Genomic DNA, 144,179 nt, shown 5'->3' with positions numbered 1-144,179 from the left:
TGCGGTCGGGGGCGTTCTGGATGGCCATGGCGATCAGGGCCGAGTAAGAATAGGGGGGCCGCACCAGTTTCAGCAGCTCCTCCTGGCTGGCCAGCGACAGCCAGCCCAGCTCGCCCGCCCCGGGCGAGGGCGAGCCGGGGGCGGCCACGAAGGGGCGCGGGGGGAAGCCGGAGGGCGGCCCGGAGGAGGAGGAGGCCGAGGAGGAGGAGGAGGCCGGGCCCGGGGGGGCCGGCGGTAGGAACGGGGGCCCGGGCCCGGCCTGGGGGGGCGCCAGGTAGGGGGCGGGGGAGCCCCCGACCCCCCCGGCCCCGTTGAGCCACAGGTAGGGGTTGGTGGCGGGGGGCGTCCCGTAGTCCCCCAGGCCGTAGGTGGGGTGCAGGCTGGCCTGAGGGTAGACGCTGAGGTTCTCGCCCCCGCAGTAGAGGGCCATGTCGGGCGCAGGGCGCGGGTAGGGGGTCGCCGCGGCCGGGGGCGAGCGGGGCTGGCCTCGCCGCTGGCCTCTGAGCATCCCACCGGGACTGGCTACTACGGCGGGGCTGGCCTCGCCCCCTCCCACGCCCTTATAGCCTCCGCCCCGACCGGCCCCTCCCCCGGCCTGGGGGGTCCTTCTCTGCTCTGATTGGCCGAGCTCGCACCCCTCCCTGGGAGTGGGGGGCAGGGGGACATCCCCGTCTCTGCTCTGGTTGGCCGAGCTCGCACCCCTCCCTGGGAGTGGGGGGCAGAGGGGCGGCGCCTCCTCTGCTCTGATTGGCCGAGCTCGCCCCCCTCCCTGGGAGGGGGGGAGAGGGACATCCCCCGTCTCTGCTCTGATTGGCTGAGCTCGCCCCCCTCCCTGGGAGTGGGGGGTAGAGGGGCATCCCCGTCTCCGCTCTGATTGGCCGAGCTAGCACCCCTCCCTGGGAGCGGGGGGCAGAGGGGCATCCCCCGTCTCTGCTCTGATTGGCTGAGCTCGCACCCCTCCCTGGGAGTGAGGGGCAGAGGGGCGGCCCCTCCTTTGCTCTGATTGGCTGAGCTCGCACCCTTCCCCCCCGTTGGGGGGGGGGGCAGAGGGACATCCCCTTCTCTGCTCTGGCTGAGCTCGCACCCCTCCCTGGGAGTGGGGGGCCGAGGGGCGTCCTCTTCCCTGTTCTGATTGGCTGAGCTCGCACCCCTCCCTGGGAGCGGGGGGGGCAGAGGGACATCCCCTTCTCTGCTCTGATTGGCCGAGCTCGCCCCCCTCCCTGGGAGTGGGGAACAGAGGGGCGGCCCCTCCTTTGCTCTGATGGGCTGAGCTCGCACCCTTCATTCATTCAATCTTATTTATTAAGCGCTTACTGTGTGCACAGCACTGTACTAAGCCCTTAATAATAATGGCATTAATCAAGCGCTTACTATGCGCAAAGCACTGTTCTAAGCGCTGGGGAGGTTACAAAGTGATCAGGTTGTCCCACGGGGGGCTCACGGTCTTCATCCCCATTTTACAGATGAGGTAACCGAGGCCCAGAGAAGTGAAGTGACTTGCCCAAAGTCACCCAGCTGGCAAGTGGGGAGTCGGGATTTGAACCCAGGACCTCGGACTCCAAAGCCCGGGCTCTTTCCACTGAGCCACGCTGCTTCTCTAAAAATGCTTACGAGCCAGCGAGGAGTCGAACCTAGAATCTTCTGATCCGTAGTCAAACGCGTTATCCATTGCGCCACTGGCCCGCAGAGGGACATCCCCTCCTCTGCTCTGGCTGAGCTCGCACCCCTCCCTGGGAGTGGGGGGCCGAGGGGCGTCCTTTTCGCTGTTCTGATTGGCTGAGCTCGCACCCCTCTTTGGGGGGTGAGGGGTAGAGGGACATCCCCTTCCCTGTTCTGATTGGCTGAGCTCGCACCCTTCCCCTCCCCCGGGAGTGGGGGGCAGAGGGGCATCCCCTTCCCTTCTCTGGCCAAACTCGCACCCTTCCCCCCGGGAATGGGGGGCAGTGGCTCAGTGGAAAGAGCCCGGGCTTGGGAATCAGAGGTCTTGGGTTCTAATCCCGACTCCGATACGTCAGCTCTGTGACTTTGAGTCAGTCACCTCACTTCTCTGGGCCTCAGTTACCTCATTTGTAAAATGGGGATGAAGACTGTGAGCCCCACGTGGGACAACCTGATGACCTTGTATCTCCCCCAGCGCTTAGAACAGGGCTTGGCACATAGTAAGCGCTTAACAAATATTATTATTATTATTATTATTATTATTATTATATCCCCTTCCCTGCTTTGATTGGCTAAGCCCTTACCCTTCCCCTCCCCCGGGAGTGGGGGGCAGAGGGGCATCCCCTTCCCTCCTCTGATTGGCCAAGCCCTTATCATCATCAATCGTATTTATTGAGCGCTTACTATGTGCAGAGCACTGTACTAAGCGCTTATTATCCTTCCCCTACCCCGGGAGTGGGGAGCAATGGCTCAGTGGAAAGAGCCCGGGTTTGGGAATCAGAGGTCGTGGGTTCTAATCCCAACTCCGACACGTCAGCTTTGTGACTTTGAGTCAGCCACTTCACTTCTCTGGGCCTCAGTTACCTCATTTGTAAAATGGGGATGAAGACTGTGAGCCCCACGTGGGACAACCTGGTGACCTTGTATCTCCTCCAGCGCTTAGAACAGGGCTTGGCACATAGTAAGCGCTTAACAAATATTATCATTATTATTATTATTACTATATCCCCTTCCCTGCTTTGATTGGCTAAGCCCTTACCCTTCCTCCCCCGGGAGTGGGGGGCAGAGGGGCATCCTCTTCCCTCCTCTGGTTGAGGCCGGGTGGGGAGGGGGCTGCCCGGGAGGAGGCCCAGACGGAACCATTCCATCTTTCTCATTCACAGGCCTTCCTCCTCTGATCTGAAAGCCCAATTCTGATGGCCCGATTCTTTTTTCTTTTTTTTCATTCATTCAATCATATTTATTGAGCGCTTACTATATGCAGAGCACTGTACTGCACTGTCGGGATTTGAACCCATGAACTCTGACTCCAAAGCCCGGTCTCTTTCCACTGAGCCACGCTGAGCTTAACAAATACCATTATCATCAACAATAAAGAGAGACAATCCCTGCCCACACCAGGCTTACAGTCTAGAGGGGGGGAGACAGACATCAAAAGGCAAGAAAAAAGAAAAGAAAAACAAGAGAAGGGAGCCGTCCGACTCTGGGGAGGGACCTGGGACTCCTGGGTCCTCCCAGTTGGGAGGACGAGGGGACTGATCGCGGCTGAAAGCGACCTCTTTTTTTTTTTTTATGGCTGATGAGACGGTCGTCTAACACGCTCCAGGTGGCTGCGGAGATGCAGCACCCGCGACCTTCCTACCTACCCTCCATCCAAACCTTTCTTTTTTGCGGGGAAACCGAGTCCCACTTTCAAAATCCATACGCCATCCTTGGAATCCCTCTCCAAACACTCTTACGAGCGATCCCTTCCCGATTGTGCCCACAGTATTTCATTCATTCAATCGCATTTATTGAGGGCTTACTGTGTGCAGAGCACTGTACTAAGCGCTTGGGAATATATATGTTCGCGTGTTTTATCTGTAAATGTTCGTTTTTGATTTGGGTCCGCAAAGTGTTTTCGTAAAAAAAATCAACCTCCCGAAATTGCAAATCATTAGTTATGATTTCGTTCAGGATTAACTTTTTTTTAAGCTGTAATTTAAACTACGCGGCAAGTCCTTTTTGCCCAAAATGGTACAATCAAAACGATTATTTCATGACTTCTCATCCCTCCATCCTAATAAGCGATCAAGCGTGGTACACTTTGAGAAATCTGCCGCTGACCCTAGGCAAATGCTCCCCAAAATGTCAAACGCCACCAGCAATTATTTATTGACTTAAGTGTATGTCCTTTTAGGTACATTTTGTTAAAAAAAAGTTTTATTTTACAATATTGTAGAAACAAAATAATGGGTTTCACCTTTCACTTTCTTATTTGGAATTATGCATGGTTCTTTCACCATTTCCAAGCTGCAAGCGAAGCAATCGGTTCATTTAACGGAGAAGCTATTTATACACTAACAGACTACCGTGACTTGCGTTAAAACTAAATTTCAAAGTCATTTTCTTCCACTTCTCATCCTCTCGAATGTTTTTTCACCGTTTTAAAGTCGTTTCGATTATATATATATATATATATGTATATTATATATATGTATATTATATATATATTGGCCTAATTCAGTTACGGAATGGCATATGAAAGGACAATCACTGAATGGAAATCACACTTAATTTATCTACCCTGCTTAGTAATCTTTCCTAAATCTTCTTCTTCTTCTCCTTCTTTCTTCCTCTCCTCCTCCTTCTTTTACTTCCTCCCCTCCTCCTTCTTCTTTCTTCCTCTCCTCCTCCTCCTCCTTCCTATTTCTTTGGTTTCGATTTATTTTTAATTTGAATTTATATGATGAAAGAAATATTCCGGGCAGGGCAGCCACCTTTTCATCCGAACGAATATTTTTTCCACATTACTTACCTACTCTCCACATTATCCGTATGAAGTAAGATGCAACAGACTCGTACGATTTTTTGTTTTTGAAATATGGGGTGGGGACGGCATCCAACGAAAGGAAAGTCACTTTTAAGTAAGGAGAACATTCCGAGTTTATTATGCACTCTGTAATGTAATACGGGCTGTAAACCCAAAAGGAATATTAAAAAAACAAAACATCAACAAATAAAGAAGACTTTGTAAATATTGCTCTCCTGTAATTCGAGACCATAATTCCCCTTAATCTTTGTGGTTATCATTTAGGAAATTACTCGGGATATAAGCAGAGCTCTTGGTTGTAATTTGAAAAAAAAAATCTTCCTGTTCGTCGATCTTTCTTTGTATTTCTGTTCACACTTTTTAATCTCCATTTTCAATTACCGACTGTAAACTACTGCGGAGCAACCAACTGTGGATTAATTTTTTCATGACACTTGCATGTCTGAACATTAAAAAGATAAGGATCGCTGAAACTCCGGCGGTAGAAAAGGAGCTAGAAGTATTTAATAACTTTAAAATTATGTTTATCTCTTCAATTAAACTCGGCGTGATCTTCCCCGTGTGATAGGCTATTCCTGTGACATTTACTGTACGTCGTTATGATTTCCGAGTTTTTGATTTAAGAAAATACGGAGCCATCTAGAGGATTTATTAAAATATTACAGTGCAGGAAAAAAATCTATTTGGGAGATCAGGGATGCTCCTAAAATTTAGAAGATTTTACTCACGGGTCCCTTTTGCGTACCCAAAATACAATTCGGTAGCCAGAAAAATATTGTTAAGCACGGGTCAGTTTGTCCATAGGAAATGAGGACTTGAAAATCTATCCTCCGTTATTATCGCACTTTTCAGAAATCAGCATAATGTCATATTGCCTTTCGCCTGAATTTCATTTTCAAGGTGAAAATGAGACAAGCAAAGTCCAAGTTCCTTACAGTTGCATTCTAGGAGTTTTGGAAGAAAAAAAAAATGTACCTTTGCCAGTGCCTAATAAGAATTGTTACTTTTTGCACAAGAAAATGTAATATTTTAGTAACTATTATTAGAATCCAGTTTAGTTTTTACATTGTTAGAATTCTTATAATTTCTCAGTTATTAGAATTCCTATTTCTCAGACATGGTTGAGACAATTGTGCCTCGCTTTATAGGGGCTCTATGGTAATCATAATTTACATTTATTTACTGTAGCACCAAGCAGAAATGACCTAAAATAATAGTAATTCCTAAGTGCTTACTGTGATGTAGATACAAGATTCAACTTTTTTTGTTCTAGCAAACCTCCTGTTTTTACAGGATTTTGTGCAGTCAGAAGTCTTCTTGGGATTTCTCCTCAATTATTCTCTCATTCACAAGCGATTTCCATGTTACATTTGTTTTGCCATAATTTGTGTGTGAAGGTTGCCATTGACACAGGATTGAGGATTGAAGCAGTGTTGCCTAGTGGATAGAGCATGGGTGTGGGAATCAGATGACCTGGGTTTTAATCCCAATTCTGCCAATTGCCTGTTGGGTGACCTTGAGCAAACCACTTCACTTCTCTGTGCCTCAGTTTCCTCAACTCTAAAATGAGGATTCAATACCCTGTTCTCTGTCCTATGTAGACTGTGAGCCCCAAGTGGGTAGGGACTGTGTCCAAAATGATTAGCTTGTATCTGACCTAGTGCTTGACACCTAAGTACTTAACAAATACAATAATAACAAGAAGAAAAGTGATAATAATAATCCTTGACTAGTCTGCTTTGACACCTGTCTACATGTTTTGTTTTGTTGTCTGTCTCCCCCTTCTAGACTGTGAGCCCGTTATTGGGTAGGGACCATCTCTATATGCTGCTGACTTGTACTTCCCAAGTGCTTAGTACAGTGCTCTGCACACTGTAAGTGCTCAATAAATATGATTGAATGAATGCTCAGTCAGTCAATCATATTTACTGAGCACCTACTGTATAATAATAATGATGGCATTTGTTATGCGTTTACTATGTGCAAAGCACTGTTCTAAGATTATAACAGTAAACATGTTCCCTGCCCACAGTAATACTACTAATAATAATAGTGGCATTTGTTAAGTGCTTACTATGTGCAAAGCACTGTTCTAAGCGCTGGGCACAAGGAGCTTGCAGTCTAGATGGGGAGACAGGCAGTGCTTTTCACTGGTCTCCCTACCTCTAGTCTCTCCCCTCTCCAGCCTATATTTCACCCTGATGCCTGGATCAGATTTCTAAAACATTTTTAAAACTCCTCAAAAGCCTCCAGTGCTTAATCATTCCTCACCACATTAAGCAGACATTGCTGACCAGTGGCTTCAAGGCACTCTATCAGGTCTTTCCCTGTTTCTTATATACTTTATTCTCCCATTTACACCCTAGCTTAAACTCTTCATTCCTCTCAATCTAATGTACTGACTGTGCCTTATTCTTTGTCTCTCCCTCCCCTTTATCCCCACCCCTTGCTCATTCATTCATTCAATCGTATTTATTGAGTGCTTATTGTGTGCAGAGCACTGTACTAAGCACTTGGGAAGTACAAGTTGGCAACATATAGAGACAGTCCCTACCCAACAGTAGGCTCACAGTCTAAAAGGGGGAGACAGAGAATGTGACCATAGAAGGAGAAAAATTAATTGGGGAGGGTTTTCTGGAGGCAGTTGGATTTCAAAAGGGCTTTGAAGATGGGAAGAGCTGTGTTGTTGCCAACTTGTACTTCCCAAGCGCTCAGTACAGTGCTCTGCACACAGTAAGCACTCAACAAATATGATTGATTGATTCTCCCAACTCCCACCTTACCCATTGTATAGACAAGCTCCTGATAATGATTGTAAAATACCTTAACATTTTAAATTAGTAGTGTGATTACTCATGCACACATTTAAATGTTTCCATATATCAATTCTAGGGTCATAACAGATTTCTTTTTATAATTAAGGATACTGCTATTCTGCTGATTTTATATATATATATATATATATACATGTTCTGGATTTTTAATCTTGCATCCTGATTTTTTGTGAAACATCTGTGAACTTGCCTCTGGAATGAACACTTTTTAAATGTATTTTTAAAGTCTCGATTGTTTACTTTCAACTCAAATTTACAGAATTAGGCTGAAAAACACTAGAGGGTGAGAACACTTTATTGCTCTTGAATATGATTGAGTAGTGTTTTACTCAGTACCTAAGGAAATCCTGTTTTATTAGAAGCTCAGAGAGAAGTATAAAGTGGATCAGGTCACTAGGGTACCATTTAGTGAATTGCAACCGTAAAACTTCCAACCAAGGAGTGCTTTGTCTGTCATTTAACAAGTATTTATTGCATGTCCACAGGGTGACTGGCACTGAATTAGACAGGTATAATCCCTTCTCTCAAGAAGTTTACCATTTAGTGTTATTAATGACAATATCTCCATTTTACTCAAGAGGAGAATGCAAGGAGAGTTTGTATACCTTCTGAAGTGCATATTCTGTGTACCTAAGAGGGAGTTGTTAGGGTGAGATTTCCCAAAGTTAAATAGCATGTACACAGAATTGAGTAGTTCCTGTGGAGACCCCCGCCCCCAGTTCTCTTATAATTCTCCTACAGTGTAGTTTGTGAATTATCTGGGCCTCTTCCTGCTTCTTGCTCCTTGACTTTTGGTCATTTTCGTCATTTTACCGCTTATTGGACTGTACACCAGAGGAGGATAGGCAGGGTAAGAGAGAGGAAATGGAATTCTCTCAACCAATTTTACTGCTGCCGCAAAATATAATCAGAACTCTCCTGGACAGTCTAGCAATCGGGGCAAATGAAGCTTTTGAATTGTGTGTAGATTTTAATGATCTGTTTTTCTCTGACTTCACTACCTTTAGAGATGAGAGAGTTGACAGACATAGGCATTTGTTCACTATTCATCTTTTTATTTTCCTTTTAAAGGCGTAGAATTTGTATAGTGCTTTGTGCTCTTTGTACTTCTCTCAGAGAATTACAGTATTTGCTTTGCCCCTTATTTTCACTGTGAATTTGGTTTCTTTTTCTGTGGCTTCCCCATTATGGCCCATACTTCTTTTCGGCCGACTAGTCAGTATCCGTTTTCTTAGACAGTTTGGCTCCTTTTGGAACAGAGGCTTACATTCTAAATTCGCCTCGACCTCAGGCTTCTATAAACTTCTTAATTGCCCCCCTCCCCCTTTCCAAAGAGAAAGAAAGTCCCCCTCCTCCATTTCCCTCCATCTACCCCTTGGGCAGTGTTGGCTTATAGTTGCCCATGGGAGAGACAGCAGGTCCCCGTAGATATTATCACCAGGCTTTGAGTAAATAATGAACTGATTATTACTCATGATAAAGCCTCCCTGAACTTGCATAAGTAGCCTCTTCCATCTTCTGCAGACCAAGTTCCTCAAAAGTTGATTTGGGGGGTGAGTGGGCCTCTATATTGATTTTTTTTTTCCTGCCGTTGCTGAGTTGCTCTTCCTTTCTGTAACCCCAATGTCTTCCTGTTTTTGTCAGTCTTCCCTCACATAAACCATCCATGAACATATACATGAGTGAATCCGGCACTCAAATAGATGGCTTATTTCCCAATCTTCTCCCGATTTGTCTGAAAATCTGGATTCTTGAGTTGTTCCACCTACCACACTATTCTGGGAAGTTCTACCATAGGATGAAGACTGTGGACAAAATCAGGCCCAAAGTGCGATTGAGGTCAAAGAGTATAAAAGAAAAGCTAAATTATTAGCTAACTGCTCCCTTTTGCCTTCATTTGATTTTTAAAATTATGTTTTCCTCCTTTTGACATGTTTTTTGCTCAAGACCCAGTCAAATTCTCAGCCCTGGAATGATCTGGGGAGGAATGTGGGATTTGTTGTATGCATTTTATTCAAGTTCTGCATAGAAAAAAATATATATTTAAAGTTTCTTTGTGAAGAGCAGGGCAGTTAAGAAACTGGGAAGCAAATTCCTTCTCCAATGGAGAAATTCTGTTGTCTCTGGAGCTAGAAATGGACCATATAGAGTATCTCCAAGTAAACAAATTATTTTTCACAAGTGAAAATGTTTTAATAGAAGCAACTTAGAGGCTCCAGGGATTTGAGAAGCAGCATGGCTCAGTGGAAAGAGCATGAGCTTGGGAGTCAGAGGTCATGGGTTCGAATCCCAGCTCCACCACTTGTCAGCTGTGTGACCTTGGGCAAGTCACTTAACTTCTCTGTGCCTCAGTTCCCTCATCTGTAAAATGGGGATTAAGACTGTGAGCCCCACGTGGGACAACCATGATCACCTTGTATCCCCCCCAGTGCTTAGAACAGTGCTTGGCACATAGTAAGCGCTTAACAAATACCTCCACCATTATTATTATTATTATTATTAAAATAAACACATCTTAGTCTTCTTTTGGGAAGCTAAAATAGCACAGCTGGGTGAGGTTTGCTGACCCCGAATGTATCATAGTCCTATTAGTTCATCGCTTAATTTCCTCAAAAAGATCAGTGATAGGGTTCTTTGACTTTGAATCTTGAGGAGAAAGTTGTTCTGGGACAAAGCCCAGGGGAGGGAGTTTGTAAATTCTAACCGTTGAAACTTTTTGCTATATTCACCGTGCCACTGAGGTGTTGGACAGTCATCCAATGCAGCCCAAAACAAATCCAGCAGTATTCTTCCATCCCTCCAGTCTGCACCCTATCTCTGGATTAGATGGATGGCAGGCTGCCAGTAGCAAATTCAAGAACCCAATGAGGGATCATTTTCACCTGCACACCGAGTAGAAGGGATTTGTTGGTCTTTGCTGTCAGTCTAAAACACCTACACTCCATTAAAAATCTCACGGACCCTAGTGTCCTCCTTAAAAAAGCAGGACAATTACAGTTGACCTTGAGGAAGCCTCCTCAACTCATGGCATAGTGGCTAGAGCACGGGCCTGGGAATCAGAAGGTCATAGGTTCTAATCCTGCCTCTGCTGCGAGATCACTTCACTTCTCTGTGCCTCAGTTCCCTTATCTGTAAAATGGGGATTGAGACTGTGAATTCCACAAGGGACAGAGACTGTATCCTACCCGATTTACTTGTATCCACCTCAGTGCTTAGAACAGTGCCTGGCACAAAGTAAGAGCTTTACAAAGACCGCAGTTGTTATTTTTCTTTCATCACTAAGGGAGGATTAATTACAGTACCATACTTTTAAAGCACCCATCTTGGAGGATGATATGTTTTCAATCTCAAATCTGTGTTTTTAGGACAGGTAGGAGGGCAGCTATTATCACTCACATTTCACAGAGGAGGGCTCAGAAGCTGCAAAAAGATTAAATCACTGGTCCAAAATCCCAAATTAAAAAATGTGACCGGGAGGAATCCGAGTCCCCATCCAATGCTTTATCTTCATCTGCACGGCTTGGGCTATTATCCTCCACCTCAAAGAAGATTTGAAAGAGTTGGGTACTTGGCAGACATAATAGAAATACTAATAATGATGATACCCTGTATTTGTATAGACTCTAGCTCTAAGGAGCTCAAAGCGCTAAAGAATAACAATACTTGAGGGGCATCCAAAGGAGGATCAATTGAGGATTGCTTTTGATAATTTCGCAGATGCCCGAGGGTCACATATTTGCATAAATAGTGCAGATCGTAGTCAGCATCCTTAATTTGGAAGGGCCTCTCTTGGAAAATCAATCCCAGCTCATCAGGTTCCACTTTGACCTGGGCAGTTTAGTCTCCTACGATCTTGACGATTTGACATGCTTAGAAGAGGGTTTGCCTTCCCATTAAAAAATGAAAGGAGGTAGGAAACACCTTTTGGCTAGTTCCAGGAAGGCAGACTGAGAGTCTTATGTGCTAAAGAGTTAATATGAAAAAGGGAAAAAAAAAAATATTTGGCTTTGAGGAAGCAGAATTCAGCTGTTTTAGGAGTCGGATTAGACACACACTCCAGGTGTTTTGAAACAAGCTTCCCAAAGCACGCAGCGGCCTGCATTCCTTTCCACAGCTGTCTAAGAAAAGTGTCTCTTCTGGCTTAGGAAGATTCATAAAAAAATTGCCAGGGCTGATCCCATCATCTTAATCCTTCATCGTTTTGATAACAATAGAAAAAGCACACCTGACAAAGGTGTGTGGCTAATGCAACAGTTCCTTTTCTGCTTGTGTGAAGCCCTAATGGGGAATTTCATCTCCTCTGTTCCTTCAAGTCTGAAAACAGGGCTGGGAGATCAAACCTAGCCACTGATTTAGGTTTCTTTTAGAAGCACATGATGTTTTAAGTAGCACAGATAGTTAACTTCAGTTTTTGAGGATTTGGGGTTTAATGCTACTAGGCCTTGTTAGAAAGCCCCTTTGTTTTCCTCTTTGAGTTGAAATTGATTTAGCCATTATTTAGTCATCCAAGTTAGACTTTGAAGATACCTGCATTCAGAAAGTCACATGCTGAAATTTGGGCAAGTTTTTTCCTTTTTAAGATGGGGCGCAATAAAAAAAATTACATCGTGATTTTTCAGAAGCACTTTCAATGCAAAGTGAGTGGATGTCCTCAATGATTATTTTGCTGGTAAAACTGCAAATTCCAAATGGTGTTCCTATTTTGAAATGCTTTGTAAATATGACTATGGGAAAGTAAAATAGCCATTCAGAAGAAACAAGGGAATCCAGTGGTCATGTTCATGATGGAAAAAAGACAGAATCAAATTTTGATTTTAGAACAGTTTCCCTAGCACTGGGATAAATCTGGGCTGCGGTATTCCAAGCCAAAGATCGGGCTGCTCAGAGCAAATTTACTATCACTCTGAAAAAAATTATTGCAGAATCTGCATGTTTTTTCCCAGTCCTAATAAAATCTGCCTTGTTAGCCAACGAGCAATAATGTAATTTCCTATCAGTGATTTTTGTGGCAATTTAGCATGGAAGAGCAAAAAAGCATTAAGTTGAGATTGGACAGGCAGAGTTCTTCTGTAAGATTATATTCTTATGATGGTCTCTTACTGGTGATAGTACTAATAGTAATATAATTTGTTAAGCCCTACTTTGTGCCAAGCACTGTCCCAAGCACTGGGGTAGATATGATCAGATAGATCAGAGTCCCTGCCTCACCTGGGGCTCAGAGTCTAAGGGAGGTAGAAAGAGAGAGAGAGAAACAGGTATTTAATCTCCATTCTACAGATGAGAAAATCGAGGTACAGAGAATTTAAGTGACTTGTCCAAGGTCATCCACCAGACAAATGGCAGAGTCAGGATAAGCGTTTAGATCTGATGATCATTCTGTTCTCTTTCCACTAGGCCACCTGCTTCTCTGATTCTCCTGAGTCTCTATTTTGCAGTGGGAAGTTCGACTGATTTATAGCCGCTGCTTGGAGGTCCCGTTGGCTCTGTGCTGTTTTGTTTAACCTGGCTCAGCCAGCCCAGACTTTGGGGATTGCCTTGGGCCTCCTCTGGGGTGGCAGTGGTGAGGGAGGCTCCGCTTTGACTGGAAAACCCCCAAAAACTTTTATCAATCAAGTGGACATGGGATGGGATCTAAAGCAAGACTGATGCTTCATGGCTCCCCCAAACGTTAGTCTAGTCTTTGCAACGCAATCCGATAAAAGTTATCTTGCAGCTTAATATTCAATTTTCCCTTTTGTAAATTCCCCACATAAGCTTGACTGCAGGCGGAGATGGTTCCCTAGCTCAGTTGTTTCACCAGAATTGGATTGCCAAAGGCCAGAGACCTGGGGAGAAGGCAAGAAAGGAATTGAGCTTGATTCAAGTTGCATTCATGTACTCCGCAAGGAAGTCAAAATCATTTTTTGTGTGTGACTCATTTCTTTTTGTGCTTTATATCTTTTTTAGGATGAAAGCTCCTCAGTAGTTTTCCTTTTTATGTGCAATATCCTGAAGTCATAAAAGTGTAGAAAATTGATAAATATTATTAAGCAATAATAATGTCATTATATATAGAAACCTGTTGAGAAGATAGTAAATATGAAATTAAACCTGTTTTTTTGTTTCCCATTTTTCTTCTATCTTAAAGCAGTCTTTAAAAATTACCAAAAATTGTTTGTTGAATGTCTATGGTGCCCTAAAGTTAAATGAAGGTCTCAGCTTCCTGAGAGTTTAGTTTGTTAACCTTAAGACAAATTAAATCCTCCGCTTGATTTCCTCACTCTCCATTTGCCTGCCTTAATAGGAAGGGTGGTGGTGGTTAATTTGTGCAGAGACCCAATCAGTCAATCAGTGATATTGAGCATTTATTATGTGCAGAGCACTGTACTGAGCACTTAGGAGCGTACAATACAACTCCCAGGACCTACTGCTGGTAGACTCCCAAGACCTATACTGGAGGTTTGACCGATTCTAGCACAAGATGTTAGCCATGGCAGACAGCTTCATTAACAGATGCACGGTCAGATGTTATTCCAGCAAGATCAGAAAAAGGAGCCATTCAGTTGAATTTATTGAGCACTCACTCTGTGCAGCACACTGTACTAAGCCCTTGGGAGAGTACAATACAGCAATAAACAGTCACATTCCCTGCCCACAACAAACTTACAGTCTAAATAATAATAGTAGTAATAATAGTGGCATTTGTTAAGTGCTTATTATGTGCAAAGCACTGTTCTAAGCCCCAAGGAGAATACTATGTACAGAACACTGTCCTAAGCACTTAGGAGAGTAGCAGAAATGTCCCCTGCCCACAGTGAGCTTGCAGACCAGAGGGCTAAACACTTAGCAGAAGCAGCGTGGCTCAGTGGAAAGAGCCCGGGCTTTGGAGTCAGAGGTCAAGGGTTCAAATCTCGGCTCTGCCAATTGTCAGCTGTGTGACTTTGGGCAAGTCACTTCACTTCTCTGTGCCTCAGTTACCTCATCTGTAAAATGGGGATTAAGACTGTGAGCCCCCCATGGGACAACCTGATCACCTTGTAACCTCCCCAGTGCTTAGAATAGTGCTTTGAACATAGTAAGCACTTAATAAATGCCATTATTATTATTATTATTAGTGCCATGCTATGCATACAGTAGGTGTTCAGTAAATACCACTGATAGATCGACTGATCATTCTATTTTATTCTTCCAAATGCTTAGTACATTGCTCTACACAGTAGTCACTCAATAAATACTATTGATTGAGTGATGTGTTACACTGTGAGACTACTTCTGAGTCCCACAAGAGGATGCCAGGACTCTGAGGCAGTATTTAGTTTAGATGGATTTCTTCTCGTAAAACTAGTGGGTGAGATTTTATGTCAAAAATGAATTTCTGAAATGGTCTATGGTTTGATTCTGAATTTTTTTTATAGCTCTAATTTGGTTATGGGGTTTTGGTCATAATTGTTAGTTTCTCAGAAAACCGCACAGAATGTTCTACTTCCCCATTTTAATTTCCCCACATTACTTTATTTAGGCAACAAAGGGTGGAAGGGAAAAGAGATTTCAGGGTACTTAAAGCCAACTAATTTTCATGTTTAAAGACTAAAGGAAAAGCTTGAAAGCAAAACGATTGCTTCGGTGGGGAGCGTTCGGGAAACGGGAAGGCACAGTGTATCTATTACACCCCAGCACCGTCCATGTTATCAATCAGTCAATCAATCAATGGTATTTATTGAGTGCTTACTATGTGCAGAGTGTTATACTAAGCATTTGGGAAAGTACAGTACAACAGAATTAGCAGGCACAGTCCCCGCCCGTAACGAGCCTACAGTCTAGAGGGGGAGACAAACATTATTATGAATAAAGAAGCAATTTATTATATACAATTTAAAGATATGTACTTATGGGACGCAAGTATTTGGGAGGGCCAGAATCCATTGGTTCTCTACCCTGTGGCTTCTAAGTAAGGCTTCCCATTGCCCCAACCAAGCTTGGTGGGGGGTCTCTTGTCATGTCAGCGTACTGTCAAAACCTCTCACTGGATGGGGTTCTCACTGAAATTGATTCATACTCCAATGGAAAAAAAGGATTCTCTCAAAAGTATCGAGCTGCCCAAGGTTGGTGGAATCAAAGCCCTTAGATCTTAAGATTGTTTCAGTCAAGACAAATTTACATTCAACGGTTCTCTTGGTTTTGGACTGAATCCCTAAAAAGACAGGGTGGAGGAAAACGATGGTTTAATCTCTCCTCTGGGGTAGGTGGGATAGCAGTGATTAAACAGCATCAAAGGATGAAAATCAATTTAAATTTTGCCAGAAGTGATGTTGATACCTTGGTTACTGCTTTCAGGGTTGATAATTAAATACTGTGTCCTGTTTGCAGCTGGAATAACTAGTTCTCTGAGGGGAAAGAAAAAAAAAGAAAAACCTTTATCTGTGAAACTGGATGATTTCTAGTGGATTAAGTACTGACCTTGCCTTTAGAGAACTGCAGCTGGTGAAAAATACAAGTAGAGCTGTACAGCCTTATTTCAAGACATTAGTCAGTCCATGTTCCCAAATGACCAGTTATAAATAAATTGCTTCTTGCAGATAGAGTAATCAAAATGAATAATTGACTCTAAAATTGAATAAGCATTGAAACAAGTGATGAGGATAGCTATACAGAAGTAGAGGTGTTACTAGAGATGAGAAATCATTGGTTGGGGATGATTATTTCTGGTTCAATCCAACTATTATTAAAGAGTCTCAGGGAGGTTTAGGAAATCAGAATCCACAGGTAACCAACAATGATAAGAGTAAGGTCAAAATGGCATTATTTTCAGTCACTGTTTGAATCAATCAATTATTGCTATTTACTGAATGCTTATTGTGTACAGAGCACAGTACTAAGCACTTGGGAGAGTAGACTCCAACAGAGTTGGTAGATCCCTATCCCACCCACAATGAGCTTGCAGTCTAGAAGGGGATGTTATAAGAATGAAAAGGGGCTGATGTAGATGTAAAGATAAGGCCATCAAAAGGCAGCAATAGCAAAAAACAGCAGATTAGTCATGCTGTTGGCAAAAAAAAAGTTACAAATGTTGGTTAGATATTTGAGGCAAGGGATCTGAAGGAGCTCTCTCTGCCAATTTCTATTTTCTGATGTCTCTTAATGAACAGCTTCACATTCCTCTTTGATTATCCTTTACTCCCAGATCCTTGCTCCTCTCCAGTAAATACTTCCCTCTGCCTCAGATCGTTTTACTAAAACGTTGTTCTGCTCATATCTCTGTAGACCGTAAATGCCCTCTGGACAGAGACCAAGCACAGCCATCAAAAACCTCCACTCTAGCTACCCATTCCTCTTTACCACAAACAGAATCAATCATTCAATCAATCAATGACATTTATTGAGCGCTTGCCATGTGCAGTGCTTTGCGCACGGTAAGCACTCAATAAATACAGTTGAATGAATAAATTAAGGAATGCAGAGGACTGTATTAAGCATTTGGGAAAGAAATAAAATAGAGTTGGTAGACACAGTTCTTGCCTTCATGAAGCATACCACCTAGTGAAGGAAGCAGACATTAAAATAGATTTCAGCTAGGGGAAATGGCAGTGTAATAATATATACACAAGTGCTGTGAGATTAACTTATAACCTTTGGCTTCAAGACAGTCCATCAGTTTTGACTTCTTACTCTTACCTCTTACTTTCCCACAGTCCTCTCACTACAACCTGGCTTGCATTCTTTGTTCCTCCCTACCTAAGCTATTCACTGTGCCTGGTCCTCATTTCTTCATTTATTCAATCATATTTATTGAGTACTTACTGTGTGCAAAGCAGTGTACTAAGTGCTTGGGAGAGTACAGTATACAAAAAAGGTACATTCTCTTCCCTCAACAAGCTTCTGCTGCTAACCCCTTGACCACTCCCTTCCACTTTCCTGGGATTCATCCCCCATCAAATCCAACAGCCCAGGAGTCACCCCATCTTCAAAACCCTCTTAAAATCATAATCATATCTCCTCCAAGAAGACTTCCCAGATTAATTTCTACTCTCCTCATCTACCTCACAGCATCACCTGAGCTCTTGTGAATTCACAACACCCCCCCTTATGTACATGTCTTATAAATCCTATCTCTCCCTCTCTCTCTCGCTCTCTTTCTCTTACACCCCCCCACCCCCACACATGGTTGTCCCTCATATTTGAACAGGACAACACTGAAGTTCAGCTGTGAGATCCACGCGTGGCTAAAAAAGCCAATGCAAGACCCACAGTCCGACCATACTGTACCCACCAAACGGCTGATATCTGCCCCGTCTGGTTCCGTTTTCTCTCTTGCCTCCTGTCTCTTGTTCCTCGTATTAGTTGAAAAGACCCACTCCGCTTTTGATAACAGTTCGCCATACTGGTCTACCCTCGATAGTTGGCTTTCAGTTTCCAGCTGAGATACAGCATTTATCTGAGGCTTTGTTTTACTTTTCTTTAAATGTGTCTTTTGCCCTTCTTCCCAATTTCAGCTGTCCATACAGCAGCTGTTGGATATACTGTTGTCTCTCACTGTCTTCCCGTGTCTCACTCAGGATAGCTGTGTAAAGGTGAGCATAGCCTCAATACATGGAGATTGACTCCATTCTAAGACTTCTCTGTTCCTGAGTCTGTCCCTTAAGTGACCAACACAGCATAGAGAAGCAACGTAGCCTAGTGTACAGAGCACAGTCCTAGGAGTTGGAAGGACTTGGGTTCTAATCCTGGCCCCACCACTTGTCTGCTTTGTGATCCTGGCAAGTCACTTCAATTCTCTGGGCCTCAGTTGCCTCATAGGTAAAATGGGGATTAAGATCGTGAACCCTGCATGGGATAGGGACTGTGTCCAATCTGATTAGCTTGTATCTCCCCCAGTGCTTAGCACAGTGCCTGGCACATAGTAAGTGCTTAATAAATACCATAAAAAACAAACAAACAAAAAGGCGCTTGTGGAACTGCTCTGAGAGCCATCACTCCGGGGTCCGGGTCTCCCAGCGGTAGACAAGGTTGGATGACACTTCAGCTCCTCAGATTTTTTGTCTGGTCTGAAGCCTGATAACCATGCTGCTACAATATATAGCCTCCCAAACGATGAGTTGGCCTTCCTGGACTTTCTACTTCCTTGTCTTGGTATTTGAGGAAGCCCACATCCATCTCCTCCCCACTGGGCTGCATGTGAGCTTCTGGAGATGACCTTCCCAAGACAGTGTGAAGGGGAGCAGAAACAGCAAGGCTTTCTAGGTGGTGAAGGAGGAAGTGAAAAATTAATCCCACCAGCATGGAAGCGAAGAGGGCGAAAAATACACCTTTAAAGTGCTTCATGTTGTGCCCACAAACATTAATTTTCATTTATAAAAGCGATCCGGGTGGGTGGAATTTCCAGGTCTTTTCCTCGGTGTCAGCTTAACGTCCTCAGTCTGTCATCGAGCAAGGGTCCGTGACTGCGAACCTAACTGGGTCATCCTTCATCCTCTCAACGCTTCAGCTACTGACCCGCTGATAACTGTAAATAAAGACCAGTGGGGACAGCTCTCCCGCCTGACCCTTTAACCCGAAATCAAAATAAAGCCTGGAGAATTTAATCCTGACCCAGAGCTTCTTCATGGGCCTGCTCCTTCCCTTACCTGATGACAGTTCCTGCCAAGTCCCCATCCTTACCTTTGATTTAGATGCAGTGGTCACTTGATACAGCAGAGTTCTGGACTGTGCATCCTCTCTGAAGCCTTCATCGATTTATAGGGCAACCTGAAACACATTTTTCACTCCCAGATGACATCACTTCCTGTTAACACATGCCGAAAGATTGACCAAACTAAACTTCAATGAAACAATGCAGTTGAAAACTACAGCTATGTAAAAAAAAAAATATTAAAATAGTGTTTAGGTCGAAGAGACGTTTAGTCTCCCTTCTTAAGCCTGTTCAAAACCTCCTAAGGCCCTTCGATGTACACTTTGGAAGAACCATTGCAAAATGTACAGACTTTTGGAACCCAACACTATTTTGATAAATCAAAAGGTCACAAATATTTTATGTCTTTTCAGATCAGGCTCTAGGATGATTTTGTGTAAACAGAAGCTTTGGTCTTTGTAGTCTGGTGGTTTCAGGACACATTTGGAAACTAGAAACAAACTAACTCTCTGTCCCTGGCTTGCAGGGGACATGGGTAAAAGGGGAATTATCTCTGTTTCAGTTCCTCCATCTGCAGAAAAGGGAGAAAATTGAATCTACCTCCTAGGTATCCAGACCAGTTAATCATTCATAAGAGTTTCTGTCACTCCTAAAAGTGACAATGCTTTGAAACCAAGGGATTGCTAGAGTTTTCAGGTATGCTTTAGCTTTTATTTCTGCTGCCTCGCCTCTCTAGCCAGCTATCTCTTTTTTACAAGACTGTCTCTTGCAGTACCTCTTTCCACTTTTCTACTATTCTATTTATTTTGTTAATCAATCAGTCAATCAATCAATCGTATTTATTGAGCGCTTACTGTGTGCAGAGCACTGTACTAAGCGCTTGGGAAGTACAAGTTGGCAACATATAGAGACGGTCCCTACCCAACAATGGGCTCACAGTCTAGAAGGGGGTGACAGAACAAAACATGTGGTCAGGTGTCAAGTCATCAGAATAAATAGAAGTAAAGCTAGATGTACATCATTGACAAAATAAATAGAATAGTAAATATGTACAAATAAAATAGAGTAATAAATCTGTACAAACAGATATACAGGTGCTGTGGGGAGGGGAAGGAGGTAGGGTGGGGGGGGATGGGGAGGGGGAGAGAAAGGAGGGGGCTCAGTCTGGGAAGGTCTCTTGGAGGAGGTGAGCTCTCAGTAGGGCTTTGAAGGGAGGAAGAGAGCTAACTTGGCGGATGTGCGGAGGGAGGGCATTCCAGGCCAGGAGGAGGACGTGGGACGGGCGAGAACGAGGCACAGTGAGGAGGTTAGCAGCAGAGGAGCGGATGGTGCACCCCAGGTCCCACTCTTTTTGCCTTTTAAGCTCATTTAGTCACTGTGCCTCATTCTCATCTCTATCATTGCAGAGCATTTACTCTTCCCCTCCCTGCTTCCTGGAACTCCCTCCCCATTCATATCTGAAAGATCACAGCTCTTCCCAGCCCAAAAGCCTTTTTAAACCCATCTCCTCCAGGAGGCCTTCTCCAATTAATTTCTATCCTTCCCACTTTACTCCCGGCAACTCCCATGGGAGCACTTTCAGGCCACTTAACCACTTAAGTACTCTCCACCCCACCCCTGAGCCCTTATGTACATATTTTATAAAGTCTATTACTTCCTCCTGTTTGCACTATACACTTCAGTGTCTGTCTCCCCCACTGGATTGTAAAATCTTTAAGGGTAAGGATCGTGTTTACTAATTTTCTAGATCCTCTAGATTGTAAACTCACTGTGGGCAAGGAACATGTCCTCCAAATGTGTTCTACTGTACTCTCCCAAGCACAGTAAAAACTAATAATAATAATGATGGCATTTGTTAAGCACTTACTATGTGCAAAGCACTGTTCTAAGCTTTGGGAGGGGGGTACAGGGTGATCAGATTGTCCCACGTGGAGCTCACAGTCTTAATCCCCATTTTACAGATGAAGGAACTGAGGCTCAGAGAAGTTAAGTGACTTGCCAAAGGTCACACAGCAGACCTGTGGCGGAGCCGGGATTTGAATTCATGACCTCTGACTTCCAAGCCCTGGCTCTTTCCACTGAACCATGCTGCTCCTCTGCACACAGTAAGTGCTCAGTAATACAACTGATTATTCGATTCTGTTGTACTCTCCTAAACTCCTTGTTCAGTGCTCTGCACACCAGAGCTACTCACTTAAAAAAATAAAACTGATGAATTTATTATTTTGGACAAAACACTGAAAAGGATGGCGAGAGAAGGGAGACACTGGAGATTGGCATTCCAGGAAAGAAATAACATCATTTTAAGAAATGAAAAATCAATACATTAATAAACAACAATACTATTTTGGGCTAGTGGGGCCCTTATAATAATAATAATGATGATGGTATTTGTTAAGCCCTTACTATGTACAAAGCAACATTTTCAGAATCATTCCATCCCATCATTTTTCCAGAATTGCTAAAAGGACATCCTGCTTTACTTTTACCTGCTTGGCTTCAGTAGTGTTTTGCGACTCAGTTCTGTCTCTTCTAGGCCATATAGATATTACTGTTTTTTAAATTGCCAGAATTTTTCTGAGAAACAGAGAGAAAAGTTTGTGGCGGTAAAGGTCTCATTAAATGAAAAGTTTAATTTTTAGAATTGGAAGGTGTTGTCTCGATATGTTTGTTTCCTATGTTTTTTTCCTTTGTGCGCATCCTCTCATTGTCCTTTGTTAAGGTATTTGTTAAGCTTTTACTATGTGCCAAGCTCTGTGGTAAGTGCTGGGGTAAATACAGTAGATACCATTAATTGATTGGTGTGGAGGGGAAAGGGAAGGTTTGCAAAATGTTTTAGAAGAGGCATCGGCTGGATTTAGCTGCTAATTAGATGTAAGAGCTGAAGTATGGTGAAGAGTCAAGGATGACATTGAGGTTTACAGCGAGGATTGCGGTGGAGTGATTGGAGATGAGACAGTTGGGAGGAGGGGAGGATTTAGGAGGAAGATGAGATGTTCAATTATGGACATGTGAAGTCTGAGGAGCCATCCAAGAGGAGGTGTCCTGGAAACAAAATGAAATGTTGGATTGGGTGGATCAGGGCTAGAAAGGTAGTGAAGAATCATCCTAAGCCTTCAAAAGAATAAGAACCATGAGAGAAGCTTCCTAGTACTGTTTGTGACACTCCAGACACGAAACCGGGGATATTCTTCTGTATGAAAAGAGGCATTAGGGCATGCAACAGACATGGCCATTGAATGACTGAGGACCACCAAGACTGGAAATCAAGCTTATTTCCCTTTAGACTGTGTTTGTTAATAATAATCATAATAGTAATAATAATAAAAATAATAATAATCATTGTGGAATTGCTAAGCACTTATTATGTGTCAGGCACTGTGCTAAGTGCTGGGGTGGACACAAGCAAATCAGGTTGGACATAGGCCCTGTCCCACATGGGGCTCACAGTCTCAACCTCCATTTTAAAAATGAGGTAACTGAGGCCCAGAGAAGTTAAGTGAATTGCCCAAGGTCACATAGCAGACACGTGGCAGAGCCTGGATTAGAACCTAGGACCTTCCGACCCTCAGATCCATGTTCTATCCACTGGGCTATGCTGCTTCTCTGCTGTGGACGAGGGACGTGTCTACCAACTCTGTTATGGTATACTCTCCCAAGTGCTTAGTACAGTGCTCAGCTCACAGCAAGTGCTCAATAAATACCACTGACTGATTGATTGATTGATTTGGGAAAGCAACCAATAGGTCAACACAAGAGCTGGCCTTTGGATCGGTTGGAATCACCCTTACACAACTAGTTGTCCCAATCCCTCTGTCAGGGCTGGATATCATATTTCAACCTTCGAGTTCACTAGGATGTCTCACAGTCCCACAGAAGCTAGGTTGTAGAATTACGGAATGCATCAGTCCAGGGAAGAAGACTGATCACCCAGGAAAGGAGACTTTGTTTACATACAAATATCTTGAAAACTAGCAATGATGGAAAAGGAAGCCGAGTCAAAGATGTAAGTGTTAGATGAAGAATTAACCAAGTAGATACTGGGACACTCAATTATTTAGACCTTAATTGGGTGGACATCTGTGTGTTACACTGCTGACTTTCAGTTTCTCATATAGTATCTAAGGGCATTAATAAAGCTACACAAGTTGTCACTTTTAAGAGAGGAAGATGCTAGCGTATTGCTATGTAGCCCCCAAATGGAAAATGGAGGAAGATGAGATATTCAATTACGGACATGTGAAGTCTGAGGAGCCATCCAAGAGGAAGTGTCCTGGAAACAAAATGAAATATTGGATTGGGTGGATCAGGGCTTGTTTCTTTGATTAGGATCCAGTGAGACCCTCTTGCCCCAATCAGTGGCATTTGTGAGCATTTGCTATGTTCAGAGCACTTTTCCAGGGGCTTGGGAGAGTTCAGTATAACAGAGTTGGAAGATATGTTCCCTGCCCACAATGAGCATACAGTGTAGAGAACTATAAGCAGTTAGCTACTGTTTGGTTTGTCATTTGTAGTTTGTTGTTGTTTTGTTTATACGGTAACTGGGTAAAGTGACAGGAATAGGTGTGCAATAATAATAATAATAGTACTTGTTAAGCGCTTACTATGTGCCAAGCACTGCTCTAAGAGCTGACACAGTCCCTATCTACCTATGATGGCATTTGTTAAGCACTTACTATGTGCAAAGCACTGTTCTAAGCACTGGGGGGGATACAAGGTGATCAGGTTGTCCCACATGGGGCTCACAGTCTTAATCCCCATTTTACAGATGAGGGAACTGAGGCTCAGAGTTAAGCAACTTGCGCAAGGTCACACAGCAGACATGTGGTGGAGCCAGGATTTGAACCCATAACATCTGACTTCAAAGCCCGTGCTCTTTCCACTGAGCCACGCTGCTTCTCATGAAGCACAGGGGCTCATGCTCTTAATCCCCATTTTACAGATGAGGCAACTGAGGCCCAGAGAAGTTAAGTGACTTGCCCATGGTCACACAGTGTACATGTGGTGGAGCCGGGATTAGAACCCAGTTCCTTCTGAGTCCCAGGCCCATGGTCTGTCCATTAAGCCACAGTGTTTCTGTGTGTGTGTGTGTGTGTGTGTTTGTGTGTGAACAAGAATGTGGAGGAGGGCAGCACTGACTCCCAGGGGTGTTGCTTGGCAATCTGGTGGGTTGGGGGACTGAGAGCAAAGTGGGCAGCTCCATATTGGTGTCTTGACTGAAAAGATGACGGTGCTACTCAATAGCTTGTTAATTAAGAGGCAGAAGGGCATAATGGATAGAGCACAGGCCTGGGAATCTGGAGGTCATGCGTTATAATCCCATTTCCACTACTTGTCTGGTGTGCGACCTTGGACATGACACTTCACTTCTCTGTGCCTCAGTTACCTCCTCTGTAAAATGGAGGTTGAGACTGTGAGCCCCATGTGGGACAAGGACTGTGTCCAGCCCGATTTTCTTGTGTCCACGCCAGCACTTAGCACAGTACTGGAACATAGTAATGCTGAACAAATACCACAGTTGTTATTATTATTAATTTATTCATTCATTCAATTGCATTTATTGAGCAATTACTGTGTGCAGAGCACTGTACTAAGCACTTGGGAAGTACAAGTTGGCAACATAAAGAGACAATCCCTACCCAACAGCGGGATCAGTCTAGAATTCACCACACTATGTGTTTGTGGTACAATGTAGATGGGTTAGGATTAAGGAAACTCCCACAGATGGAAGAAATCTCAGCACTATCAACAACAGAGGGGGAAAGAGAGACAGTCTGTGTATATTGCAAGATCTCCTTTGAACACTTAATCATCATCAATCGTATTTATTGAGCGCTTACTGTGTGCAGAGCACTGTACTAAGAGCTTGGGAAGTACAAATTGGCAACATATAGAGACAGTCCCTACTCAACAGTGGGCTCATAATTTTATTTTTTCCTTCCCTTCTAAGGAACAAGTCTTTCTTGGTTCCCCCACCACACCCATCAGCCTGATCACCTAATTCACGAATACTCCTTGCCTTGAATTCTTGGAAATTTAGCTTGGGTGATCTCTCTTCCCTTTTCTCATCCATTAAACCTTAAGTATTAGAGCCCCATGGCTTTGATGGTCTGAAGCCTTCATCATGCCAAAGCTCATTTAAGTTTCAAGGCTGCTAAGTCTAGAATCAGCCTGTGCATTGCAGATTGAAGTGGATGGCTTTAGTCAGGAATGAGGCGTGGGGGATGGAGAGCTCCCAGGTGGGGCTTCTCAGGAACTCTGTTTTCTTTCCATTCCAGAAACATTTTGCTAAAGACTTGAATGAATTTTATGTGATCACGAGGCATGGTGATCCAGGCCTCTACACTGTAAGCTCATTGTGGGCACGGAATGTGTCTACTAAATTTGTAAGCTCTTTGAGCTCCCCCATTCTAGGCTGTAAACTCAGTGTGGGCAGGGAACGTATATACCAACTCTGTTATTATATTGAACTCTCCAGAGTGCTTAGTACAGTGCTCTGCACACAGTAAGTGCTCATTAAATACCTTTTATTAATAATTGTAGTAAATGTGGTATTTATGAAGTGATTACTATGTGCCAGATACTATACTAAGTGCTGGGTAGATATAAGCAAATTGGGTTGGACACAGTCCCTAACCCACATAGGGTTCACAGTCCTAATCCCCATATTTACAGGTGAGGCAACTGAGGCTCAGAGAAGTTAAATGACTTGCCCAAGGTCACATAGCAGGCAAGTGGTGGAGCTAGGATTAGAACCCCAGCTGCTGCTGGGAATCAACATGGCCTAGTGACAAGAGCATGGGCTTGGGAGTCTTGGGCTTATCTGCTGTGCGACTCTGGGCAAATCACTGAATTTCTCTGTGCCTCATCTGAAAAATGGGGATTAAGTCTGTAAGCCCCACATGGGACAGGGACTGTGTCCAACCTGAATACCTTGAATCTACCCCAATGCATAGAACAGAACTTGGCACACAGTAGGTGCTTAACAAAATTATCATTTATTATTATTATTACTAGGTCCTTCTGATGCCCATGATCTCTCCACTAGACCACACTGACTGATAGATTCCTAACTGAAATGACAGCACCTCTGAGCAGGAGAGCATGTTTTGGTTTTTTTTCCATGGTTAGAGTAACCCCTTTGAATTCCTTCCCTGGAATAGTCATGTAATAATAGCATGGGCCCAGATTACTCCATTTTGGGGCCTGACCTCCGTATTTCTGTCAGGCTACCATTGCTTGGAGTTCTATAGCCTCATCAGCCAGGAACTGGGAACAGATGTGCAGGAGAGAGATGTATCAATCAGTGGTATTTGTTGAGCACTTACCATGTGCAGGGCAATGTATTAAGTTCTTGGGAGAGTACAAGATGATAAAGTTGTTATGCATGTTCCCAACTTACAACGAGCTTACAGTATAGAGGGGGAAACAGACATTCATATAAATAAATTATGCATGTGGACGTAAGTGCTGTGAAATGAGGGAGGGGTAACTAAAGGGAACAAATCCAAGGTGCAAGGGTGATGCAGATGGGAGTGGGAAATGAGGAAATGAGGGCTTAGGGAAGACCTCTTGGAGGAGATGCGCCTTTAATAAGGCTTTGAAGGGTGGGACAGTAATTGTCTGTCCGCTACGAAGAGTGAGGGCGTTCTTGGCCAGAGACATGATGTAGGAGAGAGATTGGTGACAATAATAATTATTATGGTACTTGTTGAGCGCTTACTATGTGCCAAGCACCATTCTGAGCACTGGGGTAGATAAAAGTTAATCAGGTTGGACACAGTCCCTGTCCCTCCTGGGGTTCACAGTCTTAATCCCCATTTTACAGATGAGGGAACTGAGGCACAGAGAGGTTAGATGACTTGCCCAAAGTCACAGACAGCAGACATGCGGAGGATCTGGGATTCAAACCCAGGTTCTTCTGACTCCCAAGCCGATGCTCTATCCACTAAACCATGCTGCTTCTCAATATAGATGAGATCGAGGTACAGTGAGGAGGTTAGCATTAGAGGAAGGAGCACAGTGTAGTAAGAGAGTAGCAAGTGAGGTAGGAGGGGGCAAGATGATTGAGTGCTTAAAAGCGGATGGTAAGGAATTTTTGTTTGAGGAGGTGGATGGGCAATGGAGGATCTAGCATGTTCATGATTATCCTTTATTATACTAGTTGAAACTCAATAAATTCTAATGAATAAATGAGTGAAGGAATTAATGGAATTAGAAGCATCATCATCATGATCATCAATCGTATTTATTGAGTGCTCACTGTGTGCAGAGCACTGTACTAAGCGCTTGGGAATAGAGCACGGGCCTGGAAGCCAGAAGGACCTGTGTTCTAATTCCAGCTCCTCCACTTCTCCGCTGTATGTGACTGAGCAAGTCATCTCACTTCTCTGTGCTTCAGTTCCCTCATCTGTAAAATGGGGATTAAGACTGTGAGCCTGGCCCGTGTCCATCCTAATTAGCTTGTATCTCCCCCAGAACTTAGTTCAGTGCCTGGCACATAGTAAACACTTAAATAATGCCACTTAAAAAAATGGACATAATCAGAGCTGGCGGGATGGGGGAGAATGGCTTACTGGTAAGTAGAAATGGAGAAGGCCTTTCACTCCTCCCGGAAATCTTCCTAAAGTTTGTGGACAGATAAATAAAGAAATGACCTGGGAAAATGCGCCTCTTTCCACTCTGCCTATATGGGAGACAGTGAGCATTCATTCATTCATTCAACCGTGTTTATTGAGAGCTTACTGTGTGCAGAGTACTGTACTAAGCGCTTGGGAAGTACAATCAATCAATCAATCAATCAATCGTATTTATTGAGCGCTTACTATGTGCAAGACAGCAACATATAGAGGCGGTCCCTACCCAACAACGGGCTCTTCCCACTTATCATGCCTGGAGCAGAGACCCTACCTTCTAGAGAGGATTCTTTGGGGAGAAGGTCCAGGGCCCAAATCCTTCCCTGGAGAGAAGTTGTTCTTTATCTGCTGCCTACTTGAGGTGTAAATTGGGAATAAACCTTCCTCTTCCTATCTATAACAAGAGGATAAAACTTATCACTTTTTGGGTGGAGCGAGATTCCTGGGGTAATGACTCCAATTCTCCAGCAACATCGCTCCTTGCCTGGGCCTGGTGTTCACTTTGAAGTTAATGGGTGTTTGGAGCATTGGAAGTGGAAGGAAAACATTTTCCCATGGAATTTTACTCTTTTCCCAGACAGTTCCAGAGAATGAAAATCTCATGCATTGGTGGAAAATCCCTTTCAGCTATGGGAAAAAAAGAACTCTTGTTATCACTGTGTTTGTTGAGATTGAAATTCTACTGCATTTTCCATTCTAATAATAATGATCATAATAATGGTATTTATTAAGCTTGTATCTACCCCAGTGCTTAGAACGGTGTTTGGCACATAGTAAGCACTTAATAAATACCATTATTATTATCATTATTATTAGAATGGAAAATGCATATTGTATGCTCCGAAGTGCTTAGTACAGTGTTCTGTGCACAGTAAGCGCTCAATAAATATGATTGAATGAAGACTGGACTCTGTGTTCCACATGGGGCTCAAAGCCTCAATCTCCTTTTTACAGATGAGGTAACTAAAGTAGAGAGAAGTGATTTGCCCAAGGTCACAGTGCAGATAAGTATCTTGTATCTACCTCAAAGCTTAGTACGGTGCTCGGCACGGAGTAAGCGCTTAACAAATACCACAACTATTATTATAAATGCAGTCATCAGAGGATCTGGGAGGTGAAAAGAGAATGAAAAGGAGAAGTACAGCAAAAAAGATAAATACATGGCTAGGAAAAATATTTGAGTTAATTCTGCAGCAGGGCAGCAGTAAGGAGACTTAGTGCCTTTCAAACTAGAAAATAATGAAGTTCTTTAGGCATTAATCTTTATGAGCAATAGGACAAGTTATTATGTCAGTGCAGTACATTTGAATTAGAGGCATAATAATAATTATTATCAATATGATATTTGTTAAGCACTTACATGTCAAGAACTGTTCTAAGCACTGGGGTAGATAGAAGGTAACTAGGTTGGACACAATCCCTATCCCACATGGGGCTCATGGTTTTAATCCCCATTTTACAGATGAGGTCGCTGAGGCACAAAGAAGTGAAGTGACTTGCTGAAGGTCATACAGCAGACAAGTGGCAGAGCAGGAATTAGAACCCATGACCTTCTGACTCCCAGCCCATGCTTTATCTACTAGGCCACCGTGCTTCTGACATTAGGATTATCAGTATGATACTCAGGATTGGGGTGATTTTTTTTTTTTTAAATCTAAACCTAAGGAAGTGTTGAAAGTGATGGAGCTCTCCCAAGCATTTAGGACAGTGCTCTCCACATAGTAAGTGCTCAATAAATACCATTCCTGATGATGAAATGCACATTGTTTCAGGGGAATACTAAACTCTGGGTGATTCTGGCTTAGAAATGAATAAGATAAGCAACTAGCTCAAGGACATAGGGAATTAATAGCAGAGGAAGAAATATAATCAAGAGTATTGGTTCCCATTTCAGCCTAAGTTGAATATGAGCACTTGATAGGGATTAAATGTTTCAAGAAGTTTGAACTTTACCATATACAAAGCAGAGGAGTAGAAATCAATTGATCAGTCAGTGGTATTTATTGAGCTCTTACTGTGTGCAGAAAACCGTACTAAGCTCTGGGAAAGAATACTCAAGTGGGAATTGTACTTCCCAAGCACTTAGTACAGTGCTCTGCACACAGTAAGTGCTCAATAAATACGATTGAATGAATGAATGAATTAGATATGATCCCTGTGATTCTGAAGAATGGAAGAAATGACAAATGGCCCATCTATCCAAGCTTTCTGATTCTTATGGTAACATCAAAAGATGCTCAGAGGGAAAGTATGATGAGATTGCTCTCCTTACATCTGTTCTCCTAGTTAGAGACGTACCTTCTAGCATTCCTAACTTTCCTCCCATTATGGACATCTATGCATTTATGGAATTTGAAACCTAGTTTTCTAACATCTGACTTTTCCCTCCCAGCCTCCATAGCTGTTTCTTCCAGTAACACATTATAAACCTCCGATCCATAAATTTATCCAAATCCTACTTGAAACTATTGATATTGTCTTGCTTTCACAACTTCCTGCGTGGTTAAATCCCATAAGCTCACCACCCGCAGTGCGTGGTGTTTTCTTTTGTCCGTGTTGAACCTAATTCCTTCCCTCTTCAATCTGGGGTCCTTTATCCTGGTGTTTTGGGATTTGGGGAGCAGAAATTCCATGTTCATCCTATCTACACCCTTTGTGGTCTTGTAAAGTTCCATCAGGTCCTCTCTGAGCCATTCTTCATTCCAAACTCTCTTCGCACGGAATGTGTGCCTCCCGTTGATTGTTTTCATTGCTTTTCTCTGTCCTTATCTAGCTGTTATGTCCTTCCTATACTCTGCAGGTTTGAGCATCCCATGGTTTTACATAGTGATAAAAATTATTTGCTTTGTCTTCAGCCCATAATGTGTTTTACTGGACTCTTCGAGCACCGATGATTTGAAGGAACAGTCGACATGATGCCAATCACGATTGCCAACGATACGTTTTAAATAAAAGCAGTTCGTTGGTACTTTGAAGGATCTTAAAAGTGATACCTCTATTCTGAGGGGCTTGTGCTAAACTTGTGGGGAAAAGAATGACTGTTTCTTTAAGGGATCAACAGAGTAGGTTTTCACTGGAGAGGAAGTAAGGGGATATGCCTGGAGAAAGGCAAACACTTCAGACTTCAAGGTAGATTCAAATTTCTGTCTTGCCCTGCACCCTCTCCTCTGATGACCTCTATGATTTAGGAGGTACCACGATCCCATCGGGTGCCTAGATCAAAGGGAAAGAGTGTCTTTGATACAACCTGAAACTGTCTCAGATTGTTTAAGATTCTCACTTTATGCCCAAGGTTTGATCTCACATTACTTTTCCTGTCAGGGAAGAGGTGGGATTCTTTTAAGGCTTCTTTATTCCCGGGAATTGGTTTCGTTTACCTTCACAGTTACCTGTCCTTCAGGGGACAATGTCCTGGACGTTTCTGTCCATTTTTGAATAGCTATCTGTGTGAAGATTCTTTTGAAGAACTGGAAGGTCTGTTGAATTGAGGTCCTAAATTTCCTCCTTAAAATCTGACATTTGTCAAAAGGTAGGTTTTCTGTGTATCATAAAAGGGAAATCGGGGCATTTTTTACTTATCCAAAAAACAAATTATGGCTAATGGCATACGTGCCATAGTGACAACTAAGATCTGCCAGAATTATCCTGTATTGGGAAGAAGCAAGGCCTTGCTGAAAGAGCAGGGTCTTGAGTGTCAGAGGACCTGTGTTCTAATTCTGGTTTCCCACTTGTCTGCTCCGTGACATTGGTCAAATTGCTTCAATTCTCTGTGCTTGAGTTATCTGTAAAATGGGGAATAAGACTGAGGCCATAGCGACAGGGATTGGGTCCTACCTGATTCAGTTGTATCTACCTCAGTGCTTACTTCACTGCCTGGCATACAGAGGACGTGAGTTCAAATCCTGGCTCCACCAGTTGTCAGCTGTGTGACCTTAGGCAAGTCACTTGGCTTCTCTGTGCCTCAGTTACCTCATCTGGAAAATGGAGGATTAAGACTGTGAGCCCCCGTGGGACAACTTGATCACCTTATATCCTCCCCAGTGCTTAGAACAGTGCTTTGCACATAGTAAGTGCTTAACAAAAGCCATCATTATTATTATTATTACTATTATATAGTAAGTGCTTAACAAATACCATAAAAAGTACTGGCCTTGAATCTAAAGCCACGGGAGAAAATTGGCACAGGAAAAATTGGTAAATATTGTTGGGGAATTTGTAGACTATAGTCAAGAGGGATGTCAGTGACCACCGGGACATGTCAGATGTCATCATTCATTAATTAATTGTATTTATTAGCACTTACTGTGTGCACAGTACTGTACTGAACGCTTGGGAGAGGACCATAAAACAATATAAGTTGGGATGTTATGTGTAAAAGCGGTGAGCAAAAGGAGATATTAGACTGTAAGCTCTCTTTACACTTTCAGCTCATTGTAGGCACCAGGGTACGTTTCGGCCAACTCTGTTGTATTGTACTATCCCAAGCGCTTAGTGCAGTGCTCTGCACACAGTAAATGCTCAATAAATACGACTGATTGTTGTTAATGAGTAGGAGCTGAATGCAGATTTAAGGCTTTATTGAAGAATTTGAATCCCTACTCTCTCAACCTCTCCAACTCTAAAATGAAGGTGCAACTAGCACCAGCCTACTCTGAAGTTGAAATAATTCTAATTTCCTGGGCAATCTAAAGTTCTCCTCAAGTGTTAAATAACGACGACAGCAATTGTGGTATTTGTTAATAATAATAGTGATGATGATGAAGGTATTTAAGTGCTTCCTATGTACCAGGCACTGTTCTAAGCGCTGGGGGTAGATACAAGTTAATCAGATTGGAGACAGTCCCTGTCCCACGTGGGCTCACAGACTTAATCCCCAATTTTATGTATGAGGCAACTGAGGCCCGGAGAAGTTAAGTGACTTACCCAAGGTTTCACAGCAGATGTGGCAGGGCCAGATCCTTCTGACTCCCACGCACATGCTCTATCCACTAGGCCACACTGCTTCAGCCTCTTAGTATTTGCTAGTTTTCCTAGGGCAAAGGCCAAGAGGTCACAAGAGGACAGTGTGTTTGGACAGCAATGAAACCCCCCACCACTCTCCCCATCTTTAAATCACTACTAAAATCACATCTCCTCCAGGAAGCCTTCCCTGACTAACCCTTCATCTCCCCACCATATATTCCCTCCCTTCCGTGTTAGATTAGCCCCACACAGCACTTGACATCTCCATATAATCAGTTACTTCCCCTACCTGTAATGTACTTTATTATCTGTATCCTCTACTAGATTGTAAGCTCCTTTAGGGTAGGGGTTGGGTCTAGCTACTCTATTTTATGCTCCCAGCTGCTTAGTACAGTGCTCTAGACCCAGTAAGTGCTCAGAAAATACCACTGATTGACTGAGAGATTGTAGAAAAAGTCTTCCGTGGGGTCTATGGCACCCTGTTATAGTGATGGATGAAGGAGGGGAAGGGAATGTTAGAAGAGGTAAAACTTGCAGTTCTATTTTTTAGGTGTGCGCAAGGAGAGTCCCAGACACCAGATAAAAATTGTGGATGCTTTGGAAACTGCTCTACCCAGACTTTTCCAGCCCCCTTTTCCAGGGCACCACCACGACTATTACTACTATTGAGCCCGCTGTTGGGTAGGGACCGTCTCTGTATGTTGCCAACTTGTACTTCCCAAGCGCTTAGTACAGTGCTCTGCACACAGTAAGCACTCAATAAATATGATTGAATGAATGAATAATAATAATAATTCATTCATATTTATTGAGTGCTTACTGTGTGCAAAGCACTGTACTAAGAGTTTGGAAGAGTACAATATAACAATAAACAGATACTTTCCTTGCCCACAACAAGCTTAATAATAATAACTTTTAAAATCATTTCTATGTGTCAACCCTCGAGGTAGGCACAAGATAATCAGATCGGCCATAGACTGAAAACGTTATGTGAGCATTCACCACTTTCATTCAATCGTATTTATTGAGTATCTTGTACAGAGCACTGTACTAAGCCCTTGGGAAGTACAAATTGGCAACATAAAGAGATTGGTTCCTATTCAACAATGGGCTCACAGTCTAGATCTTCTCAACCCAACAACCCAGTACTCTGTAAAATTTCTATAGCACCTATGACAGTGCCATTCGTATTGAATAATAATAATAATATTAATAATGGTATTTGTTAAGCACCTACTATGTACCAAGCACTGTTCTAAGCACTGAGCACTTTTATTGAAGACACTTAATATCGAATAATGAAGTGGATAAAATTAAGTAGGGAGATTCGGCACCAAACCCTCTCTTGACCAATTGAAAGAGAGGTGGCAATTTCCCCCACAACTACGTAGTCAAAATGGGCAACTTTCTGACCCCCTTCACTCACTACCCCACTTACCTCTTTCCTTGAACCTGGGGAACCCCAGTTTCCTCAAAGGGGACAGGGAGCAGAGAGAAGCAGAGTTGCCTAGTGTGTAGAGCATAGGCCTAGGCAGTCAGAAGGACCTGGGTTCTAATCCTGGCTCTTCCACTTGTCTGCTGTGTGGTTTGCACAACTCACTTCACCTCTCTTTGCCTCATTCTCCTCATATGTAAAATGGGGATTAAGACTGTGAGCCCCATATAGGACATGGACTGTGTCAAATCTGAGTATCATGTATCTATCTCAGCGCTTAGTACAGTCTCTGGCACTTGAGCATTTAATGAATATCACACACAAGAAAAAGAGGGGATGATCCAAGTGCTGACTTTGAGAGGGGCCTGATACTCCTGGATTCTACCACTCCGTTTTAGGGTGGAAAAGCAGGCAGTGATAATCATGATGATGATATTTGTTAAGTACGTACCCTGTGCTAAGCCCTAAGCACTGGGGTACATAGTCCTTGTCCCACATGGGACTATTTTCCCTCCCTTTCGTGTGCATGCACTTTAATCTTGTACCCCCCTAAGAATTTATTTATTCCCCCTGCCTTCCCCTCTCCCTACAGGTAGGAGGGAAGACAGGAACTGTCAGGTACTACACTTTCCCAAGCGCTCAGTAAAGTGCTCTGCACACAGTAAGCGCTCAATAAATACGATCGAATGAATGATTGAATTCCCATTGATTGTAGACTATTGCCTCTAGACTGCAAGCTCGCCGTGGGCAAGGAATGTGTCTATCAACTCTGTTATATTCTCCCAACTGCTTAAAACAGTGCTCCGCACACAGTAAGCGCTCAGTAAGTCCGACTGATTGACTGCTACTGCCAAATTGGGGTTGGTGCAGACAGTATGTGATGCCTTGAGGCTATAGCTGGAGGAATGTCAAAAGGGAGAGGTATAGGATAGGGCTAATAACTTCTCCACCCTCCTTGAAATCAAGATAGGCTTCCCCTCTTGAGCTTCACATGGAGAGCTGACAATGAATGAGTCACACTGCTGACAGCCTCCAGGAGCCCATTCCTCTGGCTCCTATTAGGGCCAGTCAAAAAGCCATAACCATTTAGATCATTCTTACTTCAAGTTAGAGTCTTTGACGGCACTGATGGCTCTTGTCATGCCAATGAGGGCATTGAGATTGAAACAGAATCGCCCAAGGTTACAGGGAGGGCAGAGTCAGAAGCAGAGCTAGAATTTAGCCTTTCTCGGCTCCCAGGACTGGGCCTGGCTTTTAAGAACTCGTCCGCCTTAAAGCAGGCAAATGAAGCCCTGGCTTCTGAATTGCTCGTTTCTTCAAACCAGTTCATCGCTGGAAATTCACCTCTGTATTAAGACCGAAGGAATCAAGGGGCCAGGAATCCCAAGTGTTATTAAAAATAGTAATTATGGTACTTGTTCATTCATCCAATCGTATTTATTGAGCACTTCCTTTGTGCAGAACACTGTACTAAGCGCTTGGGAGAGTACAACATAACAATAGGCAGACACAGTCCCTGCACATTGCTAAGTGCTTGCTATGAGCCATGCACTATTCTAACCACTGAGGTCATCATCATCAATCGTATTTATTGAGCGCTTACTGTGTGCAGAGCACTGTACTAAGCGCTTGGGAAGTACAAGTTGGCAACATATAGGAGGTAAGGTACAAGACCCTGTCCCACATGGGGCTCACACTCTTAATCCCCATTTTACAGATAAAATAACTGAGGCCTAGAGAAGTGAAACGACTTGCCCAAGGTCACACAGCAGACAAGGGGCAGAGCTGGGATTAGAACCCAGCTCCTTCTGACTTTCAGGCCTGTGCTCTATCCACTAAGCTACGCTATTCTGTTATTACCACAATGGCCAGATATTTAAGAACTGCAGCGAACCAGTAACTAGAGTGGAGAAGGAGCTATAAGAGGTGAGACCATTGCACTCTCCAACTGCTCCCAGCTGTATATTAATAGCATGCTTTATTATCTTCTGCATTACTTGATTTTATACATTTTATAATGATGAGGGAACAGTTAATTTTGGAAGAGTGATCTACTATCCCCCTCTCAGGGTCGCACCTGGAGAGTTTCCAGTGCTCTACCAGTCATGATTATGGGGAAGGAGAGTCAAGCAGAGGCCTACTCATTCCATTCCTAGCTTGGGCAGTGGCTAGCGAGTGGAAGGCAATCTGCTACAAGTCAAAACTCACTCGTGTTGGGCAACAGCGGCACGGGAGAGAGTTGATGGCGGAAACTCGAGTTTACTGCGCGAAAGGCGGCAGTGGTAAGCCACTTCTGTATTTTTACCAAGAAAACTCTCTGGATACACTACTAATATGACCGCAGATGGAGAGCGAGGCATTCTAGGAGAGATGGGTCCATGGTGTGGTGTCTCAGTGGGTCGGAAACGACTCGTCGGCATGAGACAAGACAAGATCTACTATCAGCAGCATTTAGGGGCTGCATAGCTTAGTGGATAGAGCACAGGCCTGGGAATCAGAGGATCTGCATTCAAATCCCAGCTCTGTCACGTGTCTGCTATGTGACTTTGGGTAAGCCACTTCACTTCCCTGTGCCTCAGTTCCCTCATCTGTAAAATGGGGATTAATACTCTGAGCCCCATGTGGGACAGGGACTGTGTCCAACCTGATCAACTTGTATCTACCCCAGCATTTAATAAAGTGTTTGGCACATAGTAAGCACTTAACGAGTACCGTAATTATTATTGCTGGAGATGGGGACAGTATAATGGAAAGAAAAGATGGCGGGAATGTTATGCAGGAAAGAGTAGAAGGTTTCTCACAATTAAAGTGTAAGGTAAAGGCTGGTGAGATGAAAATCGGATGACAATTAAGGTTGGGTAAATTGGGGCTACCTCCAGCCAATAAGGCAATTAGTCTAAAGGGTGGGTTTCTGGGCAGGAAGAGATGAAGATGATGAGATCATTCTTTGCCAGGAGGAGTTTGAAGTGTGTGAGACATGGAGATAGCCTAGGGTGAGAGGGTAATTTGGGTTGTGGGAGGAAGGGAAATCAGAATAAGAAAAGTAGGCCTTGAAGTCATCTTTGAGTGGAAAATAGCTAAAACCATGATATCCCCAATAATATAAATCTAGAGTGAGGTGAGAAAAGGCGGAAGTTTAGTTGGTGAAATTTGAAAGGAAGGAAGAGGGATTCCCCCAAAGCACACTAGAAAACAGCCTCTTTTTCAATCCAAATGGGCTTTTTTTTTTTTTCATTTTGAGGGGTTTATCTTAAAACCATTTAAGTCTGTGCAGAAGGGTTATTGTTCAGGAGATTTTGGCCGCATATGGAAAGCCTTCCCCAATTAAGCCCTCTTTTTCCCAGCTTTTTCCCCGGCTTGCTCCCCTTTCAGCGTGGTCTATGCACCTGGATCTGAGATCTTTGGACATTTAATATTCACACCACTCCCAGCCCCACAATGCATTTGTACACATCTTTAAATTATGTATTATAAATTACTTATTTATATTGATGTCTAGAGGGGGAGACAGACTAAGTTTGTTGTGTACAGAGAACATGTCTGTTAATTCTGTTGTATTATTCATTCATTCAATCGTATTTATTGAGCACTTACTGTGGGCAGAGGATTTTTGACTTCTGCTGGACTGGCCTGAGAAATAAGACCAGAATTTGGAGGAAATTGCATAAGAGAAGCTGAGCTCACAAGAGATAGAGGGGGACTTGTGAAGAAAATGACCCTCCTTGGAGAGAGATTACAGTCTATGAGCCCGTTGTTGGGTAGGGACCGTCTCTATATGTTGTCAACTTGTACTTCTCAAGCGTTTAGTACAGTACTCTGCACACAGTAAGTGCTCAATAAATAAGATTGAAGAATGAATGAAGCACCAGAAGCTAAGGCCTTGGTTGCCTGTTATTTATTGCTCATGTGACTGGGGGCTCAGTTATGCCTGCCCAGGCTCCAACTCTGGGACTGAATTGAAGGGATGGAGGGGAAAGGCATTGGGGCAGGCATGGCAGTTTGACATATCAAGCACCCAGATCAAATGAGTCAGTCAATCGTATTTATTGAGTGCTTACTGTGTGCACAGCACTGTACTAAGCACTTGGGAGAGTAGAAAAGAACTATAGCAGACACATTCCCTACCCACAATGAGCTTACGGTCTAGAGGGAATGGTGCCCTGGAATGAGGGAAGGGAATGTAATGACTCTGGAGAGCTTGTGGTTGGGTAGGGACTGTCTCTATCTGTTGCTGAATTGTACTTTCCCAGCACTTAGTACAGTGCTCTGCAAACAGTAAGCACTCAATAAATACGATTGAATGAATGAATGGAGCAGGAGGTAGGATTAGGCTTCCCCTCATCATCAACATCAGTATTATTTACTGAGCACCTACTGGACGCAGAGCATTTTACTGAACACTTGGGAGAGTACAATATGACAGGGTTAGCAGAGGTTCCCTGCCCACAATGAGCTTACAGTTCCTCTCCAGCAGAAAGCCTGGGGATCCCCAAAGACTTCCATATGATATCATTATGGTTTGCTGAGTGTACATGCAGTGTAACACGGTGATGGTAAGTGGAATGTTGCATGGGTGCCCAGCATAATAATTGTGGTATTTGCTATAATCGCTTACTATAATAATAATAATGATGATGATGATGGTATTTGCTAAGCACTTACTATGTGCCAAGCACTGTTCTAAGTGCTGGGGTAGGTACAAGGTAATCAGGTTGTCCCACATGGGGCTCACAGGCTTTATCCCTATTTTACAGATGAGGGAACTGAGGCACAGAGAAGTTAAGTGACTTGCTCAAAGTCGCACAGCTGACAAGTGGCAGGGGCAGAATTAGAACCCATGACTGCTGACTCCCAAGCCCGTGCTCTTTCCACTAAGCCACACTGCTTCTCTAAAATAATAATGATGGGATCCGTTAAGTGCTTACTAAGTGCCAAGCGCTGTTCTAAGCGCTGGGGTAGATACAAAGTAATTGGATTGTCCCACGTGGGGCTCACAGTCATAATCCTCATTTTACAGATGAAGTCACTGAGGCACAGAGAAATGAAGTGACTTGCCCAAAGTCACACAGCTGACAAGTGGCAGAGGCGGGATTAGAACCCACGACCTCTGACTCCCAAGCCCAGGGTCTTTCCACTAAGCCACACTGCTCCTCGTCAAGCCCCATTCTAAGTGCTGAGGAAAATACAAGTTAATCAGGTCAGACACTGTCCCTTTCCCACAACCTAAGTAGGAGGGTGGATAGACGTTCAATCCCTTACTACATTCAAGCACTTACTGTGTGGCAGGCACACAATAATAATGACTGTATTTAAGTGCTCACTATGTGCCAGGCACTGTACTAAGCACAGGGGTGGATACAAGCAAATTAAGTTGGATCCAATCCCTCTTTCATGTGGGGCTCACAGTCTTAATCCCCATTTTACAGATGAGGTAATTGAGGCACAGAGAAGTGAAGTGACTTGCTCAAGGTCACACAGCAGACAAATGGAGGAGCAGGGATTAGAACCCACGTCCCCTGACTCCCAATCCCATGCTGCCTAGGTTGAAGGCAGGAGGGAACGACCAGGAGACCTCTTCAATTCTCAGGAGGGAAGACTAGGGGACTCTCTCAAAGCCTCTCATGGGCCTATGAGTCAATGACTCTTACATATAACCGAAAAGGACAAGGAAAAAGAAGGCCATATTGTCTGTAATCTTCTTTCATTATCAGGCGCCTCGGGTCCACCGCCAATCTGGAAAAATAAAGCGGAGTTGAAGTTCCAAATAACTTTTCTCCTCCAAAAAGAAATATTCTTGAGGCACTTAGGGAGTCGGGGTAAGGGACAGTAGAAGTACTTGAGGAGCAATAATGCTCTCAGTGGCCCGTTTACCTTTAGTTTAATTAGGGAAAAGCATTTCAGAAGGGTTTTGCACCTCAAGGGAGATGAAGTGTAAACAAGGGGAAGCCTGGAGTGATTTCTAAGAGCAATTGAAAAAAAGGCTTTAAAGGCAAGGTCTTAAAATGAACCTGGGTGTTAGAAGTATCCCACAGCATGGGCTAGTAGATAGAGCAGTGCCTGGGAGTCAGAAAGTCATGGGTTCTAATCCCAGTTCTGCCACTTGTCCTCTGCGTGACCTTGGGTAAGTCACTTTACTTCTCTGTGCCTCAGTGACCTCATCTGTAAAATGGGCATTGACTGTGAACCCCACAAGAAAGAGGGACTGTGTCCAATTCAATTTGCTTGTCTCCACCCCAGTGCTTAGTACAGTGCCGGGCACATAGTGAGCGCTTAACAAATACCGTCATTATTAGTATATTTTGCTATATCCTATTCTTCATGCTTGGAACCCTCCCAAGCTCATACAGTTGGGAAAAGCATTCTTCCTCATTTGTACTCTCTGCCTGGTTTTGGGTAGTGTCTGTTTTTGAGTAGGGAGGGAGAAGGAAGAGGAAAAAAACAGAAGGTAAACTATCTAGAAATGTCAAATTTTAAAACCGTGATTTTTTTTTTTAATCTTGTATATGTGCCTAATGGATGATGATCTTGTCAAATGGGTATGCAGTTAAGTAGCAGGGGATGAAGAGCAGTGCTCTGAAACTATAAGTCCAGTGCTTCTTACTCAAAGCATGAAGAATCCCTGTTTTAGAGGCAAATTACAGTACCTAAGATCCCATATTCCCAAACTACAGTTCAGCCTGATGGGGACCATCAAAATACTGGGCATATCATCAAGAAGGAAGTAGGAAATGGGAGGTAGCATGGCCTAGTAGAAAGAACATGGGACTGGAAGCCAGGCAATCTAGTCCCTTAACTTCCCTGTGCCTTGGTTTCTTCATCTGCAAAATGCGGTTAAAATCATCATCATCATCAATCGTATTTATTGAGCGCTTACTGTGTGCAGAGCACTGTACTAAGTGCTTGGGAAGTACAAGTTGGCAACATATAAAATGCCAGTACAATGTCCCTTTTAGACTCTGAGCCCCATGTGGGATGGGAACTGCTTCTGATCTAATCTAATCTAATTATTTTGTTTCTACCCCAGCACTTAGCACAGTTCTTGGCACATCTTGGTCTTATGCTGTCAGGTTATCTCCGACCCATAGTGACCCCATGGACACATCTCTCCCAGAACGCCCCATCTCCATCTGCAATCATTTCGGCAGATCCCCCTCGTCCCCCTCTCCATCCCCCCGTCTTACCTCCTTCCCTTCCCCACAGCCCCTGTATATATGTATATATGTTTGTACATATTTATTACTCTATTTTACTTGTACATATCTATTCTATTTTATTTTGTTGATATGTTTGGTTTTGTTCTCTGTCTCCCCCTTCTAGACTGTGAGCCCACTGTTGGGTAGGGACCGTCTCTATATGTTGCCAACTTGTACTTCCCAAGTGCTTAGTACAGTGCTTTGCACACAGTAAGCGTTCAATAAATACGATTGATTGATCGATTGATCCCTGGCCCACGTCCTACCTTTGGCCTGGAATGCCCTCCTTCCTCAAAACCGCCAAGCTAGCTCTCTTCCCCCCTTCAAAGCCCTACTGAGAGCTCACCTCCTCTAAGAGGCCTTACCAGATTGAGCCCCTTTTCCTCTGCTCCTCCTCCCCTCCCTATCACCCCTACTCCCTCCTTCTGCTCTATCCCCTTCTCCGCCCCAAAGAACTTTTGTATATTTGTACATATTTATTATTCTATTTATTTTATTAATGATGTGTATATATCTATAATTCCATTTATCTATTTTGATGTTATTGATGTTATTGTTTTGTTTTATTGTCTATCGCCCCCTTCTAGACTGTGAGCCCGTTGTTGAGTAGGGATTGTCTCTATCCGTTGCCGAATCGTACTTTCCAAGCACTTAGTACAGTGCTCTGCACATGATAAGTGCTCAATAAATACGATTGAAAGAATGAATGGAGTTTTCTTGGGAAAAATACGGAAGTGGTTTACCATTGCCTTCTTCCATGCAGTAAAACTGAGTCTCTGCCCTCACCTCTCTCCTGTGCTGCTGCTGCTCTGCACTGGTGAGAGCTTATTAAACACTAATTTTTAAATTAGGGAACCCTCTGGGTTCTCTCTCCCCCTTCTAGACTGTGAGCCCATTGTTGGGTAGGGCCCGTCCCTATAAGTTGCCGACTTGTACTTCCCAGGAGCTTAGTACAGTGTTTTGCACACAGTAAGTGCTCAATAAATAAGATTAAATGAATGAATGAATGAATGAATGAATGAATGAATAATCCAGGTCTACCATTCGCTTGCTATGTAACCTTGAGTTAGTCACTTAATTTCTCTGTGCCTCAGTTTCCTCACCTGTAAAATGGGGATTCAATGCCCACTTTCCCTCCTACTTAAACTGTGAACACCTTATGGGACAGGAACTATGTCTGGCCTGATTAACTGGTATCTCTCCTAGTGCTTAGGACAATGCTTGACACAAAATACATGCTTAACAAATACAATAATAAGAAGAAGAATATGGTAGCTAGAATCCTCTAGACTGAAAGCTCATTTTTGTATGGTATTTAAGCGCTTACTATGTGCCAGGCACTGTTCTAAGTGCTGGGATATTCATTCAATCGTATTTATTAAGTACTTACTCATCTTTATTAAGTGCTTACTGTGTGCAGAGCACTGAATCAAGTGCTTACAAAGCAATCAGGTTGGACACAGTCCATGCCTCACATGGGGCTCACAGTCTTAATCCCATTTTACAGAGGGGGTAACTGAGGAACGGAGAAGTGAAGTGACTTATCCAAGGTCATTCATTCAATAGTATTTATTGAGTGCTTACTGTGTGCAGAGCACTGTACTAAGCACTTGGGAGAGTACAATACAACAATAAACAGACACATTCCCTGCCCACGAGGAGCAGGGGAGACAGACATTAATAGAAGTAAATACATAACAGATACGTACATAAATGCTGTGGGGCTGGGAGGGGAGATGAACAAAGGGTGACACAGAAGGAGTGGAGAAGAGGAAAGGTGGGGGTTTAGTCAGGGAAGGCCTCTTGGAGGAGATGTGCCCTCAATAAGGCTTTGAAGCAGGGGAGAGTAATTGTCACGCAGCAGCTGTGGAGTTAGGATTAGAACCCAGGCCCTTCTGACTCCCAATCCAATGCTCTATCCACTAGGCCATGCTGCTTCTCTGCGTCTCCGATACTCCTTTGACTTCAAAGGGTTATGACCTGAGTTTGAAATTCACTGAATCAGGAGATCTACATTCTGTTCTCTGCTCTGCCTTTGCTGGAAACATCATTATTTTCCTTTGAACCTTACTGTCCTCATCCTACCCATCACACACAAGGAGGTGCTGAGAATTAATTAAGATTAAATAGATTTGCACATCTTTGTGGCTGAATAGTATAGGACATTTAGCTTCATTCAACTTCAGGTTAAAATTTATGTAGTAGTGTAACAGTATTTATTAAATGCTTACTGGTGCAAAGTTCTGTACTAAGTGCTGCAAAAGTATATGTGGGCAAATTAGAGAGGGTCTTGGCCTTTTAGGGGCTCACAATTTAAGGATAAAGGGGAAAGGGGGACTAGCATCAGACACATGAGGGGAAAATAAAACAATAAGAACACGAGGTTTTTACCACCTAACAGGAAACCAAGACAGGAGGAGCCCCGTGCAAATTTAAAGAACTTGTAAAATCATAAAGACAATAGTCATGTTTTTCAACAACGTGGTCATAATTTCCAAACCATTCTATTCCAGGATTTCCTCCAATTTTCTCAATTTCATTTACATGAACGAAGAGAGAGTCCTTTGGATCAGAAGAGCATTTCATGCTTGGATTTTGGATCATTTGGGCTGAGATGTTGAGTAAGCCAACACCTCTCTCCCCTTTGTCCATTTCTGTTATTAAACCCTTCTTTAGGTGAGTGACCTCGAGCTGACTGAATAATCTCTCAACACTCTCCTTGCAGAAAGATTCTCCTCTCCGCACTTTATTCCCCTGTGCTGATAGCTTGAATGGTTAGATCCTTGCCCAGATTACACACTCCAATTCCAGATCCATCAGAGGCAGAATGGGATCACCCTTCCCTTTCAACATCCAAATAACCCGCCCCAGCTCTGACCCCTCTTCCCTATTTCAAAAAGCACTTGTAAAGGGTTTGAAGGATGTGAAAGAGGAAGAGGAGGCCATATAAGTGACTGCTGATATTCAACAATAATCCACGGTTAATCACTGTCAGTTAAATAATCTCAGCATCCCATTTCTATCCATTTTTCCAAATGATGGAATCATAATTCATTCATTCAAGCATACTTATTGCACGCTTGTTGTGTGTGCAGAGCACTGTACTAAGCTCTTGGGAGAGTACAATGTAAAAATAAACAGACACATTCCCTGTCCTTAGTGAGCTTACAGTCTAGAGGGAGTTTACAGTCTTTTCAGGCAGTATTTACGGAGCACTCGTTAAAGGCAATCCACTGCGCAGAATTCTAAAACCAAAGTATGCCTGCAGTCAGCTGTATTTATTGAGCCTTTACTGAATGCAGAGGACTGTACTAAGTGCTTGGGAGTCTACAATATAACAACAGACACATTCCCTGCCCACAATGAGTTTACAGTCTAGAGGTAAGCCTTCCCAGACTGAGCCCCCTCCTTCCTCTCCCCCTCCTCCCCCTCCCCATCCCCCCCGCCTTACCTCCTTCCCCTCCCCACAGCACCTGTATATATGTATATATGTTTGTACGTATTTATTACTCTATTTGTACATATTCATTCTATTTATTTTATTTTGTTAATATGTTTTGTTGTCTGTCTCCCCCTTCTAGACTGTGAGCCCGCTGTTGGGTAGGGACCGTCTCTATATGTTGCCAACTTGTACTTCCCAAGTGCTTAGTACAGTGCTCTGCACACAGTAAGCACTCAATAAATATGATTGAATGAATTGAATGAATGAATGAAGGTAGCAAAGGGGCCCCAGAGAGTTGCCCTTTAATTCTTTTGTATAGTCCTCTCTCAAGATCTTAGTACAGTGCCCTGCAAATAGTAAGCACTCAGTAAATACCACTGGTTGATGGATTGATTTAATCTATCCCTCTGCTTCTAGGATGTCTAGGATGTGTTTTTTTATTTTTAAGCACTTGTTACGTGCCGAGCACTGTTCTAAGCTCTGGGGTAAGTACAATCAATCAATTTTGTATTTATTGAGCACTTACTGTGTGCAGAGCACTGTACTAAGCGCTTGGAAAGTACAAGTTGGCAACACGTAATAATCAGGTCGGCCACAGTCCCTGTCCCACATGGGGATCAGATTCTTAATCCCCATTTTACAGATAAGGTAACAGGCACAGCGAAGTTAAGTGACTTGCTCAAGTTTTCATAGCAGGCAAGTGGCAAAACTGAGATTTGAATCCAGCTCCTCTGACTCCCAGGCTTGTCCTTTTTTTTCCCCAATATGCCACACTGAATCCCTAATTTTAGATTTAAATCCCTGCTGAGAGAGCATAATAACTCAACTTTCCCCTTATCCAAGACTCAGCAGCGCCTACCACTCTACTCTGAGGTCTGCACTTGAAAACTGATCCCTCCCATTTCTCCTCTTCTCCATGCTAAACCCACCCCATCCTCCTTTATTCATTTAATCATTCAATTCATTCAATCATATTTATTGAGCGCTTACTGTGTGCCAAGCACTATACTAAGTGCTTGGAAGAATACAATATAACAATAGTTTCCCCACCACCTCCAGTGCAGTCTAGGTAAAAGGGGCCAATTGTTGGCATCTTTCGTTGAACTGCAGTCTATCGATGCATCAGTGGCCTTTATTGGGCATTTATTGTGCAAAGCACTGTACTAAATGCCTGGGAGAGTACATTACCACAGAATCACTAGACATGTCCACTCTGCTGCCCAGATGATAATAATAATAATGGTATTTAAGTGCTTACTATGTGCTATGTACTATGCACTGTTCTAAGCACTGGGGGTGATACAGTGTTATCAGGTTGTTCCACATGGGGCTCACAGTCTTAATCCCCATTTTACAGATGAGGTAACTGAGGCACAGAGAAGTGAAGTGACTTGCCCTGGGCCACACAGCTGACAAGTGGCAAAGCTGGGATTAGAACCCACGACCTCTGACTTCCAAGCCCGTGCTCTTTCCACTAAGCCATGCTGCTTCCCATAGATCATTTCTAGATCATTTTCTAAATCATTTTTCTAGAAAAGCATTCAGTTCACGTTTCCCCACTCTTCCGCTGATGGTAGCCCATCCACCTTCTTGCAGTCGGCTTTGAAACACTCAATCACCTTGCTTCACTCCTACTTCACCTTGCCAACTTGTACTTCCCAAGCGCTTAGTACAGTGCTCTGCACACAGTAAACACTGAATAAATACGATTGATTGAATGAATGAATGAAACAGAGGCATACCTTGAAAAAACAACCTAAAAGCACAGCAATATGGGCTTTATCCACATTTTCCCCCTTCCCACATTTCACTACATGCAAATTTAGCCTGCTAATAGATGCCATATCAGTGGAGGGAATTCTCAGAAATGGGAAGCTATCTTGTTCCTCCATGCTTATATTAAAGGGATTAAAATTAATTTCCTTCTGCTGCTTCTCCTACTCACTGTAGTAGGATCAAGTCTGGATCACCACTAGCATTACCCAAGTAAGATCCACCTTCCCAGATCATACCCATCCAGTACCTACTCTTAGCATTTACATATAAATTTGATGGCACCTAATCATATTTCTGACCCAGATCAATTTATACTCATTTATTCATCTATTTATCCTTCCATAATTTTTCCTTTCAACCGCCACACTTGTGAATGGCTTGTGACTGTCAGTCCCCCATTAGACTGTAAACTGAAGGGTCTGTGTCTTTGTTCAGGTATATTCTCTGAAGTAACGAACGGTGTTCCATCTCTAGCAGGTGCTCAATAAGGACTGCTGATTGATTAATTTATAAACATGAACTCTTTCATCAAATCCCTCCCTCTCTTCTGATATCCCTGAGCTTTAAGCTTTAATAGTCAGTCAGTCATATTTATTGAGCGCTTACTGTGTTCAGAATATATGACCCAGGCCCAAGGGTGCTGATAATCCCAGATAATCCCAGGAGTATTAATGTTTTGGAGTGTAAATCCTAACATGTCATTCATTCCCTGGGTTATATATGGTAAAAGACAAAAAGATGCTGTCCTATTCAGTCAGCTCTCTCCCTCTTGATTATCCACTCATTTCTCCCACAACATCCCTGCTCCATGTTTGCTCTTCTCTAGCTAAACTACTCTCTGTGCCTCCTCATCTCTCCCATCCCCGATCTCTTGTTCAAAAACCTCTTGGAACTCCCTCCTCCTTCAGTCAGTCAGTTGTATTTGTTGAGCGTTTACTGTGTACAGAGTACTGTACTAAGTGCTTGGGAGAGTAAAGTATGACAATAGACAGACACATCCCCAGATCAAAGCTCTCTCTATCTTCAAAACCCTCCTGAGATCACATCTCCTCCAGGAAGCCGTCCCCAATTAATTTCTAATCTGATTATAATAATAATTGTAGCATTTGTTAAACATCTACTAGGTTTCAAGCACTGTACTAAGTGCTGGGGGATCAGTCGATCATATTTATTGAGTGCTTACTGTGTGCAGAGCACTGTACTAAACGTTTGGGAGAGTACAATATAACAAGAGTTCGTAGACACATTCCCTGCCCACAATGAATTTACAATCTAGGGGGAGTGGGGTTGTGAGCCCACTGTTGGGTAGGGACCGTCTCTATACGTTGCCAACTTGTACTTGCCAAGCGCTTAGTATATACAGTAAGTGCTCAATAAATATGAATGAATGAATACAAGATACATTAATTCATTCAATCGTATTTATTGGAGAAGCAGCATGGCTCAGTGGAAAGAGCCTGGGCTTTGGAGTCAGAGGTCATGGGTTCAAATCCCAGGTCTGCCAATGGTCAGCCAATGGTCAGCTGTGTGACTGGGCAAATCACTTAACTTCTCTGTGCCTCAGTTACCTCAACTGTAAAATGAGAATGAAGACTGTGAGCCCCAGGTGGGACAACCTGTTCACCTTGTAACCTCCCCAGTGCTTAGAACAATGCTTTGCACATAGTAAGCGCTTAATAAATGCCGTCATCATTATTATTATTAGGCGCTTAATGTGTGCAGAGCACTGTTCTAAGCACTTGGGAAAGTACAGTACAACAACAAACAGTGGCATTCCCTACCCACAATGAGCTCACAGTCTAGAGAGGGGGAGAGAGACATCAAATATGATATCAAAATACAAATACGTATAATTACAGATATATCCATAAGTGCTGTGGAGGTGGGGTAAAGAGCAAAGGGAGCAATTCTGGGTGATGTAGAAAGGAGTGGGAGATGAGGAAAAGTGGGGCTTTGCTTCTCAGGAAGGCCTCTTGGAGGAGATCTGCCTTCAGTAAGGCTTTGAAGGGGGCGGGCAGAGAGAAGTTGTCTGTCAATCAATCAATCACTCGTATTTATTGAGCGCTTACTGTGTGCAGAGCACTGTACTAAGCGCTTGGGAAGTACAAGTTGGCAACATATAGAGACGGTCTGTCGTATCTGAGGTTGGAGAGCATTCCAGGCCAGAGGCAGAACGTGGGTCAGGGGTCGGTGGCAAGACAGGCAAGATCAGCAAGATCGGGGCACAGTGAGATGGGTAATATCTACCCTAGATACAGCCTGGGGTACATATAAGAAAATCCGGTCCCATACAGAGCTCACAGTCAAAGTTGTTAGGCGGGACAGGTATTTTATCTACTTTATGGCTGAGGAGACTGAGGCACAGGGAAGGAAAGTGATTTGCCCAAGATCACACATGCAAGTGGCAGAGTCAGAATTAGAACTTTGGTCTTTCCATGCTACTTTCCTAATCTCTCCACTTTATTATAATAATTATAGTATTTGTTAAGCACTTACTTTGTGCCAGGCACTGTACTAAGTGCTGGGGTGGATACAAGGGAATTGGGTTGGACACAGTCGCTGTCCCACGTGGGGCTCACAATCATTCATTCATTCAAAGCGCTTGGGAAAGTACAATACAGCAATAAAATGAGTCAGTCCCTGCCCACAGTGAGCTCATAGTCTGGGGGGAAGGGGAGGAGGGGAAGAGGCTCACTCCTTATTTTACAGATGAGGTAACTGAGGCACAGAGAAAGTGAAATTACTTACCCAAGGTCACACAGCAAACAAGTGGCAGAACTGGGCTTAGAACCCAGGCCCATGCTCTATCCACTACACCATGCTGCTTCTCTATATCCTCCCACCTGCACCTTTAGTCCTTCTGTGCCACTTAAACACTTAGAACTCCCAATCTTCCATAACGCTTATATACATCTTATGTAATAATAATAATAATAATAATGGCATTTGTTAAGCGCTTACTATGTGCAAAGCACTGTTCTAAGCGCTGGGGGGGATACAAGGTGATCAGGTTGTCCCACAGGGGGCTCACAGTCAGTCCCCATTTTACAGATGAGGCAACTGAGGCCCAGGGAAGTGAAGTATATATGTACATATATATGTACATATATATATGTACAGGTATTTATATACCTGTATATATGTATATATGTTTGTACATATTTATTACTCTATTTTACTTGTACATATCTATTCTATTTATTTTATTTTGTTAGTATGTTTGGTTTTGTTCTCTGTCTTCCCCTTTTAGACTGTGAGCCCACTGTTGGGCAGGGACTGTCTCTATATGTTGCCAATTTGTACTTCCCAAGAGCTTAGTACAGTGGTCTGCACACAGTAAGCGCTCAATAAATACGATTGATGATGATGATGAAGTGACTTGCTCAAGGTCACAAAGAGGACAAGTGACGGAGCCAGAATTAGAACCTAGGTCCTTCTGACTCCCAAGCTCATGATCTGTCCACTAAGCCACGCTGATTCTTTAGCCATCAAGGCACTGTCCTAAAGACACAACCCCTTGCAAGTCTACAAAGGTACACTCAGTGGGGAACATGGACAATAAAAGAAGCTTAACATGGCATTCCTGATCTGGACAAGTTGGAAACCTCTACCACGCTGCTCTGACTATGGGGGGAGAGGGACAAAACCACCTGCCCAATCGACATTTGCTTTTTTCTCTTATTCTAGAAAAGGAAGGGATTTTTGTCATTCAACAATGGGATGGTGGATCCAAACACCCGGTGTGACAAAGCCAATTCTGCCCTATTTACATTGGAATAAGATCAATATTACTGCTCTCCAGTGGCGAAAAAGGCCTTTGTAGTGTTTACTTGCTTCTGGGGTGTATGTTTGTATGTGCGTGTGAGAGAGAGAGAGAGAGAGAGAGACTTTAAGGGAAGGTTTGCACCTAATTAAAGGGGTAAGTGCTTTAATCCCTGTCCTGAGGGCTTCCCATAGAGCATTAGCCGTATTAAGAAGGAAATGGATTGTAATCCCTTTAATATAAGCATGGAGGAACAAGATAGCTTCACATTTCTGAGAAGAATTCCCTCCACTGATATGGCATCTATTAGCAGGCCAAATTTGCATGTAGTGAAATGTGGGAAGGGTGCAAATGTGGAAAAAGCCCATATTGCTGTGCTTTTAGGTCGTTTTTTCAAGGTATGCCTCTGTTTCAATTAGCTAGTTAAACTACAAAGCCAAAAAAAGTGATGCAGGATAACTCCCATTAGGGAAAGCAGCGAGATGAAAGTAACCAGGTCTGAGCACATCAGAAACATATGATTTTCAACACGATTTTATTTTATTGCTGTTCCAGCAACCCGTAAACATTCCCAGATTCCCCAGTTCAAGGAAGCCCATTCGAGGCCAGCAGGAAATTCCCATTGGCTTCAATAGCAGATGAGCATCCCTTTAGGCCCACAGGAAATAAATCCGATTGAATGAATGAATGAACTTTGTGAATCTGATGAGCACAAGTGAAAAATGCATCAGTGTCTGATTCCGAAGCGTTGGGATCGTCAGTTCATAGGGGACACCTCCCTAAAATGGCCAGTTTGGGATGTCAACATCTTTGGAACTTGCAGCAAGAAGGCCAAGCCCAGTGGGCGTAGATCTGAGTTCAAATTCTGGAAGAGGTATGGATGTGATGCGGGGCTTCTTACCCAACCCACTCTGCACCCTCGGTTTCCTGGTCTTAAAATAATAATGATAATAATGGCATTTATTAAGCACTTACTATGTGCAAAGCACTGCTCTAAGTGCTGGGGAGGTTACAAGGTGATCAGGTTGTCCCACGGGGGGCTCACAGTCTTAATCCCCATTTTGCAGATGAGGTCACTGAGGCTCAGAGAATTTAAGTGACTTGCCCAAAATCACACAGCTGACAATTGGCGGAGCCGGGATTTGAACCCATGACCTCTGGCTCCAAAGTCCGAGCTCTTTCCATTGAGCCACACTGCTTCTCTAAAAGGTTACTGAGGAGAAACTAATCCTTTTGTAAGTAAAGAGGCAGGGGGTGGTACCCTGGGGAAGAAAACTGAGATTCAGGAAATGTGGGTTCTGGTCCCATGGATTCTCTGCCTGAAAATAATAATAATAAGGATGGTATTTGTTAAGTGTTTACCATGTGCCAAGTGTTGTTCTAAGCACTGGATCTTTAGGCAGGTCGTTTAACCTCCTTAAGCCTCAAATTTCCCAGTCCCTAACTCAGTTGCTTCCCTGGTAGAGGAGGTAATTCATTCATTCATTCAATTGTATTTATTGAGCGCTTACTGTGTGCAGAGCACTGTACTAAGTGCTTGGGAAGTACAAGTTGGCAAAATATAGAGACGGTTCCTACCCAACAATGGGCTCACCATCTAGAAGGGTAATGTGACCAACACATTAGTTATAGAGCACATTGATTCCAGGAATGCCTAAAATAACTGCTCTCCCAATTCCATCCTGAGTCCAGTGAGGGTCAGGGGCTGATCTGATTCTCTTGTATCTACTCCAGTGCTTAGCATAGTACTTTGGCATATAGAAGCACTTACATACAATTACAAAACAAAACATCTTTCCCTTCAGAGAAAGAAATAATATTGGTATTTATTGAGTAGCCACTGGGTGCAGTGCTCTGTACTTGGCAGTAGGAAAGTACAGAATAAAGGAGTGACATAAATGCAAGTTGCAGTCTCAAAAAAAAGGTAATAGGTGTTCTTTCGCTACTGATTGTAATACATTTGACTTTAAAAATGAAGAAACTTGTGTTTTGTGTTTTCCCAGCCCTGGCCATTTAATAGCTGGACGTTAATTTAGATTTGTGCCTATCAGAAGTCTGGCTGTTGGGTAGGAACCGTCTCTATATGTTGCCAACTTGTACTTCCCAAGCGCTTAGTAGAGTGCTCTGCATACAGTAAGTGCTCAGTAAATACGATTGAATGAATGAATGAATGAATGGAAGAAGAGAGGAATTAGAAGGATGCACATCTAGTTTTAATGAGGTGTCAGGCACGTAAGCATGAAACCTCACAGGCCTTTTCATGTTCACAATGTGGCTGGAATATATTCTGTAGCTCTTTAAGGAGCAGGAAAATTCACCCTGTTCAGGGCTGGAATTCACACAAGTTGTATCGTGCTGAACTCTCCCAAGTTCTTAGTACAGTGCTCTGCACACAGCAAGTGCTCAATAAATCCTATCGATTGATTGATTGACTCAGTAAAGTGAAAATGTGGGTATTGGCTCTTTTTGAAAGTATTTCAGCATCCCATTCTCCCCCAGCAACAGCATGGTCTGGTGGATAGAGAACTAGGCTGGGAGTCAGAAGGACAGCTGGGTTCTAATCCTGGCTCTGCCACTTGTCTGCTGTGTGACCTTGGGCAAGTCACTTCACCTCTCTATACCTCAGTTCCCTCATCTGTAAAATGGGGATTAAGGCTGTGAGCTCTATGTGAGACATGGACTATGTCCAAAAGGGTTATTTTATATCTACCCCAGTGCTTAGAACAGTTCCTGGCACACAGTAAGTGCATAGCAAATATCATTAAAAAAAAAACCCAAACCAGAAACATTCTTACCTATTGTTTTCCCAGCACTTGAGTGCTCCACACCAGTAATGCTCAATAAATACTAGTGATTGATTGTTCTGACGTATTAATCCTGGAATCCAGGATTCTGAGCCTAAAACTCACAGTTCTGGTAGGGTACTAATTGTGTTTTGTATGTCAGGGGGAAGCCAGACAAGAAGAGAAGGTGCCATCTAAGGAGTAATGGATTTTATTTCTTCCCAAGCTGACCCGATGTTTGCTCATCAGTGACAGCTGTCTTTCCTGCACTGAAGTCTGATGTTGCAGCTCCTTGCTGAAAGGCTGGAAGGTCTCTGGGGGACTGATGTAATGGTTGCCCCACAAATTTTCAACTCTATGGTATTTCCAGTGACAAGGTATGGATCCGAAAGCTGGACAGTGAAAAAACAGGATAGAAAGAACACCGATTCTTTTGAAATGTGGCGTTGGAGAAGGCTTTTGAGAATACCAATGGACTGCCCGAAAGACTAACAAAAGGATTTTAGAGCAAATTAAACCAAAGTGGTGTTTGGAAGGCCAAATGACTCGACTTATACTAGCATATTTTAGACATATACTCAGGAGGACTAATTCTCTGAAGAAGACACTATGCTAGGAAAAGTCCAGGGAAAATGTGGAAGAGGCAGACTGGCAGCTAGATGGATAGAGACCATAACAACGATAATGGAAGAACCATTAGAAAGGTTGTGGATTATGGAAGAGGACAGGACACGTTCTGGAGAAAGTATATCTATGGAGTCGCTATGAATCGGAAACGACTCAATGGCACTTTATAATAATAAGGTAAGGAACTGGATCTGGGTCTCTGAGATCAAATCTCCCTTCTCCACGCAATGTGGCCTAGTCCCTGGGCCCCACACAAGTTGCTTAATTTCACTTCACCAGCTTTTCCCGCTCTATTAAGAGCAAGTCTGGAGGTTAATTATTCTCAAAATGCTATTAATAAAATGGTTATAAACGGTTCAATTCATAGATATTCCTTTGTAAAGTATGGATGAAGGGGCAAGTGCAGAAAGTTTCTTTCTGACTTGGATACGGTGAGACCTCTTTTTATAGTATCCTGTTCATTCATGCCTGGGGTGTGGGTGGAGGGAAGAGAATAATAGCAAGGGTATTTGTTGAGCGCTTACTATGTGCCAAGCACTGCACTCAGCACTGGGGTAGATATTTGTACATATTTATTATTCTATTTATTTTATTAATGATGTGTATGTATCTATAATGCTATTGATTCCTGTCTACTTGGGTTTTTTTTTGTTGTTGTCTGTCTCCCCCCTCCTAGACTGTGAGCCTGTAGTTGGATAGGGATTGTCTTTGCTACCAAATTGTATTTTCCAAGTGCTTAGTCCAGTGCTCTGCACACAGTAACTGCTCAATAAATACGATTGAATGAATGAATACGAGATAATCAGGTTCCACAATCTAAGTAGCAGGGTACCTTAACCTGGTTCCAGGAACCATCAATTGTCCTCTGAGTCCAATTCTTTCTTCCGTGCCTTTTTGAGGGAGTTCATTTACTCATTCATTCATTCATTCATTCATTCAATCATATTTGTTGAGTGCTTACTGTGTGCAAAGCACTGTACTAATTGCTTGGAGCATACAATACAATAATATACAGACATATTCCCTGCCCACAGTGAGCTTACAGTCTGGAGTTGATGAGAGTGTAGTGAAGAAAAGGTCTAATAGGTCTAATAGTAAAATGGCCAATGTCTAACTGTGAAAGGGAGAAGAAGCTCTCAAATTGAGCTTGTAGCATTAAGAGAAGCAGTCAAATCAACCAGTGGTTTTTACTGAGTGCCTACTGTGTGGAGAGCACCTATACACTTGAAAAAATGCAACAGATTTGGTAGACAGGATCCCTGCCAAGACAGAATACAATTAAGAAGGGGAGACAGATATTAATATAAATAAATAAATTACAAATTGGTACATAAGTGCATTCACGTAAGGTGAATACCAAGAGATTCAAGTGCAAACAGCATGGCCTAGTGGAAAAAGCACAGGCCTGAGAGACAGAAGATCTGAGTTCTAATCCCGGCTCTGCCCCTTGCTTGCCGTGCTACCTTGGACAAATCAGTTAACATTTCTGTACCTCAGTTTCCTCAAGTGGAAAAATGGGGATTCAACTTAGACTTTGTGCCCCATCTAGGACAGGGACTGCATCTCACCTGATTAAATTGCTGCCCGGATTATCTTTGTCCAGAAACGCTCTGGACATATCACTCCCCTCCTCAAAAACCTCCAATGGCTACCGATCAATCTGCGCATCAGGCAGAAACTCCTCACCCTGGGCTTCAAGGCTCTCCATCACCTCGCCCCCTCCTACCTCACCTCCCTTCTCTCCTTCTACTGCCCAGCCCGCACCCTCCGCTCCTCCACCACTAATCTCCTCACTGTACCTCGCTCTCGCCTGTCCCGCCATCGACCCCCGGCCCACGTCATCCCCCGGGCCTGGAATGCCCTCCCTCTGCCCATCCGCCAAGCTAGCTCTCTTCCTCCCTTCAAGGCCCTGCTGAGAGCTCACCTCCTCCAGGAGGCCTTCCCAGATTGAGCCCCTTCTTTCCTCTCCCCCTCGTCCCCCTCTCCATCCCCCCGCCTTACCGCCTTCCCCTCCCCACAGCACCTGTATATATGTATATATGGTTGTACATATTTATTACTCTGTTTATTTATTTATTTATTTATTTTACTTGTACATTTCTATCCTACTTATTTTATTTTGTTGGTATGTTTGGTTCTGTTCTCTGTCTCCCCCTTTTAGACTGTGAGCCCACTATCGGGTAGGGACTGTCTCTATGTGATGCCAATTTGTACTTCCCAAGCGCTTAGTACAGTGCTCTGCACATAGTAAGCGCTCAATAAATACGATTGATTGATTGATTGATTGATTGATTAAATTGTATCGACCGCATTGCTTAAAACAGTGCTCTCCTATGGTATCTGTTAAGTGCTTTTTATGTGCCAGACACTATACTAAGCGCTGGGGTAGATACAAACTAATCAAGTTGGACTCAGTCTATGTCCCACATGGGGCTCACAGTCTTAATCCCTATTTTTCAGTTGAGGTAACTGAGGCACAGAGAAGTAAAGTAATCTGCCGAAGATCACGCAGAAGACAAGTGGCGGAGACTGGATTACAATTCAAGGCCTTCTGACTCCCAAGTCCCTGCTCTATCCATTAGGCCACACTGCTTCTCAATGAGCTGGACACATAGTAAGCACTTAACAAATACCATAGTGATAGTAATAACGGATTCAGAGCTGCTTCATTCATGAGTCCCGAAAGATGCCTTCTGGATTGTTACCAAATCAGGAGGATGTGGATTTCCATTTTCTTGGAAGAAACAGGACGAGCAATAGAATTAGAAAGTTGTGCGTGGAACGTATTTGGTTTATAAATTTGGATGGCTTACTTGAGGGTCAGGAAGATTTTCATTATGCAGGATACTGGCATGTCCCCAGGTGTCACTCTGTGAGAAGTTTCCAAATCCCCTGAAACCAACCCTCTGCCTCCTGAGCCTGTTCTATCTGTTTGTTTTTCAGCAGCTCCGCTGAAAGGACTCTGGGTGACTGAGGGGTCGAGTGAGGTTGAGATCATCCTGTGCTAGACTGGGACTCCAAAGCAGGTAGGAAATTGCCCTCTCCTCTGAGATGAAAAAGGTAAGCAAACTTTTGTTTACTGAGAAGCAGCAAGGACTAATGGAAAGAGCATGGGCGTGAGAGTCATGGGTTCTAATTCTGGCTCCGCCACTCGTCTGCTGCATAGCTTTGGTCAAGTCGCTTAATTTCTCAGTGCCTCAGTTACCTCATCTGTAAAATGGGGATTAGGACTGTGAGCCCCATGTTTGTTCATTCATTCACTCAATTGTATTTATTGAGTGCTTACTTTGGGCAGAGTATTGTACTAAGCACTTGGGAAAGTACAATACAGCAATAAACAGTCACATTCTGAGTCCCAGTCTAGCACAGGATGGCTTCAACCTCACTCAACCCCTCAGTCACCCAGAGTCCTTCCAGCAGAGCTGCTGAAAAACAAACAGGGAGGGATTGGTGTGCATTAAAAAAAACAAAGATAGTATTTGGTCATTCATTCAATCATATTTACTGAGCGCTTACTATGTGTAGAGCACTGTACTAAGAACTTGGGAAGTACAATTCAGCAACAAATAGAGATAATCCCTGCCCACAACAGGCTCACAGTCTGTTATGTGCTTACTATGAGCCAAGCACTGTTCAAAGCACTGGGGTAGATATGAAGTAATCAGGTTGTCCCATGAGGGGCTCACAGTCTTAATCCCCATTTTACAGATGAGGTAACTGAGGCCCAGAGAAGTGAAGTGACTTGCCCAAAGTCACACAGCTGACAAGTGGCAGGGGCACGATTAGAACCCACTACCTCTGACTCCCAAGCCCGGGGTCTTTCCACTAAGCCACACTGCTTCTCTGAACCTCTTCCGTCTATACACTTTAAGCACTTTGATATTCACCCCTAACCCCAACTCCAGAGCACTTATGTATAGATCCACCTGTAATTTATTTTAATGTCTGTCTTCCCTCGGGAACTTTGAGTTTTGGTGGGCAAGGGTTGTATCTTTTGAGAAGCAGCATGGCTCAGTGGATAGAGCATGGTTCTAGGAGTCAGAAGGAACCTGGGTTCTAATCCTAGCATCGCCACATGTCTGCTGTGTGACTTTGGGCAAGTCACTTCACTTCTCTGGGCCTCAGTTATCTCATTTGTAGATTGGGGATAAGTGTGAGCCCCATGTGGGACAAGGGACTGTAACCAACCTGATTAACTTGTATCTACTCCAGTGCTTAGAACAGTGCTTGGCATGTAGTAAGCACTTAACAAGTACCATAAGTATCATTATTGGAGTGTGTTCTCCCAAGTGCTCTGCACGTAGTAAGCGCTTAACAAATACCATTGATTGATTGATCAAAGATCTTGATTATCATTATTATTATTATTATCCTGGTATTTGTTAATCAATCAATCAATCAATTGTATTTATTGAGCGCTTACTATGTGCAGAGCACTGTACTAAGCGCTTGGGAAGTACAAATTGGCAACACATAGAGACAGTCCCTACCCAACAGTGGGCTCACAGTCTAAAAGACTGTTAAGCGCTTACTACGTTTCAAACACTGGAGTAAATACAAGTTCATTCATTCATTCATTCAATCGTATTTATTGAGCACTTACTGTGTGCAGAGCACTGTACTAAGAGCTTGGGAAGTACAAGTTGGCAATGTATTCATTCATTCCTGGCCAATGTCTAACTCTGTGAAAGGGAGAAGAAGCTCTCAAATTGAGCTTGTAGCATTAAGAGAAGCAGTCAAATCGTATTTATTGAGCGCTTACTGTGTGCAGAGCACTGTACTAAGCGCTTGGGAAGTACAAGTTGGCAACATATAGAGATGGTCCCTACCCAACAGCGGGCTCACAGTCTAGAAGGAGAAGACAGACAACAAAACAAAACATATTAACAAAATAAAATAAATAGAATAGTAAATATGTACAAGTAAAATAAATAGAGTAATAAATATGTACAAACATCTATACAGGTGCATTAATTAATTTAATGAATTAATTAATTCATTCATTCATTCAATCGTATTTATTAAGCGCTTACTATGTGCAGAGCACTGTACTAAGCACTTGGGAAGTACAAGTTGGCAACATATAGAGACGGTCCCTACCCAACAGTGGGCTCACAGTCTAGAAGGGGGAGACAGAGAACAAAACAAAACATATTAACAAAATAACATAAATAGAATAAATATGTACAAATAAAATTAACTGAATTAAATGAATTCATTAATTAATTACCTTAATGAAGGCAATCACATTCACTCATCCATCCATTCAGTTGGACCTATTCAGCACTTTCTGTAGCAAAACACTGTACTAAGCACTTGGGAGGAGAGTACAATATGACAGTAAGCGGGTCAGATGGACTGCAAAGCTCACCATAGCTACAGACATTCTGGAACAACTCCAGCAGATGAACGGAAGCAAAATATCTCCCTTCTCTGTTTGTCACTCCATTCTTTTGATCAGTCAGTTTCTGCTAAGCGCCCTCACAAGCATAGCTCTGAGGCAGGCAACACAGAAAGATTGGGTCCCAGCCTTCCTTACACTGTAGAGCAGACCATGGCAACCTGGACAGACGTGTAAAATATTATTAAACATTCTAGGGTGGGGAGAGACTGAAAAGGAGAGATAAAACGAGACCACACACAGAGTCCGTTTTTGCAGGTGGAGGGAGTTGAGGTGTGCGGGAGTGGAATTGGCCCCAAGACCTGGGGAAACAAGTGGCAGAAACACAGGATCGTCCACAAACACTCCAGGGGAACAGGTACACGACACTAGTCGGGGAAGGGGAAAGGAGGAGGGATGCTACTGGAGTGTTTAGAGAGCCTGGAGCTGGGGTTGGAGGGGTGTCGGCCTGGGAAAATTTTAGGGAGGAGGAGAAGGGTGTTGATCAGAGCTATGAAAGGGTGATGGGGAGAAGCAGCATGGCCTAGAGGAAAGAGCGTGGTCCTGGAAATCAGAGGACCTGGGCTCTAATCCCAGCTCTGCCACTTTCATTCATTTAGTTGTATTCTCTGAGCACTTACTGTGTGCAGAGCACTGTTCTAAGCGCTTGGAACAGAAGACTACAACAATAAACAGGAATATTCCCTGCCCACAATGAGCTTAAAGTCTAGAGTGGGGGAGACAGACATCAACGCAAATAAGTAAATTGCAGATACGAACAAAGGTGCTTTAGTGCTGGGAGGGGGGAAGAGCAAAGGGAGCAAGTCAGAGTGACACAGAAGGGAGTGGGAGGTGAGGAAAGGGGTTCGGCTAGTTTGGGAAGGCCTCTTGGAGGCGATAATAATAATAATAATGGTATTTGTTAAACACTTACTAGGTGCAAAGCACTGTTCTAAGCACTGGGGGGATACAGGGTGATCAGGTTGCCCCATGTGGGGCTCACAGTCTTAATCCCCATTTTACAGATGAGGGAACTGAGGCCCAGAGAAGTTAAGTGACTTGCCCAAAGTCACACAGCAGATGTGGTGGGGCAAGGATTTGAACCCATGACCTCTGACTCCCAAGCCCGTGCTCTTTCCACTGAGCCACGCTGCTTCTCTAAGTCCAAGTCAAGTGATTTGTCCAAGGACACGCAGTGGACATTTCTAGACTGTGAGCCCATTGTAGGGTAGGGGCCGTCTCTATATGTTGCCAACTGGTACTTCCCAAGCGCTTAGTACAGTGCTCTGCACACAGTAAGTGCTTAATAAATACGATTGAATGAATGAATGACACAGAATTTATGAGAGGAGGAGACTGAAGATGAGATCTTTGAAATGGGGAGTGTCTGCTTGGTCCTTCCAGCCACAGCAGGGAGGCATTTGGGTGATTTTTTCCGGTCCCGCTCCCAGGGAACCCCGGGGCCACAAGGCAAAAACAAGAAGTTTGCCATGACTTTTGGTGGTCCCAAGCTACCAAGATGATTAATAATAATAGTAACAATAATAATGGTAACCGTTAAGCGCTTACTATGTGCCAGGCACTGTGTACTAAGCACTGGGGTGGTTACAAACAAATTGGGCTCGAGACCATCCCTGTTCCACATGGGGCTCACAGTTTTAATCCCCATTTTATAGATGAGGTAACTGAGGCACAGAGGAGCAGCGTGGCTCAGTGGAAAGAGCACGGGCTTTGGAGTCAGTGGTCATGGGTTCAAATCCCGGCTCCGCCAATTGTCAGCTGTGTGACTTTGTGCAACTCACTTAACTTCTCTGTGCCTCAGTTACCTCATCTGTAAAATGGGGATTGACTGTGAGCCCCCCATGGGACAACCTGATCACCTTGTAGCCTCCCCAGCACTTAGAACAGTGCTTTGCACATAGTAAGCGCTTAATAAATGCCATCATTATTGCACAGCAGACAAGTGGTGAAGCCTGGATTAAAATGCATGATCTTCTGACTCGTGAGAAGCAGCGTGGCTTGGTGGAAAGAGCTTGGGCTTAGGAGTCAGAGGTCATGGGTTCTAATCCCGGCTCCTCTACTTATCAGCTGTGTGACTTGGGCAAGTCACTCAACTTCTCTGTGCCTCAGTTACCTCATCTGTAAAATGGAGATTTAGGCCTGTGAGCCTCACGTGGGACAATCTGATTACCCTGTGTCTACCTCTAGCGCTTAGAACAGTGCTTGGCATATAGTAAGCGCTTAACAAATACCATCGTCATCATCTATCCACCATGCTATGCTGCTTCCCATGCTGATTCCACACTTCAATAAGCCACAGAGAACAACAAGAGACCTAGCAGGGTTCTTGCAGTCTCCTGCAGGAAACAACCATCTAGGAGAGTTGGGAGCAGCCTTTTGATACTCTCAGCATGGCCTAATGGATAGAGAACAGAGTCAGAAGGACATGGATTCTAGTCCTGGCTCCAGCACTTGGCTGCTGTGTGACCTTGGGCTAGTCACTTCACTTCTTATTACTCTATTTATTTATATATTTTACCTGCACATATCTATTCTATGTTTGGTTTTGTTCTCTGTCTCCCCCTTTTAGACTGTGAGCCCACTGTTGGGTAGGGACTGTCTCTATATGTTGCCAACTTGTACTTCCCAAGCACTTAGTACAGTGCTCTGCACACAGTAAGCGCTCAATAAATACGATTGATTGATTGATTGATTCTCTGTGCCTCAGTTCCCTCATCTGTACAACGGGGATTAAGACTGTGAGCTCCATGTGGGACAGGCACTGTGTCCTACCTGATTAGTTTGTATCTACCCCAGAGCTTAGTACAATGCCTGGCACCTAGTAAGCACTTAACAAATACCGCAATGATCATTATTATTATCTAGTCCAGAAGTAACCCTTAGGGTTAGCCCTGGGGCACGCTTCACTGTGGGAACCTCCCGGTTGTCTCAGGAGTAATGGTGGTGGTATTTAAGCACTTTACTATGTGTCAAGCACTGGGGTAGATCCAAGATAATCAGATCCAACTCCACCAGTCTAAGGAGGAGCTAGAACAAGTATTTAACCCCCAATATACAGTCGAGGACGCTGAGGCACAGAGAAGTAAAGTGACTTGCCCAAAGTCACGTAGCAGGCAAGTGGTGGGTCTGAGTTTAGAACTAGGGTCTCCAATCCTTTGCTCTTTGCACTAAGTGTGTACTAGTGGCAACTGTCATCGAGGGCTGCGAGTGGTCTCGCCTTTCCTTCAGTCAATCAATGGTATTTATTCATTATTACTTAAAAATAATAATGGTATTAGTTAAGCGCTATGTGCCAAGCACTGTTCTAAGCACTGAAATAGATACAAGATTTACAAGTTGGATGCAGTCCCTGTCCCATATGGGGCTCACAGTCTGAATCCCCATTTTACAGATGAGGTAACCGAGGCCCAGAAAAGTGAAGTGATTTGCCCAAGGTGTCACTTCACTTCTCTGGGCCTCAGTTACCTCATCTATAAAATGGAGATTAAGACTGAATCCCATGTGGGACAAGGGACTGTGTCCAATCCAATTTGCTTGTAACCACCCAGTGATTAGTACAGTGCCTGGCACATAGTAAGTGCTTAACAAATACTACCATTATTATTATTTTTCATTACGTGGTAGCATCAGGATTGAGAGATGAAATGAGCAAAAATAAGTAGCAAGCGTGGCTTAGTGGAAACAGCATGGGCTTGGGAGTCGGAGGTTGTGGGTCCTAGTTCGCCAATTGTCAGCTTTGTGACTTGGGCAAGTCACTTAACTTTTCTGTGCCTCTGTTCCCTCATCTGTAAAATGGGGATTAAGACTGAAAGCCCCATGTGGGACACCCTGATTACCTTGTATCTACCCCAGTGCTTAAAACAGCACTTGGCACATAGTAAGCACTTAACAAATACCATTATTATTATTATCTACCATGAATATTTATGTAGGTACTGAAGATGGGGGTAGATAGGTAAGTGCTAAGGGTGGTTGTTAAGTTGGTGCACCTCAAACATCCTGGTTTTCCCTGGCAAAAATGGAAATGTCTCTACTGGAAAGTTGTTAGGAATAGTGCTGCTCTCTCTTCCACTAGACTGCAAGCTCCTTGTGGGCAGGGAATGTGTCTACCAACTCTGTTGTGGGTGTACTCTCCCAAGCGCTTAATATAGTGCTCTGTATGTAGTAAACGCTCAGTCATTATCATTGATTGAGCCTCAGATTCTTTTTCTCCTTTTCAAACAGCTGTGCACCAACCTGTCATGGATACAGTCAAGGCTCTGGATGGTGGGTTAGAATGAATGCATCCACTTTTGCTGAGGAGTAAACTGAGGCAAAGAAAGAGTAAGGCTTGCTCAGAGTCCCCAGGTCAGTACTTCCCCAAATGCTTATTCGTTCATTCAATCATATTTATTAAGCACTGACTGTGTGCAGAGCACTCATAATAATAATAATAATAATGGCATTTATTAAGCACTTACTATGTGCACAGCACTGTTCTAAGCACTGGGGAGGTTACAAGGTGATCAGGTTGTCCCATGGGGGGCTCACAGTCTTAATCCCCATTTTACAGATGAGGTAACTGAGGCCCAGAGAAGTGAAGTGACTTGCTCAAAGTCACCCAGCTGACAATTGGCAGAGCCGGCTTCTAGACTGTGAGCCCACTGTTGGGTAGGGACCGGTCCCTATATGTTGCCAACTTGTACTTCCCAAGCGCTTAGTACAGTGCTCTGCAAACAGTAAGCGCTCAATAAATACGATTGAATGAAAGAATGAATGAACCCATGACCTCTGACTCTAAAACCCGTGCTCTTTCCACTGAGCCACACTGCTTCTCTAACTACTAAGCGCTTGGGAAAGTACAGTGCAGCAATAGAGACGATCCCTGCCCACAACAAGCTCACAATCTAAAGGTGGCTTAGTATTTTAGAACGTTTCTTTCGTACAATGGCCTGCACACAGTAAGCACTCAATAAATACGACTGACTGACTGCCAGCTCCCCTCCCTAAGGTCGTGTCTCCCTATCATCATCATCAATCGTATTTATTGAGCGCTTACTATGTGCAGGGCACTGTACTAAGCGCTTGGGAAGTACAAATTGGCAACATATAGAGACAGTCCCTACCCAACAGTGGGCTCACAGTCTAAAAGACTGTGACTGTGACTCTCCCTAGTTGGCTTGCGGGGTAGGGAAAGGGGCAGAGGAGTTGGGTGGGGAATTGGGGGGGGCCTTCTGGAGAACTCAGGAATGTCAAACCCAGGGGAGGAACCCTCACCCTCCTGGATTGATCATCATTTTAATATCAAAGGCATTCAAACCCCTTCCTCCTGAACAAAGGCTCTTTGTACTGCCTCAGCTCATTACTGGGGTGGGGCGGCCGCCAGAGGCCTCTGGGCCCCCAGAGCTTCTTTGTCCCACTGGGGGCTGCACCAACTGGCCCCCTTTGATGCTGGGCTCGTCCCCATTAGGGGCCAGATAGTCGGGAGAGATGTGGAAGACCCTTCTAAAGCCCCCCGGTGAAGGAAGGCAAGGCCAGGCCCAGGCCCAGCCTCAGGCCCTGACAGTACGTAAAGAGGCTGGAGCCTAAATCCCAGCTCTCAAGGCCCTTTGGCGAGTTACTGCACCTATAGAGCAAAGGGAGGGACGGAGAGACTATGGGGTGTGTGTGTTTGTGTGTGTGGGATGTCACGGACCTTAATGAACAACTCCCTTGGGCACACTCACTGATTATTCAATTTAGTCTTATTTATTGAGTGCTTACTGTGTGCAGGACGCTGTACTAACCATTTGGGAGAGAGAGGATGATACAACCAAAGCAGACACATTCCCTGCCCACAGTGAGCTTACAGTCTAGAGGGAGAGACATAAATTGCAGATAATAATAATAATAATGGTGGCATTTGTTAAGCGCTTACTATGTGCAAAGCACTGTTCTAAGCTGCTGGGGGGATACAATGGGATCAAGTTGTCCCCCGTGGGGTTCACAGTCTTAATCCTCATTTTACAGATGAGGTAACTGAGGCTCAGAGAAGTTAAGTGACTTGCCCAAGGTCACACAGCAGACATGTGATATGTACATAAGTGTTATGGGGCTGGGAGGGGGGATGAATAAAGGGAGCAAGTGGGAGAAGAGGAAAGGAGGGCTTAGTCAGGGAAGGCCTCTCGGAGGAGATGGGCCTTCAATAAGGCCTTGAAAGCAGAGGAGAGTAATTGTCCCCCCTCCTGAGGGAGGCCTCAGGAAACAGCATTCTGCACACATAGTATGTTCTCAATACTCAAGCAATGGTATTTATTGAGCACTTACTGTATGCACAGCACCATACTAGGCATTTGGAAGAGTACAATACAATAATCAGTCCATCAGTCATATTGACCAAGCCCTGTTCTAAGCGCTGAGGTAGAAAAAAGTTAATTAGATCGGACACATTTTAGTATGTGTTGAGCACTGTTCTAAGCTCTAGAGTAGATACGAGTTAATTAGGTCGAACGCAGTCCCTGTCCCACATGAGGCTCACGGTCTAAGTAGGAAGGAGAACGGGTGTTGAATCCCCTTTTTGCAACTGAGGAAACTGAGGCCCAGAGAAGTGAAGTGACTTGCCCTAGGTCACACAGCAGACAAGTGGCAGAGATGGGATTAGAACCCAGGTCCTCTGACTCCCAGGCCACGCTGCCCTCCAGGAGATCTGCCAGGGCTGATAAAACTAGAGATGGACATAAACTGCAGCCTAATAACGTACTCTTTGGCTCCTGATGTCTAAGAAAGTGAAGCGTGTGACTGGTTAGTCAGTGGGTTGGTCTAAAAGAGTTGTTCATTTGTGTTTGTGAGAAATGCTCAGGTTGTACCACCAAAAGGATTCAACTAATCCAAATTTTCCAGGGCAGGGAAGAAAGGGAGGGAGCTTGAATTCACAGCAGAGTCGAGGAACAGTGTGGCTTAATGGAAAGAGCATAGGCCTGGAGGTCAGAGGACGTGGGTTCTAATCCCAGCTCCGTGCATGTCTGCTGGGTGACTTGGGCAAATCACTTCTCTGGGCCTCATTTGCCTCATCTGTAAAATGGGGATTAAGACTGTGAGCCCACGTGGGACAGGGGCTGTGTCCTACCTGATTACCTTGTATTCGCTAGATCATATTTATTAAGCGCTTACGGTGTGCAGAGCACTCCAGTGTTTAGAATAGTGCTTGGCACATAGTCAGCACTTAACAAATCCCATTTGAAAAAAGAGTCTCAATTCAGGAAGAGTTGGAGAAAAAGTCCATGTTAGGGGAGTGGAGGTGCAGAATGTTATTTGTCTCAACCCAAACTGCTGCCCTGGAGGGGTTCAATCCCTGTCACACTCTGGGACCCCTTCCTTTTTAATGGTATTTGTTACCTCCTAACTGTGGGGGTCCCTCAAGATTCAGTTCTTGATCCCCTTCTAATCTCCATCTACACCCACTCCCTTGGAGAACTCATTCGCTCCCGCTTTGCACAAAGTAAGCGCTTAATAAATGCCATTATTATTATTATTATTATTCTTACCACCCTATGCGGATAATTCCCAAAATCTACATCTTCAACCCTGATCTGTCTTCCTCTCTGCAGCTTTGCATTTCCTCTTGCCTTCAAAACATCTGTACTTGGATGTCCTGTCACCTCAAGCTTAACATGTCCAAAACAGAACTCCTTATCTTCCCACCCAAACTCTGCCCTCCCCATGACTTTCCCATTACTATAGATGCCACCACCATCCTTCCTGTCTCACAAGCCTGTAATCTTGGCGTTACTACCCCTGACTCCTCTCTCTCATTCAACCTACATAGTCAATCCCTCACTAAATCCTGTCAGTCCCAACCTTCACAACATGGCTAAAATCCACCCTTTCCTCTCCATTCAAACTGCAACCATGTTAATCCAATGATTTATCCTATCCCGCCTGGATTACTGCATCAGCCTCCTTGCTGACCTCCCAGCCTCCTGTCTCTCCCCACTCCAGTCCACACTTTACTCTGCTGCCCAGATCATTTTTCTACAAAAATGTTCAGGACATGTCATGCCCCTCCTCAAAAAAACTCCAGTGGTTGCCCATCCATCTCCAAACAAACAAAAACACTTCATGATTGGCTTTAAAGCATTTCATCACCTTGCCCATTCTTACCTCACTTCACTACTTTCCTACTACAACCCATCCCACACACTTTGCTCCTCTAATAATAATAATAATTATGGCATTTATTAAGTGCTTACTATGTGCAAAGCACTGTTCTAAGTGCTGTGGAGGTTACAAGGTGATGAGGTTGTCCCACGGGGGGCTCACAGTCTTCATCCCCATTTTACAGATGAGGCAACTGAGGCCCAGAGAAGTTAAGTGACTTGCCCAAAGTCACACAGCTGACAATTGGCGAAGCGGGGATTTGAACCCATGACCTCTGACTCCAAAGCCCGTGCTCTTTTCCACTGAGCCATGCTGCTTCTCTAATGCTAACCTTCTCTGGGCCTCAGTTCCCTCCACTGTAAAATGGGGACTGTGTCCAACCTGATTAACTTGTATCCACTTCAGCACTTAGAACAGTGCTTGGCACATAGTAAGCACTTAACGAATACCATAATTATTATTAACAGAGGGCCTTAGAGTATTAAGCCACTTCTGCCCATGTCTTTTAGGTGATCTCATACCTCTTTTTCTCATGTTAATTTATGAGTCATTGGAAGAAGCTTGAGAACCACTTACCAGAGGTTCACATTGGGTCCAACTGGCCCCTGCATTTGGAGAAAGCATTTCGTGAGGCAGGTGAAGCAAACTGGCCCTTCTAAGCATCTGTGAGGTTTATGGGACTCTCTAAGAGGCCTTGGGAAAGACTGGTGTGTGTGTGTTACACATTTTCTCGAGAAGCCTAGAGGAAATAGCAAGCGTCTGGGGATCAGGGGACCAGAGTCCTAATCCTGCCTCCGTTACGTCCTTGCTGTGTGGCCTTGGACAAGTCGTTAAGCTTCTCTGGGCCCAAGTTTCCTCATCTGTAAAATGGAGAATCAATTACCTGTTCTCCCGTCCCCTTAGCTCCATGGGGAAAAGGGATCGTGTCTGACATCTCTCTACCGCAGAGCTTTGAATGGTGCCTGGTGTATAGTAGATGCATACCAAATAACACCGTTATTATTATTTTTATTTTAGGAACTCAGCGACCTTTGTAAGCAATCAACGTGCTTCTCCCCTTATGGTAGCAGGCATGGCAGGGTAGGGGGTGGGGGAAATGAATTGCATTCCTTGCCTTTGAGCGTTGGTGACCTAAAAGGAGAAGCAGCTAAGAAGCAGTGTGGCATAATGGATAGAGCACAGTCCTTGAAGTCAGGAGGACACAGTTCTAGTCCTGGCTCTGTCACTTGTCAGCTGTGTGAACTTGGGCAAATCTTTCCACTTCTCTGTGCCTCAGTTCCCTCATCTGTAAAATGGGGATGAAGACCGTGAGCTCCACGTGGGACAGGAACTGTATCCATCTGGATTACCTTACATCGACATCAGCACTTAGAACAGTGCCTGGCACATGGTAAGCTCTATAAAATGGGGATTTAATACTTACTCTCCCTTCTACTTAGATTGCCAGCCCCAGGTAGGACAGGAACTATGTTCGACCTGATTATCTTCGTATCTACCCCAGTAGCGCCTAGTACAGTGCTTGGCAATAATTCAATCAGTTGTATTTATTGAGCACTTACTGTGTACAGAGCACTCTGCTAAGTGCTTGGGAGAATAAAATATAACAGAGTTAGGAGACTTATTCCCTGACAATAAAGAGCTTACAGAGTAGCGCTTAACAAAAATGACTGTTATTATATTATTGTGGGCAATGTTCATTTTTTCAGTCCAACTGCTGAAAGGATCGAAGGGTTACCATTTGTGACATACACCAATGCACCCCCTACCCCCCGACACTTCCCTGGAAACTGTCATTTATAAAGTGTAAGCTCGTTGTGGGCAGGGAATGTGTCTGCTTATTGCTGTACTGTACTTTCTGGAGCGCTTAGTAGAGTGCTGTGCACAGGGTAAGTGCCCAATAAATATGATTGAATGAAGTGCTTAGTCTGTACCAAGTACTCTGCTAAACACTGGGATAAATACAACATAGTCTAAGGGGGAGGGAGATCATCATCATCATCAATCGTATTTATTGAGCACTTACTGTGTGCAGAGCACTGTACTAAGCGCTTGGGAAGGACAAGTTGGCAACATATAGAGACAGTCCCTACCCAGCAGTGGGCTCACAGTCTAAAAGGGAGATGAGGCAGATAGCGCAAGCTATCAGAGAAGCCGCGTGGCTTAGTGGAAAGGCACGGGCTGGGAGTCAGAGGACGTGGGTTCTAAGCCACTTGTCAGCTGTATGACCTTGGGCAAGCCACTTCACTTCTCTGTGCTTCATTACCTCATCTGTAAAATGGGGATTAAGGCTGTGAGCCCCATGTGGGACAACCTGATTACCTTGTAGGTACCCCAGAACAGTGCTTGGCACATAGTAAGCACTTAAGTTCCATATGTATTATTATAATTATTATTAACCTCATTGCCCAAGTGGGTGGTCTCACTGTAATCCCCTGGTTACATCATCCGGTGGCCAATAGACTGTCAGTCACCTGACATTTTGCTCACTGGGCGGGAGGTTTGCCTCTAGGGCCTGGCCCCAGAAATCCTTCCTCCAGGCCAGGGAGGGGATGGGAATCCGTCAGGGTCTTTCTCCAGAGATGAGCTGCCAAATTCTCTGGGACCAGTTGTGAAGGAAAGGGAGGAGATTAGAAAAACTGAACAAAAGGTCTGGAATGAGGTGACTGCAGTCAGGGTGAAACGTCATTTTCTTGGCGAGAGCAAGGACAGCATGTTGTAGTGGATAGAGGACGGGTCTGAGAGAGTGAGCAGGTCTTGGGTTCTAATCCTGATGCTGCCACTTGTCTGCTGTGTGACCCTGGGCAAATCACTTCACTTCTCTGGGCCTCAGTTACCTCATCTGTAAAATTGGGGATTGAGAGTGTGAGCCCCACGTGGGACAGGGACTGTGTCAAACCTGATTTGTTTATAATAATAATAATAATAATAATAGTAATGATGGTATTTGTTAAGTTCTTACTATGTGCCAGGCATTGTACTAAGTGCTGGGGTGGATAAAAGCAAATTGAGTTGGACACAATCCCTGTCCTATGTGAGGCTCACAGTCTCAATCCCCATTTTACAGATGAGGTAACTGAGAGCCAGAGAAGTGAAGTCACATCCAAAGTCACACAGCATACACATGGTGGAGCCGGGATTAGAATCCATGACCTTCTGACTCCCAGTCCCGGGGTCTATCCATCACACCATGCTGCTTCCCATTGTATTCACCCCAGTGTTTAGTACAGTGCCTGGCACATAGTAAAAAAACTTAACAAATGCCATTAATATTATTATTATTATCAGTTAGTCTCCCCTCTGTTTTGCCTTCCCTTTTTTCTGTAGTTTCATTCCTCACTTCCAACACCCTGTCTCCTGACAGCAGAATCCGCTCAAGCACTTAAGCAAATAAAGTCCCATTTTTCTTCTGAGGCCACCTAGATTAACTCATAAACTAGGAAGGGGCAGGTATTTTTTTAACCCTCACTTTAAGTATGGATGAGGGGATTCCCCAAATTCACACAGCAAGTCGGTAGTGGAGCAGGGGCTGACTAATAATAATAATAGTAAAAATTGTGGTCTTAGTTAAATGCTTACTAGGTACCCCACTAGAATGTAAGCAAGTTTATTGTGGACAAGGAATGTGTCTGTTATATGGTTATAATAATAATAATAACAATAATAATGGCATTTATTAAGTGCTTACTATGTGCAAAGCACTGTTCTAAGCGCTGGGGAGGTTACAAGGTGATGAGGTTGTCCCACGGGGGCCTCACAGTCTTCATCCCCATTTGACAGATGAGGTAACTGAGGCCCAGAGAAGTGAAGTGACTTGCCCAAAGTCACACAGCTGACAATTGGCGGAGCCGGGATTTGAACCCCTGACCTCTGACCCCAAAGCCCGGGCTCTTTCCACTGAGCCATGCTGCTTCTCCAAGGGAAGTGACCGGCCCCTCTAGGCTCTCAGCTCCAGGTGGGCCGGGAATGTCCATCCGTTGTTGTATTGTGCTCTCCCAAGCACCCAGTCCAGTGCTCTGCACACAGGAAGCGCTCAATAAATACCATTAAATGAACGAATGAATGAACAGGGCAGAGCCGGGCTGAGAGCCCAGGTTCCTCTGACTCCCAGCCTGGGCTCTGCCCACTAGGCCTTACTGCTTCTCCTGCATATTAGTATTCATTCATTCATTCAATTGTATTTATTGAGCGCTTACTGTGTGCAGAGCACAGTACTAAGAGCTTGGGAAGTACAAGTTGGCAACATATAGAGACGGTCCCTACCCAACAGTGGGCTCACAGTCTAGAAGGGGGAGACAGACAACAAAACAAAACATATTAACAGAATAAAATAAATAGAATAAATATGTGCAAGTAAAATAAATAGAGTACTAAATACGTACAAATATATAGACATATATATAGGTGCTGTGAGGAAGGGAAGGAGGTAAGGCGGGGGGGATGGAGAGGGAGAGGAGGGGGAGAGGAAGGAGGGGGCTCAGTCTGGGAAGGCTGGGATTCAATATTCTTAACCAGCTATCTCCTCATTTTTCTACTCCCTTCTCCCTCTACAACCCAGCTCACACTCTTTCCTTCCCAATGACCCAAGGAAAACCTTGCTCTCAGCTCTCCCAGGTTCCCACTCTCACAATTCACTTCCCCACATAAAACTCCCTAATCTTTTGAATCTGCAGAATCTATCCCTTCACTCCTTCAAAGCCTTCCTCAAAAAGCATGTCCTCCTAACTTCCATCTTCCTGTCATTCCAATAGCCACCTTTAAGTATTTTTTAATATATTGATGTATTTATTCCACTTTTCTTTTAATTACTACTTTGGTTGTTACCAGGTATACCTGTATTTTCCTTTTTGTCCCATTTTAGGTACACTATATTGTCTGCCTATCTCCACATTAGATTGTGTCAAGAGGGCAAGGATCGTGCCTTCTATGTTTCTTATATGCTCCCAAGTATTCAAATAATTATGATGATCACTTTAAAAATTGTGTGTGTATGTGTGTGTGTTTTCACCCCCTCTAGGATATAAGCTCCTTATGGGCAAGGAAAGTGTCTGGTAATTCTGTTGTGCTCTCCCAAGTGCTTAGTACAGTGTTCTGGTTATAATAATAATAATAATAATGGTATGTGTTAAGCGCTTACTATGTGCAAAGCACTGTTCTATGCGCTGGGGGGATACAAAGAGATCAGGTTATCCCACATGGAGCTCACAATCTTAATCCCCATTTTACAGATGAGGTAACTGAGGCACAGAAGTGAAGTGACTTGCCCAAAGTCACACAGCTGACAATTGGCGGAGCTGGGATTTGAACCCATGACCTCCGACTCCAAACCCCGGGCTCTTTCCACTGCCATGCCGCTTCTCTGCACATAGTAAGTGCTTAATAAATATTATTGATTTGTGTGTGTGTGTGTGTCCATGAAAGAGCTTGTTTGCTTGATTTCACTTATGTGCTTCTTTTGTTTTTTGTTTTTTTGTTTTTGGGGGCCAGACTTCCGAATTCCCCCTCCTGCCCAGACTGAGCCCCTTTTTTCCACTCCTCCTCCCCACCCCCCGGCCCTACCTCCTTCCCCTCCCCAAAGCACCTGTATATATGTTTGTACAGATTTATTACTCTATTTATTTTACTTGTACATATTTACTATTCCATTTATTTTGTTAATGATGTGCATCTAGCTTTATTTCTATTTATGCTGATGACTTGACACCTGTCCACATGTTTTGTTTCATTGTCTGTCTTCCCCTTCTAGACTGTGAGCCCGGTGTTGGGTAGGGACCGTCTCTATATGTTGCCAACTTGTACTTCCCAAGCGCTTAGTAAAGTGCTCTGCACACAGTAAGTGCTCAATAAATACGATTGAATGAATGAATGAATATATACACACAGGCATGTATATGTATTCATTCATTCAATTGTATTTATTGAGTGCTTACTGTGTGCAGAGCACTGTACTATATATATATATATATCCAAGCCCACACACTTTTTCAGTTCATCAAATTCCTGACCACTGGATTCAATGCTCTCAACCAGCTATCTCCCCATTTTTCTACTCCCTTCTCCCTCTACAACCCTGCTCACACTCTTCTTTCCTTCCCAATGACCCAAGGTAAACCTTGCTCTCAACCCTCCCAGGTTCACACTCCCACATTTCCTTGCCCCACATAAAACTCCCTAACCTTTTGAATCTGCAAAAATCTATCCCTTCACTCCTTCAAAGCCTTCCTCAAAAAGCATCTCCTCCTAACTTCCATCTTCCTGGCATTCCAGTAGCCACCTTTAAGTATTTTTTAATATATTGATGTATTTATTCCACTTTTCTTTTAATTACTACTTTGGTTGTTACCAGGTATAGCTGTATTTTCCTTTTTGTCCCATTTTAGGTACACTATATTGTCTGCCTATCTCCGCATTAGATTGTGTCAAGAGGGCAAGGATTGTGTCTTCTATGTTCATTCATTCATTCATTCAATTGTATTTATTGAGCACTTACTGTGTGCACAGCACTGTACTAAGCACTTGGGAAGTACAAGTTGGCAACATATAGAGACGGTTCCTACCCAACAACGGGTTCACAGTCTAGATGGGGGAGACAGACAACAAAACATGTGGACAGGTGTCAAAATCGTCAGAACAATGTCTATGTCTCTTATGTGCTCCCAAGTATTCAAATAATTATGATGATCACTTTAAAAATTTTGTGTTTGTGTGTGTGTGTATGCGTGTGTGTGTGTGTGTGTGTGTGTGTGTTTTCACCCCCTCTAGACTATAAGCTCCTTATGGGCAAGGAAAGTATCTGGTAATTCTTTTGTACTGTGCTCTCCCAAGTGCTTAGTACAGTGTTCTGCATATAATAATAATGATGATGGTAATTGTTAAGCACTTACTATGTGCAAAACCCTGTTCTATGCACTGGGGCGATACAAGGTGATCAGGTTGTCCCACGTGGAGTTCACAATCTTAATCCCCATTTTACAGATGAGGTAACTGAGGCACAGAGAAGTGACTTGCCCAAAGTCACACAGCTGACAATTGGAGGAGCCATGATTTGAACCCACGACCTCCGACTCCAAAGCCTGTGCTCTTTCCACTGAGCCACACTGCTTCTCTGCACATAGTAAGTGCTTAATAAATATTATTGATTTGTGTGTGTGGCTGGCTGTTCCGAGTCCTGGAGCCAGTCAGTCAATTCAAGTGATCACCATGTTCAGAGCCGGTGTTGAAGTGATAACAGAAAGACAAACCACAATCCCTTCTCCTGAAAGAGTGATTTTTGTGCTTGGGGATGATCCGGAACTATTTAAGAGCACGGAATTGCTTTAAGTGCTTTAGCAGTGTATTCTTTTTATTTTTTTAAGGTATTTGTTAGGTGCTTACTATGTGCCAGGGGCTGTCCTAAACTCTGGGGTAGATAAAAGATAATCAGGTTCCATATGGGACTCATAGTCTGAACAGGAGGGAGAATGTGATCTAGTGAATGCAGCACGGGCCTAGAAATCAGAAGGAGCTGGGTTCTAATCCCAGCTCCTCCACTTGCTGGGTGGCTATGGGCAAGTCAGTTGTTCGTATTTATTGAGCGCTGACTGTGTGCAGAGCACTGCACTAAGTGCTTGGGAGAGTACAATAAAACAATAAAAGACACAGTCACTTCACTTCTCTGGGCCTCGGTTCCTTCCTTGGTAAAATGGAGATTAAGAGAAGCAGGCGTGGCTCGGAGGAAAGAGCACGGGCTTGGGAGACTTGTACTTCCCAACCGCTTAGTACAGTGCTCTGCACACAGTAAGCGCTCAATAAATACAAATGAATGAATGAGACAGAGGTCATGGGTTCTAATCCCAGATCTCCCACTTGTCAGCTGTGTGACTTTGGGCAAGTCGCTTAACTTCTCTGGCCTCAGTTACCTCACCTGTAAAATAGGGATGAAGAATGTGAGCCCCATGTGGGACAACCTGATTACCTTGTATCCCCCCCAGTGCTTTGATGAGTGCTTGGCACATAGTAAGTGCTAAACAAATGCCATTATTAAGAGTGTGAGCCCCATGTGGGACAGGGACTGTGTCCAACCTGATTAGCTTGTATCTACCCCAGCTCTTAGAACAGTGCTTGGCACATAGTAAGCGCTTAACAAATACCATTTAAAAAAAACTAACACAAAAACACTCCTTGGAGATTTGAGTGGGGGGAATCTGGAGCTAGGCTTCCCTAAGGGAGTCAGAAACCCAGGAGCCCTATAATGATTATAATATAATTATGGTACTTGTTAAGTGCATACTATGTTCCAATCACCTAAGTGCTGGGGCAGATACCAGTTAATCACAGTCCCTGTCCCACATGGGGCTCACACTCTTAATCCCTATTTTACAGATGAGGTAACTGAGAAGTGAAGTGACTTGTGCAAAATCTCTTTGTGGGCAGGGAATATGTTTGCTTATTGTTATATTGTACTCTCCCAAGCGCTTAATACAGTGCTCTGCACACAGCAAGCGTCGGATAAATATGATTGAGTGAATGTGGCAGAGCCAGGATTAGAACCCAAATCCTTTTGACTCCCAAGCCTGTGCTCTAGCCATGCTGCTAAGCCACGCTGCTTCTCTGATGGTGTTTGTTAAGCACTTTCTATGGGTCAAGCCATTGGAGTTTCCCCAAGTCTTTCAGACGGGTTTGGCCCGGATTAAACTGGATCTTCCGGGGACCCTCTGGTGGGTGCAGACCCCTCAGGCCGGCTCTGAGCCAGACCTGCATTTTCAGGGGCCAGGCCACACCGAATCAGGAATGATGATGGTATTTGTTAAGCACTTACTATGTGCAAAGCACTGTTCTAAGTGCTGAGGAGGTTACAAGGTAATCAGGTTGTCCCATGGAGGGGCTCACAGTTTTAATCCCCATTTTACAGATGAGGTAACTGAGGCACAGAGCAGTTAACTGACTTGCCCAAAGTCACACAGCTGATAGTGGAGTGGGGATTTGAACCCATGACCTCTGACTCCAAAGCCCGGGCTCTTTCCACTGAGCCACCAGCCACCACACTCCCGGTGCATGCAAGGAGCGGGCTAAATTCCACAGAGGGATCCACCTCCCTGGGGGAGGGTGAAATCCCAATCTTCCCGGCACCAGAAGCCGGTTGGCCTAGTGGGAAGAGCAGGGTGTGAGAGTCAGAAGGATCTGGGTTCACTCATTCATTCATTCAATTGTATTTATTGAGCGCTTACTGTGTGCAGAGCACTGTACTAAGCGCTTGGGAAGGACAAGTTGGCAACATATAGAGACGGTCCTTACCCAACAGCAGGCTCACAGTCTAGAAGGGGGAGACAGACAACAGAACAAAACATATTAACAAAATAAAATAGAATAGTAAATATGTACAAGTACAATAGAATAATAAGTACATACAAACATATACACAGGTGCTGTGGGGAGGGGAAGGAGGTAAGGCCCCCTCCCTCTCCTCCCCCTCGCCTTACCTCCTTCCCTTCCCAACAGCACCTGTATATATGTACATATGTTTGTACGTATTTATTACTTTATTTTATTTGTACATCAATCAATCGTATTTATTGAGCGCTGTGTGCAGAGCACTGTACTAAGCGCTTGGGAAGTACAAGTCGGCAACACATAGAGACAGTCCCTACCCAACAGGGGGCTCACAGTCTAGAAGTCTAGTACATATTTATTCTATTTTATTTCGCTAATATGTTTTGTTTTGTTCTCTGTCTCCCCCTTCTAGACTGTGAGCCCACTGTTGGATAGGGACCGTCTCTATGTTGCCAACCTGTACTTCCCAAGCGCTTAGTACAGTGCTCTGCACACAGGAAGTTCTCAATAAATATGATTGAATGAATGAATGAATAAGCGGGGGGGAAGGGGAGGAGGGGGAGAGGAAAGAGGGGGCTCAGTCTGGTTCCCACCTTCTGTATGACCTTGGGCAAGTCACTAATCTCCTCTGTAGCTCAGTTTCCTCAACTGTAAAATGGGGATTCAGTACCATTCTCCCCCCTGCAAAGACTGTGAGCCTGTGTGGGACAAGGACTTTGTCCAACCCGATTGGCTTGTATCCACCCCAGCACTTAGTACAGTGCCTGGCACATAGTAAGTGCTTAACAAATACCATAATTATTATTACTTTATAGAAAGTATTTGAAATAGGCAACGCTTCACGGTGCTGATAGCTGAAACCGGATAGAATACACCAGTTTTTCTGGCCTTTCTCTGGGGTCTGGCCAGCCTGGCCAGGTATTGTCACTCCTTACAAGGGAGCCATTCGAAGCTCAATAATAATAATAATAATAATAATAAATAATAATAATAATTACTGTGGTATTTGTTAAGTACTTACTATGTGCCAAGCACTGTTCTAAGCACTGAGGTAGAATATACCAGTTTCTCTGGCCTTTCCCTGGGGGCTGGTCGCCCTCTACTGGCCAGGTATTGTCACTCAATCAATCAATCAATCGTATTTATTGAGCGCTTACTGTGTGCAGAGCACTGTACTAAGCGCTTGGGAAGTACAAATTGGCAACATATAGAGACGGTCCCTACCCAACAGTGGGCTCACAGTCTAGAAGAGCCATTCAAAGCTCCACAATAATAATAATAATAATAATAATAATCATAACAATAACTGTGGTATTTGTTAAGTACTTACTATGTGCCAAACACTGTTCTAAGCACTGAGGTAGGATATACCAGTTTCTCTGGCCTTTCTCTGGGGTCTGGTCTCCCTTTACTGGCCAGCCTGGCCAGGTATTGTCACTCCTTACAAGGGAGCCATTTGAAGCTCCACAATAATAATAATAATAATAATAATAATAATAATAATAATAATAATAATAATAACAACAACTGTGGTATTTAAGTATTTACTATGTGCCAAGCACTGTTCTAAGCACTGAGGTAGAATATACCAGTTTCTCTGGCCTTTCTCTGGTGTCTGGTCGCCCTTTACTGGCCAGCCTGGCCAGGTATTGTCACTCCTTACAAGGGAGCCATTCGAAGCTCAATAATAATAATAATAATAATAATAAACTGTGGTATTTGTTAAGTACTATGTGCCAAGCACTGTTCTAAGCACTGAGGTAGAATATACCAGTTTCTCTGGACTTTTTCTGGCGTCTGGTCGCCCTTTACTGGCCAGCCTGGCCAGGTATTGTCACTCCTTACAAGTGAGACACTCGAAGCTCCATAATAATAATAATAATAATAACAACAACAACAACAATAATAATAATAATAAACTGTGGTATTTGTTAAGTACTTACTATGTGCCAAGCACTGTTCTAAGCACTGAAGTAGAATATACCAGTTTCTCTGGCCTTTCCCTGGGGTCTGGTCGCCCTTTACTGGCCAGCCTGGCCAGGTATTGTCACTCCTTACAAGGGAGCCATTTGAAGCTCCACAATAATTAGTAATAATAATAACAATAATAATAATAAACAGTGGCATTTGTTAAGTACTTACTATGTGCCAAGCACCGTTCTAAGCACTGAGGTATAATATACCAGTTTCTCTGGCCTTTCTCTGGGGTCTGGCCGCCCTTTACTGGCCAGCCTGGCCAGGTATTGTAACTCCTTACAAGGGAGCCATTCGAAGCTCCACAATAATAATGATAATAATAGTAACTGTGGTATTTGTTAAGTACTTACTATGTGCCAAGCACTGTTCCAAGCACTGAGGTAGAATATGCCAGTTTCTCTGGCCTTTTTCTGGGGTCTGGTCGCCCTTCCAGCCTGGTCAGGTATTGTCACTCCTTACAAGGGAGCCATTTGAAGCTCCACAATAATAATAATAATAATAATAATAATAATAACAACTGTGGTATTTGTTAAGTACTTACTATGTGCCAAACACTGTTCTAAGCACTGAGGTAGAATATACCAGTTTCTCTGGCCTTTCTCTGGGGTCTGGTCGCCCTTTACTGGCCAGCCTGGCCAGGTATTGTCACTCCTTACAAGGGAGATATTCGAAGCTCAATAATAATAATAATAATAATAATAATAATAATAAAATAATAATAACAACTGCTGTATTTGTTAAGCACTTACTATGTGCCAAGCACTGTTCTAAGCACTGAGGTAGAATATACCAGTTTCTCTGGCCTTTCTCTGGGGTCTGGTCACCCTCTACCAGCCAGCCTGGCCAGGTATTGTCACTCCTTACAAGGGAGCCATTCGAAGCTCAATAATAATAATAATAATAATAACAATAATAATAATAACTGTGGTATTTAAGTACTTACTATATGCCAAGCACTGTTCTAAGCACTGAGGTAGCTACAAGGTTATCAGGTTGGTTGTACCATGTGGAAAGTCTTAATCCCCATTTTACAGATGAGGTATCGGAGGTTCAGAGAATAATAATAACAATGGTATTTGAGCACTTACTATGTGCCAAGCATTGTTCTAAGTGCTGGGGTAGATACAAGGTTATCAGGTTGTCCCAGGTGGGGCTCACAGTCTGAATCCCCGTTTTACAGATAGGTAACTGAGGCACAGAGAAGTTAAGTGACTTACTCAAAGTCACACAGCTAAGAAGTGGCAGAGCTGGGATTAGAACCCACGTCCTCTGACTCTTTCCACTAAGCCACAGTTTCTCTTTCTCTTTAATTCTGCTCCATCCCCTCCTCAGCCTCCTGGATGGCCTATGTTCTTGGCCCACTGAAGTGGCCTGGCCTAAGTGGATAGAGTACGGGTCTTGGAATCAGAAAGACCTGGACTCTAATTCCAGCTCCGCCACTTGTCTGTTGTGTGACCTCGGGCAACTCACTTTATTTTCCTGTGCCTCCATTTCTTCACCTGTAAAATGGGGATTAAACCTGTGAGCCCCTTGTGGGACACGAACTGTGGCCAACCTCTATCTACCCCAGCACTTATTGTGCTTGGCACATGGTAAGTGTTTAGATAATACCATCTAGGAAAGAAAAAAACAATGCTGATCTGTGAGATGGACTGAGGCTCGGGTCTGGCATCTTCCAACTGCAGAACAGAATTCCTTTCTGCTGTCCTGGAGAGAAGGACCTGGGGAAACCAATGATGAAGATGATGATGATAGCAATAATAAGTGTGATATTTAAGTACTTACTATGTGCCAACCACTGTACTAAGATCTGGGGTAGTTATAAAATAATCAGGTCAGGCGTAGCCCTTGTCACTCATGGGGCTCATAGTCTAAGGGGGTGGGGAAACAGGTATTTCACCCCCATTTTACAGGCGTAGAGAAGTTAAGTGACCAGAAGATTCTGCTTTGAAGGAGAAAATGTAGAGAAGAGGGTCCACTTCCTTTAACTGCTAAGGCCATGGGATTATTTTATTAGCAGAGTGAGTTTTTTGCAGGAATTAAACCATGAGGACATTCTGGTATTAACGATTTGAAATAGGACACTGCCTCGTGACCCCCTTCTCCTGCCCAACCCTTTCCAGTAATGCCCTCTTAACATTCTGGTAAAATGAACAAAAGAATGACTTTTAGCCCTGGTTCTATGCCCTCCTCTCCCACCTCAGCAGATCCTGAGAAGCAGTGTTGCCTAGTGGATAGAGGATGGGCCTAGAAATCACAAGGACCTGGGTTCTAATCTTGGCTCCGCCCCTAGCCTGCTCTGCAACCCAGGGCAAGTCACTTAACTTCTCTGTGCCTCAGTGACTTCACCTGTAAAATGGGGATTAAGAGTGTAAGCCCCATGTGGGGCCTAGACTGCGTCCAACCTGATTAACTTAATACCATTATTATTATTTTAGACTCATGGGCAGGAAACGTATCTACTAACTAGGTTACACTGTACTCTCCCGAGTGCTTAGTACAGTACAAGTAAGCTCATCAATAAATGCCACTGATTGATTAAAGAGAAGCTAGAGCACAGGAGTGCAGGTCACTCTCCCTCCTCCCCGACAGGTTACTCGGCACAGACAAGCTGCAGCACCCCAAAATGGTGAGGGGACATGTCCTCCGGCTCAATTCACGAAATGAAAACGGTACATTCCCTTTAGAGCGAGCAATTTTCCAACATGAGTGCTTCGATAGGCTTTGAAAAGGCCATTCAGATCCCCCAAAAGTTTTGCCAAAAGACTCAAGGGGCAAGGATCATAGGATCCAGATAATTTAGAGAACACCCAAAGGCGAGAAGGATCCAGCTGAAAAACGGGCTTATTGGTTCATGATGAAACCCATCTTTTCAACTATGGTTCAAATGAAGGTACAGAGGGAAAGGCTATTTAGAGGAGATAGCATCTCTACCTGGAAATCCTGGTAGGATTAGTCCACCTGGATGGGGGGAAATGGATATAGTTTTGTCTACAAAGAGATGAATCAATCAATGGTATTCATTGAGCGCTTACTATGTGCAGAGCACTGTACTAAGTGCTTGGGAGAATCCATAAGAGTTGACAGACGCGATCCCTGTCCACAGTGAGCTTCCAAGGTCTTGGTAACTGCCAGAAACATCATCCATTCTTACAAGCCCTTTCCTTCTTTGCAGAGACTAATTTATGGCTCCTTATTTTGTGGCTAATTAAAAAAAAACCCAGAGACAAACATTAAATACAAAAGTTTTATTAAATCATTTAGACTTGAAAGAAGTCACAGTAGTTAACACACTTAAGCGTGTCCTGTACACCACCAACCCAAACGGATTGATTCTGCATTTTTATAAATAAAAATGAACATATTTACAGTGGAAAATAAAAGCAAATTAGACCATTCAGTTAGATGATTAAACAGTTGCTTACAATCAGTTTTGGGAAAATAAGTCTACAAGATTATGTAAAACACTTATGACTCAAGTTTTAAAAATCCCCTAATTGTAAGATTTCAGTATAAACTTCATTTCTTAAGGTTTCTGTGTTTTTTTTACAGTATCTATAGCCATATTACATCCAAAACTTCATTTCCCCAACTAGGGGACAGAGTACAGAATGCATTTAAATGTTCCTAGAACCTTCCGATTTGTGGCAATATAGACCACAGATACCACTAAAAAACTACCTATGGATAGAGATTCATATACATTTGTGCTACTCTCCCTTTAAAATAGTGCAGATTCCAAATTCACCCACCGGGAACAATGAAAAGGGAGTCAGCTTGGCAGAAGCCGCTTTCACGCTCATCCTCATGTCTTCGGAGGGCATTTCCTAGGACATTTTATCCACCAAGCTTTGAGGCTGTCATCTGTGCTAGAAAAATAGTTGAATTCTATATACACTTTAGGGATCTATTCCAGCGCTCCAGGCACCTGGCATTAGTGACGATCCCAGAGCTTCAAAGAGAGGCTAAAGGAAAAGGAGGCCGGGGGAGTCAGACGGAGGGCTTGAGTGGCCATCCTTCATTCATTCAATCGTATTTATTGAGTGCTTACTGTGTGCAGAGCACTGTACTAAGCCCTTGGAAAGTACAAGTATAGAGACGGTCCCTACCCAACAACGTGCTCACAGTCCTTCAGACATCAAAGCAGCAAAAGGACAGCTTCAGAAAAAGGTTAGTCATCCCCTGTCGTTGGCGTAGCGAGATCGAAAAACCCCTCGCTTTCTCGGCTTATCTTTGCCTGACCATTCGAGCGACACTTGACATACGGGAATAGGTCAGATGGAACCCAGAACCGAGGCCCTCGTTTCCAAATCGTGGGTCCTGCCGACGCCGATTTGTCTGCCTGGCTCAGCTGCTGCTCGGCTGTCTCGAGTGCTTCATTCCCGATGAACTCAGGGAGCGGGACCTCTGCCTGAGCACTGTCTTGACTGGGATTTCCAGGTCCTCAAATAAGGCGTTTTCGATGATAGCTGTAGCCTCCGGCCTCTCCGTCGGGGATGGAGAAAGCATGAGCTGGACCATCGTGTACTGAAACAATAAAAGAACTGTTTAGGCAGGGGATGAGTCTGTCGTATTGTGTCGTACCCTCCCAAGGACTTAGTACAGTGCCCTGCACAGAGTAAGTGCTCCATGAATAAGATTGACTGGTTAACTGATTTAAAGTTCGCAGATTGTGCGCTTAAGGCCCTAAAGCAATTTTCCAGAAAGGTCAAGACGGAGCCTGTTTGGCCCCAAGTGGACAATGAATACACAGCTTTCATCCACCAACATTCTTAATTTTCCAATTGCCTCAAGAAAACGAGAAGGCTTTCTTCTCGATGGCCGTTTTAATAATAATAATAATGGCATTTATTAAGCGCTTACTATGTGCAAGGCACTGTTCTAAGCGCTGGGGGCATACAAGGTGATCAGGTTGTCCCACGTGGGGCTCACAATCTTCATCCCCATTTTACAGATGAGGTAACTGAGGCCCAGAGAAGTTAAGTGACTTGATTTGCTATTTTTCCTAGAGCATTTTCTAGCTTCAAAACAGGAGAATAAATCTTATCAGATAGTCTTTTGTCAATAAAAGTGAAGTTTAATAGGAGCTTAATTACTTTCAAACAATTTAATAATAACAGTGCTATTTGTTGAGCGCTTACTGTGGGCTAAGCACTGGGATAAATATAAGATAATCAAGGTTGACACAGTCCCTGTTCCATGGGGCTAAAAGTCAAAGCAGGAGGAAGAACAGCTATTGAACAGCGTGGCTCAGTGGAAAGAGCACGGGCTTTGGAGTCAGAGGTCATGGGTTCGAATCCCGGCTCCACCACAAGTCTGCTGTGTGACCTTGGGCAAGTCACTTAACTTCTCTGAGCCTCAGTTACCTCATCTGTAAAAATGGGGATTAAGACTGTGAGCCCCACGTGGGACAATTTGATCACATTGTATCCCCCCCCCCAGCGCTTAGAACAGTGCTTTGCACATAGTAAGCGCTTAACAAATGCCATCATTATTATTATTATTGAATCCCCTTTTAACAGATGAGGAAAGGAGGCATAGAAGTTAAATTTCTGAGCAAGTGTCTCTAGCCATGGCTGGTACAATAGATAAGTGTTATCAAAATTCCAAATAATTCTAAGTTGTACTACTACTGGGAAATTTTTAAATATTTTCAAGATGGAGAGTGAGCCTGCAGACGGGTGTTTGAAAAAAAATCTGGTCCTCCTTCACAGAAGAGAAGCAGCATGGCCCAGTGGAAAGAGCCCCAGTCTGGGAATCGGAGGACCTGAGTTCTAATCCCAGTTCTGCCACTTGTCTGCTATGAACCCCTGGGCAAGTCACTTCGCTTCTCAGATCCCTCATCTATAATATGGGGCTCAATACTTTTTCTCCCTCAAATTGTGAGCCCCATGTGAGACAGGGACTGCGTCCAACCTGCTACCTTGTCTCTACCCCAGAGCTTAGTACAGTGCTTGGCACGGAGAAAACGCTTAACAAATACCACTACTGTCTTTTCCATTTTTCAACAGACAACCAAACGATTCAGATATGTTTGCTGCCCAGTGCCGTATATAGTATCAAATGGCTCACTCTCAAGAAGCTAATCTGGAACTCGGGACTCTGAAAATACCCTTAATGATACGCTGAGAGGAAATGGGAAGGAATATTGTGCATTACGGCGAGTTCAGGAACTGTTCTAGTTATTCGGAGTCTAGTCTGGGCTTGGCTGGGTGCTCCAAGCCCCTCTAACCTCCCCCACTTTTTTTTTTAACTTGAGTGACTTGGACTTTTTTGTGGAAGCTCTGGAAAAACAAGGCATTCCGTGAGGCAAAATTCAATTATACTTACCTCTTGAGGGTATTTTGTTGCAAAGAGTGGTGGAAATTTGAGATCCCTTACTTCACTTAAAATCTAAAGAAAGAGGAAAAAATGGCTAAACAGCTTGTCATTTGACTTGTTTTTCTGCACACTAACGATCTTAAACATTTTCAAAAGAAGACTTCAGAGGTGTGAAAATTAAAACAATGAAAAACTCCTCAACCAGCATCATCTCTGGCCAAAACACTTTATATCAAAATGCTTTCTGGCAGATGTGTTGCATCAAATCATCAACTTAGACAAAATTTCAAAGAAAACTGGATTTGAAAGCAGTTAATGAATTTGAGCCACATTTAATATATTTATAAACCTTAGGAGTATGAATTTTCAGGATTGTATTCAATTTAATTCCATTCCTACCCACAAAACTTTTGATTGGCGATACTTCACAATTACAATAAAAAGAGTGACCCCCCCCACCACCGAAAACAACAACAACAAAAAACCTAATTGATTAGAGGAGACACAGTCTGTTAACTTCTCCCTCCCCACCCCTCTTCCCTTCCTTCTCTCCTTTCACCCCCTCCCTAGTAGCCAATAAATTAATAATTCAGACAGCCTGCAAGTTTCCTTGGGTCTTCAGGACCATAAACTTGTTGTGGGCAGGGAATGTATCTGTTATATTGTTGGACTATATTCTTCCCAGAGCTTTAGTACAGCATTCTGCACACACTAAGCGCTCAATAAATACGACAGATTCCTCACATTTGTGGTCAGTTTTTGTTTATCTCTGCACCAGTCATTACTTTCATGCTCCAAGAAAGAGGCTTCAACTCCACACAGATCAGGATACTATTCAGTTTTGGATTTACATTATCATTATTGTACTTATGTGCATAATATGTGTCAAGCAATGTTCTAAGCACTGGAATACACATAAATTAATCAGGTTGGACACAATCCCTTATCCCACATGGGGTTCACAGTCTCAGGAGCCTGGACTTTTGACATTCATTCATTCATTCGATCGTATTTATCGAGCACTTACTGTGTGCACAGCACTGTAGTAAGCACTTGGAAAGTACAATTCAGCAATAAAGACAATCCCTGCCCACATTGGGCTTGCAGTCTAGAAGGGGGAAGACAGACATCAAAACAAATAAACAGGCAGCAGCAGGATCAATATAAATAGAATTACAGATATATACACATATATAGCCCACCCCAGAGCACTTATGTATATATGTTTAAATTATTATTTCATTTGTCCATCTCACCCTCTGAACTGTAAGCTCATTACATCGAGGAGTTAAGTGACTTGCTCAAGGTCTCACAGAAGACAAGTGATGGAGCCAGGATCAGAACTCAGATCCTTCTGACTCGGAGGCCCATGGTCTACCATTCATTCAATCGTATTTACTGTGTGCTTACTGTGTGCAGAGCACTGTACTTAGCGCTTGGAAAGCAGAATTCAGCAACAGATAGAGACAATCCCTACCCAACCATGGGCTCAAAGTCTGGAAGGACGGAGGCAAACAACAAAACAAAACAACTAGACAGGCATCAACAGCATCAAAATAAATGAAAAGAATTACAGATATATACACATCATTAATAAAATAGAATAATAAATATGTACCTATATACACAAGTGCTGTGGGGCAGGGAGGGGGTTGGAGCAGAGGGAGGGAGAAAGAGAGATGGGGAGGGGAGGAAGAGCAGAGGAAAAGGGGGGCTCAGTTTGGGAAGGCCTGCTGGAGGAGGTGAGTTTTCAGTACGGATTTGAAGGGGGGAAGTAAGTTACTTTGGCAGATATGAGGAGGTAGGACATGGGCCAGGGGTCGACGGTGGGATAGGCGAGCATGAGGGACGACTAGGCTAAGCTGCTTGTCTACTACACTGTGGCTCTTGCTTACCCATACCTTCCCACAGCACTTATGTATTTATATGCCAGGACTTCCTCCTATCTTTATTTCAGTCTACCACCTCCTCTAGATTGTAAGCTGAGGGCAGGGATCATGTCTACTAATTCTAGTGGACGCTTCCACGTGGTTAGTGCAGACCGCTGCCTAGACCAAGCAATCAAATACTATGGACTTACTAAAATAAACCTCAAAATTTTGAAATTTAAACCTGATTCTGATCTACTAAAATATCCCCAAATTGCATTTTTCAAAATCTGAAAAATCCTTGCCTTATTAGTGAGCATGATGGCGCCCTCTACTGTTTAGCACAGGCTTATGCAGGTTAAAAACACAATACTGTAAATACTTCTATTATAGAGATGCTGGAAAAAACAGCTATCTCCTGCAATACTGTACTGAAGTTAGGAAAATTAAGGGCTATAGATTTTTATAACAGGTTTTATCGCTTCGTTTAGCAGTGGAGCAAGTTAGGACAAGTTCAATACAAAAACCTACATCTGCTTTTATCTTTTGGGTAGCTTTCACAAGCGGAAATCATTCAATTAATTCTGCCCTCTTCATCCCGCTGCCCTCTCAAAAGTCACCCATTTTGCCAAATCCAACAACCTCTACTCCATCATAATCCTCCTCAACTCCTTGGCTGCCTTCGACACTGTGGACCACTCACTTCTTCTGGAAACATCTAACCTTGGCTTCACGGACACTTCACTCTGCTGCTCAGATCATTTAAAAGAAAAACCAAAACACAGTCCACATCTCCCCAATCCTCAAAAACCTCCAGTGGTTGCCCATCCATCTCCACATCCAACACAAACTCCTCACCACCGCCCTTAAGGCACTCTATCGGCTCTCCCCATCCTACCTCACCTTACTTATCTCCTAATCCAACCCAACCTGCCCACTTTGTCCCTCTGACACCAACCTTCTCACTGTATCTCAATTTAGTCTGTCTCACTGTCAACCCCTTGCCCATATCCTCACTCTGGCCTGGAACTCCCTCCCTGTTCATATCAATTAGACCACCACTCTCCCCATCTCCAAAACCCTACTAAAATCATATCTCCTCCAAGAAGCCTTCCCCGCTACATCATCTAGGTTCTTGGGTCTGTGTCCCCTAAGCACTTGATATCCACTCCTAGCCCATAGTATTTCTGCACATACCCTTATATTCTGCCATTTCTCCTGCCTGTTATTTATTTTATTGTCTGCCCCTCTAGACTGTGACCTCCTTGTGAGCAGGGATCATGTCTATCAACTCTATTATGCTGTACTCTCCAAAGCACTAAGTATACTGCTCGGCACGCAGTGAACACTCAATAAACACTACTGATTGAAAGGTAGAGCTGAGGGATGAAATGGATGTCAGGATGGAGGAGGGAGGGGTTAGGGAAGAGGAGGATCAGGACAGAGGAGGAAGAGAAGAGAGCACATATGCACTTGTGAAACAATGGGTAGGCTGCTCTGGCTGAGACTTAAAAACGAAGACTGATCAATATTCAACCTCCTTGAGACATTTATTCTTTCACTGTATGATGTGGCGGGGTTTTGGGGGAGAGGGGGAAGGACAGGGAGGATGGGAAGAGGGACTTAGGATACAGGACAGGGTTAGAGCCTGGTGGGTGATTTGGAACAAATGGTTTAAAGGAGACTGAGGAAAGGAACCAGAGCCAACTACTTTGAATGTTGTAATCTATAATCATTCATTCTCGGTGCTGTTTCTCATTTAAACAAATTAAGTGAGCCTCATCTATTCTTGTATCTCATTTCTGGCAAGTAGGGTACTTACTCTGACTCTCTCCATCTGAGTGCTGAATGGGTAGAGCAATTCAAACAGAATCAGACCCAATGAGAAGATGTCCACTTTATGAGAATAACTGTTTCCACAAATCTGAAATCCCAAATGACAATGAAATGAGTGAAATCAAGGCTTAATGTTCAAGACATTTAAAAGCACAACTGAAGCTATCCATAAGAGGAAGAGCTACTCAAATTAAAACCACTCTTCTTGCACGACACAGAGTCTCTCTATGGCACTGTAAGCTGCCAGCTTGCTCAGTGTTATAGGGCATAACTATGAATCACTTGTGTCTGCAAACATAAGCAGCCAAAGAAATGCACCTTCGGTAGATCATCCTTTTCATTACTTATTCCATTCCACAAACTCTTGACCATATGTTAGCATTCTAATTTCCATTCTACAATCGAAGAAATGAAGAACTCCCCAAAGCTTCCCAGCCTCCTCAGGAGTACACAATGAACTAGTAGCAACCCCAACGTTATTAAATCAGCCGAGTTGTTTTGTTCAGGGAGACTCAATGCCTCTCAACTATGAGATCTGAGGATCTTTGAAATTAGATTTAGACATTCTTGCAAGAGGGCAATGGGAAACACTACGCATTTTGAAATAGACTGCTATTAACATAAGAGGAAGACCAGACTGATGAAATCTAGATTTGATTCTCCATTACACATTTTTTATGGTAGTTGTTACACACTTACTACATGCCAGGCACTGTATTAAGCACTGAGGTAGGTACGAGTTATTCAGGTTGGATTCAGTCTGTGTCCCACATGAGGCTCACCGTCTTAATCCCCATTTTACAGATGAGGTAACTGAGGCACAAAGAAGTTAAATCACCTGCCCAAGATCACACAGGGATAAGTGGCAGAGCTGGGATTAGAACCCATGACCTTCTGATTCCCAGGCCTGTGTTCCTCCACAAACATTTTAAAACAGGAATCATTTATCCAGACCCCTCAGGAATTTGATTTCTAGATTTAGCATCCTGCAGAATTAGAACTTGAGCTTGCTTTCTTGATAACCACAATGATAGTCAACACTGATGTAACTGCAGCCATATGCTAGCCCAAGGTCATTTACTCCAGGAAGGAGAAATGTTATGGAAATAAATCTCTCCACTTAGGACTTGCAAAGCAATTCACATAAGCACAGTGATTAAGAAAGGCTTTTTAAAAGTGACATTTTGCAGTAAATCAATAGAATCATGCCCAAGCTAATCACCACACATTAAATGGAGTTGCTGTCAAGGAATAAGTAAAGATGGTTCTTTCCTTATATTCCCACAGACATATCCCTGTTTTGACCTGGTCACAATTCTGACTAGGGAACACTTCTCCATGTTAGCTTCCCCAAGAACCAAAATTTCTTGTCAATTTAGAGTTTTGGAGAAAAAGGAGCACAGAAATATGCTGCACTGTTGGAAAGCCTCTGGAAAATTTAAAAGCTAACTGATAATAACAGCAGTACTGATCATCATTGTGGTTGCCAACTCGATAGAAAATTGTCCTTTTAGTTTTAATGACAATGGATCCCCTGAATTCATTTTGTGAGCAGAGTCTCCACCTATTTTCCTTTTCTTTCTTTAAAAATAATATATATAGACAACAAACTCACCTGCTCTGGGCTCATGTATAGTTTCGTTCCCACTTGACCAGTGTGTCGGGCATACGCTGGCATCGGGGTAAGAACCGATTGCTCTTCCTCGTCCTGGTCCATAGCAGTCACCAGTCCAAAATCCCCAACTTTAACCACATCATCCATTGTAAAGAATATGTTGGAAGGCTGAAACCCAGAACACACCAGGGGATGATGAGAAACCAAAAGATTAGAATGCTACTATACAAGGTAAAAATTCAGAAAGCCAGAATTGCTCTAATAGGTGTGTTTTGAAGCTAGATAAAAAATGGAATTGCCAACTTTCAGAAAATCCACGGAACCAGAGTAAACCTAACATAAGGATCACCTTGGGAAGTCCCTCAATTCTGTACCAAAAGGAAGCACAGTCTCTTGGGCAACTCCAGCTGTGTTCAACCATAGTTATCAGATGAGTCGCAGTTTCAAAAGTCTTCTCGACTTTCCCAAGTTACATTTTGTCTACTAATAATCAAATGGGAGGAGCTGATTGTCCTTTCCACAGGAGTTACACACTAAGTGCTTAGTACAGTGCTTTGAACACAATAAGTGCTCAATAAATATGATTGAATGAGTTGCCTCTGAAAAGACAATGCAAACTGTAGACTGTAAGCTCATGGGCAAGCAATGTGTCTGTTTATTGTTGTACTGTATTCTCCCAAGGGCTTAGTACAGTGCTCTGCACAGGGTAAGCGCTCAATAAATACGATTGAAAGAATGAACGAATCCTAGAGTGAACCCAGTTTGTATCCAAAAACAGGAGTGTCAGGGGCCAGAACTGCCCTGCGAATTTTCAGGCAGGTAAGAAGATATCCACCCCTATTTTTACCCCTGAGGAAACTGACGTCATATAGTAAAGCAGTTGCCGAGATGGGATTAGAGCCCAAGTCTGACTCCCAGCCCAAACCTATCCCATTAGAACATGCTTCCCCAATGGCTGATTCTGGGCAGAAAGAACTCATGTGAAACAGAGGGTCAGGGAGATTAAATCTCCTATTTTTGAAGCCCACAGTTTATATGAGGTAAGACGACCCTCCAACGAGAAGTGGCAGTTTTTAATCAATAAATAGCAACAGTCCTTTTCCTCTTACTTGGCTTCTTAAATTTTCAAATTAGAAGTTTTTTTCCACTTATACAATGACTCTCTCAATTGGGTGATGGAGATGCGGTCCCAATAGAAGATTGATCTTTTACTTCTTAAAAAACAGACCAAGGAAAGCAAAGTCACAACTCTCCAATGGAATTCTTGGGTTTTTTCTATCGTGTCATTCTTCGCTTTCAACATAGAGATGGCTCATGGCTCCTCCCTCCTGGACCAGTATCAAAACCACCAAAGAATCTGTAGGCAAGTGTTGCATTCCCACCCCCGGAAAACCCAGCATGCCACTACCAAGTTACCAGCCACTTGGTGATGGAAGTTTGCATCAGGAACTTTTAGATCTTCAGTCTAAGACAACAACATCCAAAGTGTTGACTCAGAAATGATGAACTGAAGCCGAATTACAATTGCTCCAAAATTTAGTTCTGAGTTGTCAGTCTTAACTGAAAAAATTACGAACTTTGCAGTAAGAGGAAACAATAACCTATTCTCATCGCTGCTATTCCAAATCCTATACAACCGTAAGTAGGCAGAAAGGTCCTATCCCAAATACTGCTCTTTGCCACACTGCCACACCTGACAAAATTTAACAGACAGGCTCGGCTGTATTGTTCGTACCAGCGAAGGTTTTGAACAGGCAGTGTGCCTTCTTTACCAAGTGAAGGCTATTAAGTCCCCTCCAGAGAAATTTTTTACATTGATACTGTTGGCTTACATTCACACTGTATTTACTTACCTGAAGCTCCACTGTCTGTCTGCGAATAAAAATGCCAAGCATTTCTACCCTTACAACAGGCTTGATAATCCCCGATTTCAAAACTGATGATGAACTGAATTCTAATCATTCTTTAACATTGCAAGTTTAAGGTCAAATATGCAAAAGGGCTTATTAAGTTTGATTTGCTTTCCAATCTTTAGGAACTTCAGTGCAATGAGAAACTCAGGCAGAAAAGAAAAGATAACCTCTCCCTGCCACACCTAATCAACTGTAGAGTGTTGGTCTGTACCCAACCCAATTTCACTTGTAAGAAGGAATAGAAGTGTACGCACGTAACCCTTTCCTTGAGAGCTGCTGGGGCTTATGGTCCCCGTAAGTACACAGGGACTTCTATGCATATGTGATTTTTGTGTGTGTGCTCATGCATACATACACATACATACACACACATACACACACAGTAAAGCTGCAGGGTATACTGAAAGCAGGATCCCCCCCATCACCCCCCAGACTAAAATTGAGGGTGCAGTGGATAGATATGACTCTCGCCCTTTAAGTACAACCCTGGCCTACACTATATTACATGGGTCAAACTTGGCTCTACTCCCTGAGGTGTAGTGGTGTGTGTGTGTGTGTGCATACGTGTGTGCACATGTGCATATGCATGTGTACGTGTGCTTAAGCGTGGGTACGTATGCAAATCAGGGAGGGTCAGGAGAGGCCAGAAGCAGCAGCCTCATGGAGGCTGCAGGGTGATCCTCTGGCCTGTCATGTCCTGGCAGTTTGGCTGCAATGTCTTACCGGTCTTCTGACAAAGATATAGTGATTCGCCACCACTAATAAGAAAGCAGACAGACAAAAGACAGTCAGCAGAAAAAAAAATAGAATATGAACAAAAGGCAAGGACGGGTAAGCAACAAACTAGACAGTTGTCCAGTAGATTATGTACATGAAGGAAGTGCTTCATTCTTGGAAACAGAACAGTACATACAGAGACTGCTGATGTTTGTGATCAATGACACATCCTTGTGTTTTCTCGCTATAGAAGAGTAGAAATGAAAGCCCCTATGATGTTCCGGCAATACAAACCTTGAGGTCCCTGTGCATTAGGCCTTTACTGTGCAAAAACTCAACAGCCTCTGCTATCTGCAGGAAGATCTGCAGGCACACCGTCCGTTCCCGGTCCTCGATGTTGCACCGTCTGTTCATCCAGTCTTTGAGGTTTTCCTTCCTACACAGTTGCATCTGAATGTAGAGGTACACCTTCGGTGAACTGGGCTGAAGTTTTTCCGCAACGTTTCTGGTGAGGTCCAAACTTAAGGTCGTCGGTCTTGGAGGAGAAATGGACAGGAGGCTTTCAGAAGGAGAGTCTTTTGTATCACTGAGTCTATCAGGATAGCGGTTGCCATTATGCAACGCCAGGGTTTTGTGGTCTTCCTTGCTGGATGTGTTGTCACAACCAGAATCTTCAAATACAATGGAAGAGGAGGTTCTCTCGCCTGACCTCACGTAGGGGCTAGCTGCTGAAGGACAAAGTTCAAAAGAGTGCCCTTCATCGTTCCCATCAACAGTGCCATTTTCAACATCGCAGTCGGCGAGGCAGCTGTCCCGAAGGTTGAATCCTGGATCTTCTGATTCGCTGTTGCTGCCGTTTTCCACTTCTGAGAATTCTAGGGGGGAGAACTGGCTCTCTGAGGAACTTGATCGGCTACAAGAAATCCCCACAGAGAAGGATTTGTTTCTCTGAGGTGAAGGGGCTATGATTTCAACATGTTCTCTTGTGGAGAAGGGATCCACTCTCCGGATTTTAACGGATGGTGCATCCATTGGGCTGGGTGAGCTGAGAGGCCAGTCCGTGCTTGAAAAAAAAAGAAAGGATTTGTTTTAAGACTGTTTGTAATTGCGCCTTTTGCTTTTTTAAAAAAAGTTCAGGTCACAACACGGGGACTCTGTCCAACCAGATTAGCTTGTATCTATCCCAGCGCTTAACAAGTACCACTAAAAAAAAAATCCCCAAACAAAAAAACCCAGAGTCACTTTCAACGTGAAATTAAAGCTAGTGCAATTCCATCAGAGAAGCAGATTTAAAGGATGTTCTTATATTATGCCCGAAAAGTAATAAACTAAGGATCTGTCAGGTCAGAGCTAGCTAAAAATTTCTGGACAGCTGGACTTTGGACAGCAAATATCTGTTGTTTGACTTCCGCCAGCACAAGTTAGGGACCTGTTATAAGGAATACATCTTTAGTTTTCTGCTAAGATGAAGATCATTTAGGGAGAGATGAGAGCTGTATGTTACTCAGAGCCCAACCATACAAAGCTTTCTAGGGGCTCTTCATCTTGTTTACCCTGAACTCTGAATTACTGATTTTCCTACCCTGTTTCTACCTATTTGAAAAGTAGGGACAAGTAGCAGACCATAGTTGGGGTGGTAACATGCAGGACCCGAGAGAAAGCAAATCTCCTTTTTACTTCAGGGTAGAATGAGCATTTCTACGGTTGCTCTAAGGAACCCAGGAATAAGAGAAGCAGCAATTTCTGTGTTGCTTTCCCAAACTCTACGGTAGTTCCCTGGGCCATGGCATTTTTGACAGTTTCTAAGCAGAATATGGGGCCTGGATTAGTAATTTACAGTAACACTTTGAATAGAAATGAGCGGTTACCTCCACAGCTCTGGGTCTACTTAATTTATGCCTACATGTTGGAGAGTATTGTTAATCCAAGGGGGTGTTGACCTTAACTTGAATTATCACTAACCATCTTGCATTCCACTCTGTGAATTTTCTCTGGAGGCATATTATCTTACCCTACCCCGATAGCACAAATATAGAGTCCCAGAATTCTGCATGAAAATGTCAGAAAAAGCAATGACTGGAAGGAGGAAGAAAGGCAAAACTCACCATTTTTCTCTAGTACTGATCCTTAATAGCTTCTATCTCTCCCTCTATTGAAAAGATATGCATCACATTTCTATCTTTTTTTTTTCTTTTCAACAAAAGGCAGAAAGTTCACTCCTTATGGCTTATTTTCACAGTTTCCACCCTAACATACAGTCTTTGGACACTTCTCAAGACTGTTTAATATTTTAGTTCATGGGGATAGATTTATGTTGATTTTATTTTAACTTAAAGATTGTTTCTGGTCTCACGATCCTGCAGACTAAGCTCCCTTGGGCAGGAATTGCATTTATTATATATTGTACTTTCCCAAGCACTTATTACATGCTCTTCACCCAGTAAGTGCTTAATAATAATAATAATAATAATTATGGTATTTGTTAAGCGCTTACTATGTGCCAAGCACTGTTCTAAGCGCTGGGGTGGATACAAGGTGATCAGGTTGTCCCAGGTGGGGCTCACAGACTTAATACCCATTTTACAGATGAGGTAATTGAGGCACAGAGAAGTTAAGTGATTTGCCCAGAGTCACACAGCTGATAAGTGGCGGAGCTGGGATCAGACCTCATGACCTCTGACTCCCAAACCTGTGCTCTTTCCACTAAGCCATGCTGCTTCTCAGTATCACTGAATGATTAATCAGGGCACAAAACATGCTGAAAGTTTGACTTTATATATTTGAACTCTGTTCCTTCCCCCTACCTGTAATTTACTTCAGTGTCTGACTCCCCAACTAGCTGTAAAATCCTTGAGAGCAGAGATTGCATCTAGCTATCACATTCTTCCAAATCCCAACTACAGCGTTCTGCACAGAGTTTGCACTCAATACATACTACTGGCTGGTCAGTAACTTCATGGGGAACAAAATGAAGCGGAAATGCCCAATAAATCAAGCAATGGTATTTGAGTGCTCAATATGTGCAGAGTACTGTACTATACATTTGGAAAAATACATCAGAGTTGGTAGAAATCTACATCCTCTATAAAAAAAAATGGAATCAGCTTAGGCCTAATGTGGATATTTTGAGAGTACAGGTTAAGAGGGTTTTTTTAGTCGCTTCACAGAGTTTTCCCTTAAAGTACACCAACAAATGATCCTTCAAACAGTCCAACTTTAAGGCAATCCAAGCCGGCTCCTTGGAAGAAAACTTCAATTCCCCTCTCCTTCCATTAACAAGATAGTAGAAATTACCTTTCATCTTTCAGCCACAGTTCATCCATCTTTTCCTGCCATTTTTCAGGCGGTGCTTCCAGCCAGGCATTGAAATATCTCACAATTCCTGGATGCTCAAGCTTAGCTAAAGCTTTAACTTCTCGCATCACCTTCTCGCGGGCCAAATCCCTGGATTTAAAACCATAAAGCATTAAGATGTCTATTTTGAGAAACAATCTTGAGCAATGAAACTTTGTGCAATTCAGAACTCCCACTTCCCCCAAGTCAGACTATACAGGCGGGTGTAATGAAATGCTCTACGCTGTCTCCCAAATTACAAGCGGTAAGGTAAACCAAAACATCTCTCTTGCCCTCCACCACCCACTGAAAAGGATTCTCATCCACTTTTCACTAGTCAATACGAGAAAGCAATCAGGAAGGAGGTAGATACTGAGAGATATTGATAGCTAAACCAAACTTCTCAGTTCTCTCTGCTGTAAAATGGGGATTCATTCATTCAATTGTATTTACTGAGTGCTTACTGTGTGTAGAGCACTGTACTAAGTGCTTGGGAAGTACAAGTTGGCAACATATAGAGACGGTCCCTACCCAACAACGGGGGGATTAATTCTGTGAGCCGCATGGGGACAGGGACTGTGTCCAAACGAATAGCTTGTAACTACCCCAGCACTTTGTACAGTGTCTGGCACATTGTCTTTAACAAATACTATTAAAAAAATAAGAAAAATATTTAAACAGCATTATATAAACGTGTCTTTATTTTAAGAGCCACTCAATTATAGAATCATAAAGTAAACATCAACCCCACAAAGGTAAGTTTCAACACCTAAAAGCTTCTGCATAACCAAAAGGGAAGACAACTGCTCCATAAATTCATTCTCAAGCCAACAGTCTTTCTTGTTTACAGGTCTGGGTAAATATGTGGGGTAAAACAGAGAACTCTAAATATTTGGGGTTCTGGCAAGAGTTGACTAGGGGAAGAAGGTGCTACAGGACCCTTCACTTATCTCTATTTAGCCTAGATGATTAAACAAGTCTCTTGTTGGCCTGCCTGCTTTTGTCCTATATAGATTTCCAGAGGCAGCATCTCCCGTCCATCACTTAAGGAAGTGCTGGGTCCACTACAGTTCATTCTGCACAGGAAGTGAGCAACTTCACCTGACCACTATGACTGGAAGGGGAGAGAATGACAAAGAGCTCGAGCCGAGCGGCTAAGCAAAAGGAGTAAGGAAGATGGCAAGGTGGAAGAAATAGGCAAAGCAGATTAATAGGCAAGAAGAAAGGAAATTCAAGGACACAGAGTTTCCGCTTCTAGTCAGGGCCTAGGAAATTGATTTTTAAACCCTCGAACTTGGGCACTCTGGTTAGGTTGATCCTTGGTAAATCCCTGCCCCGGGAACAGCAACCGGAATTCCACAGTCCCCAGGAAAGCACAGGATTAGTCATTCAGTCCATTGAAATTATTGATTGCTTACTGTGTGCACAGCACTGTACTAAGAGCTTGGGAAAGTACGACATAATACAACAGACACTTTCCCTGCCCACAACGAGCTTACAGTCTACTTTGTCTCTACAAATGTGAAAGCTAGTTATTAGGGGTTTACCTTGTGTAAACTTCACCTGGTGGTGAAAATCCATGAGAACCCCCTAAACTTGGTGGAACAGGGAAGGAAGAGGAGACTCATGGGGAGGGGCAGTTCTTCCCCTGCCCACAGACTGCCCCTGCCTGGAACAAACTGCCTTCAAGGGCAATCTGCCATGCTCTCATTCCAAATGTGATATGTGATTAGGATGCAATTACCTTGGGAAATTAGGAAATACAGTAGGAAAAAGGCATCACTTTAAGACACGACGGTTTCCTGGCACCCAAATCCCTTACACAAAAACTTTAAGAAAAGAGGCTCTTCTCCTTAATAGCATTTAGCACCCAGTGGGTGTTCAAGTATTAATTCATATGCAGATAACAGCTAGCTCCAAAGGTGACCAGAAGAATCTAGTCTGATAAATTTATTTGGCATTGATTCGTAAATGCTCGGGGTGATTTTCTACAACTCTCCAAAGCCACCATGCATCACCTATTGGGGAGACGGATCCTCTTGATGGCATAATTGCAGTCATCTACTTTGTTTCTAGCTTCGAAGACCACTCCAAACCCTCCGCGGCCCATGCACTGGATTGGTTCAAAATCCGTTAAGTATCTAAAATAAAAGTTTGCCAGACATTTTTAATCAATTGTTAATGGCTCAATTAGATCAAGTGACCTCTCATTATTACCCCCTTTCCCATCAGGAAGTACTGCAGATTGTCCAAAAGGACCTCCTTTCAAATTTAGTAGAACTTGAGGGTGTGTGTGGGTTAAATAATGAATAATAATTAAAGACACCCAAAAGTGAAGGAGAAAATTGAAACCACCTTCATTAAGTTCCTGGGGGGTAAGGAAGCAGACTGCCCAGGGGAACACAGCCAATCAACAGCTGTTCGCCTCATTGCGCTACTTGCTTCTGCTCAGCCTTGAAAAACAAGAGGCTAGGATAATGCACAAACCGGATACTTAGCTAAATCCCACAGAATGACTCCTAATTAAACATGTACTTCACTGGCCTTTTTTGCCCCCAAAACATTAGCAGACTGCATCCTAGTTTTTCTTACTGCTTTCTCCATTTTCTAAAATGGGATTCTTCTCAGCCATGTGGCTTTTTTCATTTCCTATGCATAGAAATAGGTGAAGTATGTACCAGTAAGGTCTATACACCAACCAAAAGTCTTCCCTCCCATTTAACACAATGATCAACATAAAGTGAATCTATATAAATGACTATGCTCACATAAGCTTTGTTTCAGAGGAACAAAAAACCCACAAGACAAATTCTGTCTCCATATCTTTTCAAATACAAGTTATAAAAGATATTTGCCAAAATGTCCAAGACCGGCTCTTACCTTGACACATATCCAGAGGTCTTAACGTCACTCCAGCTACTGTCGCTAATTTCACAACTTATGGAATCATATTTATTATCAGTCTGACACTGGGTTTCAGATTCTTTCCGCTGCTGCTTTGGATTACAAAACAATCAATCAATCCTACCTAGTGAGTGCTTACTGCATACTAAGTGCTTGGGAGAAAAACAACAGGTCCTTACTTCTATAAAGCCCAGATGAAACTAGCTGATACTCTTAGATTATAAAAAAATGTATAGCAGTAAAGCTACACTTGTAGAAAAGCTTATACTTTTCCTATGGTTACTACTGTAGAAACCCTACATGGGTTTCCACTGCTCACAAAGACCTACCAGTTATTGGAAGATATTCAAAGATCACACTTCTGAATCTACTTCCTTTCCTCATGCCATTTCATTTGTGCTTGATTTCTCAATCTTGACTTTTTTGGATGAGAAACGTCTTCCAGGAGAACTAGCCCTATCATCATGCTTCTATAATCTCACTTACAGCTAGCATCTGATTAGTACATATCAAAGCCAAAGGTTTCTAACAGTATAAAAACCAGAATTTTGTTCTGGCCTTGATAGCCTCCACAAGCTAACAATACACATGCATCTGCATTCAAAAGATAGTAGAAGAGTTGTTTTTCTCTGCTACAATTTACTTTTCAACAGGTCAGTAATTTTTGAGACATACTTACCCTGTGAGGATTAGGATGGAAGAGTCGGCGCACGATGAAAGTCGTTGCTATGATGCAAAACAGAATGGTGCCAGCTATTTCCTTCCACCAGTGTAGCAGGAGGACAGGATCCTTTTTACGCACATTTTTGTTGTAGTTCATGTTGTCAACAAACCTAACTGTGATCTGTGTGCTCCGCTTGCTCCTCTCCCTCTTGTAGTATGGTAAATAATAACCGTTATCTTTAAAAACAGAAATTCTTCATAAGTTTGTTTATAAAGCTCAAGATGCAAGGACAGGCCTATTTCAGAGTTAAATATCAACTCCCCCCCCTTCCTCCTATGACCTCTGCCCTCCAATTTCCTTCTCCTTTCAGATCCCTTATTCTTGGGCTAGTCCGCATATTCTCTTGTTACAAATTTCAGACCTGCCTGAATTACGTAGCCCAGTTCTTATTTTAAAAGAACCCAATAGAGTTCGCCTTTATTCTGCTTCGCCAATGTGTCTCTTATTTTCTTCCACTCTTTCATGTGCACAAATCAACTGAGTGACTGAAATTAATTTCTCTTCTTCCCTTTGATTCCTATAGCTCTTCTTTCACCCGACCTCAATGAGGAACATACTATGGTCTCCTTATCTACGTGGCAAGGTTTAAAGGGTACCCTCCCTTAAATCAAAGGAGCCCCTCCTTATTCCACATCTTTTCCTAACTTGTATTTCTTTGCTGCTTGAAGTTTTTCCCTCTACAGTTCAACCACTTCATGGAGCTTCCATACACCATCTCCCAAAACAAAATTTCTCTGGAGTCTTCTAGTTCATTCGGATCTTCCCTAACACTAACCCAAACCTTGAGCTTGCTCTTCTAAGCTCTTGTCAAAGGTGAACTGAGTTTTTTTCTAGAGATTTCAAGAGTTTTTTTCCTCTTACTTTATCCCTACTTGCAACCTCCATCCCCAAGATCTTCATGTCCAGATATTTTCTTCAACTACTCCAATGATTTGCCTCCCTTTTCAGAATGGTGAGTTTTCCTGACTAAATCTCCAAATCTCTACGCTCTTTGACCTCTCTACCAGGTTCCCAGCTCTTAAGCATATAAAATTCAAACTGCCTCAGGCAACACAGACTTCATTCTGCTTTCTACTCTGGACTCCCAATCATCTTCACTTTCTGAATAAGGACATACCTATTAGAAATAAAATATTCATTTATACTAATGTCTCATTTCATTTCTAGAGGAAATTTCTGAGGAATTTTCATTCCACTAATTCTAAACAAGAATACTCACCATATGGATACTGCAAAATTGAGAGGGCACCATTGCTGTACTCTTCATGAGAAAACTTGTCATTGCTAAGACATTTGTCAAATTCATCAGAGCCCACCAAAACAGGAGTCCTGGAAGGAGAATCTTCAGGCAGAAGGAAAAATGTTTAATCCAGATCTTAATAAACCTCTCATATTTATATACCTCACTTATTTTGAGGTAGCATAATGCTCTGCATATAGTATGTGTTCAATACCATTGATTGATAGATAGGCTGAACATTCTATTACAGTAGTTAAGGGAACATAGCTAATTATTACAAAACTATTATTACATTTTTTGAACCATCATTCCCAAAACAAAACAAAAAACCTTAAGCAACAGTTGTTGTTGTTCTAAGATCTAAAACACCTACTTCCAAGAATCACTGTGGCTTAGTAGATAGAGCACGGGCCTCGGACTCAGAAGGACCTATGTTCTATTCCCAACTGTGCCACTTCTCTGCTGTGTGACCTCAGGCAAATCACTTAATTTCTCTACACCTCAGTTCCCTCATCTGCAAAATGGGGATTAAGACTTTGAGCCCTCTGTGGGACGGACTGTTGACCAATCTGATTATCTTCTTTTTACCCCAGTAGTTACAGCAGTGCCTGGCACAAAGTTAAGTGCTTAACAAATACCACGGTTATTATTATTAATCTCATAGTGACACACCAAAGAAGCATTTCTATTAAATCAAATCCTGAAGTACTATGCCCAGAGATGTTCTGAAATTTACAATTTACAATGGCAAAGTAGATGATCACCACAGAGCCACAAGAGCCTAGACCTTTTAGAATGTAATTCAAACATCTGGATTGTACTTACGAATTAAAGGCTTCCACTTGATGGTGGGCAAAGGAATGATCGAATTTTCATTATTGATAGATTCCAAAGCCTTCGGGTTGGTGGGAAATTTTTCGGAAATCCTGACTGATGACTGCAGGTACAGCTGGCCTCTGTACATTCCTGAAGAACAAACCAATTAATCAATCAATCAGTGGTATCTGAGTGTTTACTGTGTGCAGGGCACTGTAGTAAGTGCTTGGGAGACTACAATACAACAGAGTTGATGGACATGATCCCTGCCCATAAAATAGGAGGAAAAATGCTTAGAAATGTGTCCCTAAACTAACATTCTGAATGTCATTCCTTCAGAGGAGGATTAATTTTCAGCCACTTTTTCATGTCCCACCTTTCTGAATCCTCTTCAAAGAAACACCACTGTCTGCAGAACAGTGGGTGGATGGGTTCATGGACAGGTGCACTAACCTGAGCAATGTGCATATCTGCAGGATGGGGAGAGTATCTTCATTCATTCAATCGCATTTACTGAGTGCTTTTTTACTGTATGCAGAGCACAGTACTAAGCGCTGGGAAAGTACAATTCAGCAACAATGAGAGGCAATCCCTGCCCGCAATGGGCTCCCAGTCTAGAAGGGGGGAGACAGACATCAAAACAAGTTAATAGGCATCAATATAAATAGAATTATAAATATATACACATCTTTAATAAAATAAATAGAATAGTCACTAAGGGTATACATGACAGATGTGCACAGGCTCCTACAGGTCACCGACAATGATGGTGTGGTGGAGTTCAGGGCTGAACTGGCCCGCCAGGATTGATCTGGACAATCAGACCTCTAGACTGAAAGTTTGCAGTGGGCAGGGAACGTTGTCTACTAACTCTGTTCATTCATTCACTCATTCAATCATATTTCTTGAGTACTTACTGTGGGCAAAGCACTGTACTAAGCATTTGGGAGAGTACAATATAACTTTAAAACAGACACACTCCCAGCCCACAATGAGCTCACAGTCTAGAAGGGGAGACAGGCATTTATATATGTAAACATAGCAGAGCTATAGCCAGGGGGTTGCTAAATTCCAAACTCTGAGGCCATGATTCTGGCCGCCTCTGGCATGCATTAAGAGCTTTCTCTATATGCACATGATGAGTTTGAAAGGGAAATGATACTGTGAGCAGCTATTACCGCTAAAGCTAGAGTTCTCTGTGCAGCCACATAAATTCCCTCTGTCCAGGTGCAAATTTTAGGGCAAATTATAAGCTACGAAATGTGTGTTGGGGTTGGGGGAGTCCAGGAATACAAATTCCTCAGCACACAGAGAAGAGGAATGCTTAGGGCTGGGTTGTGATAAACGGCACCTGAGTCAGCAGTACACTTGTGCTTTAAAAGAAACACAGGGCAAACCACCCTGATAAAGAATCATCTGGGGTTAAAACATTTTCAATCCGCCTTTTTTTTTTTTAAAAAAAAAAAAGGTAGTTTAAGTTTGATGTCATCATCATCACAGCATCGTTTCTACTTTACTGACTGGAAAACTGGACGTGAATGAGTATGGTACTCGGAAGTGCTACACATACAACTGAACTGACGTGAGAATCTGTGAGAGGAGGAGCAAAGTCTCCTGGCCATCTACCCACTAGGCCGAGCACAGGATCCCTCACCTAAATAGACACTAGACTCCGTGGCTCCTCTGGCAGCTTCCACAATGTCCTCTTCATCGTCTAGGATTCCGCTGTCCGATGCGTAACTTGTATCATCGAAAAGACTGATCGGAATGACTTTCCCATCTTTAACCAGCCAGGCAGACGCAATTGGCGTGCAAAACTGAAACAAAAATATTAAGAGTAGCCCTAATGCTTACAATCCAAGTTTTGTTCTTAATAAGACCAACCCATGGAAATCCATTCCTGAATTAATGGTTCTTATTGAGCGCTTATTATGTGTAGGACACTATACTAAGCACTTGGGAATGAAATTACCAATTAATGCCTCAATTTACAGAGAGGTCCTAGGAATCAGATTTTCCTGGTGGCCTTTCAGGAATACATGTTATTTTATCTAAACATTAAAAGAATCATCTATTAAAATTCTAAATGCAACATGTCCTCTTTAGTACCTGGTATTCCCATTCCAGATGACCTCCCTTCTTATTAAAAGCCATAATCTTCCAGTCGGCAACTGAGACCTTTATCACCGTGTCCTTCATGACGGCTTCTTGTTCTTCCACGTCGGAAATTATTGTAGACTCCTCTTTGTTTACACCAGATTTAAAATTACTTTCAAGAAATCCGGCTCGTGTTTCCACATCTGATACATATCGCAGCTCAAAGTGGCCAACACTGAAATTCCACCTAAAATTGGGAGGCACGAGTTTAAATAATCACATTGAAATGACCTACGCAACACGAAGCCAAAAATCATACATCTGTCCACCTGTACATTTAAAGAACTGAATTAATACCATCATCATTATTCAGTGCTTAGAACAGTGCTTGGCACACAGTAAGTGCTTAGCAAATACCATTATTATCATTAACAAATACCATTATTATTATTATTATTATTAACAGGAGAACTGAGGCCCAAAGAAGTGACTTTCCCAAGGTCACTCAGCAGGCACTTGGCAGAGGCAGAATTAGAATCCAGGTTGGTGCTCTTTACACCAAGCCACGCTGCTTAATCTATTTTTCTAATCCTGGCTCCCGCACGTGTCTGCTGTGTGACCTTGGGAGGTCACTTCACTTCTCTGGGCCTTGGTTCCCTCATCTGTAAAATGGGGATTGAGACTGCGGGCCCCACGTGGGACAACCTGATCACCTTGATATCTACCCCAGCGCTTGGGACAGTGCTGGGCATGTAGTAAGCGCTTAACAAATACGACCATTATTAATTATTATTATATTTTTCCCCGCTTAACAAATACAACCATTATTAATTATTATTATTATTATTTTTCCCTCATCAAGAGGCACCGGCAGGACTCCCCCCTCTCCCCTTCCTCCCCGCCTTACCTCCTTCCCCTCCCCACAGCACCTGCATATATGTATATATGTTTGTACATATTTATTACTCTATTTATTTTACTTGTACATATTTACTATTCTATTTTATTTTGTTAATACATTTTGTTTTGTTGTCTGTCTCCCCCTTCTAGCTTGTGAGCCCGCTGTTGGGTAGGGACCGTCTCTATATGTTGCCAACGTGTACTTCCCAAGTGCTTAGTACAGTGCTCCGCACACAGTAAGAGCTCAATAAATACGATTGAATGAATGAATGAATTATTATTATTGTAATGAAATTTCTATAATCAACCAAAAAATTTTGTAATTCAGGCTGATAGTGAGTTTCACTAGAGGGCGCTTAAATACTTGATCTTTTTGCCCAGAATTACACTTAACTGGGGTTAAGAGACCCTGACTTACTTCACTGTCATCATGTTGAATTAAATGTTCCTTTCCTCTGTCCTCTCCCCAGTTTTTACTTTCCTCCACTTTATCCACCCACCCCAGCCTTCACCAGTCCCTTAGAACAGTGCCCAGCGTTTAGAACAGTGCTTGGCACATAGTAAGCGCTTAACAAATACCATCATCATCCCCTTACATTGAAGGCTTGGCCTGGTGGAAAAAGTACAGTCATGAGAACCGGAAGACCTGGGTTCGAAGAACCCGGCTCTGCCACTTGCCTGTTATGTGACCTTGGGTAAGTCACTTCACTGCTCCGTGCCTCAGTTTCCTCAACTGCAAAATGGAGATTCACTACCCTCCTACGTAGACTGTGAGCCCCACGTGGGACAGAGACTGCGCTCAGCCTTATTAACTTAGAACAGTGCTTGTCGCATAGTAAGAACTTAAACTACCTTTAAAAAAAAAAAAGGCAGATTGAAAATGTTTTAACCCCAGATGATTCTTTATCAGGGTGGTTTACCCTGTGTTTCTTTTAAAGCACAAGTGCACTGCTGACTCAGGTGCCATTGATCAGAACCCAGCCCAAATAGATTTTCATGACAAAGATGAGATTTTTCTTTCATCGGGTTATAAATCCAGAAAGGCACAGAACAAGATCAGTGATTCAGTAAGGCCTTGTAAGAGAACACATTGACAGAGCAGCGCTTTTCCACTTGGATTAAGGAGTGGCAGGGGGCTAGGCAACTAAATCTTTTCAGACAAAAGATGGTTAATAGAAACCACTATTATCTTCTCTTTAAGCCTTAAGTTGTCTCCATTTTAAGAGGTTTTCCTTGATCTATCAGGTAACTTAAAACTGCACTGAGTCATAAGTCATTTCCTGAAAAGGATCATTAGGAAAAAGAATGCCACTAAAAGGTTCTCTTGGCCAGCCCTGAAAACATCTAAAACCAACAGTACTCAAGCCCACACTCTCATTAAAAACAATACATCTTAATTACAATTTTGTTGCCTTTGTAGAAAATGATTGCTGCATAAGCATATGAGATAACTGAAATCACATTAGCTAGTTATGGGCAGGGAACGTGACCGCTAATTCTGTTGTATTGTACTCTCCCAGGGGCTCAGTACAGTGCTCTACACATAGCAAGCATTCAATACGATTGATTGATATTTCTACTGTCCAGCTGAAGTCCAAAATGCTACCACACATTGAGATGAGTTTTAAAATTACACAATTGGTTAAAATCAGGGGTAAAACAAAGGCATGCTAAAATCATTGGGAAACCTTAAAACAGTAAAAGTGCTGGTTGCTAATTAGAAACACATGATAAAAGAAAATATATTTCATCTAAATTCCATGTATAGCAATGTCAAATAAGAATGCCTCCTAGGCAGAAACTTTCAAATCTTCTCAAGTTGAAAATGAATGTTTCACTGTTTGCTTTAAGAGCTTTTCCTGATATAAGAAAGGCTACCGTTTGCATAGAGTGAGCCTTGAAAATTTTAAGAAAGGGTCAGTAGTATTTATTGAGCACCTACTGTATGCAAAGCACTGTACTAAGGACTTGAAACATTCCCTGTCCACATGAGCTTACAGTCTAGATGGTAGGCAAGGTCTAATTTAAATGGCATTGGGTTGTATTTTAATTTCCGGGAGGCGTCTTCTTGCCTATCAGAATTTGGGGCTCTGACAAGGGACTAAAGAGAAACATGACAACCAATGCTTTAAGGTCCCTGAAAAATTTGGGACCATTTCCACCAGCATGGAACTTTTCATCCAAGTTTTAGAGACCACTCTAAGTAAATTAGCACACTAAAACTAAGGAACCCAATCTTCAAGATGAAAAAACAACAACTTTGGTCCTTCAGTGAAGTTCTAAATAAATGAAAAAAGCACACAAGTCATCATCGACTTTAACAGAGCATTTACTTTTCATTGCCGCTGCGGGGTCCAACAGCTCTGACCGTCTTTTGTGTTCGATGAAGGAGGAGAATATCTTCCTGTTCTATTTCATCATCATCCCAACGGCGACAACCCATTGCTGAACAAATATAACGCACCTGAGCAGCGAAAAAAACCCACCATTGATATAGTCACATTCAAAGGAGATAAAGTCAAGAATCCAAGAAATAATATCTGACCCTCACTTTGAGAACTAACAAAGAAAGGAGAAATTTAGGAAGCATCACAAGGCAAGGGCTTCCTTCCAGCAAGATGGATCAATTAGATTTCTGGTTCCTAAGGGAAGTAGAAGCACTATTCCCCAAGTTACTTAAAACCATGTAAAGTACCGGAAAAACACATCACATGTGACTCATTCTACTAAGGCCCCCAAGGAACAGATTGATTTCTTCATGCTTTCGCTCTTTTAATTTATAAGATTCTAAGTGGAAAATAGGGGCTGGACCAGATGACCTCTTAGCTCTGACCTCATTATTTCCTTTCCAAATGAGTAAGACAAATAATTTCAACTCATTACAGTGGAAGTTTAGTACTGAAAAATTATTTTCCCATATTCAATAAAGGGAAAAAGATTCTCCACAGATCCTCAATTGAAAGCATCAGAAAATAAAATATACAAACAAGGACCAACAAGAGTTGGAGTTGGATCATCTCCATTTCTGCTTCCTGTTTTACTGGGGGGAGAAAACAGGGATGTGGTGCAGGTAATGGGAGACTGGGAGTAATTCTGCTACCAGACTACTGTTCTCCAAACTGTAATGTGGCTCAGGTCCTAAAAAAGAAGTCAAAAGGACCCAGAATCACCAGGGTAAAATACAATTCACCCATTCAGGTTAGTTTTAGTTGCAATCCAAATCTAACTATAGCACATTAAGTGACCAAACTGCCTGTTAAGAAGGAAGAAAGAAAGGAAGAAAGGGTTTTTTGGTACATTTTGTTTAGTCAACAACTAATGTTCTGCGTCTGTGGCCTTCCTTCCAAACTCCTCTTTCCATCTACTTCTTTTTCTAACTCCAAAAGACAGATTCCATGGCTTTACTTACCTTGCCACTATATGCACTTAGGCCATAGGTAGTAAGAGATTTTCCTCCAACCAAAACAACATCATCTCCAAATTTATAAGATGACTCAAGCAGAGATTCAACCGTAAAAGGAACCGCTTCCATGCTCTCCCGATCCCGGTCCCACTGGAAGAGGTCTCCATCCAAGGAAGGAATAATCACTTTATTCCCAAACACCTAAAAATGTAAACCATTTTTGATAAGCATACAGGTTAAAAAAACCCACTTGAGGGTCACTAGTTATGAACAAAAGCATATTTAGGGACATGAGGAATAACGGTTTAAGAATTTCAAACATTAATGAAACTTAAAAATTAAAGATGCCACAAGTAAAACCACCCAAACATGAGTTAAGGGTTAATATTTTAATTAAAAATGTATGAAGAGGTTTAATGACTTTGTTTAAGGAGTGCGTCTGCTTTCTTCAGCTGCTGATTTTGACAAATTTTTCTACCATCTACACCCTTAGTCACAGGTAAGCTATTCAAATGAAAGGAAAATAATATGCAAGTACAGTCCCTGCTCAGTTTGCATGTTAAGAACTTGTATTTTTACTTAAAATGTAGTCTAAAATCCATCACTACTATCCTTAAAAGTTGTCTGCTGTGTGGTCTTGGGAAACTCACTTCACTTCTCTGTGCTTCAGTTCTCTCATCTATAAAATGGAGATTAAGATTGTGAGCCCCACGTGGGACAAGGACTGTGTCCAACTCAATTTGCTCGTTTCTACCCCAGAACTAAGTACAGTGCCTGGCATATTGTAAGTACTTAAGTTCCACAATTATTATTATATAATTTCAATCGCACTTATTGGGGTACATACTGTGTGCAGAGCACTGAACTAAGCACTTGGGAAAGTACAATACGAAACAGTTGGTAAACACACTCCCTACTCACAACAAGAATTCATTTTACAAAAGCACAGAGGTAAATTCACTCCCTACTCGCAACGAGAATTCATTTTACAGAAGCACAGACATTCTAAGAAGAAGTTGCAGCGGTTCTGCTTTATTCCTCCATTGGGCTTGTCGAGATTTTCTTAAACGGGGCAATTCTGTCTGCCCAAAAATGTTTAAACACTGAGGGAAAAGTCATTAAAAGTTCTTCGTTAGCATGACCTAGTGGGAAGATGATGGGACTGGGAGGCAGGAGACCTGGATTATAAATCCTGGCTCTGCCACCACCTGCTGCGCGCCCTTGGGGAAGTCACTTAACTTCTCTGTGCCTCAGTTTCCTTATCTGTTAAATGGGGTTATAATACCTGTTCTCCCTGTCCCGCTTAGAATGTGAACCCCATATGGGAAAGGGGCTTTGTCTCATTAGATTGTGCTGTACTATTCCAGCACATAGTACAGTCTTGGCACATAGCACTTAAACAACGCATTAGTAATATTTCTTAGTTTTTCCCAATTTAAAGGGGGAAACCATTAATTTTACTGACATTTGCCTTCCGTTTCTAAATTGGGAAAAGCGCCAAAACAAGACTTCATCAATAAACTGAAAGCCTCATGAATCCGCCAATCTAATATATCTAGCTACTTGAGAGAGAGCGTGCTTTAGCTACAGATTGGGGATAGTTGATGCAGAAAACGGTGACTCCACTTTACTCTCATAATCCACAATTACTAAGGGGAAAATGTGATTTTGGCAGACATCTTCGTAACAGAATTAACACTTGTGGGAAACGGGACAGCAATCTCTGGTTCGTGGAACACTCATGATCAACTCACTCTTAAATGCTTAATATGTACTAGGTGTCAATAAAAAAAAAAACCATCCCTGTCCTTCCAGTAATGTAAGCTGCTCTACTTGGCAAATTAGGCCTGTGCCGCTAATGAAATAACTCACATGAAGTAACCACAAGAGAGGAAGGGAAAGTGAAAAAGCTACAGCAAGGCAGAGCACTGGACTGACTTGCCTTCTTGAAGTTTTGCCTAGAAACCACTGCCACTGGAAGATGACCTCTAATGGGTTAATGTTGCGGGGAGGAGCAGCCTAGTCTAGTGGATAAAGCCCGGGCCTTGGATTCAGGAGGGCCTGGATTTAATCCCGGTTCCTCCAACTGTTGGCTGTGCGACCTTGAGCAAGTCACTTCACTTCTCTGTGTCTCAGTTACCCCATCTGTAAAATGGGGATTAAGACTGAGTCCCATGTGGGACAGGGACTGTATCCAACGTGATTAGTTTGTATCATCATCATCAATCGTATTTATTGAGCGCTTACTATGTGCAGAGCACTGTACTAAGCGCTTGGGAAGTACAAATTGGCAACATATAGAGACAGTCCCTACCCAACAGTGGGCTCACAGTCTAAAAGACTGTATCTACCCCAGCACTTAGTACAGTGTGGTGCATATTACGCAATTAAATACCATTAAAACAGTTCCTAAAATAATTCTGCCCAAATCAAAAATGCTCTGTTCTTTCACAGTGCTGTTAGTTTGAAAATCACAGAGGATATTCCAAATGTAATCCACAACTCGGCAGGGCTGTTGGCTAGGCATTAAGCCAGACTTCCAAATAAAAAATGACACCAGCCACTCTGGAACTAACCCAGATTTTAGGTGCGTGGTGGGAGCCAAGCTGAAGGCCTTGGCCACACACTGGCACGAACCCTGGATCAGGATACACTCTCAGAGCCCCGGTATATCTTGTAGAGATGTATGCCAGGCAAGCTGTACATATTTTGTGGCAAAAAAAAAATCCTTAAGTGATTAAAAATGAAATCGCAACTTGGTAAAGCTGAGAGAGAAATTTCTTCATAGTCCTCTCCAACCACATACCCCTTAATTCAAATACACAGGTTATGCCTTTTAGAAAATTCACACCGGCAACTGGAAAAAACCCAAATCTTAAATGAAAAGAGCAGGTTTCCAGATGATATTCTGCTACTCTGCATGAAAACAGACAAATATGACATACCTAGTCTGGTCAAATGGGCATATTAATATTAGCAGATCATCCTACTGTCACCTGGTGATACAAAGATATCTATTAAGGCCGCACACTTCTTTGAGCAACCCCAACACTTAAAGCAAATTCTCTGTAAAACCGACCATCACAGATAATTTGAGTTCCTTTCCCACTACACCTCAGCGTGCACACTTGGCTTTTTGCTCTTCTACTGCCAACCTACTCACTATGCCTTGCTCTCATATCTCTCACCCACCCTCCCTCCTGCCTGGAATACCTTCCCCCTTCAAATCCAGCAGACTAGTACTCTTCCCATCTACAGAGCCCTACATTTCCCTGACTATTCTCTATCTCCCCTCCCTATTCCCCATTCCCTACTATCACCTATGCCCTTCAGACCTCAGTTCCTAAGCAATTAGATACTTCACCCTGCCACTAACCCAACAGCACTTATGTACATCTTTCAGCTTCATTGCTTCTCCTACTTGTCATGTACTTTCATGTCTGCCACCCCGTTAGACGGTGGTATTTGTTAAGTGCTTACTATGTGACAGACACCATACTATGTGCAGGGGTAGACATGAGCTAATCAGTTTGGACACAGTCCCTGTCCCACATAGGGCTCGCAATCTTAATCCCGATTTTACAGATGAGGTAACTGAAGCACAGAGAAGTGAAGCTATTTGCCTAAGATCACACAGCAGACAAGTAGCAGGGGTGGGATTAGAACCTATGACCTTCTGACTCTAAGGCCCATGCTCTATCCATTAAGCCATTCTGCTTCTCACTACACCACACTATTTCTAACTATGCCATACTGCTTCTCTGTAATCTAAGGTCGATGTTTGCATCTAATATCTATCATACTCTTTTAAGCACTCAATACATTGCTCTGCACAGAGTAAGTGCTCAGTAAATTCCACTGATGGATCTGATTGAGTTTGCCAACTGACTTCCCAAACATCCTTAGTAAAGTGTTCATCCTTTATTAAGCGCTTACTGTGTGCAGAGCACTTTACTGAGCACTTGGGAGAGTACTATACAACAGAGTTGGTAGAAACGTTCCTTGCCCACAATGAGCTTACAGTCTAGAGAGGGAGACAGACATTAATACAAATAACTCATAATATGTAATTTATAGGTATATACATTCCCCCACTCAATTTCTCAAGCCCTTCACCTTGTAATAATCCCTGACACTTCCATGTCAGCCTTCATGTTCACCCTGCCGTTAAATCCTCTCAGTTTTTTCCTCCACAACATTTCTAGAATCCCCTCTTTTCCTCTCAATCCAGTCACCACGCGGGTCCAGGAGCTTGTCATAGCCCAGCTTGAACTACTGGAGCAGCCTCCTTCCTAACCTCCCTGCCTCCGGCCTCTCCAGTCCATTCTTCCCTTTTCTGTCCTGTTCGTTTTTCTAAGACATGACTCTGCACACACCTCCCATTCAAAAATCTCCAATGACTGCTAATTCCTCCCTTAACAAAGTAGAAACTTAGAAGAAGAGGCACTGGATCAGCTCCCTCCTCCCTATTCTCTTTTCCAATTTGCCCCTATCTTGCATGCTTTGTTTTGTCCAGCCGGGCTACTCGCTGTGCCTTGCTCGGTTTCTCCTGGCACCCTCCCTCCTGCTTCACCTCTGGCAGACTGCTGCTTTCCTCCTCTTGGACAACCGCCCTATACACTTAATACCCTCCTTAGAACTCATGCATATGCATGACCTCTATTTATTCTGACCACCCTAACTGCAAATATTTAAGTTTGCCTTCCCCTTTAAACTGCTTGTGAGCAGAAAACATTTCACTCCTTTAGCCTGCACTCCCAAAGTGTCTAGGAGAGTGCACTGAATCAAGTGAGCACTCAACTAAAGCACCTACTCCACCTTCTCCATGAAGCCTTCCCTGGTTAGTTTCTTATTTCCCCACCCTATATTTTCCCCCAACTGCCACCACAGCACTTCCCCATTCCCTAACCATAATTGTTACTTCCCCATAGTAATTATGTACCTATCTTTATACTGGTCTTTCCAGACACAGTATAAAATCTTTGAGGGCTAGCAGCAGACAAGTGGAGGAGTCAAGAATTAGAACCCAGGTCCTTCTGGTTCCCAGGTTTGTGTTCTATCCACTAGGCCATGCAATTCCTATCCCATAATCCTACTTTTTTCCATCATAATCCCTCAGTCCACTGAGCACTCCCCCCTCTCCCCTACCCCCTCCAGGCTTCAGGAAAAGGTCCTTGGGGATCACTAGCTTGGAGGAAGGGAATAATGTGTCCTAAAGTCAGACCAGACAGAAAAACCAGATCAGTGGCAACCAGGTTTGTTTTTATCACGGTAATTCATTCTAAACAAGTACACTTTACTTTTAACGAAGACTGATCCATTTACCTGCCACAAAGAACAAGGTAGCTCAAAAGGCTTTTTTTGACAGTTCAAGATATGCTAAAGCAGTGCTAGACTAAAACCCGGAATCAGGACAGGGTCAGTGGTAAAGTCAAATAGGTCTGGAAGGTAACAACCATACAGCGTCGGGAAAGCACAAAGGACACTGCAGACATTTCAGATACTCAATACCGTATTTCCAGTGACCACCCAGCATTTATAATTACAGTCTCATTTCAAACTGAAAACCAAATCACAAACAGGTCCATCCGCAGTACATGCCTTAAAAGCCAATTGTAGAATTGGCCATTGTTCTAGAATTGTATATTTATTTTAGAATCATGTTTCTTAGCAGCTTACCGACCAATCTGCTGCTACTCTTTTCTACCCAACTGCAGACAATTTCCACATGCACAGTCCTGAAAGAAAGTTCATTTTTCAGACATTTGGGATTATTAACAAGTCTCCACTTCTCGCCGCGTACATCTGTGAAAGCAGATGGTCCTTTTTCCTTGAGAGCGATGTGAAACATAGAGACAGGCACTTCAGGTAGAGAGGGATGACATCATCTTCTCACAAAAGCATTACCTCACCTCCTAAGCTAAGGAATGAGTCACCCCCATAAGTCAGCTGCAAATCTCTTGGTAGGGAAAATGTAGGTTACTGCGATGCCTTCACACATTCCACTGATCTGTCAACGTAAATAGCTATTTGTTCAACTTCACTGCCTGGCAACAGTGCCCCTAATTGTTGATTGGTTTGCTTTCCCAGCTCCCGCGGCACAACGTGATTTCCTGCTATTTAAAATACCTGAGGTATGGATCTTATCGGCGCTGTGATTTGATGGAATGAAGTCTCTTCGATTTGAATAGCAACCTAAAGCCAAGTAGCCCATCTTGCTCTCTATCGACACATCCACTTAAAACATCTCGGTGAGGTCATTCGATCTCTAAAATGCCGAACCAAACCGAAGGGGCATAATGAATGTAAGTGGCACAGGTTACTAGGGAATTCACCGTCTGCCCCCCTCAAGCCGCGCTTCAGCTAACATTCCAGATTAACGTGCCGGTGGGGGGAGGGACACCAACTGGGAAAGGGAATAGGGTGATAGTTTCTGGATATGGGGGGGGGGGGGGGGGGGGGGGGAGGAAATGCCACTCAAATTTATTATAGCCTACTTTCCTTTAGCTCAATGCAAAAATTGGATTTGTATCACTTGTGACCTTCGCTAGGCAGTCCTTAACTTCCAACTCCAGGCAGGAAACACAATATTCACCACAGTACAAACTCACCTTCCCAGTCTTAGGTCAGTCTGGGGTAAAACAAGGAGTATAGCCAAAATTTAATAGGGAAAGGAGCCATTAAACAGAGACATCTTCAATTACTTGGGTATGAAGTTGTGCAGATTCCATATTATTAAGTTGCGATTTTACAAACAAGACGTGAGGTAATGGAATATCTACAAAAAAAGCTCTTCCCTCACACTTATGGGCTCCTTCAGTGACAAGAATGAAATATCGCAGAAGAATATGGGTGCTTAGTTCAAGAGCCAGTGCACGTTTTGTTTTGTTGTCTGTCTCCCCCTTCTTGACTGTGAGCCCGTTGTTGGGTAGGGACCGTCTCTATATGTTGCCGACTTGTACTTCCCAAGCGCTTAGTACAGTGCTCTGCACACAGGAAGCACTCAATAAATAAGATTAAATGAATAAATGAATGAGTAGTGGATAGTGCACCGATTTGGGAGTGAGAAGGTCATAGGTTCTAATCCCGGCTCCACCACTTTGCTGTGTGGTCTTGGGCAAATCACTTCACTTCTCTGTGCTTCTGTTACCTCGTCTATAAAATGGGGATGAAGACTGTGAGCCCTATTGCAGGACAGGGACTGTCCAACCCCATCTGCCTGTATCCACCCCGGCGCTTAGTAGAGTGCCTGACACATAGTAAGCGCTTAACAAATGCCACAGTTATTATCATTATTGAAAACGTAAGACCCTGATGAATGTTTTCTATAATAGGATTCCAATTCTTTTGTTTGGGGGCTAATTGGAAGGAGACCATTAAAAAATGAATTAGGAACAGTCCTATCGGAAACTAATTTTTGCCAACCACTTCCTTCGAACAGGATGATGGAGTCTCCCACTGGGACTGGTGAATTATCACTAGTCCTGAGACCCCTGCTCCTGTTCTCCCTCCTCATGCCTGTAATCCCCCACCAAGAGTTTAGCATATAGCAAACTCTTACATACCACAATTGTTATTATTATTACTATGAAGTTGTTACTAAGTTTGTGAGCCCCAAATGGGACAGTGCCTGTGTCTGACCTGATTATCTTCAATCAATCAATAGCTGATTGACTGAGAGCCATGTGGGACAGAGCCTGGATGTGATCTGATTATTTACACAAGTACTGAGGTTCGGTAGGTGACACGTAGTGTTTCACAAATGTCAAAATTATTATCATTCAGGGCCGAGAACCTGTTTGGAGGAAGTCACTCTACTGCTAGTGGTTTTACCCAGCACCACCTGCTTTGCCCGCTCTCGTCTTTGCCAGTCAAATCACGTCTCTGCTCGGGCACGGAGTGCAACTGGTAAGAGGGTAGGATTACAGCACACTGCTAATACTATGCTGTACTTTTTAAAAATGGTATTTGTTAAGTACTCTCCAAGTGCCAGGCACCATACTAAGCGCTGGGGCAGAAACAAGATAATCAGGTTGGACACTGTCCTTGTCCCATATGGGGCTCACAGTCTTAACCCCTATTTTACACATCGTAACATACCTGTAAATATAAAGTCAACCAATCAATAAATGGTATTTGTTGTGTGCTTACTTACTGTGTGCAGAGCACTGTACTAATAAGCACCTGGAAAAGTACAGTTCAGAGCTGGCAGGTGCGATCCCTGACCACAAAGAGCTAATCAATTGATCGGTGCTATTTATTGAGTGCTCATTATGTACAGGGCACTGTACTAGATGCTTGGAAGACCACATTCCCTGACCACAATGATCTTGCAGTCTAGAGGGCGAGACAGACATTAATGTAAGTCATTCATAACTCATGGTCAAGAGGGGGAGATGGGCATTAAAAAAAAAGAGTGGAAATAATATGGTAAAGTTCAAAGAGATCAGCTAAGTGAGAATACCTAAAACAGGTGGCCTTGTGGGGAGGGGAAAAAGACACAAGGTAAACAGTTAAATTTCTTGGACTACAGTTAATAGACTGCTCAATTAATGGATAGTAATCGCAGCAGCTGCATCTTCCAAACAAAGGCCAATACACACACAATTTAAGGAGGACAACTTGGCACACTGATTCAGCTAAGTGTTAGTCAAACTTCCAGTCTTTGTTCTATTCATGAAGATGGAAAACATTGATGATTTCTGCTACGGTTGACAGTAAAAGAATGCTTCATACAATCACATAGTGGGGGACTTGATCAATCCATTACTAAATATTTACTGAACATTCACCAGATACATTCACCTTATTGTTTTAAATGACCTTTCACCACTCTCGGCTTTGGGGAAGACTAATAAGCATTCATAAGACGTTACTGAAACTAAGCAAAAATGTACAAAGCCCTCTCCTGATAGTTGGGTCAAAACCACTTTTAGTTTGGCATCATGCGTGCTTAGCCTAAATTAGTCCACTTCATAGCATCCCACTAAGTCACACAGTAAAACTCTTCCAAGGGACTAATGAAACAAAATGATTTTCATTTCAATTATTACTATATATGCAAGTCAATTATCCAAGCAATTATTCAAGTGCCTCCTCACCACATGATTTTGACAGTCATTTTCAAAAATAAATTGCAACCCAATCTTTGGATGATGTTCATAAGCAGTTTAATTTTGTACAAGTGAGAAATTAATTCAGACAACCAGAAAGTGCCACACAAATACAGCAACTTAACTGTTCTACCGATCCAATTTATACATTGAAAAAAATTAAAAAGACACATTCAATATACATCTTTCCAATGTAGAAACAGCCCAATTACAAAGCATCAAATACTCCCTGGGGATTTTGCAAAAGTGAAGAAACATTTTGTGCTTTGGAAAAAAAAATGAAGAAACACTCTAGATAAGAATGATTAATCTGTACTCAAATGGCAAGAGCAATCACAGTTCTGAATCGGCTGAATTTATGAGAAAAGGCAACTGCAAATCTACACAACCTTGCCAGAATATGTTCATATGGCATGTCAATTAACAAATTGTCAAAACCCATAACACTACCCACAAAACATCTCTTTGCCCGACACTAAAATCAAAGGTTCTCTTTAGGTATGTTTGGTTGGGTTTAGGAAAGAATTAAGGTAAATTACTGAACAGGTATACTAACATGCACAGCTGGGACAGTGACCTGACCCATGTAACTAGGAGGGCAGAAATCATGCCTACTAACTGTACTGCACTCTCCCAAGCATTTCATACAGTGCCCAGCATCCAGTCAGTGCTCAAATACCAGACTGGACTGAGGAGGCCACTGTTCCTGCTCATTCATTCATTTAATGGTATTTATTGAGTGCTTACTGTGTGCCGAGCACTGTACTAAGCACTTGGGAAAATACAACAGAACAATAAACAGACACATTCCCTGCCCACCGGCTTCAAAGCTCTCCATCACCTCGCCCCCTCCTACCTCACCTCCCTTCTCTCCTTCTCCAGCCCAGCCCGCACCCTCCGCTCCTCTGGCGTCGCCGCCAACCTCCTCACCGTGCCTCGTTCTCGCCTGTCACGCTGTCAAACCCCGTCCCATGTCCTACCTCTGGCCTGGAATGCCTTCCCTCCTCACGTTCGCCAAACTAGCTCTCTTCTCCCCTTCAAGACCCCAAGCTCACCTCCTCCAGGAGGCCATCCCAGATTGACCCCCCCCCCCCCTTTTCTTCCACTCCTCTGGTCCCCATCACCCCTACTCCCTCCCTCTGCTCTACTCCCCTCCCCGCCCCATAGCACTTGTGTATATTTGTGCATATTTATTATTCTATTTCTTTTATTAATGATGTGCATATATATCTATAATTCTATTTATCTCTTTTGATGGCATTGATTCATTCATTCATTCGTATTTATTGGGTGCTTACTGTGTGCAGAGCACTGTACTAAGCACTTGGGAAGTACAAGTACCTGTCTAGTTGTTTTGTTTTGTTGTCTGCCTCCCCCTTCTAGACTGTGAGCCCATTGTTGGGTAGGGATTGTCTCTATCTGTTGCCGAACTGTACTTTCCAAGTGCTATGATTGAATGAGTGAATGAGCTTACAGTGCTCGGATGAAGCTCCCCATCCCAACCATCACCTTGTGGCCCCAACTCTCCCTCCCAGAAACAGCCATCCACCTCTCTTGTAAAAAAGCTGGGAAAGCTGCAACAGTGTGGAAGCAAGACTGAGGAAAACCAATACTGCTCACTCAATACATTCATCTATCGAGCTTGCCCTTCTTTTATTTAATCTATTTTGACAAGCTCCTCTCCATATGTTCCAGCCCACCACCCAGATTGGGAGCCCCAGGTGCGATAGGGACTGTGCGCTGGACTGTTTAGCTTGTATTCACTCCAATGCTTAGCACATGAAGTGCATGTTTAATATTAGAACTAACAAGACAAAGCAGGACAAACCAAATAGTTTAGCCGGGAACAGCTAGAATTTAACGCGAGCCAAAGCCGGGCAGATGAGATCTAAAAATGCAAAGATCCTACTCTGAAGAATAACCAATGACCTCATTCAAAGTGAGCTATGTTTCCTTGGTTCCCTAACCCCCTGCATAATGCACTTTTTTGGAGGATTGATTTGAAAGTAGTCCAGGGTTCCGATGAAAGATTTCAGTAATTATTTATACAACCATCAGTTAATGCCTAACCCCCAGCAGAGAGGGACAGGGCCCAAGGCTAATTTCCCACATATGTATTCTCCCCCAGCACTTAATACAGTGCTCTACACACAAATACCACTGCTACTACTAGTTCTCTTTCTCAAAACAGAATTTGTATATTACTTGGCAGAGGAAAGGGAATGAGATATTACATCCCACAACATCAATCAATGGTATTTACTGTGTGCAGAACACTGTACTAAGTGCTTGGGGGGAATGCAGTACAGTATCTCAGAATACCTTGGTTAATGACTACAAATCATTTCCACCCAGTTCAAGAGGTCCTGCTAATTTTCTTTATAGTCGGACGGCTGAAGGCCACTAAGCATATGTTTTTGGCTACCCCAATTTTGGGAGACCCACGGATTTCCCTGGAGTCCTCTGTTTGTTTTTATGGTATTTGCTAAGTGTTTACTATGTGTCAAGCACTGTTTTAAGTACTAATTACCCATCCCCCCCACACAGCACTTGTATATATGTTTGTACAGATTTATTACTCTATTTTACTTGTTCATATTTACTATTCTATTTATTTTATTTTGTTAATATGTTTTGTTTTGTTGTCTGTCTCTCCCTTCTAGACTGTGAGCCCGCTGTTGGGTAGGGACCGTCTCTATATGTTGCCAACTTGTACTTCCCAAGTGCTTAGTAAAGTGCTCTGCACACAGTAAGCGCTCAATACGATTGAATGAATGAATGAATGAATGAATGAAAGTACTGGGGTAGATACAAACTAATCACACTGGACACATTCCCTGTCCCACATGGGGCTCAGAGCCTAAGTAGGAGGGAGTAGGATTGCATCCCCATTTCATAAATGAGGTAACTGAGGCACCATGAAATGACTTGGCCAAGGTCTCAGCAGACATGTGGCAGGGCAAGGGTTAGAAGCCAGGTCCTTTGATTCCCAGGCCCATGCTCTTTCCTTTAGACCACGCTGCTTCTCTGGGTTGGAACTGAAAACTGTACCCTGGAGCATGCTGGAAGGCTGGTTCCACAGTAGTAGTAGTTATAAGAGTGTTTATTAAGTAGTTACTGTGTGCAGGACACTAGTCTAAGCACTAGGAAAGAGTATATAGGAGGGAATTAAACACAGACCCTGTCCCTCAAGGAGCTCACATCACTGGGTTGGAAGGAGGTGAGAAGGAGCATGGCCTACTAGAAAGAGCCCGCGTCTGGGAGTCAGAAGGCCCTGGGTCTTAAACTCGGCTCTGTCACTTGTCTGCTAGATGACCTTGGGTAAGTCACTTCACCCCTCTGGACTTCAGTTACCTCATCTGTATAATGGGGATGGAGTCTGGGAGCCCCACATGGGACAGGGACAGTGTTCAACCCAATTTGCTTGTCTCCACCCAACTGTTTAATACAGTGTCTGGTACATAGTAAGAGCTTAATACCATAATTATTATTACTACTCCCTCCCCCCATTTAGATGCCACTCTGGACCACAAAGCTGCCTGAATTTTGGAAGCAGATTAAAAAAAAACAACCCTGTTCCTCCGCTAAGCTTGAAAACAGAGAGGAAGGAAATAAGAAGGTAAAACAGAAGTAGCAGTATTTATTATTAATAATAATACTAGTAATGGTCCTAATGGTATTTATTTTCCACTTACTATGTGTAGAGCACTGTACTGAGCCCCTGGGAGAGTACAATACAATAGAGATAGCAGATACATTCCCTGCCCACAACAAATTTACAGTCTAGAGTGGGAGACACACATTATTAATAATAATAATTGTGGTATTCATTAAGTCCTTACTATGTGCCACGCAACTGTGGTATTTAAGCAGTATGTGCCAAGCGTTGAACTAAACACTAGGGTAGATATAAAATAATCAGGTTCCACATGAGGCTCACAGTCTAAGTAGGAAGGAAAACAGGCACTGAATCCCCATTTTGCAGATGAAGGAACTGAGGCCCAGAGAAGGGAAGTGAAGTGACTTGCCCAAGGTCATATAGTGGGTAGTGGTGGAGCAGGGATTAGAACCCAGGTGCTTTGACTCCCTTGCCCAAGCATTTTCCACTAGACCACACTGTTTCTTTTAATAATAACAATAATAGCATTAGAACAGTGCTTGGCTCATAGTAAGCGCTTAACAAATACCAACATTATTATTATTATTATTATTATTTGTTAAGCACTTACTATGCGAGAAGCACTGTTCTAAGCACTGGGGGAGAAACAAGGTGATCAGGTTGTATCACGTGGGGCTCACAGTCTTAATCCCCATTTTTACAGACGAGGTAACTGAGGCACAAAAAAGTGAAGTGACTTCCCCGAAGTCAAACAGCTGACAAGTGGCAGAGCTGGAATTAGAACCCAAGACCTCTGACTCCCAAGCCCATGCTCTTTCCAGTGAGCCACACTGCTTCTGATCATCTGCTTCTTTTGAGAATCTACTAGATGCAGCCCACTTTACACATTCCTTGCCTACAATGAATTTACATTAACAGGGATGACAAACAAAAATATTTACAACTGGAGCAGTCAAAATAAAGAACAACATAGATTCTGTGAGTTCTGTTTCTCCACATTCCTTGCCTGCAATGAATTACATTAACAGGGATGACAAACAAAAATATATACAACTAGAGCAGTCAAAATAAAGAACAACATAGATTCTGTGAGTTCTGAGGAAGGATTTGCCCCCTTTATTCACCCTTCACCCAGTCCCACAGCCCTTATGTACATATCTGTTATTTAGTGATAATGATGTCTGTCTCCCCCTCCAGACTATAAGCTTGTGGTGGGAAGGGAACATGCCTACCAGCTCTGTTGTGTTGTACTCTACCAAGTGCTTAGTACAGTGTTCGGCACACGGTAAATGCTCAATAAATACAATAGACTGATTAACAGAAATAAATCCACAGGGGCTAGATTTGGCTGATGGGTTTATATGGTGATCTTATTCCCCCATTACCTGTCCAGAAAAAATAAACAAACACTAATTTCCAATCTTCTCTCCTCCTGGTCGACTCTTTGGATAATGCATGCAAAAATCAAAATTTTGTCTCCCCGGGTAATTTAGTCTTACTGACCCACAGATAATTTGTCTTCCACCACTCTGCATTTATAATTGAACTGTCAGTCTTACAGAGCCATAGGGAGAGACTCATAAGCAAAGACTATTTTCAACAACAGGATGAGAAACCATTCCACCCTGCTTTAAGTCTTTTGGATTTGAACAAGTTAACTTTAGAGGGGAAGGTTTAGAAAGGAGGTGGCCTTTTTGGTAGGGATTAGTTCAGTTTTCCAAAAGCCCCCAGAATGTAGTGATAGCAGTGTGCATCTGGAAAACGAGACACTCATTCCGAACACAGCAGCTCTGGAGCAGCCTGGAGTGATGAATGACACAGATACAGCCAACACTCATTCATTCATTCAATAGTATGCATTGAACACTTACTGTGTGCACAGTTCTGTACTAAGTGCTTGGGAGAGTATACAACAACACTCCCCATAACAATAAGCAGACACATTCCCTGTCCACAGCGAGCGTACAGCCAATATATCAAGTAGTGAGGCTTAGTGGGAAGACCCCAGGAATGGGGGTCAGAGGACCTTAGTTCTCATCCTAGTCTGCCAACGTGTCAGTTGTGTAAGCTTGGGCAAGCCACTTCACTTTTCTGGGCCTCAGTTACCTCATCTATTAAATGAGGGTTAAAACTGTGAGTCCCATGTGGGACAGGGACTGTTTCCAACCTGATAATCTTGAATCTGCCCCAGTCCTTAGTACAATGCCTGGCACATAATAAGGGCCTAATGAACATCATAAAAAAAATAAACTTTCTAATTTGCCACTAAAAACCCTTAAGGAAGTTAACTAAACCAGTCTTTAAAAAAAAAAAAAGATTTAAGACTGCACAGTTTCCCTGGACAAATGAAATTTCACTGACCTAGTTGGGACAATATTCTTCATTGCATTAATAATTGTGGTATTTGTTGAGTGCTTACTACATGCCAAGCACTAAGCACTGGGGTAGATATAAGGTAATCAGGTTGCACACAGTTCTTGTCCCACGTGGGGCTCACAGTCTTAATCCCCATTTTGCAAATGAGGTAACTGAGGCCCAGAGAAGTGACTTGCCCAAGGTCACACAGCAGACATGTGGCAGAGCAGGGATCAGAACCCACGGCCTCTAACTCCCAAGCCCTTGATCTTTCCACTAAACCATATTACTCTTTGAATGGTTCCTCTTTGCCCTCCTGCACCAGTTACACGACTTGCCGTGATCCCCGACAAACTCAGGCCTCAATAAATCCGCAGGCTGTCACTGCCCCTTCAATCTTCTCCTGCCTTGGCCTCATCAAGCCTAGCGACCTGCCCCGCAGGTCAGGCTTTCTAGACCCTTTAATCTTTTTTGATGGAGTTCATCAATATCCTCTTGGAAACATCTTTCAATCTGCACCAACTGAGATACTTAAAACTAGACATACGGCTCTAGGGGGTCTCTCCCCAGTGACTATGAATACAGAAGTAGGATTACTTCACTCATTAAGGCATGACTCAGGTTGATGAATTTCAAAATGCCATTTTATCTTTCATGAAATCACAGTGCAGTTTTAACTTGGGTTCAGATCGGGGTTTACCGTATTATCACTATTCGGTACGCTCTCCTTTTTTATTTGAATGGTCAGTTCCCCGGTTTAACAATCAAAACCATCTCCTTAATGAAGACACCCCATTCTCTGTCTCTTCCTACTTTGTCTTCAAGTCATTTTGGAGTCTAATTATCAAGTAGCAGAAGCATGGACTACTGGAAGAAGTGAAGTGAATTGCCCAAGGTCACACAGCACACAAGTGGCAGAGCTGGAATCAGAACCCAGGTCCTTCTGACTCCCAGAGTCATGCTCTATCTACTAGGCCACACTTCAAGGTGAAAAGTTCACAGCAATTGAAGTAAACATCAGCATTTTGTACATTAGATCTGTTCCAAGAAGTATCATACCTTTTTTCTCTCCCAGTAAAACACTATTGCTTAACATTAATTTCTTAGCTTCCATGGGTGACTTGGCCAAAACAGAAAACCATACTTTAAATTAAGCAATTTTTTTGGTTTACAAAAATTCTATTACGCCACGATCCGAAGCTTCAATGATCTCAAATTCTAGAGAATATTCTTCACGTCATTCCCACGGCATACACATTTAGGCAAGTTATTTGCAATTAAAGCTCACTGAACATGCAAAGTTAGTTTTTTACATTTTAATACAGTCTCAGTTTCCTCACACATTACGGGGCTTGAGTGTTTCTATGACATTTTTGTTCCACTTCCATTTTTCATGCAAACAAATGGCTACGTTTCTATAAAACACATTGGGCTAGTTTGCATGCAACGTGCTATGCAACATATTATTTCTATTTTATTACCTCATGTGTCAAGGGTTCTTACAGTCTTCTTGTGGGGGCGGGGGGGAGGGAAATCAAATGTTTGCCACTCATCTCACGGCTAACTTAAAAAGATAAAATTCTGGTGTAACTCAATATCAATTTTAATATTATCATTTTGCATTTTTCAGCTCAACCTCTTTTTGATCTCAGTGTTTACTTTAACAGGTGCTAAATAAAACCCGCTAATGCAAGGTTCTTTGGATGCTTCCCCCAAACACCACATTATCCCCTGTTCTCAACAGAGCTGTTAGAATGCAGAGGAATTTTAGAATGAGAGGAAAGGTGGACTTACAGTCCACTTAGTGTCAATCAATGGTGCTTACTGAGTGCTTATTGTAGCAGCAGCACTGTACTAAATGCTTGGGCGAGCCTGATATAAATGTTGGTAGACGCATTCCCTGACTAAGAAGTGTAGGTGGAAAGATAGCATGAAAGGGAAGGAGACAATCAACTTCTCTGTTCCCCCAGCATTGGAATAATGGCAGTCCTCTGATTAATGGAGAGTCCTCCTAAAATTCACGAATAGCCCTCTCTCTCTTCAATTCTCCCTATGGACTTTCAAACAGTTCCCCAGATTGAGGGATTCTCGGATCCCCCGAACTGGATAAGCTTTGCCGGTATTTGGGCTAAGACTGGGGGTTCGCTCAGCTGGCATGGGAGTTTTGGGAAGAACACGTAGTGGAGAGACATGCCGTACGGATGAGGACGTGCCCCTGAGAGCCACCATCACCACTTTGTTATTTTTTAAATGGTATTTGTTGGCATTTGTTAAGCACTTACTATGCTCCAGGCACTGTTCTAAATGCTGGGGTAGGTATAAGATAATCAGGTTGGACACAGTCCCTGAGCCACAAGGGGCTCATGGTCTTAATCCCCATTTTACAGATGACATCACTAAGGCCCACAGAAGTGACTTGCTCAAAGTCACACAGCAGACAAGTGGCGGAAGAGGGATTAGAACCCAGGTCCTTCATACTTCCAGGGCTGGGTTCTACCCACTAGGCCACACTAGGCAACTTGGTCCAACCCATGAGGCGGGGAGAACAGGGGCCATAGAAGGAGCAGCAGGTGGCAAGATAAGTACTGCACTTCCTTATTTCATGACTGGCTCTTTCTTAGCTACCGAGCCATGGTCTGACATTGTTTTAACAGTCAACAGAGAAAAAAGCCACCCCGACGCCTCCAAAAAAAACTCAAGTGTTTTATAACAGGGCAAGAATCCATGGAAGAGAGGGACCTAGAATTCACCATGAATAACTTCTAATCTACTTTTCATATCAGAAATTTACCATCTACAGGGTCTGTGAACCGCAAACAGACTTTCTGAAATAATGCTAGACACCTTTGATGTCCTGAACAGTGAATGATGCCTCCTATATAGGAGGGAAGGAGAGGAAAGGAAGGCAGGTACTTATGACCCTCTTCAACCTGGGGTTCTGACCTTTAAAATTCAATGGTCTTGTTAACCAAATTTGTACACTGATACTCAAAATCCAAGAAAACGAAGTATTAATAGAATGATTTTTTTTTCTCCTAAAATAAAAGCCAGGTCAACATTTAGTAGGTGATTCTTACCTCTGGTTTGCTGAGGCTAGAGGACACCAGGGAACCAGATCCCACATCTAAATCCCAGTACTTCCGACCACGATTCTCGGGATCAAGTGCAGCGATGCGGCCATCCAGAGTACTGATGATTACTAATGACCTGCAAATTCCAAAAGCATTCTTATTAAAAATGATTTGAGAAAATTCCCAAATATTTACCCTAACTGGAAAATTTGAAAAAAACAAACAAAAAAAACGAGGTGGATTCTTTTTTCAATAAAATGGTTATTCCAGCTATATTTCTCCAATTTAGTTCAAAACTAACAGGGATGCAACGAGGCCTAGTGAATAGAAAATGGGCTTGGGAGTCAAAAGGACCTGGGTTCTAGTCCTGGCTTCGGTACTTGTCTGCTGTGTGACCTTGGTGGGCAAGTCACTTCACTTCTCTGTGCCTCATCTATAAAATGGGAATTAGGTTGGATACAGTCCACGTCCCACACAGGACTAACAGCCTTAATTGTCTTGTACATACTCCAGCGCTTTGAAGAGTGCCTGGTGCATAGTAAGTGCTTAAATACCTAGACAACAACAACAACAAAAAAACACAATGAAAAACTAGGGCAACAGTAATAGAAATTCAAGGTCACAAAGCAGACGAATGACAGAACTAGAATTAGAACCCAGGTTCCTTTGATACCCAGGCCTGTGCTCTATCCAACAGGCCACACTGCTTTCTGAATCTCTACCAGGGCCTTCATTTGGTGTGAAATTGAAAGAAAAACAAGTCATGCACCAAATGTTAAATGATTATACCTTAGAAATTCTGATAATATCAGATACTTATTTAAGTTTCAGTCAGTCCAGTACAGGACCTAAAACAATTAAGGAAGAACAACAAAACCAGTTGAATTTTGCTCCAACTGGAAAGGAGTGGGAAAGATTGAAGAGGTGGGGAAACCTGGGTTAAAATGAAAATTAACTTAAGGTGAAAATATGAGCATTAAAAAGACCAGTTCAAGAGCATCTGTCCTCTCTTCATGACTGATCTATCCTATTTATAAAATTCTAGCTGATGGCTAAGAAAGGTATTTAAGGCACTCTCGAAGAAAAAGTGCATATGGCTATATGGCGTGAAGACTTAAAAACATCCGGACAAACTTACAACAATTTCAGTAACTATCTATAAATGCTTCTGTTTCCCACCCAGGGGCTCGCGGGGAGGGAGAAGGTGCTTTTTATATGAACTGTAACAACTGTACAATTGTACACCATAAGTTTAAAACCGTTTCAGAGAGTGATACTTTTCTCAGAATTACTTTCATTTCACCCAGTTCCCCTATTGTTTTACTTCCCCCACCCCCCACCAACTCAGTTCACTGTCCAGTCATTTACTCACCAGCACAGGATGGATTGTAAAATAAACTTCTGTTGAGCTTCCCAAAACAACCGCCTATTACTCATCTTCTCCAATTCTATTTACAGCTTTGCTTCTTATTTTCTGATGAGTTACATGCCCTTAACTATCCTGAATTCCCTCTTTAGAGTCAGAAAAGGGAGCAGTTTTGGCCTCACCTATTGTACCACACAACAAAGAAAAAAAGGTGATAGAAGCTCCAAATATGAATTTCTTACATTTGATCATCTTATTTTGAAATTTCTCAAGCATCCTCTGTCCTCGGAAAAAATCAAGCTAAAAAAAATGCTTGCACAATTTAACCAGTTATTTAACATTTCTGTTGAGAACCTGCCTAGGAAAACTCTTAAACAAACTATCCCAGGTTGGACAATTTCCTAGGCCTCACCTAATAAGCAAACATTATTTTCCAAATCATTCCAACTTTATTTGATTATCCATCATAAGATCAGCCATGCCCCAAATCAAAACAAATTTAGAGGGACAGTGTTTCTGGATCACAAGAGTTTTTAAAGTAAAGTAAGACTTATTTTAAACTCATCATCAATATTGAGTTCAATTTGTCCTCACAGGAACATTATATTTTATTATGACCAAAGAAAAATGACAAATCCTATTTGGCAGTCTTTTCCCAAAAATATTATTCTACGAAGACAGATTTTTTTTTTTATGAAAGAGGGCACTGAGACAGAGAGGTAAAGTAACATTCAGGAGAAGCAACATGGTCTAGTGGGTAGAACATAAGCCTGGGAGTCTGAAGGACCTGGGTTCTAATCCTGACTCCGCCACTTGTCTGCTGAGTAACCTTGGACAAGTCACTTCACTTTTCTGTGGCTCAGTTACCTCATCTGTAAAATGGGAATTAGGACTGTGAGCCCTGTGAGGGACATGGACTGGGTCCAATCTGGTTGCCTTGCACCTACTCCAATGCTTAGAACAGTGCCTAGCACATAGTAAGGGCTTAAAAAATACCATTGAACTGTAAGCTTATTGTGGACAGGGAATGTTTACTGTTGCACTGTCCTCTCTCGAGCTCTTAGTACCGTGCTCTGCACACAGCAAGCACTCAAATACGACTGACTGAACAAATCCTGACAGCAGGAAAGAGAAATCCCCAACTCAGTGACCTATCCATTGAGACACACAGAAAGAGAAGTACAGCTTTTGTAGGATGGTTCCCCTCTTTGGTCCTGATACAACATTGTTGGTCACTTTTCATTGCTCAATTTCTCCTTCCCTTCTGCTTTATATTCCAGTAATTCTTTCCATTACACGAATGTTCAATCTCTCCCTTCCAGGATCTCCCTGTTCCCTCCTCCTTCTCATAAATACCTGTCCACTCCAGATCCTCCTTTAGAATACGGCCTGCTGTTTCTAATGACTTCAAACCCCGAACCCTAGTTCACCTCTTGGCAGCATCTTCTGGTCCTGAGGACACCAATGCCACAGAGAAGTACAGTGACTTGCCCACGATCACACAGCAGACAATGCGCTGGGCATGTCACTCCCTTCCTCAAAAATCTCCAGTGGTTGCCTGTCAACCTGTCTTCCCCTTCTAGACTGTGAGCCCGTTGTTGAGTAGGGACCGTCTCTATACGTTGCAGACTTGTACTTCCCAAGCGCTTAGTCCAGTGCTCTGCACACAGCAAGTGCTCAATAAATACGACTGACAATGAATGGTCGGGATTAGAACCCAGTAATTGAAAACAAACAGGAATAAACTAAATATTCAATAATGCGGATGGAGTTAAATTGTGTTCCATAATTTCGTCAATTACTCTCCCCAGCTGTTTTGTCATGAACGCTTGGTGTAGCTAGTTTCCTTTGCTCCACCTCCTTGGCTTCCCACAGGAGGTTGGTTTGTTATTGCGCACTCATATTTTCTGGTTTTGTCATCTTCTTATAAAAAGTTGTGCTTAAGAAAGTTGAATGAACATTACATTTCAGCAAAAAGAAAGTTAGCTTTGAAAGAACCTTCCTTGACTTATTTGAATCTAGACTTTTTGACTTCGAAAACTTTGGTTCTCTGTTGCTTATAGTCACTGGGTGAAAGATCTGCAAGCAGGTCTTGTTTAAGATATGAATTATGAAACTACAATAGCACGTCTGAGAAATAAACATATGCAACATTGTCTTCTCTCAGTTGTTCTTCACACTAAATACTTAAACAGTAACTACATACCATCGGGGTTAAGCTAACTACTACTACTACTACTAATAATAATAATTTGCCTCCTGATAAGAGTTTGGGTTTTTAAACACTGACACTGGACAAAAAAGTTACTATGCAATCATTTGGGAGCTACTGCGTTGCTAGTTTTCGGGATATTCCACATTATTGGTTCTAACCACCAGTATTCTGCAATTCTCTTAATTCTTCCAATTCTTCTTTTAGACTGTGAGCCCACTGTTGGGTAGGGACTGTCTCTATGTGATGCCAATTTGTACTTCCCAAGCGCTTAGTACAGTGCTCTGCACATAGTAAGCGCTCAATAAATACGATTGATTGATTGATTCCAACGGCAGTTTCTCATCTGGAGATTTGGCACACTGGCCCAGGGAGGATGGGAGGTTTAATTAGCTGCAAAATGATCCGAAAAAACAGTACTAAATAAAAGTGTTTAGACATTACTGGATGGAGTTTGGAAAGTAAGCTGAAGTCAAAACAAAACCTTTCCGGAGCAAGATACTGCCAGTGAAAAGCGTTTTCTCCGACTCCAGGGTAACAAGAAAGTACTACGTCACTGAGGTGGCTAAGAAACTCAGAAAGGCTGTTTTTGCTTGAGACTTCAATCTGCAGCACATTATTTTCGGAATCAAATGAAACTCGGAGAGCCGAGGCAGAAAGTAAGGACTGCTCAGGCCACAATGCCGTTCAGAAAATGCCTCGCTCTCACATCTTTTAAAAACGACATTAACATCAAAGGGACGCTGTCTCTCCTGCAACTCCAACACGCACCGAAACAAAAAAAATCTAGATTCCTAACATTATTGAGGGTGGAAAAGAGGAAGAGAGGAAATGTGCACTTTCCTTCCAACTACAACTCTCTAAGCAGTTCAGAGTGCGATGCAAGCTCGTGGGGTTACACTGTAAGCGCCTAGTACAGTGTTCTGCACCCCCGTGGGTGCTCAATAAATACCAATGATTGGGGAGGGGACGCTGGGGGACAGAGGCAACCAGAAATCTTCCGCTTTTGCTCCTCTCCCCGGGGACTAATTTCCTATTTTCTTTTTTGTAATAGTATTTCTTAAGCTGTTACCATGAGAAGCAGGGTGGCCTAGTGGACAGAGCCCGGGCTCTGTCAGAGGACATGGGTTCTAATCCCGACTCCATCGCTTGTCTGCTGGGTGACCGTGGCAAGCCACTTCACTTCTCTGGGCCTCAGTGACCTCATCTGTCAAATGGGGATTAAAAAATGTGAACCTCATGTGGGACAATCTGATTACCCTGCATCTACCCCAGTGCTTAGAACAGTGCTTGGCACATAGTAAGTGCTTAATAAATACTACTGCTATTACTAAGCGCCAGGTGGATGCAAGCTAATCAGTCCTTGGTCCCACATCTCACAACTTAGAATACTGCTTGACACATAGTAAGCGCTTAATAAATACTACTCTTATTATTACTAAGCGCTGGGGGGGGGGGGGAATACAAACTAATCAGTCCCTGTCCCACATCTCACTGTTTAGAACAGTGCTTGGCACAAAGTAAGCACTTAATAAATACTACTACTACTACTAAGTGCTGGGGGGGGGAATACAAGCTAATCAGTCCCCATCCCACATTCCTCAGCTTAGAACAGCAGTTGGCACACAGTAAGCGCTTAACAAATGCCATAATAATAATATTTACTCATGCGTTTAGTCCAGTGCTCTGCACACAGTAAGTGCTCAATAAATGATTGAATGAATGAATATTTTAGGGCTGATCAGTCCCTGTCCCACCTCTCATCGCTTAGAACAGCGCTTGGCACATAACAAGTGCTTAACAAATACCATAATAATAATACTTACTCAAGCGCTTAGTCCAGTCCTCTGCACACAGTAAGCGCTCAATAAATACGACTGAATTAATGAATATTTTAGGGCTAATCAGTCCATCCAACCACTTAGAACAGCGCTTGGCACATAGTAAGCGCTCATCAAGCACCATAACAATAATACTTACTCAAGCGCTTAGTACAGTGTTTTGCATGCGGTAAGCGCTCAATAAATACGACTGAATGAATGAATATTTTAGGGCTGATCAGTCCCTGTCCCACATCTCACCGCTTACAACAGTGCTTGGCACATAGTAAGCGCTCAACGAACACCATAACAATAATACTTACTCATGCATTTAATACAGTGTTCTGCACACAGTAAGCGCTCAATAAATACGACTGAATGAGTGAATGTTTTTGGGCTAATCAGTCCCTGTCCCACCGCTTAGAACAGTGCTTGGCACATAGTAGGCGCTCAACATTCACTCATTCATTCATTCAATCGTATTTATTGGGCACTTACTGTGTGCAGAGCACTGTACTAAGCGCTTAGGAAGTACAAGTTGGCAACATATAGAGACAGTCCCTACCCAACAACGGGCTCACAGTCTGGGGGTGGGGGGGGGGGCGGGCAGACACCAAAACAAAGCAAAACATGTGGTCAGGTGTCAAGTCATCAGAATAAATAGAAGTAAAGCTAGAAGCACATCACTGACAAAATAAATAGTAAACATCTATGTTTTGACAACTAAAAATCTAGAAGTATCCACTCTGGAAGAAATGGGAAGAGAAGCAATTTTTTTCCATTCACCACCTTATTGGTTTTTACTTACTCAAGTGCTTAGTACAGCACGCAGTAAGCGCCCAATAAATACGACTGAATGAATGACTGCTTATCTAGAGGTGGTCACTGTAGCCTGGTGAAACGACTGGGCCAAGGTCACACACAACAGCCACAAACGGGAAGGGGGGGGCGAGATTAGAACCCAGAACCCGGGTCAGGTGACTTCCCTGTTTCACTCCCTGACGTCATAATAATAATGATGATGGTACTTATTAGGTGCTATGTGCAAAGCACTGTTCTAAGCGCTGTGGAGGTAACAAGGTGATCAGAGGTCATGGGTTCGAATCCCAGCTCTGCCACATGTCTGCTGTGTGACCTTAAGCAAGTCACTTAACTTCTCTGAGCCTCAGTGACCTCATCTGTAAAATGGGGATTAAAACTGTGAGCCCCCCGTGGGACAACTTGATCACCTTGTACCCCCCCCCCCCGCGCTTAGAACAGTGCTTTGCACATAGTAAGCGCTTAACAAATGCCATTATTATTATCAGGTTGTCCCATAGGGGGGCTCACAAGTCTTAATCCCCATTTTAATCAATCAATCATATTTATTGAGCGCTTACTGTGTGCAGAGCCCTGTACTAAGCGCTTGGGAAGTCCAAGTTGGCAATACATAGAGACAGTCCCTACCCAACAGTGGGCTCACAGTCTAAAAGGGGGAGACAGAGAACCAAACCAAACATACTAACAAAATAAAATAAATAGAATAGAGATGGACAAGTAAAATAGAGTAATAAATATGTACAAACATTTTACAAAGGAGATAACTGAGGCCCAGAGAAGTGAAGCAACTTGCCCAAAGTCACTCAGCTGACAACTGGCGGAGTGGGGATTTGAACCCATGACCTCTGACCCCAGAGACCAACCTCTTTCCATGCGTTAATAATAATAATAATAATGGCATTTATTAGGCGCTTACTATGTGCAAAGCAGTGTTCTAAGCGCTGGGGAGGCTACAAGGTGGTCAGGTGCTGAGCCCTTACGATGTGAGCCCGCTGTCTCTATCTGTTGCCGACTTGTCCGTCCTTCCCTTCCCCACAGCACCTGTATATATGTCTGTACATATTTATTACTCTATTTATTTATTTTACCTGTACCTATCTATTCTATTTATTTTATTTTGTTAGTATGTTTGGTTTGGTTCTCCGTCTCCCCCTTTTAGACTGTGAGCCCGCTGTTGGGTAGGGACTGTATATGTTGCCAAGTTGGACTTCCCAAGCGCTTAGTACAGTGCTCTGCACACAGTAAGCGCTCAATAAATACGATTGATTGATTGACTGTGCGAAGCACTGTTCTAAGCGTTGGACGGGAGCTGGGGGGGGGCGGTCCCACCTGCTGCTCGGCCTCGGGTCCGGCTCGTCCTCGGGCTCCTGGTCCCCGGCGGCGTCTTCCACCGTCACTTCGGCGGCGGCCCCGGGGCGCTGCTGCGGTTGCAACGATTGCAACGATTGCAACGGTTGCAACGGCTGCAGCTGCTGCAGCCGCTGCAACTGCTGCGCGCTTCCCGCCGCCTGCTGCAACAGCAGCAGCAGCAGGCCGAGCAGCCCCGGCCGCGTCGCGCGCTCCATCAGCGGCCACGCATGCGCCGCGCGCCGCTCCGACCCGCGGCCACGTCTAAGCCCCGCCCCCCTCCGGGACCGCCCGCCACCATTGGCCCACTGGGCCTCCCCCGGGGCGCGGACTTCCCACCTATTGGTCCGCGCCGCCCCGACTCGCAACATCACGCCCACCAGTCAGGTGGCAGTGCGGCCGCCCGAGCCCAGACCGCCGTCCGGAAGCGGCTGGCCAATGAGAGGCGAGCCTCGCTGGGGCCCCCGTCTCTCATTGGCGGCGCGCCGGATGCGGATTGGTGGACGGGCGGGCGGTGTCGCCTCCTCGGTCGGAGAGGAAGGCGATTGGCTGCTGCGGATGGACTCGGGGGGGACGCGGCTGTTCCCGCATCTGATTGGCTGGAGCCGGCACTTCATACGTGGCCGATTCTGACTGTGAAGAGGGGAGAGAGCCATGACGCAATCCGGCCGGTCCCAAGTGAAAGGGAAAGTGGGGGGGCGGGGCCTATCTTAAAGGCGCCGCGCCCCATTTAAGAATCCTTGGCACAGGAGAAGAACTAATTATAATCATGTTGATGGTATTTGTCCAGCGCTTACTATGTGCCAGGCACTGTGCTAAGCGCTGGGGTGGCTGTAAGCAGGCTGAGTTGGGCTCGTTCCCTGTCCCATGTGGGGCTCACAGCTCAATCCCCATTTTACAGATGAAGTAACTGAGGCACAGAGAGGTGAAGTGACTTGCCCAGGGTCACACAGCAGACAAGTGGCTGAGCTGGGATTATTATTATTACTATTATTATTATTATTATTATTACCCACATGGGGCTCACAGGCTCAATCCCCATTTTACAGATGAAGTAAATGAGGCACAGAGAGGTGAAGTGATTTGCCCAGGGTCACACAGCAGACAAGTGGCTGAGCTGGAATTATTATTGTTATTATTATTACCCCCATGGGGCTCACAGTCTCAATCCCCATTTTACAGGTGAAGTAATTGAGGCACAGAGAGGTGAAGTGATTTGCCCAAGATCACACAGCAGACAGTGGCTGAGCCGGGATTATATTATTATTATTATTATTATTATTATTACCCACATGGGGCTCACAGTCTCGATCCCCATATTACAGTTGAAGTAACAGAGGCACAGAGAAGTGAAGTGACTTGCCCAAGGTCACACAGCAGAAAAGTGGCAGAGCTGGGATTATTATTATTATTATTATTATTATTATTATTATTATTACCCACATGAGGCTCACAGTCTCAATCCCCATTTTACAGATGAAGTAACTGAGGCACAGAGAGGTGAAGTGATTTGCCCAAGGTCACACAACAGACAAGTGGCTGAGCCGGGATCATCATTATCATTATTATTATTATTATTATTATTGTTATTATTATCCCTGTGGGGCTCACAGTCTCAATCCCCATTTTACAGATGAAGTAACTGAGGCACAGAGAGGTGAAGTGATTTGCCCAGGGTCACATAGCAGACAAGTGGCAGAGCCAGGATTATGTCGTTGGGCACTTTCCCAAGCATCATCGATGGTATTTATTGAGCACCTATTATGCTCAGAGTACCGTACTAATTACTTTGTTCCGCATACAGTGAGTGCTCAGTAAATGGCATCGATGACTGAGGTAGAGAAGCAGCGTGGCTCAGTGGAAAGAGCATAGGCTTTGGAGTTAGAGGTCATGGGTTCAAATCCCGGCTCCACCAACTGTCAGCTGTGTGACTTTGGGCAAGTCACTTCACTTCTCTGGGCCTCAGTTACCTCATCTGGAAAATGGGGATTAAGACTGTGAGCCTCCCGTGGGACAACCTGATCACCTTGTAACCTCTCCAGCGCTTAGAACAGTGCTTTGCACGTAGTAAGTGCTTAACAAATACCAACATTATTATTATTATTATTATTATTCTTGTATTTGTGGAGTGCTTACTATATGCCAGGCACTGCATTAAATTCTGGGATGGCTACAATCAAATCGGGTTGGACACAGTCCCTGTCCCACATCACTATCTTCCTCATTTTAGACTGTGAGCCCACTGTTGGGTAGGGACTGTCTCTATATGTTGCCAATTTGTACTTCCCAAGCGCTTAGTACAGTGCTCTGTACATAGTAAGCGCTCAATAAATACGATTGATGATGATGATGATGATCTCCTCAACCCTGGCTTTATCCTTAGTTTCTCCTACCTCCCATCACCACCACCATGATCAATCAATCAATCAATCAATCGTATTTATCGAGCGCTTAACACAGTCCCCGTCCCACCTGGGGCTCACAATCTTAATCCCCATTTTACAAATGAGGGAACTGAGGCACAGGGAAGTGAAGTGACTTGCCCAAGGCCACACAGCAGGCAAGCGGCCGACCCAGGATTAGAATCCAGGTCCTTTGGCTTCCAGGCTTGGTCTCTGTCAATCAGTCAATCAATCAATCATATTTATAGAGCGCTTACTGTGTGCAGAGCACTGTACTAAGCGCTTGGGAAGTCCAAGTTGGCAACATATAGAGACAGTCCCTACCCAACAGTGGGCTCACACTCTATAAGGGGGAGACAGAGAACAAAACCAAGCATATTAACAAAATAAAATAAATAGAATAGATATGTACAAGTAAAATACATAAATAAATTTATTTATTTGTCAACAGTTTTGGGAAAGTTTGGTGGAGAAGGGAATTTGGGGAGGAACGTGAGCGGTTCATTTTGAATTTATATTCAAAGCTTAACAGAAAAAAGGCCCGGGCACTGTTCTCACAGACACTTCGATCCAAACCTCATAAATCTGTATTAAGTAATTATCAGCCCTCAGCACTAAATGAATAAACCCTTCCCTAGCCCTCTTAAGGCCCTACGATTTAAAACAGACTACACTGATTCAGGCAGTTATTTAAACGATGTCTATCATTGAACAAATCCATTAACTTGCCAAGTGCAAGTTGAGGGGTAAATGCATATTTAGTGGACCGGTGATTGAAGAAGAAATTGCGGGCGTTACACGTCTGGAGGAATCGTCACTTCTCTGTCTGTCTCTGCCCGTGAGCCCACTGTTGGGTAGGGACCGTCTCTATATGTTGCCAACTTGTACTTCCCAAGCGCTTAGTACAGTGCTCTGCACACAGTAAGCGCTCAATAAATACGATTGATTGATTCTCTGTCAATTAGTCAAAGGTGTAGAGGTGGTTCAAAGTGAATCGAGGTGCCTTAGAGGGAAAAAAAAAACCCTTCACATAGATTCAGACATAACGATGATATCATCATCATCATCATCATCATCATCAATCATACTTATTGAGCGCTTACTATGTGCAGAGCACTGTACTAAGCGCTTGGGAAGTACAAATTGGTATCTCCCCCTTCTAGACTGTGAGCCCGTTGTTGGGTAGGGACCGTCTCTTTATGTTGCCGACTTGTACTTCCCAAGCGCTTAGTACAGTGCTCTGCGCACAGTAAGTGCTCAATAAATACGACTGAATGAATGAATGAATTTCTTCCTCCCCATTTGCTCCCGTTCCTGGAGAAAGAGCAGAATATAGAGAATAATATAATATTATATTGATGGCATTTATTAAGCACTTACTATGTGCAAAGCACTGTTCTAAGTACTGAGGAGTTACAAGGTGATCAGGTTGTCCCACAGGGGGCTCACAGTCTTAATCCCCATTTTACAGATGAGGTAACTGAGGTCCAGAGAATAACAATAATAATAATGATGGCATTTGTTAAGCACTTCCTATGTGCAGAGCACTGTTCTAAGTGCTGGGGGGGATGCAATCTGATCAAGTTGTCCCACGTGGGTTCACAGTCTTAATCCCCATTTTACCGATGAGGTAACTGAGGCGCAGAGAAGTTAAGTGACTTGCCCAAAGTCACACAGCTGACAAGTGAGGAAGAAATGCCGTGATCACTGCTGTGCTCAAACTTCTCCTTTCATTCATTCATTCATTCATTCAATCGTATTTATTGAGTGCTTACTGTGTGCAGGGCACTGCACTAAGCACTTGGGAAGTACAAATTGGCAACATATTGAGACGGTCCCTACCCAATAACGGGCTCACAGTCTAGAAGGGGGAGACAGACGACAAAACAAAACATGTAGACAGGTGTCAAAATCGTCAGAACAAATAGAATTAAAGCTATATACACATCATTAACAAAATAAAAAGAATAGTAAATATGTACAAGTAAAATAAATAGAGTAATAAATCTGTACAAATACATATACAAGTGCGGAGGGGAAGGAGGTAGGGCGGGGGGGATGGGGAGAAGGAGAGGAAAAAGGGGGCTCAGTCTGGGATAGGCCATTTCAGTCCATACCCCCAGGCACCCCTCCCCGACAGCATTAATGTACAGCTCCTTATTCTCTCTTACTTCCTCTACCTATAATATATTTTGTCTATCTCCCTGAGTAGATTGTAAATTCTGAGGGATCGTATCTACCAACTATATTGTACTCTCCCTAACTGCTTCGCACAGAGCTCTGTACATGGTAAGTACTCAATAGAGAAGATAGAGAATAGAGAAGAACAATAGAAAAGCAGCGTGGCTCAGTGGAAAGAGCACTGGCTTTGGAGTCAGAGGTCATGGGTTCAAATCCCAACTCCGCCAATTGTCAGCTGTGTGACTTTGGGCAAGTCACTTCACTTCTCTGGGCCTCAGTTCCCTCACCTGTAAAATGGGGATGAAGACTGTGGACCCCACATGGGACAACCTGATCACCTTGTAACTCCCCCCAAGCACTTAGAACAGTGCTTTGCACATAGTAAGTGCTTAACAAATGCTATTATTATTATTATTATTATTGTCAGCTATGTGACTTTGGGCAAGTCACTTAACTTTTCTGGGCCTCAGTTACCTCATATGTAAAGTGGGGATGAAGACTGTGAGCCCCCCGTAGGACAACCTGATCACCTTATAACCTCCCCAGTGCTTAGAACCGTGCTTTGCATATAGTAAGTGCTTAATAAATGCCATCATTATTATTATTAATAAATACAATTGATTCAATGACTGCTCTCCACTGGAAGCATAGCTTATGTGTGTTTGGGGGAAGGGGGCTTGCAAGCACACAGCTGTTGGGATCAGGCCTTCAAAATCTGCCCTGCGGCACATGTCTGTGACTCTGTAGTGCTCCCTCAAATGCAGTTAGGTGCACCAAAGTCTTTTTCCAGCTTTTATGGCTCGTCCTGATTTTCAGTCATTTTTCAGGCTGTCCGTGAATTTATGGATGGTTGGCAAGTGGGGAAGCGGTGGAAGGAGAGCAAGAAAGGAAGAGGGATAGGAAGATAGAAGAAGGGAAGAGACTGTGTCTGATATCTGTTGTCATCAATTCTTTTGTGCAGGCTCAAGGTCGTGAAATCTGATCAGGGCCTGAGGCTCATCTGTGGTTTTGTTTTAGACAGGGTCTCCATCATCATTATGGTTCTCCCAAGGGCCTGCTTCAGTTCTCTGAACACACTACACATAGGAACAAGTGGATTTACTCACTGTGCTGCTGCCTTAGCTCCTCTCACTGGCCTCCTCCTCCTCCACCACCTATTCCTTCTCTACGTCCTCCTCCTCCTCCTCTTTCTTCTCTTTTTCCTCCTCCTCTTCCTTTTCCTCCTCCTCCACCTCTTCTTCCTCCACCTCCTTTTCCTCCTCTTCTTTCTCCTTTTTTGTCTCTTCTTTTTCCTCCTCCTCCACCTCATCCTCCTTCTCCTCTTCTCCCTCTTCCTCTTCCTTCTGCTTCACTCCCTCCTCCTCTTACTCCTTCACCTTGTCTCCTCCTCCTCCTATTACTTCTCCTCCTCTCCTTCTCTTCTTCCTCCTCGTTCTCCTCCTTCTCTTCCTCCTCCTTCTCCTTTACCCCCTCCTCCTCCTCCTTCCTCCTTCTCTCCTCCTCTTCTCTTCTTCTTCCTTCTTCTCCTCCTCCTTCTCTACTGCCCCTTGCATTTGAAGATGCCCCTGTGTGGCAGGACCAGTAGAGTGGGCAAAAAGGCCTGTGAAGCCTGTCTTCTTCCTCCTTTATCCCTGTGTTAGCAGTGCCCACCCCTACCCCATATTTCCTGCCACTTCTCTAAACCTTGAAAATTACTTTATATGAATGTCTGTCTCCCAATCTAGACTGTAAGCTCATTGTGGGCAGGGAACGTATCTGCCAAATCTGTTGTACTGTACTCTCCCGAGCGCTTAATACAATACTCTGCACATAATAAGCACTATCATTGATGATGATGAATCCTGGGTGTTGGTATGCCTGTGCCCATGACCCTGGGATCTTTCTCAAATTTCCTCAGATTCTTAGGGGAACAGAAGCAGCGTCTCTGTCTTCACCCCACCACCTCTTCCGCCAAATAAAAGTTGCCAAGCTCCTGAGAACATGCAATGTCAATTTATACCAAATGTAGGTAAAGGCCCCACATGAAAGTTTCTAGACAGGATGACAAGCAGCTGAGAGTTGTGGTTTTAAGCGTTATATCGAGGGCCTCTCCTACCTACTCATTACTGTGTGTTACAGGACTCTTTTCTTTTGTTCGCACACCACTGCACACCACTCTTGCATTTGGGAGGAGACTCTTGACTTTTATGAAAAGTTGTTGAGCTGAATCGTTGACTCATGAGAGAGGAGAATGGCCAGTTCCTCTCTTTCTGGGGACGGGTAAATGGGAAATTGGCTTGGGGGAGGAAGTTAAAGTAGACCCAAGCAAGAAGTTGCTTGCTGTTGCTTGCTGTGGGTGTTGTTAAGCACTGGAATGGGTTACCAAGGAGGGTGATGGACACCCTGAAACCTCAGCGATCCCCAAAACTTGAATTTGCCAGGCAGGGTGACCTCATAGATGGCATCCAGGAAGGTATTTTTTTTACCACCTAATAATAATAATTATGGTATTTGTAAAGCACGTACTATGTGCCAAACCCTGTTCTAAGCATTGGAGTAGATACAAGGTAATCAGGTTGTCCCACGTGGGATCTTAATCCCCATTTTACAGTTGAGGCAACTGAGGCACAGAGAAATTAAGTGGCTTGCCCGAGGTCACACAGCAGACAAGTGGCAGAGTTGGGGTTAGAACCCACATCCTCTGACTCTCAAGCCTATTCTCTTTCCACTAAGCTGGGCTGCTTCCAAGACCTTGTGGGGTCTTACATTTCAGGGAGCTGCAGTCTTCAGCGAGTCACCACCAAACAAAAGCAAGCTCACTTTTCTCTCACTCACATCCCAGGACTTTTTTTAATGGTATTCGTTAAGTGTTTACTATGTGTCAAACACTGTTCCAAGCACTGGAGTGGTTCCATATTAATTAGATCAGATACAGTCCCTGTCCCACGTGGGACTCACAGACTAAGTAGGAGAGTGAACAGGTATCGAATCCCCATTTTACAGTTGAGGAAACTGGGGCACAGAGAAGTGCAGTGACTTGCCCAAAGTCACGCATCAAACAAGTGGCAGAGTCAGGATTAGAACCCAGGTCCTCTGACTCCAAGGCCTGGGCTCTTTTACCTCCAGTGCCTGCTCTTTGTCATTTCAGAGTCCCAGCTAAGGTCTTTTTTTTTTTCTAAAGTATTAAGCGCTTTCTATGTGTAGAACACTGTTCTAAGTGCTGGGGTACGTACAAGTTAATTAGGTCAGACGCAGTCCCTGTCCTGCATGGGCTCACAGTCTAAGTAGGAGGGAGAAAAGGTATCCCCATTTTAAGTTTGAGGAAACTGAGGCACAGATAAGTTAAGTGACTTACCCAAGGTCACAGAGCAAGCAATTGGCAGAGCCAGAATTAGAACCTTCTGACTCTCAGGCCCAGCCTGGCTCTCTTCACTAGGCCATGCTGCTCCTCCTTTGGACTGAACTATATAAGATGAATAAATAGGCCCTTAATTGGTCTTTTCCCTACTATTTATCCTTGCTCTTCTAGCTTACTATGGATCTAACTTTCTACGAGATTTAAGCGGTTGTTGCTTTTTGGGAGAAGTAGGAAGACTTTAATATAGGGTTAGCAGAAAATGAAAAATAACAATTCCAGAGTTCTTACCCTGCCACTGTCTTATTTGGCTCCCTGTGGACTTGAACTTTCTCTGTGACTCAATTCTTTCCGTCTTCTTTCGCTTCCTCTCTTCCTTGTCAACTATTCTGACGTCGGAGAACTAACCAAATTGGGCTGCAACCATTTGAAAGTTTTCTGAACTTTGGATAATTTGAACTTGCCTTGCTCCCAATTAGTGTGGGTAATTGCTTTCCAAATATCTGTCATCTGTATCATCATCCATCCAGTTTTACATGGCCTTAGGTTCCTCTGAGATAAATGGCGAGTGGCTTGTGACTACTTCAGGGCAGTGAGCTACTACCCACCCATCCCTCCTGTAAGTTACATTCTGGGAAGACTAAACGGCATGAGTCAGAACTTGATTTGAAATGAAAAAGGAGACAATGCGTCAGCCAAGCGTCAGTACAAAGCTAGACACGTATCGTGAAATAGCAAGTTTTGAGGTGCCAGCGCTGAGAACTTCAAAGCCCTGAGATGCCACAGATCAACGCTGGAAAGCCCTATTACAAATTAAGCCCTGATCTATATTATTTAGCATGCTGGGGAGGGCGAAGTTGTGGATCTATGGAGTCTGCACAAAGACCCCTTCCCTCCCTCGAGGAGCTCCTTACTCTAGCAATGGAGAGCCAGAATGATAGAGCCCAGGCCTGAGGCAGGAGGACTTGAGTTCTAATTCTGGCTCCGCCACTTGTCTGCCGGGTGACCTTGGGCAAGTCACTTCACTGTTCTGTGCCTCAGTTACCTCATCTGTAAAACGAGGATTCAGACAGTAAGTCCCATATGGGACATGGATTGTGTCCAACCTGATTATCTTGTATTTACCCCAGTGCTTAGAACAGTGCCTGGCACATAGTAATCACTTAAATACCATAAGAAAAAATAGTAGAAGCAGTAGGAGGAGGGGGAGGAAGAGGAGAAGAAGTAATGACAGTATTAAGTGCTTATTGTATACACAGTGTGGCATTAATGGGGTGGGAATTTCTCAGCATCCCTGGCCCGCAAAATCTGTCAGTTATATTTATTGAGCACTTACTCTGTGCAAAGCACTGTACTAAGCACTTGGGAGACACATAAATAGACACATTCCCTGCCCATAATGAGCTTACTGTCTAGAGGAGGAGGCAGACATTAATATAAATAAATAAGGAAATTACAGATTTACACATAAGTGCTGTGGGGCTGGAAGGGGGAATGAATAAAAGGAGCAAGTCAGGGCGACGCAGAAGGGAGTGGGAGAAGAGGACAGGAAGGCTTAGTCAGGGAAGGCTTCTTGGAGGAGATGTGCCTTCAGTAAGGCTTTGAAGGTGGGGAGAATAATTGTCTGTCAGATTTGAGGAGAGAGGGCATTCCAGGCCAGAGGCAGGACATGGACAAGAGGTTGGCGGAGAGATAGTCTCACCATTTGAGAATGAGGGGGGAAAGGAGGCTGCTGATAAACACAGAAGGAGAAAATGCAGGAATAAAAGGAAAAAAAAATCAACAATGAGGAGGATAGGGATAAATACAGAATATAATAGAAGCCGGAGGGTACTGATGCTAGATGAGCAAAGCTTCGGGCTTCTCACTACTTGGATTCTGATAGTGTTAGCCACAGTGACCACCGGGGTGAACAGTCCTAGCCACAGTGCCCACAGCTTAATGCAATGATGTCATGCAGAAGAGTATTTAAACCCCTGAACCTCAATCGTTCCTCTACTCCAGAGACTTCCCATTCCTTGCCCAGGCCCCTGTTTACACAAGTACTATTACTAGTCAGTCAGTCAATCAAATTTATTGAGGACTTTCTGTGTGCAGAGCACTGTACTATGTTCTTGGGAGAGTACAAAATAACAGGATTAGGATGGCACAGAGGCTGGTGGATTTGCTAAGAAGGACTTGTACTTCCCAAGCGCTTAGTACAGTGCTCTGCACACAGCAAGCGCTCAATAAATGCGATTGAATGAATGAGATCATTTTACTACTGGCAGGCAAGCATTTTTGTGTTTCAACACTACTGTCACTGACCCTGCCCCAAAAGCATGGCTCAGTGGAAGGAGCATGGGCTTTGGAGTCAGAGGGTTCAAATCCCGGCTCCCCCAATTGTCAGCTGTGTGACTTTGGGCAAGTTGCTTCACTTCTCTGTACCTCAGTTCCCTCATCTGTAAAATGGGGATTAAGACTAGGAGCCGCCCGTGGGACCACCTGATCACCTTGTAACCTCCCCAGCGCTTAGAACAGTGCTTTG

General features: G+C 43.4%; 2 protein-coding genes, 1 long non-coding RNA gene and 2 other non-coding genes across 5 annotated transcripts in view; 1 reads left to right on the top strand and 4 right to left on the bottom strand.

The window, feature by feature from the left end:
• Positions 1-1,669, bottom strand: part of FOXI3 (forkhead box I3) — a 10,266-nt gene extending 8,597 nt beyond the window's left edge. The window contains exons 1-2 of the mRNA XM_038751956.1: positions 1,612-1,669; positions 1-705 (exon numbers count right to left, since the gene is read on the bottom strand). The exon at positions 1-705 is cut by the window's left edge and continues 147 nt beyond it. Coding sequence (XP_038607884.1) covers positions 1-705; positions 1,612-1,669 — 763 coding nt within the window. The remainder of the gene's footprint in view (positions 706-1,611) is intronic.
• Positions 1,611-1,683, bottom strand: TRNAR-ACG. The gene has a single exon. It is a non-coding gene; the product is annotated as a tRNA-Arg (tRNA).
• Positions 1,684-15,461: 13,778 nt separating this feature from the next.
• LOC119932991 lies at positions 15,462-30,151 on the bottom strand. Its single transcript, XR_005452523.1, has 3 exons — positions 30,069-30,151; positions 18,940-19,063; positions 15,462-15,668 (listed from the first exon to the last, which is right to left on the bottom strand). It is a non-coding gene; the product is annotated as an uncharacterized LOC119932991 (long non-coding RNA).
• A 5,851-nt stretch (positions 30,152-36,002) lies between these two features.
• LOC119933820 lies at positions 36,003-36,141 on the top strand. The gene has a single exon (XR_005452689.1). It is a non-coding gene; the product is annotated as a small nucleolar RNA SNORA7 (small nucleolar RNA).
• Positions 36,142-81,559: 45,418 nt separating this feature from the next.
• Positions 81,560-133,953, bottom strand: EIF2AK3 (eukaryotic translation initiation factor 2 alpha kinase 3). Its single transcript, XM_038751955.1, has 17 exons — positions 133,718-133,953; positions 126,178-126,307; positions 108,020-108,214; positions 106,944-107,074; positions 103,723-103,957; positions 103,268-103,430; positions 101,623-101,763; positions 100,777-100,899; positions 99,513-99,733; positions 98,810-98,925; positions 97,948-98,070; positions 95,891-96,040; positions 92,891-93,659; positions 89,967-90,134; positions 88,338-88,439; positions 84,657-84,719; positions 81,560-82,853 (listed from the first exon to the last, which is right to left on the bottom strand). Exons 1-17 carry the CDS (start codon positions 133,951-133,953, stop codon positions 82,674-82,676), a joined length of 3,246 nt encoding a protein of 1,081 aa, XP_038607883.1. The 3' UTR covers positions 81,560-82,673.
• Between the last annotated feature and the right edge of the window lie 10,226 nt (positions 133,954-144,179).

Source organism: Tachyglossus aculeatus, chromosome 10 (assembly GCF_015852505.1).
Source record: "Tachyglossus aculeatus isolate mTacAcu1 chromosome 10, mTacAcu1.pri, whole genome shotgun sequence".
Taxonomy (NCBI): domain Eukaryota; kingdom Metazoa; phylum Chordata; class Mammalia; order Monotremata; family Tachyglossidae; genus Tachyglossus; species Tachyglossus aculeatus.
This window is presented reverse-complemented; position numbering and strand designations above follow the sequence as displayed.

Bases quoted from the DNA above. Each gene is read 5' to 3' on its own strand.
- EIF2AK3 (XM_038751955.1), bottom strand. From the start codon at position 133,953: ATGGAGCGCGCGACGCGGCCGGGGCTGCTCGGCCTGCTGCTGCTGCTG. The intron at 108,215-126,177 runs GTAAGAATCACC...TTACATTTTTAG, and splicing joins CTAGCCTCAGCAAACCAGAG to GTGTTTGGGAATAAAGTGAT. The intron at 99,734-100,776 runs GTGAGTATTCTT...CTGTTTTTAAAG, and splicing joins AATTTTGCAGTATCCATATG to ATAACGGTTATTATTTACCA.